General features: G+C 46.8%; 2 protein-coding genes across 7 annotated transcripts in view; both read left to right on the top strand.

Moving 5' to 3' along the window:
* The window catches only part of FGD5 (FYVE, RhoGEF and PH domain containing 5), a 210,243-nt gene extending 173,976 nt beyond the window's left edge, over positions 1-36,267 (top strand). For 2 of the 5 annotated variants that reach the window (XM_088450251.1, XM_088450248.1), the window contains exons 13-21: positions 10,593-10,676; positions 12,381-12,460; positions 17,319-17,415; positions 21,271-21,408; positions 21,647-21,749; positions 21,941-22,074; positions 27,236-27,364; positions 28,349-28,503; positions 35,152-36,267. In XM_088450251.1, coding sequence (XP_088306377.1) covers positions 10,593-10,676; positions 12,381-12,460; positions 17,319-17,415; positions 21,271-21,408; positions 21,647-21,749; positions 21,941-22,074; positions 27,236-27,364; positions 28,349-28,503; positions 35,152-35,188 — 957 coding nt within the window. In that variant the 3' untranslated portion in view covers positions 35,189-36,267. Of the gene's footprint in view, positions 1-10,592; positions 10,677-12,380; positions 12,461-17,318; positions 17,416-21,179; positions 21,204-21,270; positions 21,409-21,646; positions 21,750-21,940; positions 22,075-27,235; positions 27,365-28,348; positions 28,504-35,151 lie in introns of those variants that run through there. The other 3 variants (XM_088450249.1, XM_088450250.1, XM_088450252.1) reach the window with 3 other exon arrangements.
* A 19,447-nt stretch (positions 36,268-55,714) lies between these two features.
* On the top strand, positions 55,715-108,095 carry NR2C2 (nuclear receptor subfamily 2 group C member 2). 2 transcript variants are annotated; one of them, XM_088450247.1, is made up of 14 exons: positions 55,715-55,970; positions 79,049-79,138; positions 80,676-80,873; positions 86,582-86,684; positions 90,204-90,383; positions 91,959-92,106; positions 94,592-94,682; positions 94,798-94,931; positions 95,331-95,508; positions 95,934-96,055; positions 96,991-97,130; positions 97,296-97,433; positions 97,996-98,101; positions 104,554-108,095. In XM_088450247.1, exons 2-14 carry the CDS (start codon positions 79,067-79,069, stop codon positions 104,726-104,728), a joined length of 1,785 nt encoding a protein of 594 aa, XP_088306373.1. In that variant the 5' UTR covers positions 55,715-55,970; positions 79,049-79,066; the 3' UTR covers positions 104,729-108,095. The 2 variants fall into 2 exon arrangements, with proteins under 2 accessions (XP_088306373.1, XP_088306372.1); XM_088450246.1 differs by having other exon boundaries at positions 55,716-55,970; positions 94,795-94,931.
* The last annotated feature ends 36,084 nt before the right edge of the window (positions 108,096-144,179 follow it).

Here is a 144,179-nt window from a genome sequence, read left to right as displayed (position 1 = left end):
TGGCCCTTCCCCATGAGGCCATGGCCCTCTCTCAGGTGCACTATATTATGTCCCTATTTATCCCCAGCATCTCCTGGCCTCTCCTATTTCTTCCCTGGCCCTTCCCCATGAGGCCATGGCCCTCTCTCAGGTGCACTATATTATGTCCCTATTTATCCCCAGCATCTCCTGGCCTCTCCTATCTCTTCCCTGGTCCTTCCCCATGAGGCCATGGCCCTCTCTCAGGTGCACTATATTATGTCCCTATTTATCCCCAGCATCTCCTGGCCTCCCCTATCTCTTCCCTGGCCCTTCCCCATGAGGCCATGGCCCTCTCTCAGGTGCACTATATTATGTCCCTATTTATCCCCGGCATCTCCTGGCCTCCCCTATCTCTTCCCTGGCCCTTCCCCATGAGGCCATGGCCCTCTCTCAGGTGCACTATATTATGTCCCTATTTATCCCCGGCATCTCCTGGCCTCTCCTATCTCTTCCCTGGCCCTTCCTCATGAGGCCATGGCCCTCTCTCAGGTGCACTATATTATGTCCCTATTTATCCCCAGCATCTCCTGGCCTCTCCTATCTCTTCCCTGGCCCTTCCCCATGAGGCCATGGCCCTCTCTCAGGTGCACTATATTATGTCCCTATTTATCCCCAGCATCTCCTGGCCTCTCCTATCTCTTCCCTGGCCCTTCCCCATGAGGCCATGGCCCTCTCTCAGGTGCACTATATTAGGTCCCTATTTATCCCCAGCATCTCCTGGTCTCTCCTATCTCTTCCCTGGCCCTTCCCCATGAGGCCATGGCCCTCTCTCAGGTGCACTATATTATGTCCCTATTTATCCCCGGCATCTCCTGGCCTCCCCTATCTCTTCCCTGGCCCTTCCCCATGAGGCCATGGCCCTCTCTCAGGTGCACTATATTATGTCCCTATTTATCCCCAGCATCTCCTGGCCTCCCCTATCTCTTCCCTGGCCCTTCCCCTTGAAGCTATGGCCCTTTTTTGGGTGCATTATGTCCCTAATCCCCATGTAAGGTCAACGTTTCAGGGCCTCCAAGGACCCTGTCATCAGGACTGAGAAGATGCAGTGTGAACAACCTGAATCAGGCATGTTCACCTTACATGGGGATTAGGGTGTATCAGTGTAAGTACAGTATGGCTCTTTACATAAATAAGTTCATTTAAAAATCTTGTAAGTGCCTTGTTTCTTTCTAGTTGTAATACTAGCAAGATGTATCTGTGAATTGTATAGCAAGAGCACACAGGTGATTATTCAGTTTAAATCAGGAGTATGTGTGTGTGTTAAACCGGCACACACACACATATATATAACATACACACTAACACACACATATACAGTATACACATACTAACACATACATATACAGTATACATACACCATACTTACCTACCCTCCCGATTCGGCCGGGAGCCTCCTGAAAATCAGGTGCCGCTCCCGGCCCCCCGGAAAGGTAGGCAAGTCTCCCGGCCCCAGCGATCCACCTGCGTAAACCCCGGCAGCAGGGGGGCTGATGACGCGATTTGCGCTGAATCGCGTCATCGTAGTCCCGCCCCCTGCATCACAATGCCATTAATATCGGCATTGTGAAGAGGGGGCGGGGCTACGATGACGTGATCGCGCTGTCATGCCCCGCCCCCAATGATGTGTCATAATCCTAACCACGCCCCCTTTTGTCCCGTGACACGCCCCCTTTTTGCAGTGAGACTATCCTCTGTGTTTGCCCGACAGCTCCCTCCCGGAAGGAGGGAGTTAATTGTCGGCAACCCTGACATACACAGTATACACACACTAGCACATATATACACATTAACATACATACACAGTATACACACACATACATACACACTAACACATACATACACAGTATACACACACATACATACACACTAACACATACATACACAGTATACACACACTTACATACACACTTACACATCATATTTGCCTACCCTCCCGATTTGGTCGGGAGCCTCCCGAAAATCGGGTGCCGCTCCCGACCTCCCGGGATGGCAGGCAAGTCTCCCGGCTGCCGCCGACCCCTCCTGTCCCACCACCGACCCCTCCTGTCCCATCGCAAGTCTCCCGGCAGTGAAGGGGGGCGGTGACGCGATTCGCGTCATTTTGGCACCGCCCCCCGCTTCACACTGCCTGTAATATCGGCAGTGTGTAGCGGGAGCTGGGCCAAAATGACGCGCTCGCGTGGCTCCGCCCCCGCCCGAAAAACTTCTCATCTTGCCGGCCCCGCCCCCGTTTGCTGGCCACGACCCCTCAGTAATGCCGATCTGGCTGCTCCCTCCCGAAAGGGGCAGCCAGATAGTCGGCATGTATGTAACACATACATACACAGTATACACACACTAGCACATATATACACATTAACATACACACTAACACACATATACAGTATACACACACATAAACACATACATAAAGACTAACATATACAGTAACATATACAGTATACACACATACACACTAACACATACATACACAGTATACACACACTAGCACATATATACACATTAACATACATACACAGTATACGCACACTAACACATACTGTATATACAATAACACATACACATATATACACATAAACACATACATACACATATATAAACAATAAAACAGTACACATACACTTACATTCTATGCATCTGCTGCTCACTTCATTAGGCCCCGCCCCCTCATGCCGTAATGCTGCGATTCACAGGTCATATGGGGACGGGGCTTGTCGTGTTGGCTCCGCCCCCACTTCGGCCATGGTAGAAGGGGGAATTTATTCCGTCAGGGGGGGTTTCTAGGTACTCGGAACCCCCCCTGCGTGCTCTAGTGGTGGGGGCACCTCTGTGTGTGGGTGCCCCAGGACGACCTCCCCTGTCGCCCCCCCCTTAATCCGGCCCTGCTGCACATAGTGATATAACAAGTAGGGAATCAGCGAAAGCTTCTTCTGCTTTGTTAGTACCAATTGCCGGGTAAAGCTACCGAAATCCTGAGCTAGCGTTAGCGTGCGGTAAAGAGCTAAACATGTTGTTGTTAGTCGGTAACATGACTCAGGCCACCGTCCCCATAGAGGTTTATGGTGATGGCGGTAAGCGGTGGAAAATGAAGTACCATGGGAGAAATCAGTGATTTCTCAGCTTTTAGCCTTGTAATAAATTGTGTGTCTCCTGCTCGGCCTGTGTTGTTTTTGCTGGAGATTTGGCTTATCTCTGCTTCATAAGTAAGGGGTCTATGTACTAAGCCTTGAAGAGAGATAAAGTAGATGGAGATAAAGTACCAATCAATCAGCTCCTAACTGTCATTTTACAGGCTGTGCTCTTTGGGGGTCTATGTACTAAGCCTTGGAGAGAGAGAAAGTGGCTGGAGATAAAGTACCAATGAATCAGCTCCTGTCACTTTACAGGCTGTGTTTGAAAAATGACAGTTAGGAGCTGATTGGCTGGTACTTTATTCCCATCCACTTTATCTCTCTCCAAGGCTGTGTTTGATAAACAACAGCCGCTAAATTATTTATGCATTTAAGCAATTTTCATCATAATCCCATTGGAACATTATTGGTCCCAATCACTGCCGGCCTCTATGTGTGGCCACATCGATCGCGCTCACAGGCCGGGTCTTGCCAGCTATGGCAATCTGGGTATGAGGGGATTCCTCCCTGTATGTCCCTGTAGGTCACCAGATCCCACTGCTGGGCTTAGACCATAAAGGCTTCTGATCCGAGCATTCCTGTGTAACGGAGCATCAGGCCGGAAACTTACACGGCTCTTACTCCCGGATCCGATTTCCTGAGTCCGGACCATTGTTTACATGAATGTTGCTGCACAGAGTTAAAACTGTTCAAATACAAAACAACAACCCTTCCCTGACCTCTGCCAACCTACCCTGATTTCCAGGCGGTTCCCGGCCCTTATCTAACTCTTCCAAGAATTTCTCCACAGAGGCGGCCCGGGCTCCGGGGCTGGATGTTGGATCACAGCTCAGGACAAAGCCTCCCATCAGCCTTGAAATAAATTTCTATTGTGATTTTATCGTAGATGAAAGCTGAGTAATCGTCACCTTCAGCAGCGAGGATCAGATGTGGTATATTTATAGGTGGGAACGTGACGGGATTATAGTAAAGAGCTCTAGAACTGGGCAGCTCAAATGAGTCCATGTGGGCAAAGCTCTAGGCAGCCATCTTGTTTGCTAGCCACGTTGTGGCGCAGGTGATGTAGACCAGAATTGGTGCTTGGGCGGCCACCTTTTGTGGGAATGGCGAGCAATCATCTCCCCCTCCCTCCCCCGAGGGGGCCAGAGAACATTAGGGGAATTTGTTGGTGTTTTATTGGTTCTTGTTAGGCCTTGGACCCTCCTTTGTCCCCATTCCATACACAATTGCTGTACCCTCACTTCGCAATGTGGAAACTGGTGGGCATTATTATTAGAAGGTCAGGTCATTACTATGATAAATACTATGATAATATCTGTATGAAACAAAATGGAGGCGTTGCTCATAGACTACTTCGGTGGAGCTAGGTAGAAAGTACCTGAGGGACGCCGACTGTAGGGATTGACTGCATGTACGCCTATCACCTGTAGGGATTGATGTCTTGTACGCCTATCACCTGATGCCCATGGGCCTGATTCAGAGCCGGACGCTCTGACCAGAGCGCTCGCTCTGAATCAGGGCCCTCCTCCATGAAAATGGAGCGGCCTCCTGGCCGCTCGTATAGCTGTGGGTGACCACCCACAGCATATGCGAGCGGCCAAAAAGATGGTCACCATGGTCTTGACCATCACGACCATCGGACTTGCGACGGAGACCCTGCGGTAGGGTCTCCCTGCCACAAGCCCTGGAGTGATTTTGGCTCTATCAGAGCCAAAATCACTCCCACTGACATCACTAGTGATGTCAGTGGGGCCGGCTTCAGACGGTAGGCGTTCCCATGGGAACGCCTCCGTCTGGCAGGCACGCCCCTGGCACGCCCACCAAAGGGGGCGTGCTGTCAATCAACATCGAGGGAGGGAGCTCCGTCGTGCGCATGCGCCAGACGCGACGAGCGAAGGACTTTCCTTCGCTCGTTGTGTCTGATCAAAGGGGGCGTGCTGTCGATGTTGATTGACAGCACGCCCCCTTTGGTGGGCGTGCCGGGGGCGTGCCTCCCTGACGGGGGCGTTCCCAAGGGAACGCCTACCGTCAGAAGCCGGCCCACTGACATCATTAGTGATGTCAGTGGGAGTGATTTTGGCTCTGATAGAGCCAAAATCACTCCGGGCCTTGCGGTTGAAAACCTCAACCGCAGGCTCCGGCTCGCAGTGGCGATGGTCGCGATGGTCACGACCATCGCGGCCATCAAACTGCACGCTCGTATAGGCTGTGGGTGGTGACCCACAGCTATACGAGCGTCCAGGAGGACGCTCCATAATTATGGAGGGCGGCCCTCATTCAGAGCGTGCGCTCTGCTCAGAGCGTACGGCTCTGAATGAGGGCCTTGGTACGTTCTCTGTCACGGCCATTACTGCATGGGCCATTTTATTTCTTTGTAAATTACAGGTTGAGTCTCCCATATCCAAATATTCCGAAATACGGAATATTTTTAGCATGACTGAGAAAGTGATATCTTTGCTTTCTGCTGGTTCAATGTACACAAACTTTGTTTAAAGCACAAATTATTAAAAATATAGTATAAAATAACCTTCAGGCTGTGTGTATAAGGTGTATATAACACAGAAATGCATTCTGTGTTTAGATTTGGGTCCCATTCCCAAGATATTTCATTATTTTATGCAAATATTCCAAAGTACGGAATATTCCGATATCCAAAATACCCCTGGTCCCAAGCATTTTGGATATGGGAGACTCAACCTGTACCACATTTGAGGCTGAATTGATTCTCATTTGCATAAATTCCAGTTGAAGGATAGGTGAAAAAAGATAATAAGGGATAATAACTAAAAATTACAAGTTGCTAATTTTGATGCAGCGTTGATAAAAGGGAGAAGTGTCACGGTTTAATGACAGGCTGCTGACAGGTTATTAAATGTGATGAGTATTGCTGTGCTATGTTTCATGGTTACGTTATTTTACATATTTTTATGTCATTGGGTTCTTATTTTTAATACATTCTGTGAGTCTTTTGTGGGTCGATATTGGATATGCGGTCAATGAAAGTATAGCATTTTTCCATTTAGTATCAAAACGGCCGCTCAGCCCAAAGTGAAACTGGGGGACAGAGCTTTACAGAAACATGGCAGCATGCAACAAACAACGTCTGCACTGTATTCTCAGCAAAATAAAAGCTGCACATTTCATCCTCTAGTAAATCATATTTAGGATTTTAAATCAATAACTACAGGTTTCCTCTTAAAAATAAATAAAGAGTTCTAGTTATAGATTATTTGCAACTGCGCATGCATGAAAGATTCGGAAATCTACGGCGCGTGCACTACCCTGAGTGTTCGCACAAAGCTGCTGTCGCAATCGATTCAGACCTTATTAGAAGTGCGGCAGAAAAGTGATGACTGTTCCCAGGCGGTGACTGGGATAGCAGTAGTACACGCATTATGTCCGTTCAGTAGGCGTGTTATGAGAGTGTCGGGGGCGTGTCAGTGCAAGCGACTGTGGGCCTTATTCAGAGATGTACGCTTAAGCGATCGCAGCTGCGATTACAAACGCAACGCAGCTGCAGCAAAATACGCTAATGTTAGCAAAGATCACCTGAGCATAAAGACGCCCACTGCTGCCTTTTTACCTGCGTGTGACGACGCATGCCTGCGAAAATATCGGTGGTATCGAACCACATCGGCGGCCATCTTACCCTTGCGGCAGGTCTGGCCTGCCGCAGCCTAGGCAGCTCTTCTGACACGCAGAACAGCGAATGCAATCGCAGTGGCTAATTTATGCACGCCCATGTAACAGCGTTTAAACGAACAGGCGCGCCTGCGTTTTTCTGACCACTCCCTTGTTGCCACCCCCAAACGCTGACAACCTGTCAGTCACTTTGTGATGGGATCCTCTGTGCGCCTGCAATCACAACGCGATTGCTGCGCACGTGCAGTGCGGCTTATACGCATGCGCGATGGCAAATAATCGCTCGATCTGCGTGAAAATTGCATTGGCGTCCGTCTCTGAATCCGACCCAGAGTTCCCACTGACTTTACTGTACTGCAGTATTGGGGTTTTGTAAGTGACCAATTCATTAATATTGGCGCCTTTCTTTTCACTGTAATAAAATGAAAGAATAATTTCCCCTCTAATATTTTATTAGAATATTTCCCCTATAAGAGAATTCCCAGTGTTATCCGCCTCCTTACTCTGAAGTGTGGTGTTTCTTTGCTTTTGCAGCAGGTATAAGCTTAGTAAATCTGCGGTATGCAATCCCGCCGGTAAACTGCAGCACAGCTGCCGGGATTACAAAGCCGCTGCTTAGTACATTCCCCCCTTAGACTTCCAGTACACCCAGATGAGGGTTATGTGGAACTATAATAGGTTCTTTAACTTCTTATAAGGAATTACGTGGGGATTTCATGATACGTTTGGTCACATATTTCTCTCACAATTCTGCGAGCCATGTACGTGCGCAGATGCAGGATATTTTCATTATTTACCATGAAATCAGAAATAAAAATCCAAATAATGATGTCACTTCTGACGTAATCCTTTTTAAGCACATTTTACTACGAACTATCAATTAATCACCGGTAACGACATCACTGTGGCACAACATGGCGGCCTCGGAGGGCATTGCTTCACCTAGAAACCGTTCTCAGCGTCGCGCCAACAGTGATGCTAAATAATGTAGATTTATTTCTACGTACAGTTATATGCAGAGATGAATGGTATTATGTATATGTTTACAAAGCAGACATGGGCTGGGGGAAAAAAATCTAAATGTATGCAACTCCCAGATCATTACTTGTCTATAATATGATATATATCTCCATGGGCTGAATCGCGCCATAGCCAGGAATGGTAATGTGATCACCCGGGTGGAGATGTCACCGAACAGATCAGATTAATGTGAACAAAGAAGGTAATTTATGAAGCAATAAGTAAACTGAATAAAAACCCACTGACTAGACATCTATCACTGGATGGCGCGTGAATCCCATTGCGGCATCACTGGGGCTCATCGCCTTGCCGGGAATGACTGACAGGCGCAGTCTGTAAACCTGCATTGGTATGTTCTTATTAAATACATATGAGGATTATGCATTATGTATACTGAATATTGTGTAAAATAATGGCACGGGGGTCGCATTCAAGGTTACAGCTGCTGGCGAGCGGCACTGCTTTCCGTAACAGCCAAAATTTCCATGAAGCCATCCATCATTGGCCAGATATAGTTCTGGGAGTTAGATTTGCTTATCCTCCCCCTGACATGTCTTATCAGGGGAGTCACTGCTCCAGGAGTATGGAAGTGAATGTAGACAGCCATAGGAGACACTAAAGCTGCAGTATGACCTCGGAGGGGGTGCCCTGGGACTTATTTGAGGAAATGCTTCTGTAACCCAGAGCAACCAATCAGATGCCGGCTTTCATTAGGTGGAGCAAGCCAGACAGCTACAAGCTTTTATCTGATTGGTTGCTATAGGTTACAGCACATCATTGCAATGGTATTGTTAGTGAGAAGCCACATGTATTGCTGTAAATGTTATATGCATGGACAGCCCTTGTTTTCACTTGCTTACTGCAAATGTGTTTTACTACAAACCTTGCGGGGTCCATTTTCCACATAAGTGACTATAATATAAAACACTGGCTCAGTAAATAAGAACTAAATAAAATGCCTAATGTACACTGGATGTAGGCTTCTTACTGTCTACCTTAACGTGACGTTGACCGGTGTTAAATTTGTACCTTATTATGTTGTGTAGATATTCAGGAAAACATTGGGGGCTGAAAAACCTCTCTTCATATTCTCATATAGGGGGAGATTTATCAAAGCTTGGAGAGAGATAAAGTGGAGAGAGATAAAGTACCAACCAGTCAGCTCCTAACTGTCACTTTACAGGCATGTTTGAAAAATCACAGTTAGGAGCTGATTGGTTGGTGCTTTTTTTTTTTTTTATCTCTCACAATCTACAAGCTTTAAAAATTTCCCCCCTAAGTGACTTTAATTAAACCATTAGGCAATCTAGAGCTGTGTTCAATTTGAGCCAAGCCGCGTTAAGTTAACACGGCCCGGATTTATCTCCGACTCCGCCTGTTTTGTAGGCGTTAAAGTATCGCGCGTGTGCACGCTTTACCCCGTATTCAGTTTCAAAGTAGGCGTAAACGGCACCCGGCGATACTGTAACAAGCGGAAAGTACTGTCATTTTTGGGGAAATCAGCCTGTCACCCCCCAAAAGGTGCTCTGACATGGGGGTTCACTATGGTACCCCCCGATTTGGCTTGCTAAAGGTATTTGGTGTTTTTAAATGGACTCAATAGCTGCTAAATAGCGTTTTCTTATACGTGGTGCAGAATAGTATTCAGGAGTATTTTTTCCAGAAAATAAGTTTTCCCAGCAAATTTGGGGTACATGAAAATGGGGGCCAGCATATTTAAAGTTGAAAAAATCGTAAAAAATCCACCTGCCGCAAGCACCTGCAATCAAAAAAACATTTGGGGCATACTTGGGGACCCCCCCAGAGTCAAGTTCGCTAGTTTTTAAGTTTGTACCCCAACATTTTTTTTTTCGCCCCCTTTTTCAAAGCAAATTTTTGGGGTGTCCTTAAGTTTTTTGTCAATTTTTTTTGACACAGATTACCTTTGGGGGACTGTCTGCAGGCTGCACGGGGGTTCCCGCAACATTGCACCCCAAAACCCCAATTTGCACTTTTTTCCACCTGCCATTCATAGGCGATACTGCCTATTACATTGCATTGACGTTCCGCCTAGGTGGAAAGTCTTTCAATTTGAATACGGGGTAAAACCAAAACAGGCGATAATGACGTCATCGGCGGAAACTTAACGCGGATCCAGACTTAACGCTTCAAATTGAATACGGGCCCTAGGCTCCAAAGGCCAAATCGGCACTGAAAGACCCAGATCATTCCAACCCGTTTTCATGTTGATTTTTTTGTAAACAGATTTTGCAAATCGACAATTGTTTTAGTTAACGTAAACAAAACAAAAAAAAACTAGTAGCGCCCAGAAATTCCTAAAACCAAGAGCTACCGGGATCACCTCCGAATTCTCTGATAGTGAACAGAGAGGAGAAGGGGATGTGACAGCTCCTACTATTATTAGTACCTATATACATTTCCAGCTCACAAGTAGATATGTTAGAAATAACACTAATATAAGGTTATTTTTCCTTTAGTAGGTAGCAGAAGCTTTAATAACTGTGATCTGCAAATCATCTCCTCAGTTTGGGATATGATATTTCTGTAGACACATTTGTCCCGGGCTCACGCTTCAGCTTTCATTTCAGAATCAGCGTGACGGTTATTATTCCTGTTTCCCCCGCGCCATGTGGGGGGTGTAAGTGTTCCCTGCTTTTATTAATCTAACAGCTGACTCCGGGTCTCTGCTAATGGACGGAATTTGGGGTAAATTGCAAACGTCAGATTTATTGATGTTGAGAATTAATTTTAATTGTTTCTGATGTAATTGTTTTCCAGATGAACGATGTCCTGCTGTATACGTTCCCACAAAAAGACGGCAAATACAGGCTGAAAAATACGCTCTCTATTCCGGGAATGAGGGTGAGCGCTGAGTTGTATATCTGTCCTTTCTATCTACTGTATATAATAAAGTAATCAGAATTATCTACCAGATCATCCAAGACGACCCCTCCCACCAGGTACAAATACTCTCTACCTGCATATATATATATCATATAATGGTGTGCAGTCATACTGTCGTCGATTACTATGTCGACACCAAAATGTTGACAGTTATGATGTTGACATGGTTAAAATGTCGCCATCTAGAAAATTGCGACACCTGGAAAATGCCGATATGACATGTTGACGTAGTGAAAATGACATTAGGGTTAGGGAGACTTTAGAAACGAAATGTCAACATTATAATCATGTCGTCATTTCATCACTGTCGACATGCAGAATGTCAACATGATATACCAAACCCGCTATTATAATAGACACGTTTTCCTAATGAGCAATTAAATGATAACATTGACACATTGACAGAAGTCAACAAAACAATTCTAAGTGATGACATCAGAACTCACTGTGTATACAGATATTACAGGAGTTTCTGCAGATATTAGCATCATCTGCATATTATACAAGTAGAGGGTCCATTCATTGTGCTAATTATCAGGGGCCACACGCCCCCCCCCTCCCCTGATAATTAGGTGGATCCCTTTCCATCGGAGCACTTCAGCATTTCAGCGTTGGTCCGGTGTGGAGACGGCTGATTAGAGAAATCTGCCGTCTCCGCGATCCCCTTCAGTAAACTAACACCGCTGAGTCTGACTCGACATCGCTACTGCACGTGCGTGAACTTTGACCTCCGGCGGAAGGAGACGGACAGGGGCGGAGAGATCAGAATGGATACCTCTTCGCAACCCTGGACTTCTTCCCATAGGAAGGAGCTGCGGTTCGGGAATGAACGCCATCTGAAGATGGCGTACGTTCCCGCAGTCAAACTAAGAAAATACATTATTTTCGGAGTTTAATAAATGTACTGGGCCACATCGGGGCTGAAAGGCGAGCAGGAGATATGTGTGACTTCTCCTGCATTACCTTTATCATGAATAGCCCTGACACTTCATTTACACAAAAGCAGGTGAAAATGTTAATTTTCACCTGCTTTTGTGAAAATTAAGTGATGATGAATGGATCCCCTAAATCCCCTATACTGTAGATCACTTTGGCGCTGCAGCGGGACAACAGACCTATTTGAATTACGTCTCCTGTTTATGAGGTGAGCCGTCTCACCCTATATTATAATTCAGCATTCCTGCTGCTTAACAGCGGAACAGATAACGATTAAATGGCTCATTTCATCCTTGTAAAACCAGGCAAATAAAACCCCTCATTAATATTAACTGTGAGCTGACCGCCGATGTGGCGCTGTCAGGTGATGTTCTGCACTTACCGCAGGAGACTCGGCTGGGAGAGAGGGGAATTTTATCTTAATAAGAAACAATGAGAGAGAGTATTGGAAGTGGCAGATTGTTCAAGTATCGGGTTCTGAGAGTAAAATAAAAAAAAAAAAAAAGAAAATTAATTTATTTATAGCTAAAAAACACCATAAATATAAATATTTGCAGCTCACTATGTCCTGTAAATAAAAATTATATTTAAAAAAAATTCCAATTAACCTCTGTAATAAAGAGTTTTAAATATTTAACAACACCTGATGGGGCATTTGTGGAACTGTCTGGTCTTACTCATGTGTGTGTATATATATATATATATATATATATGTTTTTGTCCCAGGTGAGCCGACCGATTGTGGAGAATGCGCAGAACGTGCTGAAGATTGAGTGTATGGAGCGTTGTCTGATGCTGTCCGCCAGGTAACGCCGTTTATCCGATATCACAGGATGGCGTGTGGGCTCAGTCCGTGATTTCAGTGCACGTAGTGTCGCGCACATAGTTTCTGTAGTTGCGGGCAGCCGCGGAAACTAGATTTATTACCTCATGTTAATGGGAGTATTCGTAGAACTAATGTGTATAAAATCGCTTCTGCGCTGAATGCAAAAACTCGTTACTTGTGCTCGTGTAAAGAGACTCAGGGGCCTATTTACTAAGCAGTGTTAGGGGACAGAGTGAAAAGTGATCAGGTGCCAGCCAATCAGCTCCCAACTGTCATTTTTCAAACACAGCCTGTGAGATGACAGTTGGGAGCTGATTGGCTGGTACCTTATCACTTTTCACTCTGTCTCCTAACACTGCTTAGTAAATAGGCCCCTCAGAATGAGACCTAGTGACAGGAACAATACATAAACATCACCTACACGCCTTTGGGTTAAAATGTCTGCGTCCATCTTTCTGCTTTAAGCGAGCCGCTGTATACTTTTACTGTATCATATATAGCTCCATAAGACTGCAGAGGAAGCTTTGTGTTTGGCACCTCAGTTGTGTGACTCTAGGCCCAGGCTCTGCCTCCTGTACAGTATTTACCTCAGTTCAATCATGGGATAGTTGTTTGTGAGAAATGTATTTCGCACTTTTCCCAAATGGCTCAAAGGAGACTCCCAATATCCCCTGGTTTGCTGTGTTGGAGGTGGGTACCTCAGGGGTGAGGCCTGGTCATATCGGTGGATTTATGGGGAAGCAGGAGAATGGTAAAGCTGGACGAATACCCTATTTATTAGTGGTAATATCTGGCAACTGGGTTATTATTATCGGGCATGTTGGAGAGTTGGGAGATGGCCGCGATCAGCCATTATACGTCCGTCTGTCTCCCGACCACATTACCTCGCCCCATTGAGAGCCAGAAGCGATCCGCCCAGTCATTTGTGGCATATTCCGGACTGTTCCTGTCACTCGCACTGATTCAAGGGCAGCTCTAGGCCTGAATAAAAGGTTATGTCAGGGGCCTCTTATCTCAGAGTACCGGATTCAGACCCGGTCGCTAAGCTGCGCTCGGTCGCTGCCAAAAGGGGCCGGGTATGCAAATCCTGCGATCGCACTGTCCGGCTTAAGGACGCCCTCTATGTCTTATAGAGCGCCGGCAGTGAGCGTACGCAGGAGTATAAAGACGCCCACCTTTCTCTCTTAGTACACGTCATCTCCAGGAAGTGTCTGATTAATCGGGAACATCGAGAGCCATCGGACCCTACCCCACCGCAAGCACTGCGATCAGTTCAGGCTAAAATACAGCCAAGTGACGCGTTCAATGACGCTACTTTGCTAATTATGCACACCCATTAAACTCCATTTTGACGCTCAGACACGCCTGCGTTTGTACATCCACTCCCCCGTTCACAAGCACCTTCCCCTGTCACCACCCACAAACGGCGCAATCTTTCACTCAAAGTAGCGTCAAGTCTGTGTACTACGAGCGAACGATTCCCAGCCGCAGTGACTGGTTCGCGCATGTGTACTTTGACTTATGCGCAGATGTGCGATAATCGCCCATAGCTTGGCGACCAGGTCTGAATCAGGCCCAGAGTTCGATAGAGATGGCCAGAATAGGGTTGCAGCAGCACATGTATCGGTATACGTTTAGGAAGCCGGCGGACGGAATGTCGAGCGCTGGCTTCCAGACAATTTAATCCCGATGAGGGATGAATGACAGGCGTCTATATCTAGACGCCTGTCATTTTACAGACGCCGGGAGACAGGCGCCCGGCATCACGTTCAAGCGGATGCCGGGTGCCGCAGCGGGGAGGGTTAGGTTTAGGGCTTCCGGGGGGATTTTGGATTAAGCACCCCCCCGGGAGGGTTAGGGTTAGGCTAGGGGGAGGGAGGGTTAGCGTTAGGCACCCCCTGGGGAGATTTAGGGTTAGGCACCCCCCCGGGAGACTTAGGTTTAGGCGGCGGGGAAGGGGGGGTCAGGTTTAGGCACTTAGAGGGGGATTAGGATTAGGCACAGGGGGGGAGGTTAGGGTTAGGCACCCCTAAGGAGGGTTAGGGGGTAGAATAGGTTAGTTTATACTTACCTTTGGGACGATCAGGATTTCCTCCTCTGTCGGCCAGCCACTGTCGGGATTTAACCGCCGGCCAGGGGTCCATTCATACCGATTCCCATGTATCACCTATCCTTGCTAAATAGGCTCTGGAAAAGCCCTACAATATCTCTGGCAAAAACCACACCTTTTCAGCAGAGTTTGGGCTTTTACTTAATAGACGTATAATATATATCCTATATATCCCTGCGTTCCTCAGCAGTGAAGGGTGATGACATCACTGTTTGATTAGAACTGATGACAGCGCTATTTACCCATCATACATCTATCATGATATCCCTGATGTCATTAGTTTTTATTTACGGATATTTCTGCAATAATGAGAATTGTAATTTAGCTCTGGGACCATCACTCAGACGCCGCTCATTAAGTAGATGACTTTCTGCCGGGTAAACGCTGCGCATTGCGCCGGCCTAGCAGATCGCTGCCCTCACAGCCATCCCCTTCCTCCGTCCTCTTCATGTGTGAGAATATGGAAGCGTTCTGCACATAACTCACCTCAGAGGCTGCGCCCATAGGTGCCCCCGACATGCCCCAGCAGCTGAAGCCGCGTGATTATCGCCTAGGGGCGTGTAATGGTGCAGAAAGGATTCCAGACGGCGCATATGTCTGAGATGTGCCCAGCATCCCAAACTCGCTGTCCTCAGCTAATGAAATTTACTATATTGCCCTGCGGGGGGCTGTTCACCAAGTCGCATGTTTGTCCCCGCGAAACCGCTGACAGGTGACATTACACAGTCCGCGCTAGTACTCACTTTGTTACTACAGGGAGCTTTCTTCTCTAAGACATAGGGGGAGATGTATCAAGCATTGGAGAAAGTACCAACCAATGAGCTCCTGTCACTTTACAGGCTGTGTTCGAAAAATGTCAGGAGCTGATTGGTTGGTAATTTATCTCTCCCCAAGGCTTAGTACATCTCCCCCTCTAACACCAGTAGAAAAATCAATATTAATAATCTTTTGGACGATTTTATACCGTGCGCCTCACGCAGAACAAACATTTTCTATTTGAAGCAAGAGCATATATAAAAATCCATACTGCTCGTGCCGGCAATGCTTCTACAGTGCAAACAAAACAAGACAAAAAAAATGCAGAAGACTACATTGCAGAGCATGGGATACAGCTCTACATAAATATATATATATAACCATTGCTGCACACTGGGTTACATACCTCCCAACATTTGTTGTGGAAGATTTGGGACTACCGTGCGCCGTAGTCATGCGCGCCCGAAAAGGGGGCGTGATCTGATGGTAAAGGGGCGTGGCCTGATGGCACAACCCCATTTACATCACTAAGGGGCGTGCCCAGCATCTCCGAGATGCTGGGCTGACCCCAGGCTTCCCCCTATACTGTGAATAGATGCTGTGCACAGGCTTCCCCCTATACTGTGAATAGATGCTGTGCACAGGCTTCCCCCTATACTGTGAATAGATGCTGTGCACAGGCTTCCCCCTATACTGTGAATAGATGCTGTGCACAGGCTTCCCCCTATACTGTGCACTTAAACTCGGTCCTCAGGACCGCACACAGGTCATGTTTTCCAGGTCACCCAGCAGGAGCACAGGTGTATTCATTACTCACTGACACATTCTAAAAGATCCACAGGTGGAGATAATTATATTACTTTTGATTCTGTGAGGAGACCTGGAAAACATGCACTGTTTGGGGTCCTGAGGACCGAGTTTGAGAACCTGTGCACTATAAGGTGCAGCTAGAAAAATGATAAGTAGAATCTGATTGGTTGCTATGGGCAACAATTCCACTTTTATAAACCCGCACTTTAGTAAATATCCCCCATACAGTCATAATAACCAGAAAAGCTGGACCCCAAGGTTCAGTGCCGCTATTGGCAGTGAGGAGGAGATGGTGGTATAAGTGAGAGAAGGAGAAGCACATGAGGGAAGAGGGCCCTGCTCGGGAGAGCTTACAATCTAAAGGGGAGGGGCAGACAGACAGAGGTGACACAAATTGCTTTACCATAGGCATAGGAGGGTGGCATATTGCGGGCACGGTCAAAACAGATTATTGGCGCATCAGGCTCGATGGAGATGGGACAAAATGTATCCTGAATTTTCAGTCAGCCATGATGTAAGATGCAGGATTTTGCTTTCATTAACTAAACGTAATAATGATACAATCTGTATTATAATTCTGCATTTATGGATATTGGTAACAGCATTTGTCATGCCTGAAAGCATTGCAAGTTATGAATGAATGCAGTGTATTAGTTCTCCCCTGTTAGCCTAGGCACAGACCCCAATTGGGAGGGGGGGGAATAATAAAGTACTACATAATATAGAGGGGCTCAATCGTCGTCTGCCGTTGTCAGCCGCATTGTAACTGACTTTGCAAGTGACGGCGAGCGCACATTGTAACTGACTCTGTAAGTGACAGCGAGCGCACATTGTAAATGACAGTGAGTTTGTCTCTGTGAGCGTAACGAGATTTGTATATTAACGCAATATCATTGGACAATTGGATGATCCCGGCAGTATGCCAGGCGTCGCGGTGGATGCTGAGTATATAACGCAGTTTTGTTTCGCCGCAGACACAGTTCGCTGCACTCACACCAGTCTCACGCTTAATAATTGTTTTATCAACTATATTGTCACAAGTACGGGATGTAATAAGGGAATGACAGACAGGTGTGCAGGGACCATTGTGCAGGATATGACATCCGAGTGTAACCCATATCCTCAGTAATAACACAACATTATTTGTTCCTCTCATTGACAGCTCGTGCTCGGAGAGAGACGACTGGTTTAGTTGTATCAGCCGAACTGTACAAGAGTATTACAAGGCTCCGACTGTGTCCGTCTATAACAACATTGAGGTAAGTGCAGACTAGGATCACAGCTGACCACTTGTATGTTGTACATCACAACTTGGCTGCGTCTCTCAAGCTGTGGAGCCACAAGTTAGAGGCTGTATGGGCATGCTGGGACTTGTGGTACCACAGCAGCTGAAAACATAAGGTTGCCCGCCTCTGTTTATTTTCGAAGTTTAGAGATATACAGAATAAAGAGCACTGTTTCCCACTCACTAGAGCTCATCAATGTAGGTTTGCTGCCCAGGCCAAACCAGGGCATATAAGGTAAGAAGTTTGTAATGGAAATTGCATGAGGGCAGATCACTTTCATCAGCATAAAGCACGTCCTTGTGTATCACAATTCTCTTTGTGTACATACGCATAGCAGCCAGATCAGCAGGACAGGGGGGCGTGGGCGGGCAGGTGACTGTCATTTGTGGGCGTGATGGGGCGGGGTCACACGATCGTGTCATTTTGGCCCCGCCCTGCTACACAATGCCGATAATACAGGCATTGTGAAGCACGGGGCGGGGCCAAAATGACACAATTCGGTATGAATTGCATCACCGCAACCCCCCCCCCCTCCACTCACCCGCTGCAGGGGTTTAACAGTTCATTGGGGGGGATCGGCGGCAGCCGGGAGGCATGCCTGCCTTTTCGGGGGGTCGGGAGCTTTATCCAATTATTGGGAGGGTAGGCAACCCTGAAACACGGAAGTAATATTCTAGTAGTAGTAATGTGCAGTTGTATCTGTGTTGGGTTTCCTCCGGGTGCCGCAGTTTCCTCCCATAATCCAAAAACATTCTGGAAGATTTATTGGATTCTGACAAAAACTAACCCTAGCGCCTGTACATGTCCATGTAATAGGAGATATTTGGCCTGAATTGCAGAGATGCACACAAGGAGCGGTGTAGTGCGAATGCAGCAGGAGGTGTCTGTAGGAAACCGACACCTCCTTGCTGCATCTGCGATCCCGGCGCTGCAGGCCGCAGACTGGGATCGCCATCGCAACCGTCCCGACCGATGGTTGCGATGTTTGCTCTTTTGGCCAGGCTGCGGAAGCTGAAGCTTACCGTAACCTGGCTGGGTCCTGGCAGCTGCAAGGCCAAGAAATCTGCATCCTCCGACGCACGCCCTGGCCTTGTCCCTTCCAGAAAAGAGGGGCGACTCACCCCCTTTTCTGGAAATGGTGGGCAGACACGCCCCTGCTCCGCCCCCCAAATGCTGCAGCCTGTCAATCATGCTGCAGCTTGGAGGTGGGGGGGTCTGCGAGCGAGATCGCAGGCCCTGTTCTGTACATGCGTGGAACGTGTCCCGTGAGTGCGCAGATCCCTAAACCATCGACGTGTGCGCTAACCATTGAGTTAGTGTACATCTCTGAATTAGGCCCATAGATTGTAAGCTCTCTGGGGCAGGGACTGATGTGTGTGTATGACTGATATAGCGCTGCGGGATATGTGGGCGCTATATAAATAACTGATATGTATAAAGTACAACAAAGTTTATTTATTTGATATCAGTAGCTAAGTGACCACAGTAACTACAGCTTTGCAGAGGTATTGAATTTTTGGGGGGTACTTCTGTACTTCATCTAGATCTCCATGATTACCCCAATTACGGTCTTCTAGAAATGCTCCTTTATTTGTCCCCCATGTAAAAACAAAAAAGAAGTCTAATCACGATGAAGGCTCTACACGACTTTCAGGCCTTATTCAGGGATGGGGGCATTGACGATGTCCCCGCAGTTGAGCGATTATCGGTGATCTGCGCTTGCTCCTGAGTCGCGCTGTGCATACGCCAAGTGTCATTACAGATGTTGTGGCAGCGAGGATATACAGTATTCGCTAAGTAATTGACAGGCAGGGGCCGTTTGTGGGCGGCAACGAGGGGTGGACTCAAACGCAGGAATGTCGCAACTGTGATCCCGTACGCAGTCAAAATGTCTCCTGCGTCTCAGTTCCGGCGTCCACTTGGTGCGGACGTAGGGTTACTCAGAAGGCCGATTATCTACTGATTTGCGACCGATGCTGTCTTTGTACGCAGTCGCCTGGCCTTGTGAAGCTGACGGTCGTCTCAATACAAATCCTGGTGGCTGCGACATTTGCGTTTTTTCATCCAGCCGCTGTGTACAAATCTGCGACAGCGGTATTAGCGTCTATCTATGAAATAGGCCCTTACTAATTTGTCAGGAAATAAATGCATCACTCACCAGATTGTGAGAATAAAAACCTTCTTACACCGAGGGCTGAGACATCCGGCAATGAAGGGATGTAATTTTAGGTTAGGGAGCCCTTATGCTCAGTCTGCCGCTGAGATTTATATTTGTGGTAAAACATATTAATAAGCTTAACGCTCGGCACAACTCCCAGGTACGGTATCTTCCTGTGATCAGGGCTCATTATGTAACGGAGATCAGCCAGCAAGCAGCGCTCTCCCCTCGGCTCGTTAATGGCTCCACGCTGCGCAGACTGTGCCAGAGGCGGGGGAGTCATTGGATAACGATATACCTGCACCATGAAATGAAGTGATATGGAGACATCAGAACCTTGTTTAAAACATATTGGGCCTGATTCAGAGACGCGCCACAATCCACGCGCAATGCTGCTGTTCACGTAAATAAGCGATCGCTTGCAACTGCGCATGTGCGGGAGATTCTGGAAACCCCTACGGCGCATGTATTACGCAGAGTGTACACACACGGGCGATGTTGCGTTCAGCGCAGATGGTATCAGAAATGGGGAGGAAAAGTGGCGGCCGTTCCTGGGCGGTGATTGCGGTGGCGTTATGGGAGTGACGTGGGCGTGTCTGTAAGAGCGGCTGCTTTCCCAAGCGCACAGCCGCTGCCACAGAGGCCATAGTTAGGCAGAAAACCTGCACTTGCCAAAGGGCTGGTGCATGTGGCGATGGTTCATGCGATGGTGTCACGTCGAGAGTCCCCGGCGGTGTTACATTGTGCAGAGACGCTGAAAGTGGGCGTCTCATCTACACCAGGGGAAGGGCTAATACTAGTTATCGCTGGAGCGACTTTGGCAACAGACGCATGAGCGGATGCAGCAGCGTCCGCCTTGAATCAGGCCCATTGAGCCTTCCGGGGGTAACTGCAGTGGGGCGGAGGCCGCCATATTGAAGACTGAAGCAATAATAAGTCTATTGATTCACTAAGAACTAGTGACATCACTGAGGCACGAGGCATGAAATACCTCATGCCTCAGTGCATACTTGACAACTCTCCTGGAACTGCCCCCTCTCCTAGAAGCGCACCTTCAGTGCCACGTGCACCGACTGCTATACATGTATACCTCCCTACCTTCTAACCCGATCAGGACAGTGGGACAGAGCCAAATCATCAGGGCTGTCCTTCTTCAGTAGGGACAGTTGGGAGGTACAGTATGCTGGTGTTTCTCCATGGGCCATGCTTACAGTTGATGCTATGCTGGGAAGTAATAATGTACACCCTAAATTAGAGATTGTGAGCCCCATGTGCTTATACCTCTCTGTATAACAGCATTCACTGGAAAATAGGTGGTTGGTAATGAGAAATTAGAAAAACATAGTACAAAAAGGAAAATACGATATTTGTAGTAGTTTATAGTGGACGTTCCCAGAACTTTGATTTATTATGTGATTGCCTCTTGAATTTGAATTATTCACAAAAAGAAAGCTAAGCTTATGTAATAGCGCCATCTAGTGGCAGGTGTTGGAATAGGAAACAGGTCTTGTTTGAAACATGTCTGAGAAAATCTGGAAGAGCAGATGCTGTAAATAAAACAGTTAATTTCCCTTTATAGGCAATGGATGGGGGTTAGACTGAGCACATGCTGTATCATTGCTATGAACCAGAGACATCGGCACTTGGAATAACGGTTTCCTCTCTCTCAGCTTAGGGAGAGACTGGGAATGTGCTTGGGCGAGAGACCACCCAGCGTGGCACACACGTCTCACGCCATGATGTGTATGAACTGCGGCAGCGACTTCACACTGACACTGAGGCGTCATCACTGCCATGCGTGCGGCAAGGTGAGCTTGGGGCATCCTGGTGCGGGTCATTATTTTACAATGCAGGATTACATTCAGAGATTATCAGTGTGCTGTAACTAAATGCAAACTGCAGTTTATTTAGTGGTTTTACTCTGTGTTAAATCAAATACAGCCCATACAAGATATCAGCCCCTATTCACAAGGCTCATGCTGGAAATATTTAAACATATATAAAATATGCAGCAGATTTTATGTAAATACTTCCCTGTTTTGACAGATTGTTTGTCGCAGTTGTTCGAGAAACAAATACCCGTTGAAGTACCTGAAAGATCGTCCATCTAAAGTTTGCAATGGATGCTTTGTTGAGCTACGGAAAAGAGGTGAGTGTGACCCCCAACAAAATCTAACACAATTCCTATTACTAGTGATACAGCTCCACCTAGTGGCAGGCCGTAACTATTGCAGGACTGCTAATATTTTTTATGCCATAAGAACATAGATTTACATTTCTGGGATTTTTTTATTTAAAGTTCCTCTGTGTAATCTCTGCTCTGTTCATCTGCTTCACTAGAGCTCGCGTCAGCGAACATGAATTCCTCACCACAGTTGCCAAGGTCGACCACCAGCGCATTTTCATCCATGCTTCAAAGCATTCACCCGTCTTCCTTTAAGAGACACAAGAAAGTGCCATCGGCTCTGATGGAGGTAGGGACAAGGCTGTCTGACACAAGGCAAGGACTGAGTGTGCAAATTCTCAACACAAGACTTCATGGTCTCACTAACGTGTACAGTCTGTGATCAGCTTGTAGCCTCCGCCCTCCGGTGAAGCAGGGATGAGCGTATCCCCCTGTTGGACATATATAATGACATGTCACTGTTCCATGGGGTGGGACGGACCGTAACATAATGATAGCATATAACGGAGGATATAGAGGAGCGCGATTACCAGAATCTTCTGGGTTACAGTGGAAAAGACAATGGGGTATATTTTAGATTCTATAGCGCTTCAGAGGGCGACATGTAGCGGCTGATTCTCAGTCGCGCACATGTCTGGCAGGTATTAGCATAATGCGCCAAAAAAAGAGATTGGCCTCTGCGCATGTACCGCACCAGGTATCCGCACACGGACATAAATCGATAGGGTGTACAGATCGATGCGTCCGTCGGCGGAAAACATTTTCCGTGAAATGGGTGGTAGGGCCAGTATAACTCGGCGTAGGGCGGGTATAACTCCCGATTCTAATTATAATGGCTTCAGACGGAAGAACAATGGGCGGGACAGGCTCCCATGTACAGCCGCACCGATTTTGTGCTATACACAGGCGGATTTTCCTATTAGTATAAACTATTAAGCGGGCTGCCACAGCGGTACGGGAAAAGCTGCCGCAGATGGGTCCGTTTCAGAATCGGGCGCATAATCGCAGTACAGCGCGAATGGCAGTGGTAGACTACAAGTGTCTTGGGCCCTGGGCGGTACGTTAGCAAAGGCCCCCCCTCCCTAATCCTCCAGCTGCTTATTTCTGTGCCTGATGAAACAAATATGTTATGTATGATGAATAAATACAGATGATTATAAACCGTCAGTGCCGGAATCAGCCCCGGATTCTGGCTATTACACTAATGAGAAACCGTTGAGGTAAAAATAAATCACTGTTAAAGCATCATAAAAGTGGAGGCATTGGAATGGTAAATGCGCTAAGTGGAGTTTGTGCAGGAAATTAGCTGTCTCCGTATATCTTCAATTTTTAATGCTGCAAAATGTGTTTTTCTCTTATTAATGGAGGAAATGAAATCAAAGAAACAAACAAAAAAGTCATCCACTGTTACATATTATAAAAACAAGTATCTGCAGCTTGGTCACAGAAGAGGCAGACATTATCTACCTCGCTCTATTAATATCCAGTACGTTTTGTGAGTAGGAACTAGTGACATCACTGAGGTGTGAGGCACCATGTTCCCGGTGAATTGAGGCTGCATTCTCATTTTGCTTCAGTCCACAAAATCGCTGCTCACGCTGATAGAAGATGGGACACGTGGCTCATTTCTCTGTAATAAGAAGCTCGGACCTCAGACATGGGGTTTTAATACAAGTGCCCGTTTATTTTCCGGATGTACTGTGCATTATAGGTTGCTTATGTTCTTTTCGTAGTTCTGTAATGTAAATATGTAGAGTTGAATCTCTAAGACATAGACATTAAATAGCTTCAATAAAGGTCTTCGTGAACGCGCTTAGCATACCCATCAGCTATCTGTCAATATCTGCATAAAAATGGGAAGAGCCTGATAGCCACTCCCCTTTGTGGGCATGATTAGGTGGCTCTCTGGGCGTGGCCTGGTGAGATCAGCATAAAGTGTTCTATTGGAAGGTATTCCTGCTACCTATCCACTAGAATGCCATTGTTTTTGTCTCTGGGCCTGATTCAGCAAGGAACGCAGTTGCTTAAACGCACGCAATCGGCCAAATAATTCACACGGCGCATGCGTACGCATCGCAGTGCACGTGTGCGAACCAGTCGCTGCGATTGGGACTGCGATCACAGAGGCTACGCAGACCCATGGCAGAGTGATTGACAGGAAGTGACGTTTGTGGGTGGTGACGGGGGGGGGGGGGGGGTGGTCGGGACAACACAGGCGTGCCAGTGCGTCTCAATTTATGCAGTCCCATTGCAGGAGTGTGCATAAATTAGCCACTGTGATACCATACGCAGCCTGAGGCCTCATAGCGTGCGCTGATGTCAGCAATTCCTGAGTGAGGTCTGACCTGCCTTACCTGTGCGTATGGGTCCGATGTTACTCGATGTTACTGATTGTTTTGCTTTGTTGCCAAAGTATATGGAAGTGAGTCAGGGGAAGTGGGCGTCTTTATGTCAGGCTGCGATTGCATTGCGAATGCAAACATTTACATATCACCGCTGATATTAGCAATTGCGCTGTGTGCGTATAAGCGGAATAGCGATCCTTGCTGAACCAGGCCCCCTGTCCCCCCAGTCTCCGTCACTGGGTTGTGAGCTAGGGGCCGAGGATAAATCTGATGTTGTCAGGGGTTGTGGTCTTTAATCAGCCAGAGATCTAGGTGCAAATGACAGAATGGGCAGATAGGAGGCAGTCACGATCCCTTACATTTGCACATAGGCCCTCATTCAGAACCGGACGCAATTAGCGCTCGCTCGTTCAGAAAAAGGGGGTGGCTATTCAAATGAACCGTACGCTCTTTGCGGTCTGTTGCCGCCTCCATGTCTGAACGAGCGAGCAAAACATACGCTCGTTTATTTGATAAAAACGCCCCCTGGCCGCTCGCATCATACGTCATGTCCGCTATTTATTTGATTAATCGAGTACATCGAACAGCGTATGAACTGCTCGCTATTCTTGTGGCTGGTTTTTTCAACCGCTATTTTGCGAGCAGTTCAGAGTAAAAAAAACCAAGTGACGTGGTCAATGACGTGGCTGTTTTAATTATGCACACCCATAAAACGCCCGCTTTGACATTTAAGCACGCCTGCGTTCTGATCTCCACTCCCCGTTTTCAAGCACCTTCCCCTGTTACCACCCACATACGCCTCATTCTGTCACTCAAAATAGCAGGCATTCGCTATATAGCGAACAAACGATTTTCGGCCGCACTGACTGGTTCGCGCATGCGTATTAAAAACTGTACGCATGCGCAGATGTGCGAACATCGCTCGGAACGAGCGTACTGCCGCTTACGAGCGGCTCTGAATGAGGGCCATAGCCTGCACACAGAGAATGCATAGACCAGTGTGTACTAAATGCATCCCACCCCTAGGAATATGTCAGCAAACACATATTTAAGGTTCCTGTGTCTGTCAGGAACACTCTGATTTATAACTGTACCAGGCTGTTGTGCGCGTCTGAATATAAAGTCTATTAATAAAAACAAAGGCTACTGACAATAGATAAATTCATGTTCCTTCTAAATAGAGGTTGCTTCAACCTAGAAACACAGCTGGTACACTGGTCTGCCCAGCAGGGGGCGGCAGGTTAATATTTATGTTAAGCACATGGTAATAAGACATCGCCAAATTAGCATATTCAAAGCACCACACTAGGACCGTATATCTAATAGTACGCTAGGGCAATAAGTAATTACACGCCATATGCCACATGATCTCATAAGAGGTATTGCATTCCGCAACGCGCGCTAAATTGTGCTTGTGGAGAAGAGAGTATATCTACAGTCACCTAATAATGTGTATACTACAGTGATTTAGGCAGAGGTAGTCGGTCTTCGGCTCTGTAAAGATAGTCAGCCTGCCAAGAGCTGGCAGGGCAAACTGGGACTTGTAGTTCCACCACAGTTGGAAAAGTTTTCCTAAGCCCAGATTGGACACTTCCTTATTGGGGCTCCTGAATTAAATAAACTGTGCTGCCAGTTATCTGGTCAGAATGCTGTCCTGGGCATTATGTCGACATGTAACATGCCGACGTACATAAATGTTTACATGGTCAAAACGTGGACACGTTATGTTTAGGTTAAAGGTTAGGTTTAAATAGTGAAAAATTTTATGTTGACATTTTGACTGTCGGCATGCACATTATAGTGTCGACATATCATATCATACCATACTGCTACAGTGATGCCCAGAGGCTGGATATAAATGTAAAAAAAAAACACAGAAAGATAAAGATATATATATATATATAGTAAAGGATTCATGAGAGGATTTACTAACAACCTTTCACCCTAAAACCTCGGGTGCAGTCCAGGTCACTGAACAAGGGTTTCAAGCCGTGTCACTGTGGCTTGAAACCCATTCACACCGCAGGCTGGACCCAGGATATAGTGATCGCCACCTGGGTTGGAATCACTGGACCCAGGTTACCCCTATTGCCACTGAGCAGCAACCCGTGTTAACTCGGCAGTAACCTGGGTTTTAGCTGCGGTGTAAAAGAGGTACCCGAGGGGAGGGGATATACTAAGCAGTACATTAAAGTTGTCTGAAGGTGGATACCCCACCTAATAATGTAATCTTAGAACAGATGTGTCTATCTGGGCGTGCCTAACTTTCATTAGTATTGTTTAAGTTGTTATTTTTCCACTTTATCTTTTGGAGTTCGCTCTTAAGGTCTGATTCAAAGATGGGCGTGACGCCAATGTTTACGCAATTGAGTGATTATCTGTGATCTGCACATGTGTCGAGTTTCATTACCGTAGTCGCTTGCAGTGATGATTTATATCAGTGCTGTTTTTTTTGTAATTTTTCTACTTCATCTTTTGGAGGTCGCTCTTAGGGTCTGATTCAGAGATGGGCGTGACGCCAATGTTTACGCAATTGAGTGATTATCTGTGATCTGCACATGCGTCAAGTTTCATTACCGTTGTCGCTTGCAGCGATGATTTATTTGCATAACGATTGACAGGCAGGGACCGTGTGTGGGCGGCAATGGGGAGGTGGCAACTTAAACGCAGGCGTGTCCCGGCTGTTTTCTGGGCGTGTGTGCCTGTAACTGCGATCTTGTACACATTAAAAATGTCTCCGGCATCTCAGTTCCTGCGGCCATTCTCCGTGACTATAGGGTTACTGAAAAGGCCGATTTATCGACTGATCTTTGACCGATGCTGGGTCACTGTTTGCAGTCGCTTGGATTTGCGAAGCTGCCGGTGAGCGTCTCAATACAAATCCCGGCGGCTGGGACATTTGCATATTTTAGCCCAGCCCCTTTGTACAAATTCGCAGCTGCAGCAGTAGGGCCGTTAGCGGCCATCTCTGAATCAGACCCTCAGTTTCCGCACCTCTTTCAGTAACTTAATATGAAAGAAATGTGGTGAATGGTTTTGTGATAAGACATAAAGCAGATATTTACCCCGAGATGAGACCGTCCCTCAGTGTCTGTTTCCCCGCAGGCCGCAGCATCTGGTGAAAGTGCCTCAATTAGTGGTTATTTACATCGGTGCAAAAAAGGGAAAAAATACTGGAAGAAACGCTGGTTCGTCATTAAAGGCAAAGTGCTCTACACATATACTACGTGTGAGGTGAGTGCGCTACCGGCTCCCCAACAAAGCTATTCTCCATCTTGGAATAATATATTCAGTTTGGTGAAAGTTAGCCGATTTACCCATCTGACTAAAACAACTACCAGTAAAGGGGCCGGACTACTTTTATCTTATTTGTTCTGTGCGCGCCCTCCTGCAGCTTTTACTAAACGCATTCTTGCTTCCTTTTGTTTGTTTTTAAACCTCAACTAAGGGGTATATTTACTAAGGTGTGGGTTTTTAGAAGTGGTTTTGTTGCCCATAGCAACCAATCAGATTCTACTTATCATTTATCTAGCACCTTCTAGAAGATAATAGCTAGAATCTGATTGGTTGCTATGGGCAACAAAACCACCTCTAAAAACCCGCACCTTAGTAAATATACCCCTAAGTATTCATCGTTGGATACACAATAACAGGTTCAGGTTTACAATCATATCCAAGGTACAGAGCAAGAGCCGTGTCATACCCGAGGGGATCAAAACAGAAACAATTCTGTCCATTCGATGTCTTCAAAAAGCAAATCATTTTTTTCAACGAGTGGTTTCAGTCAATGGCACTTGGATATGACACAGCTCAGCTCTGCGTAATAGATGCTATTATACCACCAAAAGTTCTGTGTCCTATGCAAGGGAGATAAAAGTAAATACTCTGCCCAGATGACATAAAGGCGTTTCTGAAACACACAAAAGGAAGCCAATGTATCTAGAAAAAGTTGCCACGGGGCATATATGATAAATTAAAGTTGCTGGCGGAACTGTTTCATTCCCCCTTTTTTTTTGGGACATTATATTTCATGCTTTGTGGTTGTGGTTTGTGCCAGTTTTATCCATTGTTTGGTTTTGTTGGCTGACATCTGCCTTGTTGTATGAGAGATGGTGTGACCGGTCTGCCGGAGCCCCCGGTAAGAGTTTGGCAAATTGATAGTTTAAATGTTAAGAGTCCAGATTTATTCATATATATTTTTTTCTTTATCCTTTCTAGGACAAAATTGCCACAGAAAGTTTACCCTTATTAGGTTTCCGCATTGTGCCTGAGAACTGGGACGAGAACCCCAAACTAGGCACAGTGTTTCAGCTTTACCACAAGCAAACCTTGTTTTATAGCTTCAAAGCAGCCGATACCGATTCCGCCATCAGGTACACCTCTCTCCATCCGCTCGGCTCTCTAATGTCCGCTGCTGTCGCAACCCCTGCTTATTAAGCTGAAGTGTAGTCATGGCAAAAAAATTCAGGACAAAATTACCAAATCATCCAGTCCCCACCAAGTCCTAAATTGTGCTAAATATAATCTTATGTACAACACATAACAGAATCTACTCATAATCTTTTCATAAAATAAGCCAACGTGAGGAAGCGCTGCGTGACAGATACAGCCGGCCATTCAGTAGTTTGTAGAAGCACCGCTAGCAGCATGATCTTGAAGCGATTATTTTCTATATCGTAAGTCTATCACTTCGTATTTTAACTTGGCCATTAAAATACCTTGATCGGTTTTGTTTTCAGCCGTTCTAAATAAAAATACTGTTTTTTAAGGTCATGGGGTCTGATTCAGCAAGGATCGCTATTGCGATTACGCACGCAATCGGTCGATTGTTTGCGTTCTGCACATGCATACGAATGGCAATGTGCGCATGATGATCAGGACGGCGATGGCAGTGACTACGCAGACCCATCACTGAACGATTGACAGGAAGTACAGTTGGGTGTGGTGACGGGAGGAGAGGGGGGGGGGTCAACAAAACGCAGGCGTGCCAGTGCGTTTGAACGCCGTTACAGGGGTGTGCATAAATTAGCCACTGCGATGCCATATGCAGCTTGGGCTGTCACTGCGTGCGATGAGGTTAGCAATTCCTGAGTAAGGTCAGACCTTGTGCAAGTGTGCGTGAGGCTGCGATGTTACCGATGGTTTCGCAGTCTTGTTAAGCATTACAGATGTGTGTAAGGTAAAGGGGGGCGTCCATATGTTAGGCTACATATGGCATTGCGATTACGATCATCGCATAGCGCTCGCAGCCTGGTCGATGTTCAGGCAGTGCGCACGTGCGAGCCCCGGAGCTAGTGAGAACTTCACTTGTAGGTGGGTCGGGGGGCTGCACAAACGGAGGCGTTCGCGAAGGAACTCCTGCAGTTTGTGGGCGGCCCAACTGACATCACACATGGGGCCAAATGTAATAGGGTGTCAGCTTTAGTAACAGTACAAACTCGCACTTTCTTGCACTTTTAAAAAATGCGAGTTTGTACTGATACTCGCAAATTCAATAGCCTGCGAACTTTTCAGCTCGAGGCTACTGCATTTGCGAGTTTAGGACTATGTAAACTGACACCTTTTAATGCGAGTTTTAGAGATGCCATCACAGATCAGTGAGATCCGTGATGGCTTCTGTTTGTGTACGTGCACCCCCTCCCCAAAAGTATAACCAGCCCCGGGCTTTATAAAGCCTGTTCTGGTTCAAAAAATACAGGGGCCAAAATGCGTAGGGGGCCCCTGTATATTAAGAACCAGCACAGGGCTTTGTTGAGCTGGTTCTGGAAAATCAGGGGACAAAACGAGTAGGGGTCCCCTGAAAATTCCAGAACCAGCACCGAACTCTTTCTAGCGGGGGGATAATCCCCGGCCAAAGCATTATCCCTGACCGCTAGTCAGTCCAGGCCGGGGGTCGCGACATTGTATCAGTGATGTAACCACAAGATTAACCTCATGGATATGTGCATGTTTCTGCGTTAATCTGACCTGCTCAGGATGTACTCGCTAGCCTGAAGCAGGTCTATTATTTGGGGACTTTTGGTAATCTTTTTTTTGCGAGTCTGAAACAGACACTCTATTACACTGGGCGAGTTGATTGTTTTCAATGTGAAAACATCTGGATGCGAGTTTGAGAATGGAGAGTTTTAGTAACTCTGAAAAATGCGAGTTTTAGTGAACAGACAGCCTATTACATTGGAGAGTTGTGAAAAATTGCGAGTTTAGCACCAAATCCGCCCTGATTCAGAGCGAGCGCTCGCAAATAGCGAGCGCCTCTGAATCAGGACCTGTGTGCGATCGCAATAGCGATTCTTGCGGAATCAGGCCCATTGTCCTGTAGCATTATTTCATTTCAGCCAAATTGCGTTTTTTGGACACATGACCTAAAATTTTCCTCTGGAAGTTATTGGTGCTCAGGTCCTGCGGCAACAAAACAATCCCAAATTGTCACCCACGCACCACCATGCTTGATGGCTGGTATGCAGTCCTTGTGGTGATGTTTTGGTTCTCACCGTAGCTGATGCACTAAAACCAAACTACACCACTTTAGTCTGGGCCTATGTAGAGGACATTATTGCAGATGCTGTTTCGGATGTATCTTTGCAAATCTAAGACAGTTTTTTTTTTATGTAGTTTAGTGAAGGGGCACTTTCTCCTACCCTTCCATTTAACATGTATCTGCTTACTTACCAACTACCCTAGAATGTGTGGGATAGAGTCCTGAATTACAGGGACTCTCCCATCCTCCTGAGAGGCTGGGCCAGTCTCATGCATGCTGACCACTTTGCGAGTAAAGTGGGTGGTCCAGGGCTTAGCAATTCCCTGCTTTGAGCTGCAGTGGGCGGGGCAATATAGAGACAATCACAGCGTTACCTTCCCCTATCACTTCCGGCATAGCGGCCTGCTCCCCTCGGGGAGAGTCCCGGAAGGGGCTTTGCAAAAGTTGGCAAGTGTGCATAATGCTGATGGCGTCGTGAACACTTAGAGGCCTATTTATCAAATAATATTTGCGGAATATTCCCAGAAAACAGCAGTTTGCAGGGGATACCCGCGAATTTTAAGTAACCGCAGAATGTACCAAGGAAGGGAGCACAGCATAAACCTCCAACATCTGCTGATCTGCTGTGGTCCCCCCACTTCCGGCAGCATCAGCAACCCCCATTCGTTTTTATGCGGGATGCGATGCTGTCATATTTGCCAAGCTTCCCCCCGATAGGATAACGCCATCTCCAGATGGCGCTATTCAATAGTAGACTATGGGCTGCAGATTTGCTAATTTTTACAGAGACTCCATCACCCCCTGGTGACAGTGTGCGCCCGATCCAGCAAGCAGTGTGATAGCGTTTCGCTATCACACGGCTTCCAGCTCTGCGTCCGGACGGGCGCTTATCGGAGCCCATTTCCTGGCAAGATTGTTAGTAAATTTGCGTGAAAATGTTAGTTTTCACTTCGCGAATTTACGCAAAAAATATTTATCACATGCACATTAAAAATGCGGATTGTGATAAATATGCCCCTTCAAGTGGAGCCTGTCGCTTTCTGAATGTAGCTTTTGGGGTCTTTGTGTTTTCTCCGTGTATCATGCCGAATGCTCTGGTCTTATTGACGTACACCTCCGGATGAGAGAGAACAGTGGGCCTGATTCAGACCCGCTCGCAAGCGGGTCGATGTTGGCCCAGTGCGCATGCGCACGACGGAGGCGGCTCCGTTGTGCGCATGCGCAAGACCCGGATAGCGACGGGCAAGCCGTCGCTCCGGGTCTCACTACAAAGGGGGCGTGCTGTCGATGTTGAGTGACAGCACGCCCCCTTTAGTGGGCAGGCCGGGGGCGTAGCTGCCCAGACGGAGGCCCATGGGAACGCCTACCGTCTGGGGCCGGCCCCACTGACATCACAAGTGATGTCAGTGGTGGACTTCTTGCTCTGTAAGAGCAAGAAGTCCACTGGGACTTGCGGCAACGAGACCCTACCACAAGGGTCTCGTCGCAAGTCCGATGGTCGCGATGGTCTTGACCATCGCGACCATCATCCTGGCCGCTCGCACTAGCTGTGGGTGGTCACCCACAGCTATGCGAGCGGCCAGGAGGCCGCTCTAAAAATACAATAGGCGGGCACTGATTCAGAGCGAGCGCTCTGAAAGAGCCTCCCGCTCTGAATCAGGCCCAGTTTTCATTGTTCTGAAGTTGTAGATCACCTTTCTCACTTTTGTCCATCAAAATTGTGCCTGCAATGTCCTCGTAACCTTTTCCAGCCTGAAGAACAGCAGGAAATGGCTTCTGGGAGACGGCTGCAGATGTCTTATGTCCTTGGCCTGATGCTAACACAAACCTGAGTGTTCCAGACATAACTGGCAAAGGCTCTGCTCTGATATAGCTAGCGGTGGTAATATCACTTCCCGGGTATCACATTGTAAAGTGGCACTTGGCTCTAATATAACCTTCTTTGCCAATATGGAAGCAGTAAGGATGCACTTACTTGTACACTCATCTGGCGGAGTCATATTTTTTTTTAGCACTCGGTGAGGATTAGATGATTATGTCCTGGCTGTAAACACACAGACTGGAAAGATTGTGTCCTCTCTGTGTCCCGTGACTGTGGTTGCCAGGTTATTGCAGGGGGGGGAGGGAATTCTCCTACTTACTAAGTATAAAGCCGTGTAAATATATGCTGAACTATTTCAAATATGTATATTTTTATAAGATTTCACTTTCCATAACATCCCAGGATTGGCCTAGTATAAAAGCACATCTCTGGATAAGCCCCTCACTGGGAAAAAAAAGTGTATTATTATTTAGGGAGTATAAACTGTCCCAACAATTGATCGATTCTAAGGCCAGCTACACATTAGAACGATATTGGCACGATTTGCCGTATCGGAACAACAAATTGTGATTTTCTGGTTGGCAGGTCTGCACGGCCAATCAGACGATAGCGTGTGCGGTGCTGTGCAGTTTAATGGAGGACGGAACGAGGTAATGTTCCATCGTTCATTAAATCGCATAGTGTGTACGGGCAATCTTGGATGGTTCGGAGCGAAGGGAATTCGTCCCGACCATCGGCAAGTTTGCCCGTCATTTACATGTGTACCTGGCCTAAGATATAGTACCTTTCATATGTGCAATCAGTCCCCTGAGAGCTGTATAAGCTGGGTGTGGATGTATAAGTCTACTGTAAAAAGGTCAATAGGTCAGCACCCGAAGGTCGACAGGGACATTAGGTAAACAGGTATTTGGTCGACAGGGTTACAAGGTGAACACATTATTTTTTTTGTTATTTTAGCCTAAACCTAACAATCATAAAAAACAATGTGTCGACCATTTGAATGTCGACCTTTTAACCCTGTTGACCTAAGTCACTGTCAACCAATTACCTGTAAACCTAATATCCCAACCGATTAACTGATGACATTCTGCGTGTTGGTCAACCTATTGACTGTCTACTTTTTATTGTAGACCTATCATCCAGATACCTTATTAGCTGATGGCAGTAGATTCTTACAGAGCCCGGTGCACATAGAACTTTTAGGTATTTTATCTGTTGTAGCCATTGACAACAGTGCAATTTGCGGGTTAGAAAAGCATCAGAGTCGCACACGCGATTCTGCAGCGCTTTTTTCTGACCTGCAGATTAAACGGCTGTTGCTGTAGCGACACGAGCAGATATTGTGATTAATAATCCTGGAGCTTGTACCTAGAGAGCGAGTACAGAGTAATACTCAGGAAATGGTGCTTGCTGATATTCCGGGACGCTACCAATTAGTGTATAACAGGGCAGGCCGGCATTGGGATCAACAATCCCTACAGTGTCCATAGCAGGATTTGCGCCTGTTCTGTTCCATGCAGAATGCGTCCTAAGTTACAGAGTTTTTGTTCTATGTTTCCTGCTTCATTCGCTGCTTCTGTGTCTTTCACTATAATCCGCCATTTCATTATCATTCATTCCCCTCTGCATTCGTTATTTGATGGTACCCGCTATCCCTTCTTCCTGCTGCGTTCCTCTCTGCCGCATTTCCCATTGATAGAGTCAAGATCATTGTTATAAGGACTGTACACCCCTCCCCCCCTCCCCCAAACACAAAGGGCCTGATTCAGAGCCGCTCATCAGCGGCCGCTCGTTTGCTCCGAGCGATGTTTGCCCAACTGCGCATGCGTACGGATCGTTATACGCATGTGCGAACCAGTCAGTGTGGTCGAAATTCATGTGCTCGCAAAATAGCGAATGCCTGATAATTTGAGTGACAGGAGGAGGCGTATGTGGGTGGTAACAGGGGGAGGTGCTTGAAAACGGGGAGTGGAGATCCGAACGCAGGCGTGCTTAAAGGTCAAAACGGGCGTTTTATGGGTGTGCATAATTAATATAGCAGCGTCATCGACCACGTCACTGGGTTATTTTATAGCCAGAACTGCTCGCAAGATTGTGGTAGGAAACACCAACTCCAAGAATAGCGAGCAGTTCATACCCTGGTCGATGTACGCGATTAATCTAATAAATAGCGGACATGACGTAGGATGTGAGCGGCCAGGGGGCGTATTTTTTCAAAAAACTACCACAAGTTTTGTTCACTCGTTCAGACCTAGAGGCGTGAACAAACCGCAAAGAGCGAACGGTTGATTTGAATAGCCACCCCTATTTTCTGGACGAGCGAGCGCTAATTGCGTCCAGCTCTGAATCAGGCCCAAAGTCCGATCTTGACAGGGATAGGTGGGAGAGAAGGGGTTAAATGAGCAGCTCACGGCCAATCACACCTCACGGTTGGTGCTACGGAATGCAGCCCGCCAACCGCTGTCGGAAGGAACTAATGCCATTTAAAGTGCATTATGATGTTGGGGAGGTCTGTAAACAGACAACAATAAATGTATTTTATGTTAACATATGGATAGAAGTTTAACATTTAGATTTACAAGTCACTACGACAAATCCTAAAAAAAAAAAATAGAAACTTTTTTTTTTTTTTTTGCACAATTTGAATATAAGAGAATATTCAGCACGTGACAGAATCTAACTGTACGTAAATGTCACCTCTTCCTCCCTTGTCTTTTGCAGGTGGGTTGAAGCCATAAAAGCAGCCTCAGTATTATAGCATTTGCCAATCACAGAAACCACTCACCCAATGAACAATAGCAGAATGTAAATTTTCTACCCCCTGAACCTCGGAACTATTTGCAGGAACAGAGGAGCAGTCGGTGGCGCAGGTTGAGGGCTCCATCTCTTCACCTCGCTCTTTTACCGGAAGTCATTTTGTTTTATACATCGGCCGGTGGAACATGTTATACAGAATGGAACTTGCAGCTACAACTTTTTATTTTCTACGGTGAAAGGTTCAGTTTTACATAAAGAGACGATCTTGTCCCAAATATAATCCTGTTTACAATGTTCTAATGACTAATTTAGCAGGTAATTTATAATATTTGTCATATGTCAGCCACATATATACATATCTATCTAGTAAAATAAATGGAGAGGTGACTGTGTGTGATGATTTAGGGAACTTTGCCTTCGGAGAATTCTAAGGTCTGGGTGAACCAACTTTTGTTGCCTTGGGTACAAGAGGCTTGCGCACTGGCTACCGTACAATAGTATGTACACAGATCATCTGTCGTATCCAAGGGCCAATAAAATTTGCCCGGAGGATAGTATTGTTTGAGGCTGGAGTTCCCCTTTCAGGAAACTGATTAACCTCTAGTGATGAATAAAACAAAAAATAAATCAACATAGAACAAATGAACCTCATCTTTTTTTTCCATCTAGCTTTTATACTGTATTCTCAAGGGCTTAGCGCGGGTTGGCGTTATTGAACACTAGAGCTGGTAACCGTGGCGGTCCTCCACTTCTGTTCCTGTGCTACAACTGGCAGCTCCGCCATTGCTGGTGGGCCGCCTCGCGTTGCCGGCTCGCTGCTGTAGAACACTGAAACCTCACCGATTACAGTTGCCGCAAACCTGCAGAGCCCCTTGGTCCTCCGACGCCATTGACAAGTAATATGTACATCGCAGCACCCTATGCTCAGTATTCGCTATTTGGAAATGGCATTTGTTTACAGAGAACTTGTAATTGTATATGAGACAAAAAGCCTTAAACATACACGTTGGTTCTATCCGACCTATTTAAAAGTAAAAAAATGAACAGCCAGGTTCACCTCTTAATGAGAATCTGTAATAATTATGTGTATAAATAAATATGTTTAACAGTGTTGTCATTATACAGAAGTTGTACATTTGTGTGTTCTAGAAATAAGATGACTGAGATTTTATTTTGGTTTTGGATAATGTACAAAAAAAACAAAGGGACACCCCTGGAAAAACACAGATGCAGGCCAGCTCTAGATTTATCACTTGCACTGGTATTTGAACTTGTTACACTTGTGTACTGAGGTCATATAAAAATACCGTGGATGGGTCACAGTGGTGCATACTACATATAGGGGCATATTCAATTGGGTGCGTGAATAGCAAAAATCCCGCACCTGCAAGGTTTTTCCTGGAGGAGCGGGATTTTGCTAATCAATTAGGTGCGAGGTTTTTTTTAAATTTAGAGCCTCGGGAGGTTTTTTTTCCCGCAGCTCCAGAGCAAGTGTGATTTTTTTCCAAAATCTTTTTCTTTTTTTGGGGGGGGGGGGGGGGGGATATCACTGGGACTTGCCATGGGACCCTGACGGCACCCCCCCTGAAGACGACTTATGCAATTGAAAGTTTCTAATTTGCTTAATTAGTCCTTAATTACTTACCTTCTGAAGCGCTGTCTTCTGCATCAAGCGTCGGAAGCCGGGTTCTCTGCTGCAGGGTTCAGTGTTGTGTGTCTGTGGCCCCACAGTGTCTGTGTGCCCCCCCACGGAATGGGCACTGGGACAACTACATCTCCCAGCAGCCCTTGCCCCTCCCACCAGCACCTGTAGCCTCCTACCAGCCCCCTCGCAGTGAGAAGATAGAGGGGAGGCCACCGGGAGCTGCGGAGACCCCAGGGCAGGTAAGTGCAGAAGATTTTTTTTCTTACGCGGCGCGACCACTTTCTTTTTTTATTGGATACCGCAGGTATCGGGAGTGTGCATACCCGCGGTATTCCAAAATTGGGCGCGAGGTTTTTAATCTCGCTAAACATTGCGCCCAATTGAATATGCCCCATAGAATTACTTACATATAATATATACGTAATGTGTCCGCAAAAGTAGGGATTATGAAGATATATTCCATATATATATATATATATATATATATATATATATATAAATCACAGGGGTGCACTCACCAGTCTTCCAAAAAGCTTTTAATCCATCTTATGCATATGGGTACATGCAGTATAGCATCAACGTTTCGGTCCTATGCTTGCACCTTTGTCAAGATCTTGACAAAGGTCCAAGCATAGGACCGAAACATTGATGCTATACTGCATGTACCCATATGCATAAGATGGATTAAAAGCTTTTTGAAAGACTGGTGAGTGCACCCCTGTGATTGATTTCTTTGAATCTAAAGAGGATTATTCATTGGTCCTTTTTTTTGGGTTGTCACCGAGGGAGAGAGGGATCACACATATACAGTGCTTTGCAAAAGTATTCACCCCCCTTTGCATTTTTCATATTTTGTTGCCTCACAGCCTGTAATTTATTTTTTTAATCTGAATTTTATGTGATGGATCTGCACAAAATAGTCTAATTTGGTGAGGTGAAATGAGGAAAAAAATTTTTTTATATATATATAAGAATCTTTATAAATAAAATTCCAAAATTGGCATGTGCCTATGTAATCACCCCCTTTGCTATGAAGCCCCTCAAAAGTTCTGGTGCAACCAATTACCTTCAGAAGTCACATAATTAGTGAAATGAAGCCCCCCTGTGTGACATCTAAGTGTCACATGATCCGTCAGTATAAACGCATCTTTTCTGAAAGACCCCAGAGGCTGCAACACCACTAAGCAAGAGGCCTCACACCATGAGGACCAAGGAGCTCTCCAAACAAGTCAGGGACAAAGTTGTTGAGAAGTACAATTCTGGGTTGGGTTATAAAAAAATATCCAAATCTTTGATGATCCCCCAGAGCACCATCAAATCCATCATCATCAAATGGAGAGAACATGGTACCACCACAAACCTGACAAGAGAGGGCCGCCCACCAAAACTCACAGACCGGGCAAGGAGGGCATTAATCAGAGAGGCAGCACAGAGACCAAAGGTAACCCTGAAGGAGCTGCAGAGTTCCACAGCAGAGACTGGTGTATCTATGCATGTGATCACAATAAGCCGTACACTCCATAGAGCTGGGCTTTATAGAAGAGTGGCCAGAAAAAAGCCATTACTTAGTGATAAAAATAAGAAGACACGATTTGAGTTTGTCAAAAGGCATTTGGGCGACTCCCCAAATATATGGAGGAAGGTTCTCTGGTCAGATGAGACTAAAATTTAACTTTTCAGCCACCAAGGAAAACGCTATGTCTGGCGCAAACCCAACACATCCCCATCACCCCAAGAACACCATCCCACAGTGACACATGGTGGTGGCAGCATCATGCTGTGGGGATGTTTTTCAGCTGCAGGGACTGGGAAACTGATTCGAGTCGAGGGAAAGATGGATGGTGCTAAATACAGGGATATGTGTGATTTGAGACTGGGACGGAGGTTCACCTTCCAGCAGGACAATGACCCGAAGCATCCTGTTAAAGCAACACTCGAGTGGTTAAGGGGAAACATTTAAATGTGTTGGAATGGCCGAGTCAAAGCCCAGATCTCAATCCAATTGAGAATCTGTGGTCAGACTTGAAGATTGCTCTTCACAAGCGGAAACCATCCAACATGAAGGAGCTGGAGCAGTTTTGCCTAGAGGAATGGGCAAAAATCCCAGGGGCAGGATGTGACAAGCTCATAGAGACTTATCCAAAGCGACTTGCAGCTGTAATTGCCGCAAAAGGTGGCTCGAGAAAGTACTGACTTTAGGGGGGTGAATAGTTATGCACGCTGAAGTTTTCTGTTATGTTGTCCTAAATGTTGTTTGATTTACAATATAAAAAAAAACACAACTTCACAGTTGTAGGCATGTTCTGTGAATGAAATGATGCACACATTTTAATACCAGGTTGTGAGGCAACAAAACATGAAAAATGCAAAGGGGGTGAATACTTTTGCAAGGCACTGTAAATATATATATATATATAAAGCTGCAGTGTGATAAAAATGATGTCATCATATTAGGATGTAATGACAGTTCACATGGATTCTGACCCCTCCCACTTGTGTCAGTTCAGGTAGTTCCTGCATAATGCACAACTACAGTCTCCAAACGCTTCTGTTACTTTCCATACTTCCTCATCACACACCACCTTATGATGAAAACTCAGACAGCTCTTATGATGAAAACTCAGACAGCTCTTATGATGAAAACTCAGACAGCTCTGATAATGCCTATTTGAAGAAGCTACAGCAAAATGCACGTCGGCTGTAAATGTCTGTGTAATGTGCCCAGAGTTAATCTATTGCTGCGAAAAATGTGTCCACTATGTTATAAAACCGGAATTTGTCGGGGTATTGACGGACCGCGGCTCTGTTATTATCTAGAGCTAGAACTGTTGTAACACGTGTACATAGCGCAACAGAGCCGGTGAATGTGAGAGCACAGACTGACCGTGGCTGCGGTTCCGCTAGCTACTAAAGGCTAAATCAGAGAAACACGGGGCTGTTACACTCATACCGCTGTTACACCAGAGCTAAAACCCGGGTTATTGCAGGGTAACTCGGGTAGCTCCTTGGTGTAAAATGGGAAAGGGTTGGATTGCCTGGTCGAGTGCCCCGCAAATCCAACCCAGGTAACTTGCAGGGTTTAACACGGGAATAACCCGTGAAACCCTGCAGTGTAAACGGCGCGATCCAGGTCACGGTGACCTGGATCGTGCCGCATGCCTGCCGATTGGCAGGCATGATGTCATCTCCAAGCGTCCACTTCAATGCCGGAAAAGCGGGTCTCTGCAGACCCGGCTCCGATGTGAACGGCACCGACTCGGGAATATCCTGGGTCGGCGTCGGGGGAAATTCCGGGTCTGATCCGGATTGGAACCCTGTTCCAACCTCTGGGTCAGAGCCGGAATTTCGGTATAAAAGCGACATAAGTGATTGTGGCTGCAACACTTAAATGGGAACAGTGTGTTTAGGAAGGTATTGATCAATGTGACCGTTGATAGCGGCACAGAGGATAATTTACGGTGTAATATGAACATCAATATCGGCCCTAAAAATAACCACTAAGTGGGATACTTATGAGGAATAATATTACATGCAACAGCAATAGTAGTGCTGCCTGAGATAAGGGGATGGAGAATATCGGTTACACCAAATATAAAGTGCATACTGTGTCACAGGGGCCGGTATAATACACTGGCTCTGTTAAATAACCATTAATGGATACACTTATGTGGAACAATTATAGGTAACATTAATAATAACGTCACCTTAGAGATAAGAAATAATATATGAACTCCCAATGATGTATAGTCACCGGTTACGTGGAATGTAAAATGCATACTATGTGATTATAAACACAGATCCTTTTTCACTCCCAAAGAACTTTAAGGGCCGTATTCAATTGCCGGCGAAAAGTCCCGGACTTTTCGCCGTCATCGCTTGTTTTGCCTCCGGAAAATTATTGCGCTCGTCCCCCGCTTTTCGCCCTATTCAATTGCAAAGGACGCGACAACACGTCCCGGTGAAGCTCAAATCAGCGAAAAGTCCTGTCAGATTTGGGGAAATCATCCTTACACCCCACAAAAGATGCACTGAGATGGAGGATCACTATGGATACCCCCGAATAGCACTGCTGGAGGTATTTGGGGGGCTTAAATGCTCTCAATTGCTGCTATTTAGCGTCTTTGCACAAGTAGTGAAGAATAGCATTAAGCAGTTTTTTTTGTCAGAAATAAGTAGTCCCAGCAAATTTGGGGTACCTGAAAATGGGTGCAAGCATGGTTAAAAAAATCGCTAAAGTGCGTTTTTAAAAAACGGAAAAAACGCACCTTCAGCAAACACCTGCAATCCAAAAAAGCATGGGCATACTTGGGGGACCCCCTGGAGTCTATTTCGCTAGTTTTTAAGTTTGTCGCCAAACTTTTGTTTTTTTTCACCCCCAAAACGAAAGTACTTTTTTGGGGTGATCTAAAGTATTATTTTCAACTTTTTTTACGCAGTTTACCTTTGGGGGACTGTCCTAAGGCTGCAGGGGGATTCCCGCAACTTTGCACCTCAAACCCCCAATTCTGCACTTTTTTCCGCCTCCTGTCAGAGGCAAATCTTTCCCGCTGGTTACAAGGCGCAGACTTTTCGCACAGGCGAAAAGTCTTAGGGATTGAATACGGGGAAGAGTTCTCAGTAGAAAAATGAGGGGGATTTAACCCCCTATTGTTCCTCAGCACACTGAATAGTACTTGCAACAATATATGAAGACTATATGGTTATAGAAATTCAGAGATATTTGGTTGCATGCATGTGCAAATACATGGGATGCTGCTAGGCCTCGTCACGGCTTCTCTGTCACTAGCAGTCCCTAACACTAAGGGGTTCACCTCCGGGGTGCAGTGCACCCCGAAAAACGACCAGCAACTGCAAATGCATGCAACCAATATCTCTGAATTTCTATGACCATATAGTCTTCATATATTGTTGCAGGTACTATTCAGTGTGCTGAGGTACAATAGGGGGTTAAATCCTCCTCCTTTTTCTACTTAGTATGACCCCTCCCTTTCATGCACCTGATTAGTGCTGCTAGATTGATTGAGCAGCTGCCATTTTTGTTTGTTAGTTATGAGTTGCATGAAGGAGCCAGCATTAGTAGGGCATGCTGGTTCTAGTAGAGCTAATTGGAGTTCCCAGGGGTGACTCCCAGGTAAGCTGTCTCTCAATGTGGATGCATTTATGTATGTGCCTTTATCAGGAGGCCTTACATTTGACAAAATTTACATGTGCCTTTATCATGAGGCCTTATAATTGGTACATTTTACATTTGGGGTGAGCATTTGGGCGTAGTGCCCCCGAGCTGGTCTGGCTGGGCCCCCTCATGGCATCACCACTTAATACACATAGTTGCTTTTCACATCACTTGTTATGTTTGTATTTTTTCATGTAATATTTCACATATATTTTAATCACTTTTTTCAAACACTCATTAATTAGTCTTACACATCTATACTTTACACTGCACTATCACCCTTTTTCCAATTTTCGTGTGATGCCCTGGGGGGGTCCTGGGCTGGACGTTTTTCGGGGTGCACTGCGCCCCGGACGTGAACCTCTTAGTGTTAGGGACTGCTAGTGACAGAGAAGCCGTGACAAGGCCTAGCAGCATCCCATGTATTTGCAAATGCATGCAACCAATTTCTCTGAATTTCTATGACCATATAGTCTTCATATATTGTTGCAGGTATTATTCAGTGTGCTGAGGAACAATAGGTGGAAGAGTTCTCATCTGACGAAATTACGTCACCGGCGAGAACTTTTTGACGATCTCGGCTTTTCGTCGGCAATTGAATACGGCCATAAATGTCCCTAAATGTTGACTTATTACTTTATGTCAGTGGTTCCCAAACTGCGCCGTGGCACCCTGGGGTGCCTTGGTACACTTGCAGGGGTGCCTCAGGTTGGTGGTCCAGAACCAAAAGAGATTATTTATGGTCAATGTAATGTAAATATGTGGACAAACAGAAATGCAAACCTGTCCACCACCACATAACTGACCCTACGGCTGACAGGTGAGCACAATTTACTTCACTTTTCTATTTTACTAGATTTTTTTTCGCAATTTCTCCATAGCAGAGTTAAACTTAGGGGTGCCGTGAAAACAATGCTGTTACTCTAGGGCGCCATGATTCAAAAAAGTTTGTGAACCACTGTCTTATGTCACTCAGGATTTGTGCACAGATTCTCAATCATTTAAAATCAGAGGATAGACACGATTGCTCAGATTTCTCCTGTGTCTGACCAACAAGATACATTTGTATCAACTGGAGTATTTACTGATCACTTTATGAATAATGTTAAATGCAGAAAGGGATGGTAGGCATGCTCGGGAGCAGTAGAAGGGATTAATTCAGACAGGAGCAAACGCAGGATTCTCAGGGAGGGGTTTCCATTATATATGTCTACACACACACACATATATATGTGTGTGTGTGTGGTATAACTAGGGTATTTGGAGCCCAGGACAAGTTGAACACAGCACCCCCCAAGTAGGTGCGTGTGATGGAGGCCCCCAGTAGTAGTCCTCCCTATGTAGTGCCCTTTATTTAGTCCCCCCTCTGCAGTGCCCCCAGTAGTAGTTGTCCCTATGTAATGTCCCCACTAGTAGTCCCCTATGCAGTGCCCTAAGTGGTAGTCCCCCCTATGCAGTACCCCTTATATAGTGCCCCCCAGCAGAGCCAGTGCCCCCAGTAGTGGTCCCCCATATGCAGTACCCCCAGTAGTAGTCTTCCTATGCAGTGCCCCTTATATAGTGTACCAGTAGTGCCCCCCCCAGCAGTAGTCCCCCCTTGCAGTGTCCCCAGTGGTGCCCCTTATATAGTGCACCCCCAGCAGTGCCACTGCCCCCCGTAGTCCCCCCCCCCTTGCAGTGCTCCCCAGTAGTGCCTCCCCCCAGCAATGTCCCTTACATATAGAACGAAAAGGACACACACAAAACAAAAAAACACTTACTTGAATCCGTGCTCCCGTGCCCGCCGCTCCGTCCTACCGGGCCGGCCGCTCTGCACAATGGGAGAGACGTCATGCCGTCTCTCCCGTCAGCCACTGCGGGAGCCGGAAGGTGGAGCCCGACTCTGGCAGTGCCTCCCTCTGTCTAGCTCCCTCTGGGAGGGCTTGAACATGGCGCACTGCCGATTCAGCTGCCAGCGCTTCCTCGTCAGGTGGTATAGAAGCCACCTGATGCGGAAGCGCTGACATCCAAACAGGCAGCGGCCGGGCAGCGCCAATCGTGGGTGGCCCGGGGATGGTGCAGAGATGGAGACAAGGCTGTCTCCATCTCTGAAGAGAAAAAAAAAATTGGTGGGTCAGGGAGGGTTTCTGGGTACTTAGAAACCCCCCCTCCGTGCGCTAGTGCCAGAGGTTACCAAACGCAGTCCTCAAGGCTCTCCAACAGTTCAGGTTTTAGAGATATCCATGGTTAAGCACAGGTGACTTAATTAGTACCTCAGTGAATTTGATTTAACCACCTGTGTCTCTATAACCTGAACTGTTGGGGAGCCTTGAGGACCGCGTTTGGGAACCTCTGGATTAATCGTTTCACATTTTTAACCAAAATATGGTTTTGTATTCACATTACTGCCTCAATAAGAATATTCTTAATAACCTAATTTATACACAGTAATCAACAGCTGGTCTAGACTTTGAATTAGCATATAATAGAATAACCCAATATGATCATAGCATTATCCTCAATCAAAACTAACAGTACAAAAGTAAAGATGAAAAAAAAAAGTTAATGGAAAGGATAATCTATATAATAAAATAAAGTGCTGATAAGAAAAATAAACAGATGAGAAGGAAGAGAGATGGGAAAACTTGTCAAATGAATAAATCCAATTATGGGGCTTATTTACACTTATTGATCCCTCCGCTGTGCGTTCTGGGCAAAGTACCAATTTAAAAGCAGCATGCTACTAATGGAAAACTGACACAGGACATCTGGTAAGGTAACAATAATATGCCAAAACTCCAAATAAAGGAAGGATGTATAAGATAAAGGGCACATTTGGAGCAGACTGTGGGCCTGATTCAGAGCTGGACACTATTTGCGCTCGCTCGTTCAGAAAAAGGGGCTGGATATTTAAATAGAGCGCTGGCTCTTTGCGGTCTGTTGACGCCTCTGTCTGAACGAGCGAACGAAACATGCGCTCGCTATTTTTTTAAAAACGCCCCCTGGTCGTTCGCATCCTACATCATCTCCGCTATTTATTAGATTAATCGAGTACATCGAAAGGCATCTGAACTGCTCGCAGTGCTTGTGGTTGGATTTTCCTACCGCAATCATGCGAACAGTTCAGGCTAAGATACAACCAAGTGACGTGGCCGATGACGCTGCTTTGTTAATTATGCACACCCTTAATACGCCCGTTGTGACCGTTTGGCACACCTGCGTTTGGATCTCCACTCCCTGTTTTCAAGCACCTTCCCCTGTTACCACCCACAAACGCCTCAACCTGTCACTCAAAATAGCAGGCATTCGCTATTTTGCGAGCACACAATTTCCGACCGCAATGACTGGTTCGCGCATGCGTATTACAACCCATATGCAGTTGTGCGAACATCGCTCGGAGCGGCCGCTTACGAGCGGCTCTGAATCAGGCCCTGTGGCCAGAACTAAAAGCTGGCAACCCATTTACAAAACAAAGACAGATCCCCAGTTTGTACAGGCAACACCCACTTCTTGAGCATAGAGAGGAAACTAAGGACCTTATTTATCAACGAGTTTGATCATTCACAATGAGTCATCAAACTCGTTGTGTATGATAAATGGTGCTCCAGCCAATCAGCTCCCAACTGTCATTTTTCATACAGATGACAGTTCGGACCTGATTGGCTGGAGCACCATTATCATACGCATCACTAGTTGTAAGTGATAAAACTCATTGCTATATAATGGTGCATACACACGTTCAGATTTTCCTTCAGATCTGTACAATAACTATTTTAAAAATCGTTCATATCTGAAGGAAAATCTGACATGTTTGTCAGATGAACGATGAGCGCTCCCCGCTTGTCAGATAACGATATCGGACATCTGATGTGTTTGCAGTCAGATTTGGACGATTCCATTCATTTTAATGGTCAGAAGTCGTTCAATCGTTTATCTGACACATCTGACCGTGTGTATGCACCATAAGGCCCTAAGCCCCGAAGGGCAGACTATGGCAAAATGGAGATCCGCATGCTGGAGGACGAGACGCTTCCTGCTATAATGTACCAATGTCAGGGAAGACCCTTTCCAAAGACTTGGCGCACATTCCAGGCATCAGCTCCGCAGAGGAACGAAGGAAACCACTCACTCTGCTGGGTTATGTCAGAAGCTGCCACTGTACAGATGTAAATGCCCCGGCCTGAATCAAAGCTCTTAAAAGGGACTTGGAACATCCTAAAGTCCAGAGAAACTCTTGTACTTGTCCTTGCTTTAACAGAATATTCACAGCAGGTTCATGAACGAGTCTCAGAGCTTCGCTGCAGCACAGGGCATCACGTGCATTCCCATAGAACTCCATACGAATGAACACTCCCCAATGCTGCAGACAATGTCAAACTTCATGCACAGAGAAGGGAATGCTGCTCTTGCAATGTACAACTAGAAGGAAGACTATTTTTGAACTACCACATATGGAGCCAGTTTGGGGACTGTGGCACAAACTGGGCTTTCTAGACACGCTGGCCTCAATGTCCAAAGGGATTGCTCACGGGATGTAGTTATATGACCGGCGGTCACAATCCGGAAGCCAGAATACCGGCTAAGGAGTTATGACAGGCATCAAGATACCGATGCCTGTCATAATCCCGACAATGGAAAGTAGAACGACGCGGGCTCGATCGAGGTAAGTACAGGTGCCCGTTCTACTTTCCCACACGGGGGTTAGGTTTAGGGCACCCTGGGGGGACTTAGGGTTAGGCACCCCCACTGGGAAAGTTAGTTAGGCTAGGGCAGGCCTGGCCAACCTGTGGCTCTGCAGCTGTTGTGAAACTACAAGTCCCAGCATGCCTTGCCAGTTTTGCTATTATGGAATGCTAAAACTCTGGCAAGGCAAGCTGGGACATGTAGTTTCACAACAGCTGCAGAGCTACAGGTTGGCCAGGCCTGGGCTAGGGTGGTTAGGCACCCCCACTGGGACGGTTAGGTTTAGGCACTAACAGGGGGAGGTTAGGCACTAAGGAGGGAGGTTAGGTACCCCTAAAGGCGGGTTAGGGGGGGTGGGGTTTTTTTTGTGGGGGGGATGGGGGAGAGACTAACTTACCTGCGCTGTCGGCATTCTGTCCCGTCGGGATTTGAACCGGCTGCTAAACAGCCGCCGGTAAACAATCCAATTCCATTGCTCACACCTATCCCCTTTATAATGCGTTAAGGCAGTGGTTCCAAAACTCCGTCACAGCAGTCCACATTTAAGGATATCCATGCTTGAGTACAGGTGACTTAAATAAACACCTCAGTCAATTTGATTTAACCATCTGGACTCACGCATTGAGATCCTTAAAACCTGGCCTGTAATGGAGGAGTTCTGGAACCTCAGCATTAAGGTGTAATCATACATTACATGGCCAAACGTGTGCATACACCAGCATCTTACCATTTTGTGCTCGTTGAACATCTCATTCCCAAATCATGGACATTAATATGGGGTTGGTTCCCCCTTTGCTGCTGAGTATTGTTGGTTCATGTGTTCAATATAAACTGTCTCTACAGTCCAAACAATATATCCATGTATTAATAAATACATTACAAAGATATACTAACCTGGCTCATTCACTATGTAGAATATATTTGCGGCCGGATACACATGTGCAGTTTTCATACAGTCAGGTGCATAAATATTGGGACATTGACAGAATTTTCATATTTTGGCCTCTATTCACCACCACAATGGCTTTGAAATGAAACAAACAAGATGTGCTTTAACTGCAGACTTTCAGATTTAATTTGAGGGTAATTACATCCAAATCAGGTGAACGGTGTAGGAATTACAACGGTTTCTATATGTGCCTCCCACTTTTTAAGGGGCCAAAAGTAATGGGACTATCAACTCAAAAGCTATTTCATGGACAGGTGTGGGCTATTCCCTCGTTATTTCATTATCAACTAAGCAGGTAAAAGGTCTGGAGCTGATTCTAGGTGTGACATTTGCATTTGGAATCAGTTGCTGTCGACTCTCAATATGAGATCCAAAGAGCTGTCACTATCAGTGAAGGAAGCCATCATTAGGCTGAAAAATCAAAACAAACCCATCAGAGAGATTGCAAAAACATTGGGTGTGGCCAAATCAACTGTTTGGAACATTCTTAAAAAGAAAAAACGCACCGGAGAGCTCAGCAACACCAAAAGACCCGGAAGACCACGGAAAACAACTGTGGTGGATGACAGAAGAATTATTTCCCTGGTGAAGAAAAACCCCTTCACAACAGTTGGCCAAATCAAGAACACTCTCCAGGAGGTAGGTGTATATGTGTCAAAGTCAACAATCAAGAGAAGACTTCACAAGAGTGAATATAGAGGGTTCACCACAAGATGTAAACCATTGATGAGCCACAAAAACAGGAAGACCAGATTAGAGTTTGCCAAACATCTAAAAAAGCCATTACAGTTCTGGAACAACATCCTATGGACAGATGAGACAAAGATCAACTTGTACCAGAGTGATTTGAAGAGAAGAGTATGGAGAAGGAAAGGAACTGCTCATGATCCAAAACATACCACCTCATCAGTGAAGCATGGTGGTGGTAGTGTCATGGCGTGGGCATGTATGGCTGCCAATGGAACTGGTTCCCTTGTATTTATTGATGATGTGACTGCTGACAAAAGCAGTAGAATGAAGTCTGAAGTGTTTCGGGCAAAATTATATGCTCATATTCAGTCAAATGCTTCAGAACTCAACTCATTGGACGGCGCTTCACAGTGCAGATGGACATTGACCCGAAGCATACTGCAAAAGCAACCAAAGAGTTTTTTAAGGCTAAAAAGCGGAATGTTATGCAATGGCCAAGTCAATCCCCTGACCTGAATCCGATTGAGCATGCATTTCACTTGATGAAGACAAAACTGAAGATAAAATGCCCCAAGAACAAGCAGGAACTGAAGACATTTGCAGTAGAGGCCTGGCACAGCATCACCAGGGATGAAACCCAGCGTCTGGTGATGTCTATGCGTTCCAGACTTCAGGCTGTAATTGCCTGCAAAGGATTTGCAACAAAGTATTAAAAAGTGAAAGTTAGATTTAGGATTGTTTAGTTTGTCTCATTACTTTTGGCCCCTTAAAAAGTGGGAGGCACATATAGAAACTGTTGTAATTCCTACACCGTTCACCTGATTTGGATGTAATTACCCTCAAATTAAATCTGAAAGTCTGCAGTTAAAGCACATCTTGTTTGTTTCATTACAAAGCCACAGTGGTGGTGAATAGAGGCCAAAATATGAAAATTCTGTCAATATCCCAATATTTATGCACCTGACTGTACATAAATATAATGATTCCATTATAAGTTCAGATGTGAAAATCCTGCTCTATTAACTCATCTTTATTCACAGGTAAGACAGATCAACAGAATAGAGAATGCACAGTAGTTATAAATATTCTAATTATATATCAAAAACACAAACAGATATTTAATATCATTTATTACCAGTTATTTATATAGCGCACACATATTCCACAGCGCTTTAGATATTTATTTGGCCATTCACATTAGTCCCTGCCCCAGTGGAGCTTACACTCTATAAACCCTACCACATGGTCTCACACACGGGTTCATTTTGTTGTGAGCTAATTAGCCTACCAGTATATTTTTGGAGTGTGGGAGGAAACTGGAGTACCCGGAGGAAACCCACGCAAGCACAGAGAGAATATACAAACTCCGCAGTTAGGTACCTCAGTGCTGTGAGGCAGTAACACTAACCATTACACCGTCTGTGCTGCAGGCTTAAACAATTACTACACATAAACTTGCAAGAATATGTTTAGAAGTTAGTTATCATTAGAGATGACATACATCTACCTTCTTCCTTATGCTTCACATTTCCTGCTCTCCCCAGCACCAACTTCAACTTACTTCCACTGTTATCCTTTATTTATATGGTGCCACAAGGGGCCCACAGCGCCTTACAAAGTACAAAAACTACAATAACTGCAGACTGACCCCTCATATTTATACCCCTAATCTTATTTGCCTATCTGAGCTTGCTCAAGTTATCAATTTAGTTTAATTTCCATCTAGACCAATATTAAATAGTATCTTGTTATAATTTAACCTCTTTAGGGGCATACACACGTAACAATTTTTTGAATGATTTAACTATAACGACGTCGTTATCGTTGAATCATTGAAAAAATTGTTCAGTCTCTGAGTTATAACGATGAGCGATTATCGTTCATGCGCGTTCCCGTTTGTAGTTCATTCTGACTGACCAACTGAACGATTTTCATTAAGGGAAGTTACAAAAATCGTTTGTAGTTCAAAAAAATCGTTCATTACTTTCAAAGGAAAACCTGAACGAAAATTGTTCATTAACTACATCGAAAGTGCAAGTTTACAAAATTGATGACGTTGCCCATAGCAACCAATCAGATTCTACTTATTTATATAGCATCTTCTAGAAAATGATAGCTAGAATCTGATTGGTTCCAAAAAATCAACTAGTTGGATGGTTGTACAGAAAATCTCTACGGGTGTATGCAGCTTAAGGGCCATATTTAATTTGAGCCGAAAAGTCAGAGGTTGGACTTTTCGCCATCATCGCCATTTAGGAGGGGATAAAGTATCGGGCGCGTGCCCACGTATTCAATTAGGATCCGGCGAAAACGGGACACGGCGGATAGGTATCGTAAAGTCCTGTCACTTTAAAGGAAATCAGCCTGCCACCCCCCAAAATATGGTCTGACATGGGGGATCACTATGGGTACCCCCGATTTGGTCTGCTGAAGGTAATCGGGGTTTTTATAAAGCGGCGGCAGGTGCATAAATGCGCCTATGAAGAACTTGAGAAGAATAGTTATTTTAAAAAAGAAAAAAAGATAAATGCTATGTCCATCAAATTTGGGGTACATGAACATGGGTACAAGCATATTTTTAAGTCCCTAAAGTGATTTTTTTAAAATTCTTTAAAAATCCACCTGCCGCAACCATCCGCATTCTACAAAACATCTGCCGCATACTTGGGAACCCCTCAAGAATAAATTTCGCTAGTTTAGAAGGTTGTCCCCCATTTTTTTTTTATCACCCCCAAAATGAAAGTACCTTTTTTTGGGTGTCCAGAGGACATTTTTTTTAATTTTTTGACACAGAAAACTACATTCCAAGGGGTGCAGACTACTTTTTTAAAGTCTGCATCCCAATTCTGCACTTTTTTTCACCACCTAAACAGTGGTGAAAACTTATCCCCGGTTTTTTACAAACACTTTTGCGAACGCATCCTAGCGAGCGGGTCTTAATCGGGCCCGAAGTCCCAAGCCGAACCATGAAATACAGCCCCAGACTATTATTCCTCCTCCACTAAACTTTACAGTTTGCATACAAGCCAGAAGTGTTCTCTTGGCCTCTGACAAATCCATGTTCATCTATCAGACTGCCAGATGGTAAAGTACGATTTGTCACTCCAGCAAACACCTTCCTACTGCTAGATTCTAATAATGCTGTGCCTTATACCTCTCCAGCAGATGTTCGGCATCGCACAGGGTGATCTGAGGCTTGAGTGAGGCTGCTCACCTCTGAATGCCTAATCCATGAACGGGCACCCATATACAGTGCACCTGGAAAGTATTCACAACGCTTCACTTTTTCCACATTTTGTTACGTTACAGCCTTATTCCAAAATGGAATAAATTAATTTTTGTCCTCAAAATTCTACACACAATACCCCATAATGACAAGGTGTAAAAAGTTTTTTTGGCGATTTTTGCAAATTTAGTAAAGAAAAACAAAAACAAAGGGCCTGATTCAGACCCGCTCGCGAGCGCAGGACGCTCGCAAGGGGGTCGATGGTGCCCTACTGCACATGACGAAGGGAGCTCCGTCGTGCACATGCACAAGACCCGGCTAGCGACGGGGTAGCCGTCGCTCCGGGTCTCGCACCAAAGGGTGCGTGCTGTCGATGTTGATTGACAGCACGCCCCCTTTGGTGGGCGTGGCTGCCAGACGGAGGCGTTCCCATGGGAACGCCTACCGTCTGAAGCCGGCCCCACTGACATCAGTAGTGATGTCAGTGGGAGTGATTTTGGCTCTGATAGAGCCAAAATCACTCCAGGGCTTGCGGCAGCGAGACCCTACCGCAGGGTCTCTGTCATAAGCCCGATGGTCTTGACCATCGCAACCATCATCATGGACACTCGCTATAGCTGTGGGTGGTCACCCACAGCTATGCGAGCGTCCAAGAGGCCGCTCCATTTTCATGTAGGAGGGCCCTGATTCAGAGCGAGCGCTCTGGTCAAAGCGTCCGGCTCTGAATCAGGCCCTAAGAAATTACACGTACATAAGTATTCACAACCTTTGCTCAATACTTTGTTGATGCACCTTTGGCAGCAATTACAGCCTCAAGTCTTTTTGAATATGATGCCACAAGCTTGGCACACCTATCTTTGGGCAGTTTCGCCCATTCCTCTTTGCAGCACCTCTCCAAGCTCCATCAGGTTGGATGGGAAGCGTCGTTGCACAGCCATTTTCCGATCTCTCCAGAGATGTTCAATTGTATTTAAGTTTGGACTCTGGCTGGGCCACTCAAGGACATTCACAGAGTTGTCCTGAATCCACTCCTTTGATATCTTGGCTGTGTGCTTAGGGTCGTGATCCTGCTGAAAGACGAACCGTTGCCCCAGTCTGCGGTCAAGAGCGCTCAGGAGCAGGTTTTCATCCAGGATGTCTCTGTACATTGCTGCATTCATCTTTCCCTCTATCCTGACTAGTCTCACAGTTCCTGCCTCTGAAAAACATCCCCACAGCATGATGCTGCCACCACCATGCTTCACTGTAGGGATGGTATTGGCCTGGTGATGAGCGGTGCCTGGTTTGCTCCAAACATAGCGCCTGGCATTCACACCAAAGAGTTCAATCTTTGTCTCATCAGACCAGAGAGTCTATCAGGTGCATATTGGCAAACTTCAGGTGGGCTGACGTACTTTTTTTTACTAAGGAGTTGCTTCTGTCTGGCCAGTCTAATATACAAGCCTAATTGGTGGATTGCTGTAGAGATGGTTGCCCTTCTGGAAGGTTCTCCTCTCTCCACAGAGGAATGCTGTAGATCTGACAGAGTGACCATCGGGTTCTTGGTCACCTCCCTGACTAGGGCCCTTCTCCCCCGATCGCTCAGTTTAGACGGCCGGCCAACTCTAGGAAGAGTCCTGGTGGTTCCGAACTTCTTCCATTTACGGATGGAGGCCACTGTGCTCATTAGGACCTTCAAAGCAGAGTTGTGCCTCAAGACAATGCTGTCTCGATCTACAGACAATTCCTTGGACTTCATGCTTAGTTTGTTCTGACATGCACTGTCAAGTGTGGGACCTTATATAGACAGGTGTTTGCCTTTCAAAATCATGTCCAATCAACTGAATTTACCACAGGTGGACTCTAATGAAGCTGTAGGAACATCTCAAGGATGATCAGCGGAAACAGGATGCGCCTGAGCTAAATATTTTTCGCTTCATGGCAAAGGCCGCGAATACTCATGTACATGTGATTTCTTAGTGGTTTTTGTTTTATTAAATTTGCAAAAATATCAAAAAAAACCTTTTACACATCATCAATATGGGGTATTGTGTGTAGAATTGACAAAAATTTATTGCATTTTGGAATAAGACTAACATAACAAAATGTGGAAAAAGTGAAGCGTGTGAATACATTCCGGGTGCACTGTATCACAGCCCAGACTAGCAGAACCGCCATGTAAATCCGCACAGCTATGAATTACACATGTTACTCTACAATTCATTCACGTACATGTTCGTAAAAAAGTCGGCAGCCGTGCATGTAAACTGCAGCACATGTAATGCAGAGAGAGAACAGCTGATCCTAATTTTACACTCAAACATATAACACACATCTTTCTAATTCTGCAGCCAAGTGCGTACAGGCTATGGCTCACTAACATTTTCAAGTTTAACTTTCAACCACGCTTCCATTGAGATCTTAGGAAAGATGGCGTATTACCAGTGTCCTTTCCATCGCCTGGGGAGACGCCATCTTTCTGAAGAAACTGTCCACAAAGATGGTGCCACCTGCAGAAATCAGAGGGAAGGGTACAGCTGGAAATGCACAGAGGGGAGCTGCCGGCTGTTGCAGGGCCTCTCTTGACCCACAAGCTCTTGCCAGAGTCTGCACTACACGTGCCGGAAAGACCGCCCCTGGCTGTGGCATGTTACAAATCATTGATACTATACAGAAAGGGCTATTGTACAGCGTAGCTGATCAATACTGAAGCTGCATACGCACATAACGATTTAGTAAATGAACGATTTTAGTAAACTATTTTCGTTCATATTTTCAAGGGAAAAAAATAACGAAAATCGTTTACTAAAATCGTTCATTAACTAAAGGTGCGTACAGAGGGTCTGATTCAGACCTGGTCGCAAGCGCTAGCAACCGGGTCGATGGTGGCCCAGAGCGCATGCGCACAACGGAGCCAGCTCCGTTGTACGCATGCGCGAGACCAGTCTAGTGACGGGCAATCCGTCACTCCGGGTCTCGCACCAAAGGGGGTGTGCTGTTGATATTGAGTGACAGCACGCCCCCTTTGGCGGGCGGGCCAGTGGCTGCCCAGACGGAGGCATTCCCATGAGAACGCCTACCGTTTGGGGGCGGCCCCACTGACATCACAAGTGATGTCAGTGGGAGAGCTTTCGGCTCTGTTTGAGCCGAAAGCTCTCTGGGGCTTGCGGCCATGAGACCCACAAGGGTCTCGTCGCAAGCCCGATGGTCGCGATCATCATCATGGCCGCTCGCTATAGCTGTGGATGGTAACCCACAGCTATGCGAGCGGCCAGGAGGCCGCTCCATTAAAAAAAAAAAAAAAAAAACGCCCTGATTCAGAGCGAGCGCTGTCAGAGCGTCTGGCTCTGAATCAGGGCCACTGTGCGATCAGAAAGATAGTAAGATTACGACATTCCTGAACATGGCCAATCTGTCGTTATCGGCAGATTGGCCAACATGTTCAGGCGATGGACAATGTCGGAAACGACCAGCGGTCGCACGCATCGCTGGTCGTTTCCTACATTTTAGTGCACGATTACTGAGCGATTGCACGATTACGATGTCGTAATCGTGCAATCGCTCAGTAATATCACCCAGTGTCTACGCACCTTTAATGTAATGAACGATTTTTTTGAACTACAAACGATTTTTGCATATTCCCTAACTGAAAATCGTTGAGTTGGTCAGTCTGACTGAACTACAAACGTGAACGCGCATCGTTCATGGTTTTAACTCGTGAGCGATTTTTTCAATGATTGAACGATATCGTTAATCGTTCAAAAAATCGTGTGTGTATGCACCTTTAAACATAGGGCGGACATGGGCAGGGCCACATCTCGGCGCATGTGCAGGGAATTATGAAACTATGGGATAACACAGGGGCAGATGGGAGCAAGAGCATGAACATGGTAAGCAGCTGGTAGAAAGCAGCACAAACATGTCATGCTGGGAGTTGTAGTTCACCAGGAGCCCACCTCCACAGCCCTAATGTCTACCATTTTCCAATAGCCTGTTCCCATCAGCAATATTTTAGTTACATGACAAAATTTTTTTATATATATATATATATATATATATATATATATATATAGTCATATTCACGTGACAGCAGGGCGGGGCCAGCCTCTGCAGCGTTTGTAAACCTGTCAATAAAGTTTATACGAAAGAAAAGCCGTGACAGCGCTCAGCTACACGAGAGGGGGGGCGCCCCTACAGGCCACGCCCACTGCCCGATCAGCCAATCGTCGGCCGCCTCCGTGTAACGTCACTCCGCCCGCGCTCGTAGCGAGAGGAAAGAGGAAGCCGGAGAGGGGGGAAGAGGCGGCGGGCGCGGGGTCACGACCTCTGACCTCTCACCGAATGGAGGAAAACTGACCGAAAACCAGCGGAAGAATCCGGCCACCCGGGCGCGGGCAGCAGCGGGGGCCGCCAGGAGCTCAGAGGATGCGGCTGTGACGGGAACCTCCGCCGCGGTGAGGTAAGGAGTGACGGCGCAGCGGGTGAGGCCCCGCCCCGGTGCGGCCTAGCTGTGGTGAGGAGCGGCCCGGAGCCAGCGGGGAGAGAGCCCGAGCGGGCGTGTCACCCTGGGGCGCAGCGCACACCCGACACTCGCCGGACCTGGCACCTGGAAACGCCGGCGACTCTCATCCCTCCCCCCCAACCCGCGTCTCCAGCGATGACTCTGGCGCAGCCGCCCAGCACACACCCGCACTGGGGCTCCACCGCCGCCGCCCGCCCGCCTGGCAACTCGCCAGCAGCCGCCATTTTACCTCCCCTCAGCGCGCTGCCTTTATTTATTTATTTTATGACGCGGCGGGGAGGACCCGAGCGCTCTAGCCAATCAGCGGCCGGCGTGAGGGTAAGTGGGCGGTGAATCCCGTGACAACTGTCGTCTCGTTGAGCCAACCAGGGGGCGGGGGCGTTGCTGTGGATCGTCCATGTCTCGGGTTTGGTGCTCTGGCTGTTTATGCGCAGCGCCATCTATGGGCGGCAGTTGGGATTGCACTCAGGCCCTTTATGTTGTCCCTGTCCAGTAACCTCAGGTGACCTGTTGCTGTTACTGGCCATACACTAGTACGACCAGTATAAGATGAGATTCATCTTACCATTACCCTTGAACTCCCCGGCAGCTCCCTGGCCACACTATTGACACACGATGTACATACGATCTCACGATACGATCGATCTGCAGTTTAGGAGGGATGGTCATTGAAATAACACACACCTCTTCAAAATGTCGCTGAAATGACGCCAGTCGGACGCACGATGCATCGCATGCACAGATACACGGCACGATCTGCATACGATTACAGATATGATGGGCTGCACATCTGATGATACGATACGTTTTAAGAGCGGCGGGAGCGCGCATTGGATACGTAAATGCTACACGATTTCCACACGATTCATCGTACGATGCATCGAATATCGGGCAATCGGCCCGAAATTGCACTAGTGTATTGCTGGCCATACACTAGTACGACCAGCATAACATAAGTTTCAACTTACGATTTCCCTTGAACTCCCCGGCAGCTCCCTGGCAGTCCCGAGTGCACTTTGGTCACACGATGTACATATGATCTCACGTTACCATCGATCGTGTGCCTGCTGAAAAACTGATCATCATTCTTCAAAATGTCACTGAAATGACGCCGATCGGACGCATGATGCATCACATGCACAAATACACGGCACGATCTGCATACGAATACGATAGATAATATGGGCTGCACATCTGATCATACCATACGTTTTGGGAGCTGCAGGATCGTGCATCGCATCGTATCCTACCTTAAAAACGACACGATTTCTACACGATTCATCGTACGACGCGTCGAAAATCATGCCGAAATCCTGCTAGTGTATGGCCATCATTAGGAGCTACTCCTGGTATCCCTGGCTCCATCGCCAGGCCTCTCCACACCCCCGCTCCCTGGTCTATCCTGTACATCTGTCCTGTTAAATCCCCCCCCCCCCCTCCAAAATGGCACTTTAAAAAAATAAAATAATTATATTGTATTACAAAACTTTGAGATGTTTGTAGCTGCGTCATTTAAGTTGTGTGTTTTATGATGCCTTGCATTGTCTTGTGCGGCTGCAGGAGATTACATTAGAATTGTACCTCTTGTTTTCTATTGGATGTGACAGGAACTATGTTATTAATCCAAAGATGGCGAACGGATGTATATTGCGTCGCACCTGTAATCAGATCCTAATTGTGCAGGTGACCTTTGTGCGTTTGGCATCTCCTGTTCTTACGTAGTAAGTAGGACGGTATAAATAAGTAACTATGCAGCGATCGCGCTATGCGAAAAAATCCGTGGGTCCCGGGTACCACTCGCTTTACCAAATCGTGGTCCTACCTGATCATTTATGCTTTAAAGCTCCCCATATGCTACTCTGACCTACCCACATGCCACCACACATCCCTACATACACCTAGAATGCCCATCTGATACCCCCACATAGCATGAGACCTCCCCACATTCCCCTTATATGCATGTCTAACACCTCCGTAATCCTATATGTAATATGACTTGTCTGTATGCAAAACCCATAGTGAACAAAGCATTAGGTACTAAGGGCCTGATTCAGCAAGGAACGCACAGGAGAGAACGCACGCACTCGGCCGATGTTTTTGCACTGATCATGCGCAAACTAGCCAGTGCGATCGGGTTAGGGTACGAAGACTACACGCAGTGTGTACGCAGACCCCTCCGATATTGATTGACAGGTAGTGCCGTTTGTGGGTGGTGATGGGGGGTGGACAGGCGAACGCAGGCGTTATAACGCCATTATAGGGGCGTGCATAAAAAGGCAGTGCGGCGGCATACGCAGCCATACCATAAGCTGTACACAGGAAGCGGACAAAATCCTGCGGCAGGTCAGGTCAACCACTATTATGCTAATGCTGGGTCCGATGGTTCTCGATGTTACCGATGTTTACGCTATCTTGCGTGCTGACCAGGCTGTGAGTGAAGGGAGATGGGCGGCTTAGTGTGGGGCTGGGCGTCTGCATCTTGTGCTGCGGTCTCCGTGTGTATGCATTGATTAGCGTATTCTCGCAGCGGAGGGCCGCGTGCGTCTGCATCCGTGCGTTCCTTGTTGAATCAGGCCCTAAGAGGCATATTCAGGGACAGACTGGAGCTGTAGATCAGCCCTGGCAGTCTGCCCTGTGCGCGCCTTAGAGGCGGGTTCTTGCAAAGGGGGTGTGGTTAAGTTTCAAGGGGGCATGTGTCACGAGTCATGGGGGCCTCGCGGCACGCCCCCATCTCTTCCTGGCCGAGCAGGGCGCATCTGCCCTTTCCTCCCGCTGAGCTCATATCATGTATCCGGTAGGGAGGAGTGGAGGGCAGGGGCACTTCCGCCCTCCTCGAGCCGGCCTTGAGGCCATCGGCCCTTCTGGCATTTGCCAGAAGTGCCAGACGGCCGATCCGGCCCTGGGCATATTTTATTATTTACGGCATATCCCCAAAAACATCAGTTTTCAGGAGTGGTGAGCAAATATTAAGGACCACACTGATGTATGGACAGGGGACCGCTGCAGATATTGGAGATATCTACTGCAGTCCCCCCATCTGCAATCTCAAAAGCAGCCCAATGATGGAATGCAGTTTGGATCCGATTCCCCACTATTACTGGCTTGTTGCAGACGGGGAAGGTGGTCTCTCCTCCTTCATCGGTCAGGGCGGTCTGGAGGGTGTCGTCCTCTCTGGGGCTTTGGCTGTATGCATTGGGCTGTATGCTCCTCATAGAGGCAGGGCATGATTGATGCTGGCCTGAGCGTGTCACTTTGAGGAGATGGCGGGCAGGGAGGTGAGATACTGCAAAATCACTATTGGCTGCAGCGCGCACAGACATAGGCTATTGGCCGCAGCACACACGGTGAGATCTTATTGGCAGGAGCGGGTCCCGTGGGACCGTCTCATTTTTCAAAACTGGGGGTCTCATTCAGAGCCGCTCGTAAGCGGCCGTTCGCTCGTTCCGAGCGATGTTCGCACATCTGCGCATGCGTATGGATTGTAATATGCATGCGCGAACCAGTCAGTGCGGCCGAAAATCGTGTGCTCGCTAAATAGCTAATGCCTGCTATTTTGAGTGACAGGAGGAGGCGTTTGTGGGTGGTAACAGGGGAAGGTGCTTGAAAACGGGGAGTGGAATTCAGAACGCAGGCGTGCTTAAAGGTCAAAACGGGCGTTTTATGGGTGTGCATAATTAATACAGCAGCGTCATTGACCACGTCACTTGGTTGTTTTATAGTCAGAACTGCTCGCAATATAGCGGTAGGAAAAACCAACCACAAGAATAGCGAGCAGTTCATACGCTGTTCGATGTACTCGATTAATCTAATAAATAGCGGACATGACGTATGATGCGAGCGGCCAGGGGGCGTAATTTTAAAAAAAAACGACCGCATGTTTTGTTCGCTCGTTCAGACATAGAGGCGGCAACAGACCGCAAAGAGCGAACGGTTCATTTAAATAGCCACCACCTTTATCAGAACGACCGTCCGCAATTAGCGTCCGGCTCTGAATCAGGCCCTGGGTTCCTTGTTCCCTATAGCGCATATTGGACGCACTAGCTCATAAGTGCGATCCCGGACTGGCTACTGTTAGTGGAACTCAGCAATAGAAATAAACCTTCAGATCCATAATGGCTCAGGTGCAGAGCGGTAAGAGTGATATAGAGTAATACTTAGTTTTTGTAAGTATGCAGTGGAAATTTTCAGGCAATTAAATTTGCAATCTAAACCATAAAGAAGAATGAAAAAAAAAAAACTGAAGAGCTTGTCCAAGATTTAAACACTGTCACACATCTATTTATAGTGAACCAGCGGTGTCCAGTATTTCCTTCCAATGGGCCTGTTATATCACTGCTTTTTCTGTGGCCCCCAAGCCAGTTTTACCAGTGATGTAGGTTACAGTGTGACACAAAGCAGGCTATGGACCTCATTCAGAGGCGGTCGCACGGAGCGATTTGACGTAGCGAGCGATGTTTTTTTCAACTGCGCATGCGTGTACATGGCAGTGCGCGTGCGCAAGCCTGTCTTCCCGACCGCAATCCTCTTGCTCGCTAGTCACTACGAGGTCGTAGCTGTGATTGACATTTCATGCCGTTTGTGGGTGGTTACAGGGGAAGGTGCTTGTGATCGGGGGTGTGGTGCGGACGCAGGCGTGGTTGACCTTAAAAAGGGCGTTTTAAGGGCGTGCATATATTACTGAGCGAGTCATCAAACACGTCATCTCGTTGCAATAACGACGCTACTGCTCGCAGTGCTAAAGGTAGCCCATGGTCTACCCTAAGCATTGCGAGTGCAGGCGATGGTTTCTGCCTCAGCCGATGTTTGTAGGCAATTAACAATGTAACAGGTGTTAATCGTGCTGAAGTAGGTTGCCGCCTGCGACCGACTCTGAATTAGGCCGTAGAGATAGGAGGTGTGCTTTCATTGTTGTGGGTGTTTCCGCACTTACGATGTGAGTTGCGACTGAGCGCTCGTTTTGCATATTCTCGATCACTTTGGGTGCGACCGATCGCTCCCGAGCGACCGCCTCTGAATGAGGTCCTATGTCCAGGGACAGGGATGCAGTCAATAGATCGGCAGACTAAATGCCGCCGGTCTATATCCTGACTGTGGAAACCCGGCATGGGACTTAAGATAGGAGTCGAAATACAGACGCCTATCTTAATCCCAAAGGACGCCGTACCGAACGAGGTAAGTCCGGGCGTCCTTAGCACTTAGCCGCGGGGGGGAGGGTTAGGTTTAGGCACCCCCGGGGGGACAGGGTTAATCACCTCCTGGGAAGGGTTAGGCTATGGGAAGGGGGGGTTAGGCACCACTGGGAAGGAGGTTAGGTTTAGGCACCCCCCAGGAAGGGTTAAGCTATGGGAAGGGGAGGTTAGGGTTAGGCACCACTAGGAAGGAGGTTAGGGTTAGGCACCCCCCTGGGAGGGTTAGGTTTAGGGTGCAGGGAGGGGGGGTTAGGTTTAGGCACCACCCCGGGAGTTTTAGATTTAGGCACCACCAAGGGAGGGTTGGGGGGGGGGGGGAAGGTTAGGGTTAGGTGACTTACCTGCGCCGTCGGGATTCTCCTTGTGTCGGGCTTCCACTGTCGGTATTTCACCCGGCGGCTATTAAGCTGCCGGTATTTCATACCCAACCCCCAGGGACAAGTGCAGCACTTTTAAAACCTCTCCCCCTAAGAGTTACCTGTTAAACACTTGGGCCCCACTTTTTAACCTATGAATATTTGCATATATATTTACATCTGATAGAATATGTAATGCAGACTAAGGTGATGGTAACATACCATGTTGTTAGGTATTGATGCGTTCTTTGGCCTTTATTTAATGATGCTGTGATGTGCACATATTTGCTGAGCTTTATAGGAACCAATTAAATGTTAGCTTTTATCTTCTAAACTTTGTTTAGACAGCATCTAGTCCCAGGCCTCATTATGTGACATCACTTGCGTTATCCACACAGCTAAGCCAACGTGAATGAGGCCACAGAATTCGCACAGTTGAATATAATGATTTGGGGAGTGACTGTAACTCTAAACACTGTCCAAGATAAAGTGGGAACAGGGGTACAGTGAAGGCCAGACAGGTGCTTAATTACTATATCTCATTATTATAGGTCGCTATGGCTCCAGGTTAGTTTGCTGTCTGCAGCTTGAGTTGTGCAAATTTTGGATTCAGTTTATATATTTAATGGAGGGGACGTAATAGAAACATTAGAATTTGACGGCAGATAAAAACCACATGGCCCATCCAGTCTGCCACTAGGGTTAGGATATTAGGGATAGGGTATTAGGGTTGGTTTAGCAGTTTGGGTTAGGGTATTGCGGTTATGGTTAGGGTCAGGGTTTAGGGTTGTCGAGAATAGTGTAGGGATGCTATGCATCGAAGATTTACCGGGATTGTACCGGATCCGGGGTATGCGCCCTAGCGTCCCGGAAATATATGTAAATTGAAGTGTGAAATAAAGCTGTCCAACATTTGTGGGTTACATGCAAAAGCAGCCAGTATTTACCCTGCATGCAACAAAAATCTATTCGAGTATATTTGCATCACATACATACTCCAGATACATAGTTACTTGCTTAAAACACATTGAATTGTTGCCATTCTGCCTTAACACTACTATTTGATCAATTTACCTACAGGCCCATACTCCTGCCTCAAGATTGAGCTCCCAGGAGTGGTTATCAGATATTGGGGCAGATGTATGAAGCTCTGGGAAGTGATAAAGTGGAGAGTGATAAATGACCAACCAATCAGCTCCCAACTGTCATTTTTCAAACACAGCCTGTAACATGACAGTTGGGAGCTGATTGGTTGGTCATTTATCACTCTCCACTTTATCACTTCCCAGAGCTTCATACATCTGCCCCAAGCTCTCTTTACATGTCTTTCATGTATGCATATTTTATTACATTCATTCAAATATTATTTTAGTTGATGGTGACTGTGCGGGGAAATGCTATTCAATCAAATAGATATTCCCTGCGTTGGTAGACAAGGGGTTAATGCCAGGTGTTAAACTCCAAAGAGCGCCCTTTCTCACAGACTATCCTGGGAGGAAAAGTCCACCTCCGGGCACGAACGTGGGGGTAATTGAATTGGCTGGCGTGGGTAATTAGCCATGGGGCACATTGCAATCCCCCCCTCCCCTTTTGTTTCCTTATTTTATGATGACACGATTGCAGGCTGATGAGGTAAATCTGTCCCTATCACCCGTGCAGTCTGTACCCAGTGTGACCCCCCCCCCCCCGTCAGCCGCGACATAGCACAGTGTGTACGGGCTTCTATGGGATCGGGAGGTCGACCCGATAGATATTAAACCGTACATAAGATGCGACCTCCCGATCCCAATCGTTGCAGGGTCATTAAAAGACGTTTATCTGCTAACGCTCCTGCATCGGGACAGCGTACACACCTATACAATCCAATGGCTGTACTCTCGATATTGGATGAACGGCCCGGTGATTGTATAGGCGTGTACCCAGCTATAGAGCCTGCCTAATTGATGGAACAAAGATCTCCCCCTAAGATACAGAGGCACACATAAATATACTATTGATAGGCATTATTAAATAATTGTTCTGGTGCGATGCCTTATTGAAGAGAAACTGTTTTTTAGATTTTAGGCACTTAATTTTTCCTTTGGTGTATTACACTATATACTATTTATATATATATATATATATATATATATATATATATATACAGAAACAATTTGACAGATGAGCATCATTTTCATTACGATGCCCCAGCCATTTACTGAAGAAAAATAAGCCACAAATCTCGCCCACAGGTGGCGCTATTGCAATAGAAATCAGTATGTAGATCAGTGGTTCCCAAACTGCACCGCTGCACCCTGGGGTGCCTCGGGACACTTGCAGGGGTGCCTCAGGTTGGTGGCCCAGCACCAAATCAAATTCTTTATGGTCATTGTAATGTACATATGTGCACAAACCTGTCCACCACTATATAACCAAACCTAAGGATGACAGATCAGCATAATTTATGTCACTGTTCTACTTCACTACATTTTTTTCTTGGACTTCTCAATAACAAACGTTTGGCTTAGGGGTGCCGTGAAAACACTGCTGATACTCTAGGGTGCCGTGGTACGTTTGGCTTAGGGGTGCCGTGAAAACACTGCTGATACTCTAGGGTGCCGTGGTTCAAAAAGTTTTCGAACCACTGATTTAGATATTGAGATTATTACATCTAATGTAAGTTAAGTCCTGCCAGGAGCTGCCATTATGTTTCTTAATACAAATTCGGGTTCTTTGTTGTATACATTTGGGGCTTTATTTCCGAAGCACTGGCACTCACAGTCACATCGGGCTTTACACTGGCTGCAAGAGACGTTTTCAATCTTCACCTCCAACCTGGCGGGACGCAGCGGCTTACAAAAAGCGCCGCTTTGTAAATAAAGCCCTTGAGTTGGAAGCAAAAAAAAAAAAGAGAAACTTACACATAGACAAACCATGCTGGAATACAAGGGGGCAAATACAGTTGTTATGTTTGCATGCAGGGTAAATACCGGCTGCTGTTGTATGTAGCCCACAAATGCTGGGCAGCTTTATTCTTACACTGTAGTTTAGATTGGAGTTCGGATGCGCCCCTCCCAAATCTAAAGTCCCCCCATACATTGACAATGGATTGGGGCAATTTCCCGTTTTGGAGACGATTGGGCGGGGTAATCAGCAATGTATGGGGTACACCAATCACGATTCCGACCAGGATGTACAATATTTTGGATTTCCCCAACCAATTGGGCTGTATATTGCTAGTTTATGGTAACGATCAGCCGATTTGCCGACCATTACTAGTAAAATGAGGAGCCTTTCACGATTGGCTGATCTGTGATTTGCTAAAATGATCTGGAAAATCACTGAAACATGATGTTTGGGCGCAGATCGGTGAGTTGGGGAATCTTTAAATTATGTGGAAAAAAATCATCTAATCTGTGATTGCTGATGTATGGGCCCCTTTACCCTTGCACATTTTAAATGTGCCCCATCTGTAGTGAAACATGGTTTTCCCAAGATGCAAAGTTACTGCTTACTTTTATTACCAATTCTGGGCCTGATCCAGCAAGGGAGAGAACGCACGCACCCGGCTGCTGCATGTATATGCTAATCAATGCATACGCACGGCATCTGCAGCACAAGGGTGCAGACGCTCAGCAATACATAGTGCCGCCCATCTCCCTTTACTCAGTGCTCACTCATTACCCTGCATAGCGCAAACAGCAGTAACATCGAGAACCATCGGTAACATCGAGAACCATCGGACCCAGACGCACAATAGAGCATGACCTGACCTGGCGCAGGATTTTGGCCACTTCCTGCGTGCATCGAGTCGTCTAGCTGCGTATGCTGCCGCACTGCCTTAATTATGCACGCCCCTATAACGGCATCCCAACGCACAGGCACGTCTGCGTTCGCCCTCCTGTCACCACCCACAAACATAAATATCGGATGGGTCTGCGCACTCACTGTGTGTAGTCTGCGTACCCTAACCCGATCGCACTGGCTAGTCCGCGCACGTGCAGTGCGATGCGTGTGCAGTGCAAAAACATCTGAGTGCGTGCGTTCTCTCCCTTGTGTCCCATGCTTAATCGGGCTCTGTGAACCAGCCCCAGTGAGAGCAGAAATTCACTTGCGATATCGTGCTGGGTATACATCGTTTAGCGTGCACCCAGCTTTAGTCTGAGACATTTTCATTATAAGCTTGGTCTTAATCGCTGTCTTGTGGTAGTTTTTGTTTTTTGTTTCTCCTATCCAAACGCACCTCCACTGACCAACTCGTATTGAGAAGTGAGGATTCCAAGGCAGCAGCTGTGTATATCACGTGTGTGATGTCATAATATTCAGGCTAATAGGCCGTGACATCACCACCAGCCATCATCACCTGCTGCAGAGGCTCAGGAGACTTTGGGCCTGATTCAGCAAGGATCGCAATTGCAAAGCTGCACGCAGGCTATAGATATGATGTATGCACGCAGGCTATAGATATGATGTATGCACGCAGGCTATAGATATGATGTATGCACGCAGGCTGTAGATATATGATGTATGCACGAAGGCTGTAGATATATGATGTATGTACGCAGGCTGTAGATATATGATGTATGTACGCAGGCTGTAGATATATGATGTATGCACGCAGGCTGTAGATATATGATGTAGGCACGCAGGCTATAGATATGATGTAGGCACGCAGGCTATAGATATGATGTATGCACACAGGCTATAGATATGATGTATGCACGCAGGCAGCTTTGCTATGCGATCCTTGCAATAATGCAAATGCAGCAGGAGGTGTGTGCATTTGTGATCCCAGCACTGCGACAGAGGTTCGAGGATTGCAATGGTGGACGGCGCTGGGTGGTCGGCCAGCTAAGTAAGCCTCGGCTTACTCAGGCTGGCCAGCTTGCGAGCCCACCAGACTGCGTAAGTCCACACAGTCTCTGGGCTGGCCACTCCTGGAGAACGGGGTGGACACGCCCCATTTCCGGGAACGCCAGCCGCCCCCGCACTGCTCCTTAAATGCCTCTGCCTGTCAATCAGGGGCTAGCGTGCATATTAGCACACTCGCAGAATGGGTCCTGTGCATGCGCAGATTCCTGATAATTGTGAATCTGCGTTCAGCAGTGCACTTGCGTGCACTTCTGAATTAGCCCCTTTAATACTTCTCTTCAGTTGAAAATGGGGGTGGGTGAAGGGGATTAAAATTTTAAAAAGTTGCATAATAAAGGTCATATGCAGCGATTACGATGAAAGTCACTGTTTTTCACTCTGTGCAAGTATTAGGGAAATCTACATTTAATTCACCAGTTTTCTAAATTAATGGAAACAATTTGCCAGGCATTGAAAAATCACTGAAATCGCCAATTTCTCTGGTGAATCTGTCAAAAGATCAATTCAGAATAAGCTCCCAATCAGAGTCAATGCGACAAGTCTCGGGTGACGGCAGTGTTATCTTAGGTTGATCTCAGTTGTCCCTATTGCTGTAACTTCTCCTCCAGACATCAGAGATGTGGATTATAATGCACCTAGGTGCCCCATATATGAGTGAGAAAAATGTATCCTAGTGTATTACCTTCAGTACCTGGAATCATTCACAGAAGGGGGAGGAGGTCTGTAGGCTTAGACCAGTGGTCGCCAACCTTAATTGAGGTGTGAGCTACTTTAGTAAAATGAAATCTCCTGAAGAGCTACTAAAATTGTAGAAAAAAAAATCTGGCTAATAACCGAACCATTGAAGGTCATTTAATGAAAATAAAAAAAATGTTTCATAGAAATATAACAATGCATTTAATTATTACAGTGATATTGTCGTAGCTTGTAAATAATATGTACGTGTCATTGTTAATTACCGTCTCCAAGGAGGTACGTGCAGTAGACGAGCAAAAGATATAGGCAGGGCTGCTGTGTGATTTTCCGGCAGGGCTGGGTGGGAGTCACTCACTCCGCCGTAGCGTAGACGCCGTGGGTGGAACCACAGGGTGGTTGCTGTAGAGACTGCGGCAGTCACCTGACGTGCTTCCCTGTGGCTCCACCCATGGCGTCAGAGGTCACTTCCTCCTAGTCGACTCGGCAGTACTGCAGCTAGGTGAGCTAACAAAATTACAGCCGCGAGCTACGGGTTGGAGACCACTGGCTTAGAGTATACATGAGACATTGGTGAGGGAGGGGGGGGGGCTGCTCCGCAGATCAAAATTACTTGCAGATAATGCGATAAGTGCTCATCAGTAGTGAAGACGAGAATCCCCATTTCCCAGGTCCATCTTTGGCACCAATGGGGTGCTAATCTTGCGTCTGAGCACCTAGCTGCTGCCCACTAATGGCCCATTCAGCCGTCGGAGATGTAACGCCAATTCAGCAACTACTCTACGTCATCCCCTTTCAGTTTATTTACTTACAAAGTGCAGCATCTCGTCAGCATTTGGCTGTGATTGATCGGCTGCCAGTTAGATCGGTGTAGCAGGTGTTTGGCTATTACTACACACTTACCTCTTACTGACCGTATTAGTGACTGTCCTCCGCCGAGGGGCAGATGAGCCGCAGTAATAACAACTACTGTAACTGTGCTTTATGTAAAGCTGCATCTCAACCGAAATAAGAAAACGACCGGGCGTACTGCCCGTGGCACAGGAGAATTGCGCTTCAGAGCTCAGTGGGGTAATATGGAGGGCTTTGTATATGGCGGCAAGCTAGCACCATTCCCAGTGAGCCGGCTCTGGACCCCAGCTACGGGGGAGGCTTTCTGAGGATGGGGATGTGTGTCGTATATAGGGGCAAATGTATTTATTTGATGGGAACTCCACTAAAGGTGGTGATGTACTACAGTATATAGTGTCACTGTCACACAATGGATGCAGCTGTTTTGTAGCACCCACAAAGTGCCTCCATGATATTACGATTTACTAGTGAATTTTCACAAATATTGGCGCAGTCTCCGCTGTGTGTGTGTGACAGGTAATAAATATATGGACATTGGCCCTCATTCAGAGCCGTACGCTCTGAGCAGAGCGCACGCTCTGAATGAGGGCCGGGCTCCATTTTCATGGAGCGTCCTCCTGGACGCTCGTATAGCTGTGGGTCACCACCCACAGGCTATACGAGCGTGCATTTTGATGGCCGCGATGGTCGTGACCATCGCGACCATCAAAATTGCGAGCCGGAGCCTGCGGTTGAGGTTTTCAACCGCAAGCTCCGGAGTGATTTTGGCTCTATCAGAGCCAAAATCACTCCCACTGACATCACTAGTGATGTCAGTGGGCCGGCTTCTGACGGGAGGCGTTCCCGTGGGAACGCCCCCGTCAGGGAGGCACGCCCACCAAAGGGGGCGTGCTGTCAATCAACATTGACAGCACGCCCCCTTTGATCGGACACAACGAGCGAAGGAAAGTCCTTCGCTCGTCGTGTCTGGCGCATGCGCACGACGGAGCTCCCTCCGTCGTGCGCATGCTCAGTGCAGACCATCGACCCACTTGCGAGCGGACAGCCGCTCGCGAGTGGGTCTGAATCAGGCCCATTGTTTTCACATTAAATTACAGTAACACAAATGATGCTCGTTATGTGACTGTACCGGGCAGGCCAGGTTGGATTTTACAGTTTTGAGACTTTGTGTTTATTTACTAAGCAGTAGTTTGCGATCATGACCGATAGATATAAAATGGCACTAGAAATAAATCCTCAATCAGGGTTTTTTTTTTTTTTTTACAAACCCAGTGGTTAGTAATTTATATACTGGCTGAATACTTAGTTATTAGTGCATTGCCGGGACTTTGGGCCTGATTCAGACCCGGTCGCAAGTGCTGAGCGCTCGCAACCGGGTCGATGGTGGCCCAGAGCGCATGCCAATGACGGAGCCGGCTCCGTCATTCACATGCGTGAGACCCGGATAGCGACGGGCAATCCGTCACTCCGGGTCTCGTACCAAAGGGGGCGTGCTGTCGATGTTGAGTGACAGCACGCCCCCTTTGGTGGGCGGGCCGGTCGGTGGCTGCCCAGACGGAGGCGTTCCCATGAGAACGCCTACCATCTGGGGGTGGCCCCACTGACATCACAAGTGATGTCAGTGGGAGAGCTTTCGGCTCTGTTTGAGCTGAAAGCTCTCTAGGGCTTGCGGCCACGAGACCCTACCACAAGGGTCTCGTCGCAAGCCCGATGGTCGCGATGGTCTTGACCATCGCGACCATCATCCTGGACGCTCGCATTAGCTGTGGGTGGCAACCCACAGCAATGCGAGCGGCCAGGAGGCCGCTCCATAAAATTAAAAAAACACGCCCTGATTCAGAGCGAGCGCTCTGTCAGAGCGTCCGGCTCTGAATCAGGGCCTTTATTCTCATATGGAGGCTTTCATCTGAGAGGAGCAACAGCAGATAGATAACATTGGGCCCTTGGCAGTGTCGGAATGGGGCGGGAAGGGCCGACCAGGGGAATGCAATAGTTACTATGGGGCGTGGCCAGATGCTGGAAGGGGTGTGGCCATCTCACCAGAGAGGAGTGGCCAGCCATTAAAATACACACATTGCCCCCCACAGAAAAAAAAATATCAGACATTGACTCACACAGAAAAAAAACAACACCTTGGCCCCCACAGTAAAAAAAATAAAACACACTGACCCCCACAGGGGCGTGGTTAAATCAAGGGGGCATGCCGTGGCACGCCCCGTCTCTCCCCGGCCCAGCACAGCAGCCGCTGGCCCATCCTTGCCTCCACCCCTTCCGTCTCCGTGATATTATAGTGATTCCGGAGCCGTTGGGGTGGAGGGTGGGGTACTTTTCTTTTCCCCCTCCTCGAGCCGGTCCTTAGGCCATCAGCCCTTCTGGCCCGATGGCCAGTCGGGCCCTGCTGTACACTGTACTCACAAGAAGTTACAGCCACCTCAGTCAGTCGGCGGAACAGCAGTCACAGTCTCCCAATGGGTCTGGGGAGAATGTGATGGGCTCCTTCAATCGTAGCTCAGCACAAGCTCCTCTGACCACTTTGCAAAGTCTCATGGGATTTACCCAGTAGTGCAGTGCCCCAATAAATGCTGGGCCCTATTAACCTGCCTGCAGCCGTCCCCAGGTCAGTCAAAACAGCTGATGACAGCCCGCCAAGCAGCTGCGCTGCACTATTCACCTTGCTATATTGAACGGTGCCGTAGGCCCCGCCCTCCTGTGATAGAGGGCGTGACTACAAAACAGTGGTGCCCACCGATGATCTCCCCGGTGACACAGCCCAAGTCTGGCCCTAGGTAACATACTGGCTTGGGACCCCTTCTCACCCATGTTTGGAAAAAAATATATACTATATATACAGTATGTGCACCTGCAGTATTCGTGCCCGATCAGAGCAACAATTGAATTGCTCTGTTGGGTGCACATTACTTAGATTGCACAAAAAATTTAATTCCCTCCCAATGAGTGTATCCTATTACACATGCGACGCGAGTATGTGGTGTATTTATGGTGATAACTAGAAGTATATAGCGATGTACATTCCAGTAATATAAAGTTATCATTGCACAGAATCATAGCTAAACAGAATTTAGGGAGTTAATATTTACGCCACATAAATACATACATATTCTAGCTTGCATTTGAATATTTTCCTGTAATGCCAGGACAGGCTCATGTGTATATCTGCGTTACATCTTTAATCAGTGATCATATTATTTTTGTCTTCCTGTAACATTGATCTTTGGATACTAGGTGAACGGATGAGAAGTAATGAGGAGTCTTCTGGTTGAGAAGTTTCCTCACGGCCTATAATTAGACTCTCCCCGATCCGTGTGAACGTCCCACAGGTTTCATTAGAAGACATTGAGTGTGACGGGAGGCAGATAAATAGTTCCCTCATTATGTAGATGTTCAGTCCCCGTACTCAGCCGACCTACATTTCATTCTCCCTTCAGTGACGTCAGTAGATGGGTGCTGCGCTTCGCAGAGGATCGCGCAGGTTGTCATAACTTCTTAGCACTTGTGCGTTTTCCATAGTTTGTTGTGAAGGAACTTTGCAATGGATTCTGGAGCCATCTGATTTCCATCTCAAGCGGTGTCAGATAAATGGCAGGGCCAACCAAAGCGTTAACGTCATGATCCCTATGTTTAGCTCCCAAATGTGAAATTGTTCCCATAAAGCACAGATCCAAAGCTAATCTACAATACCGCTTAGATCGAGTGAACGTAAAGGCACACGTAAGACATTAATGTATTTAAAGGTCACTAAAACTAAAGTGCAAGTTGGGTCATATTATTATTTATTAATTTATTACCAGTTATTTATATAGTGCACATATATTCCGCAGCGCTTTACAGAGAATATTTGGCCATTCACATCAGTCCCTGCCCCAGTGGAGCTTACAATCTATATTACCTATCACATGCTCACACACATACACACTGGGGTTAATTTGTGTTGGGAGCCAATTAACCTACCAGTATATTTTTGGAGTGTGGGAGGAAACCGGAGTACCCGGAGGAAACCCACGCAAGCACAGGGAGAATATACAAACTCCGCACAGGTAGAGCCGTGGTGGGAATCAAACCCACATATATAAAGTAGTATTCACAGAAACCTGTGTAAAAGTTGCAGGATCTAATCAGAACTGAATATACAGCCATAGCCAAAGGTTTTGAGAATGACACAAGTAGTGGATTTCACAAAGTTTGCTGCTTCAGTGTTTTTAAACCTTTTTGTCAGATGTTACTATGGTATACTGAAGTAACATTACAGCATTACATAAGTGTCACAGGCTTTTATTGACAATTACATTAAGTTTATGCAAAGAGTCAATATTTGCAGTGTTGACCATTCTTTTTCAAGACCTCTGCAATTCGCCCTGGCATGCTGTCACTCACCTTCTGGGCCACATACTGACTGATGTCCGTCCATTCTTGCCTAATCAATGCTTGGAGTTTGTCAGAGTTTGTGGGTTTTTGTTTGTCCACCCACCTCTTGAGGATTGACCACAAGTTCTCAATGGGATTAAGGTCTGGGGAGATTCCTGGCCATGGACCCAAAATTTCAATCTTTTGTTCCCCGAGCCACTTAGTCATCACTTTTGCCTTATGGCAAGGTGCTCCATCATGCTGGAAAAGGCATTGTTCCTCACCAAACTGTTCTTGGATGGTTGGGAGAAATTGCTCTTGGAGGATGTTTTTGTACCATTCTTTATTCATGGCTGTGTTCTTAGGCAAAATTGTGAGTGAGACTACTCCCTTGGCTGAGAAGCAACCCCACACATGAATGGTCTCAGGATGCTTTACTGTTGGCATGACACAGGACTGATGATAGCGCTCACCTTTCCTTCTCCGGACAAGCGTTTTTCCAGATGCCCCAAACAATCTGAAAGGGGATTCATCAGAGAAAATAACTTTACCCCAGTCCTCAGCAGTCCAATGCCTGTACCTTTTGCAGAATATCAGTCTGTCCCTGATGTTTTTCCTGGAGAGAAGTGGCTTCTTTGCTGCCCTTCTTGACACCAGGCCATCCTCCAAAAGTCTTCACCTCACTGTGCGTGAAGATGCACTCACACCTGCCTGCTGCCATTCCTGAGCAAGCTCTGCACTGGTGGTGCCCTGATCCCGCAGCTGAATTAACTTTAGGAGACAGTCCTGGCGCTTGCTGGACGTTCTTGGGCACCCTGAAGCCTTCTTCACAACTATTGAACCTCTCTCCTTGAAGTTCTTGATGATCCGATAAATGGTTGATTTAGGTGCAATCTTACTAGCAGCAATATCTTTGCCTGTGAAGCCCTTTTTGTGCAAAGCAATGATGACTGCACGTGTTTCCTTGCAGGTAACCATGGTTAACAGAGGAAGAACAATGATTTCAAGCTCCACCCTGCTTTTAAAACTTCCAGTCTGTTATTCTAACTCAATCAGCATGACAGAGTGATCTCCAGCCTTGTCCTTGTCAACACTCTCACCTGTGTTAACGAGAGAATCACTGACATGATGTCACAGCTGGTCCTTTTGTGGTCGAGCTGAAATGCAGTGGAAATGTTGTTTTTGGGATGAAGTTCATTGTCATGGCAAAGAGGGACTTTGCAATTCATCTGATCACTGTTCATGACATTCTGGAGTATATGCAAATTGCCATAATAAAAACGGAAGCAGCAGACTTTGTGAAAACTAATACTTGTGTCATTCTCAAAACTTTTGGCCATGGCTGGACTGTATGTCAGATAAAAATGTGAGGGGAGGGAGGGGGGTGAGAACTTTTCATACACAAATGACTGATAACAGAAAACAGTAGCTTGTGTTAAACTTTATAGCAGGGGCATTCAACCTGCGGCCCTCCAGCTGCTGTGGGACTACACATCCCAGCTTGCCCTGCCACAGTTTTGGCCCTAATAACTGTGGCTGGACATGCTGGGCTTTGTAGTTCCACAACAGCTGGAGGGCCGTATGCTAAAAACCCCAGTTTTACAGGATACAAGGATAATGTTGCATAAAACAAATAAAAATATTTACAGACCCTGGAGGTCATACAGACACCTTTTTATAAAAGCCACCCAGCCCTCCTCACAGCTTCTAACTCATGCCTCTGTCCTCCCTCCTTATCTCTACCCAGTTACTCCCACCCGTGGCCTGTCATCTCTCATGGGCAGGGCCCTCTTGTTCTCACCCTGCACTTTCCATGTTTCCAAGTCAGTCAGCAGCTCTGATACCAGAGCCGTAACTAGACTTTTTGGTGCCCTGTGCCAGAAAGAGCATTGGTGCCCCCTTCATTTTTCAAAGGGACATAATGCACCCAAAAAAGGGCCATGGCTTCATGGGGAAGGGCCAGGGAAGAGATAGGGGAGGCCAGGAGATGCTGGGGATGAAATAAGAGGAAGTTATAAGTGAGAATGATAATAAACAGAAATTTGACAGACCCAAACAGCACCCCCTGACCTGTGGTGCCCTGTGCAATGGCACTGGCCGCACTACCCTAGCTACGGCCCTGTCTGATACTGTCCAACCCTACCATGGCACTGGGGGCCTGATTCAAACCCGCTCGCGAGCGCTATGCGCTCGCAAGCGGGTCAATGGTGGCCCAGTGCGCATGCGCACGACGGAGCTGGCTACGTTGCGCGCATGCGCGAGACCCGGATAGCGACGGGCAAACCGTTGCTCTGGGTCTCGTACCAAAGGGGGCGTGCTGTCGATGTTGAGTGACAGCACGCCCCCTTTGGTGGGCGGGCCTGGGGTGTGGCTGCCCAACGGAGGCGTTCCCATGTGAACGCCTCATTTTGGGGGCGGCCCCACTGACATCACAAGTGATGTCAGTGGGAGAGATTTCGGCTCTGTGAGAGACGAAATCTCTCTGGGGCTTGCGGCAATGAGACCCTACCACAAGGGTCTCGTCGCAAGCCCGATGGTCGCGATGGTCTTGACCATCGCGACCATCTTCCTGGCCGCTCGCTATAGCTGTGGGTGGGGGGGTTAGGGTTAGGCTGTGATAGGGGAGGGTTTAGGGTTAGGCTGCCGGAGGGAAGGGTTAGGGTTAGCCTGCAGGAGGGAAGGGTTAGGCTGTGGGAGGGAAGGGTTAGGCTGCGGGAGGGTTAGGGTTAGGCTGCGGGAGGGGAGGGTTAGAGTTAGGCTGCAGGAGGCGAGGGTCAGGCTGCGGGCAGGGAGGGTTACGCTGCGGGAGGGAAGGGTTAGGGGTACGCTGCTGGAGGGGAGGGTTAGGGTTAGGCTGCTGGAGGGGAGGGTTAGGCTGCGGGAGGGGAGAGTTAGGGTTAGGCTGCGGGAGGGGAGAGTTAGGGTTAGGCTGCGGGAGGGGAGGGTTAGGCTGCGGGAGGGGAGGGTTAGGGTTAGGCTGCAGGTGGGGAGGGTTAGGGTTAGGCTGCGGGAGGGGAGGGTTAGGGTTAGGCTGCGGGAGGGGAGGGTTAGGGTTAGGCTGCGGGAGGGGAGAGTTAGGGTTAGGCTGCAGGAGGGGAGGGTTAGGGTTAGGCTGCAGGAGGGGAGGGGTGCACCTATTATTTGGCCAAGGCAAATAGATTTTGGATTTACAGAGCAATGCGGTCATGGTTGCAGAGGAGCAGACATTTGCTAGGAGCCTCCTCTTTCCATTCCTCCGGCAGCATTAGCTATTGTTTCAGATCCTCATGCTTTAATTTCTGGGGCTAGGGAATCCTCCTGGTGTCTTCTGTGATGGCCTCATTGTAAACACACGCATGACAGCCTCATTGTAAACACACGCATGACGGCCTCATTGTGAACATACGCATGACGGCTTAATTGTAAACACGCATGACGGCCTCATTGTAAACACGTATGACGGCCTCATTGTAAACACGTATGACGGCCTCATTGTAAACACACACATGACGTCCTCATTGTATGACGGCCTCATTGTAATCACGCATGATGGCCTCATTGTAATCACGCATGATGGCCTCATTGTAAACACGCATGACAGCCTCATTGTAAACACACACATGACGGCCTCATTGTATGACGGCCTCATTGTAATCACGCATGATGGCCTCATTGTAAACACGCATGACGGCCTCATTGTAAACACACGCATGACGGCCTCATTGTAAACACGCATGACGGCCTCATTGTAAACACACGCATGACGGCCTCATTGTAAACACGTATGACGGCCTCATTGTAAACACGCATGACGGCCTCATTGTATGACGGCCTCATTGTAATCACGCATGATGACCTCATTGTAAACACGCATGACGGCCTCATTGTAAACACACGCATGACGGCCTCATTGTAAACACGCATGACGGCCTCATTGTAAACACACGCATGACGACCTCATTTTAAACACGTATGACGACCTCATTGTAAACACGCATGACGGCCTCATTGTAAACACACGCATGACGGCCTCATTGTAAACACACGCATGACGGCCTCATTGTAAACACGTATGACGGCCTCATTGTAAACACGCATGACGGCCTCATTTTTAACACGCATGATGGCGTCATTGTAAACACGCGCATGACGGCCTCATTGTAAACACGCGCATGACGGCTTCATTGTAAACACGCGTATGACGGCCTCATTGTAAACACACGTATGACGGCCTCATTGTAAACACGCATGACGGCCTCATTGTAAACACACATGACGTCCTCATTGTATGACGGCCTCATTGTATGACGGCCTCATTGTAATCACGCATGATGGCCTCATTGTAATCACGCATGATGGCCTCATTGTAAACACGCATGACAGCCTCATTGTAAACACACACATGACGGCCTCATTGTATGACGGCCTCATTGTAATCACGCATGATGGCCTCATTGTAAACACGCATGACGGCCTCATTGTAAACACACGCATGACGGCCTCATTGTAAACACGCATGACGGCCTCATTGTAAACACACGCATGACGGCCTCATTGTAAACACGTATGACGGCCTCATTGTAAACACGCATGACGGCCTCATTGTATGACGGCCTCATTGTAATCACGCATGATGGCCTCATTGTAAACACGCATGACGGCCTCATTGTAAACACACGCATGACGGCCTCATTGTAAACACGCATGACGGCCTCATTGTAAACACACGCATGACGGCCTCATTGTAAACACGCATGACGGCCTCATTGTAAACACACGCATGACGGCCTCATTGTAAACACACGCATGACGGCCTCATTGTAAACACGCATGACGGCCTCATTGTAAACACGCATGACGGCCTCATTGTAAACACGCATGACGGCCTCATTGTAAACACACGCATGACGGCCTCATTGTAAACACGCGCATGACGGCTTCATTGTAAACACGCGTATGACGGCCTCATTGTAAACACGCATGACGGCCTCATTGTAAACACACGCATGACGGCCTCATTGTAAACACGCATGACGGCCTCATTGTAAACACACGCATGACGGCCTCATTGTAAACACACGCATGACGGCCTCATTGTAAACACGCATGACGGCCTCATTGTAAACACACGCATGACGACCTCATTTTAAACACGTATGACGACCTCATTGTAAACACGCATGACGGCCTCATTGTAAACACACGCATGACGGCCTCATTGTAAACACACGCATGACGGCCTCATTGTAAACACGTATGACGGCCTCATTGTAAACACGCATGACGGCCTCATTTTTAACACGCATGATGGCGTCATTGTAAACACGCGCATGACGGCCTCATTGTAAACACGCGCATGACGGCTTCATTGTAAACACGCGTATGACGGCCTCATTGTAAACACACGTATGACGGCCTCATTGTAAACACGCATGACGGCCTCATTGTAAACACACATGACGTCCTCATTGTATGACGGCCTCATTGTATGACGGCCTCATTGTAATCACGCATGATGGCCTCATTGTAATCACGCATGATGGCCTCATTGTAAACACGCATGACAGCCTCATTGTAAACACACACATGACGGCCTCATTGTATGACGGCCTCATTGTAATCACGCATGATGGCCTCATTGTAAACACGCATGACGGCCTCATTGTAAACACACGCATGACGGCCTCATTGTAAACACGCATGACGGCCTCATTGTAAACACACGCATGACGGCCTCATTGTAAACACGTATGACGGCCTCATTGTAAACACGCATGACGGCCTCATTGTATGACGGCCTCATTGTAATCACGCATGATGGCCTCATTGTAAACACGCATGACGGCCTCATTGTAAACACACGCATGACGGCCTCATTGTAAACACGCATGACGGCCTCATTGTAAACACACGCATGACGGCCTCATTGTAAACACGCATGACGGCCTCATTGTAAACACACGCATGACGGCCTCATTGTAAACACACGCATGACGGCCTCATTGTAAACACGCATGACGGCCTCATTGTAAACACGCATGACGGCCTCATTGTAAACACGCATGACGGCCTCATTGTAAACACACGCATGACGGCCTCATTGTAAACACGCGCATGACGGCTTCATTGTAAACACGCGTATGACGGCCTCATTGTAAACACACGTATGACGGCCTCATTGTAAACACGCATGACGGCCTCATTGTAAACACACATGACGTCCTCATTGTATGACGGCCTCATTGTAAACACGCATGATGGCATCACAATATTGGCACAGGTGGGAGCACTACATTTTCGGACAGTGCAATAATAAAAAGAATCCCCAGGAGCTTTGGGGGTAGAAGGGGTTAATTGTTGTATAATTGTTTGGCCGAGCATCCGCTATCTCCAGTACTCACAACAAGAACATAATACACAGTCCACACCTGCTGCTTCACCAAGTCGTTTGTCAATGTTTAGCGCATTGTCCTGATTCTCAGAGAAATAATGTTGCAGTAACGCCAGGAGCAACCTTGAAGCTCTAACCCCATCTCATCTGGTGGGAGAGAGAAGTCACTGGCAGCTTACAGCGCAGGCTGACGGTGCGATCTCACGTGCACTTTACAGCTGACTTCTTCCCTGATTTGATTGCAATTGCTTAGGGCCTAGGACTTGCCGGCCGCATTGTACTTGCCGCCAATGTGTGGGGTAAAATGAAACCTTTTCTGAAGCGTGTTCCTCCTCTCGTCAGGTTCAGGAATCTTCAGTGATGACCAGCTCCTCCCAGCGTATCCAGATAATCTCTACAGACTCCGCCGTATCCACTCCGCAGCGCATCCAGGTATTTCACTCGCCAAGTCGCTTTCACTAGAACAATCTGGAGTCTAATTCATATCAGATAAATAACTATATATAAATGCTTGTAGCAGACAAATATATATAATCGCTGTTGTGGTGCCAGGGCCAGTTGCTTACATTTTCCTGGGCTCATCTACCATCATGATATATTGTGTGTTTATTATGTATATCACTTGCTATTTGGCTCTCCTTAGTTTGGGTGGTTATAACTGCGCGCTACTAGCTGCACGATTGAGGGACCGCCAGTTCTTAACCCAGGGACTGCCAGTTCTTAACCCAGGGACCGCCAGTTCTTAACCCAGGTACCGCCAGTTCTTAACCCAGGGACCGCCAGTTCTTTAATCCTGAATCAGGAAATTAATTCCACCTACCTCACTTCATTACGCCCCCTTGGCTTAATATTCCAATTTGTGCCATTACGTGGTGGAAGGCAGAGCCATGTTGGCGCAATTAACAGCGATTTGCATCATCACGGCCCCACTTCACTGGAGATTTGGGCCCGATTAAAGAATATGTATCATAGGGGCATATTCAATTCAAAAGCCCCGTCCTTTTCGCCTGCTGGACTTTCCACCTACATCGCGTGTTTTTGAAAAGAACACTTTCCGTGCGCGCGGCCGCTTTTCGCCCTGTTCAATTCCAAAGGAGGTGAAAACACGTCCCGGCAAAACTCAAACAGGCAAAAAGTGCTGTCAGATTTGGGGAAATCAGCCTGACCCCCCCAAAAGATGCACTGACATTGGGGATCAATATGGGTACCCCCGAATATCCCTGCTGAAGGTATTTGGGGTGCTTAAATGCTCTCAATAGCGTCTTTGCATAAGTGGTGAAGAATCGCATTTAGCAGGTTTTTTTTGCCAAAAATAAATAGTCCCAGCAAATTTGGGGTACATGAAAATGGGTGCAAGTATGGTTACAAATTGCTAAAGTGAGGTTTTTTTAAAAAAAAAGCACCTTCAGCAAGCACCTGCAATCAAAAAAAACACCTGGGGCATACTTGGGGGACCCCCTGGAGTCTATTTCGCTAGTTTTTAAGTTTGTCCCCCAACTTTGGACTTTTTCGCCCCCCAAAATTAAAGTACTTTTTTGGGGTGATCTAAAATTTCTTTTAAACTTTTTTTGACGCAGTTTACCTTTTGGGGGGCTGTCCCAAGGCTGCAGGGGTGTTCCCCCAACTTTGCACCCCAAACCCCCAATTCTACACTTTTTCTCACCTGCATTCAGAGGCGAATCTATTCCGCTGGTTACGAGGCGCAGACTTTTGGCACCGGCGAAAAGTCTTTGGAATTGAATACGGGGAAAAGTTTTCGCCTGGCCAAATGACGTCACCGGCGAAAACTTTTCGCCGAAAGCGGCTAATTGAATACGGCCCATAGAGGGGAATTCCAATTGAGCATGTGTTCCTGAGCGCGCATTGTTGATGTTTCCAATGGAAGTCCTATTTGCATTGCAGAGGAACATCTCCCCTGATATCACTGGGGTCTCTAACATCTACTACGGTGGTCTTTTTGTCTTTGCAGATTGTGACCGACCAACAGACCGGCCAGAAGATCCAGATTGTGACAGCCGTAGACTCCGTTGTGTCTCCCAAGCAGCAGTTTATCTTGACCGGTCCTGATGGATCTGGGGCAGGAAAGGTGATACTGGCAACTCCAGAGTCTTCCAGTGCCAAGCAGCTTATCTTCACCACAGAGAACATTGTGCCAGGGAGGATACAGGTACGAGAGGGACCACAAGCCGTCCTGGGCGTTTTATCTGAGTACAAAAGGTCTATTGGCCAAACACACATTCGGGTGGTAGAAGATGACTTGCAGATCCCTCTGGCCTGCCTTTGTTTAGACTTGTTATCATTTCTGTTACAACCTTCAATTGCAACATAACCCTATGCTACAAGGATGAGAGCCCTGAAAAGCATTGTATTATCTCTTTTACACCCCAAAAGTACTTTTACATTTGTAATTGTAATTACGTTGCTTGCTGCAGTTCATATGGAATCGGTATGATTTACCGGCGGACGGGATGCCAACGGTCAGAAGACCGACAACGGCATCCCGATGGTGAACATCCCGACAGGGGCTGGTAAGTAGCCTAACCCTCCCACTCTACCCCCCCTAACCCTAACCTCCCCCTGGTGGTGCCTAAACCTAACCTCCACTTCCCGCACCCTAAACCTAACTGTCCCTGGGCGGTGCCTAACCCTGACCTCCCCCCGGTGGTGCCTAACCCTCCCTCCCCGCAGCCTATCCCTCCCTGGTCGGTCCCTAACCCACCCAGGCAGGTCCCTAATCCTAACCCGCATACTTACCTTCAGGATGCTGGCGGTCGGGATGGCAACGTCTGTATCTTGATCCCTTCGGGATGTTGGCATCATATTCCGGCGTCGGTATCCTGATGCCCGGCATCCCGTCCACCAGCATCTTGACTGGATCCTGTTCACATGATAGCTTCATAAGTCATTGTATGAATGCTGTAGAGATCGGCCGCTTTGATTGGTCGCAGTCCGCCGCTGGGCGTGAATATCTGTCCATTGTTTCGTTTTATGTTACGAAGCTGGAAATTTATTAGAAACGTTGTGCGGAATTCAATTCTTTCCAGCCCCCATCGCGCCCAACGGAGCTATTCGATTGTTGCTCCTGTCGGGCGCTATGAGCTGCCAACGCTCCATTTCAGCTCGCAGCCCCAGAGGGGTGCGAGCTGAAATCGTCGAAAAGTTACCTGTTTGGGCATCCAAACGGCACTTTTCGCGATCGCGCCCAGCACTTTGGTCAGGGTTAGCCAATTTACGCGGCTAAACCCTACCACTTTGGGCGCGATCAGCGCGAAAAGCTGTAACAATTGAATAGCGGCCCGCGATCTCCTGTCACTTTAGATGGGAGATCCGGGCCGCGAAAACAATTGAATTCCGCCCAAGGATTGTTTTTCTGATTTAAAAGAAGGCTACCATATTTAAAACCTATTCTACCAAATTTTCTTGAATGCTCAGTCTCCTAAACCTTTTCGTTAAAGTGTTAATGCTGTAGAATATAAACAAATGAGGTATTCAAATCACACAGTAAAATGTAAGCAAATGTGATAAAGTACTGCAGACGATAGTAAAGGGCTCTACGGGTGGGGAGAGTTTCTTCTTCCCTTATAATAAACTTAAATAAGTTTTATTATCTACCGCTCCTCTCCTTGCCGGGGGGAACATGAAGGCTGGTGACAGCTGTGAGTACTTAAGACTTCACATACAGCGTGGAAGTGGTTGGGGCTCGTCTTCTCCTTAACGCAAGTCCATAATCCCTGTTCGCCCCGATGGGGAGCTCTGTCGCCAATCAGGGAAATTCGTTATCCTTGTTGGAGCTCCTCTTCATCATTAGATCCCAAGGACCTGACATGTTTTTCCCTGACCATGGAAGGGCTGCTGAATGTTGTGGGCATCTGCCCCGACTCAGATCATCAGAGGAGTTGATGGTTTACACCAGTCTCTTCCTGGTGCCCACGGAATGCTTCCTTCCAGCCTGTGTTGGATGTGAAAGCCCTCTGCAGCAGTGATTGGAGAGGGCGTCAGTGATTCCGGCCATACTGGAAGGGAATTGCTGGTGTTCTGGATACCAGTGCTTCAGATACCCATATGCTGGAGCTCACACTCAGTTTTGAGTTCTCCCTCTCATCATGTTGTAAACTGTAGGTTACAGAAGTTGTGATCTTTACGACATCTCCAGGGGGTTATGACAGCCTCACAAACATAACATATCCCACAGCCTGTGATACACTACAGCCCAGGACACACTACAGCCTCACACACATATCCCACAGCCTGTGATACACTACAGCCCAGGACACACTACAGCCTCACACACATATCCCACAGCCTGTGATACACTACAACCCAGGACACACTACAGCCTCACATAACATAACCCACAGCCTGTGATACACTACAGCCCAGGACACACTACAGCCTCACACACATATCCCACAGCCTGTGATACACTACAGCCCAGGACACACTACAGCCTCACACACATATCCCACAGCCTGTGATACACTACAGCCCAGGACATACTACAGCCTCACACACATATCCCACAGCCTGTGATACACTACAACCCAGGACACACTACAGCCTCACATAACATAACCCACAGCCTGTGATACACTACAGCCCAGGACACACTACAGCCTCACACACATATCCCACAGCCTGTGATACACTACAGCCCAGGACACACTACAGCCTCACACACATATCCCACAGCCTGTGATACACTACAGCCCAGGACACACTACAGCCTCACAAACATAACATAACCCACAGCCTGTGATACACTACAGCCCAGGACACACTACAGCCTCACACACATATCCCACAGCCTGTGATACACTACAGCCCAGGACACACTACAGCCTCACAAACATAACATAACCCACAGCCTGTGATACACTACAGCCCAGGACACACTACAGCCTCACACACATATCCCACAGCCTGTGATACACTACAGCCCAGGACACACTACAGCCTCACATAACATAACCCACAGCCTGTGATACACTACAGCCCAGGACACACTACAGCCTCACATAACATAACCCACAGCCTGTGATACACTACAGCCCAGGACACACTACAGCCTCACACACATATCCCACAGCCTGTGATACACTACAGCCCAGGACACACTACAGCCTCACAAACATAACATAACCCACAGCCTGTGATACACTACAGCCCAGGAAACACTACAGCCCAGGACACACTACAGCCTCACATAACATAACCCACAGCCTGTGATACACTACAGCCCAGGACACACTACAGCCTCACAAACATATCCCACAGCCTGTGATACACTACAGCCCAGGACACCTCAGCCTCACATAACATAACCCACAGCCTGTGATACACTACAGCCCAGGACACACTACAGCCTCACACACATAACTCACAGCCTGTGATACACTACAGCCCAGGACACACTGCAGCCTCACAGAACATAACCCACAGCCTGTGATACACTACAGCCCAGGACACACTGCAGCCTCACACACATAACTCACAGCCTGTGATACACTACAGCCCAGGACACACTACAGCCTCACATAACATAACCCACAGCCTGTGATACACTACAGCCCAGGACACACTACAGCCTCACACACATATCCCACAGCCTGTGATACACTACAGCCCAGGACACACTACAGCCTCACAAACATAACATAACCCACAGCCTGTGATACACTACAGCCCAGGAAACACTACAGCCCAGGACACACTACAGCCTCACATAACATAACCCACAGCCTGTGATACACTACAGCCCAGGACACACTACAGCCTCACATAACATAACCCACAGCCTGTGATACACTACAGCCCAGGACACACTACAGCCTCACATAACATAACCCACAGCCTGTGATACACTACAGCCCAGGACACACTACAGCCTCACAAACATATCCCACAGCCTGTGATACACTACAGCCCAGGACACACTACAGCCTCACATAACATAACCCACAGCCTGTGATACACTACAGCCCAGGACACCTCAGCCTCACATAACATAACCCACAGCCTGTGATACACTACAGCCCAGGACACACTACAGCCTCACACACATAACACAGCCTGTGATACACTACAGCCCAGGACACACTACAGCCTCACACACATATCCCACAGCCTGTGATATACTACAGCCTCACAAACAACATAACCCACAGCCTGTGATACACTACAGCCCAGGACACACTGCAGCTTCACAGAACATAACCCACAGCCTGTGATACACTACAGCCTCACACACATATCCCACAGCCTGTGATACACTACAGCCCAGGACACACTACAGCCTCACAAACATAACATAACCCACAGCCTGTGATACACTACAGCCCAGGAAACACTACAGCCCAGGACACACTACAGCCTCACATAACATAACCCACAGCCTGTGATACACTACAGCCCAGGAACACACTACAGCCTCACATAACATAACCCACAGCCTGTGATACACTACAGCCCAGGACACCTCAGCCTCACATAACATAACCCACAGCCTGTGATACACTACAGCCCTGGACACACTACAGCCTCATACACATATCCCACAGCCTGTGATATACTACAGCCTCACAAACATAACATAACCCACAGCCTGTGATACACTACAGCCCAGGACACACTGCAGCCTCACAGAATATAACCCACAGCCTGTGATACACTACAGCCCAGGACACACTACAGCCTCACACACATATCCCACAGCCTGTGATACACTACAGCCCAGGACACACTACAGCCTCACAAACATAACATAACCCACAGCCTGTGATACACTACAGCCCAGGAAACACTACAGCCCAGGACACACTACAGCCTCACATAACATAACCCACAGCCTGTGATACACTACAGCCCAGGACACACTACAGCCTCACATAACATAACCCACAGCCTGTGATACACTACAGCCCAGGACACCTCAGCCTCACATAACATAACCCACAGCCTGTGATACACTACAGCCCAGGACACACTACAGCCTCACACACATAACTCACAGCCTGTGATACACTACAGCCCAGGACACACTGCAGCCTCACAGAACATAACCCACAGCCTGTGATACACTACAGCCCAGGACACACTACAGCCTCACACACATAACTCACAGCCTGTGATACACTACAGCCTCACAAACATAACATAACCCACAGCCTGTGATATACTACAGCCTTACAAACATAACATAACCCACAGCCTGTGATACACTACAGCCCAGGACACACTGCAGCCTCACATAACATAACCTACAGCCTGTGATACACTACAGCCCAGGACACACTACAGCCTCACATACATAACATAACCCACAGCCTATGATACACTACAGCCTCACACACATATCCCACAGCCTGTGATACACTACAGCCCAGGACACACTACAGCCTCACATAACATAACCCACAGCCTGTGGTACACTACAGCCAAGGACACACTACAGCCTCACATAACATAACCCACAGCCTGTGATACACTACAGCCCTGGACACACTACAGCCTCACAAACATAACATAACCCACAGCCTGTGATACACTACAGCCCTGGACACACTACAGCCTCACAAACATAACCCACAGCCTGTGATACACTACAGCCAAGGACACACTACAGCCTCACATAACATAACCCACAGCCTGTGATACACTACAGCCCTGGACACACTACAGCCTCACAAACATATCCCACAGCCTGTGATATACTACAGCCCAGGACACACTACAGCCTCACATAACATAACCCACAGCCTGTGATACACTACAGCCTCACATAACATAACCCACAGCCCAGGACAGAAGCATTTAGCAGTCAGTATGAAAATCCCCCTTTTCAGCGTTTCACGTGTGTTGTTCTCTATGTTCCTCCAGATAGTAACGGATGCAGCCTCTGTGGAGCGGCTGCTGGGAAAGGCAGACGTACAGCGGCCGCAGATTGTAGAGTACTGCGTAGTGTGCGGGGACAAAGCATCAGGTCAGTCTGGATTATCGATGATCTAATGTATCACATGACTTGTGGCTCCTGCCGTAACCAGATCTCAGCATCCGCTGCAACTGCTGCAAATTCACCATCTCTGATGTTATAAAGAAATCCGCCCAGAGGACCTCATTCAGAGCCGGACGCTATTTGCGCTCGCTCGTTCAGAAAAAGGGGGTGGCTATTTAAATTAACCGTTCGCTCTTTGCGGTCTGTTGACGCCTCTATGTCTGAACGAGCGAACAAAACATGGGGTCTTTATTTTGAAAAAAACGCCCCCTGGCCGCTCGCATCATATGTCATGTCCGCTATTTATTAGATTAATCGAGTACATCGAACGGCGTATGAACTGCTCGCTATTCTTGTGATTGCATTTTCCTACCGCAATCATGCGAGCAGTTCTGACTATAAAATAACCCAGTGACGTGGTCAATGACGCTGCTGTATTAATTATGCACACCCTTAAAACGCCCGTTTTGACCTTTAAGCACGCCTGCGTTCGGATCTCCACTCCCCGTTTTCAAGCACCTTCCCCTGTTACCACCCACATACGCCTCATTCTGTCACTCAAATTAGCAGGCATTCGCTATTTAGCGAGCACACGATTTTCGGCCGCACTGACTGGTTCGCGCATGCGTATTACAATCCGTACGCATGCGCAGATGTGCGAACATCGCTCGGAACGAATGAGCGGCCGCTTACGAGCGGCTCTGAATGAAGCCCAGAGTGTTATTAATATTGTAGTTATTATGTAAGTTACTGTTCTGTGTCCTTAGAAGTCCTTATCTCTAACACACGCACACGCATGATAAACGTTGGTACTCCTTCAGACCAGGACTAATGAAATGAATTCATGAAAGCTGGCTGCTGATTGGAGTCAGTGGGCCTGATTCAGCAAAGGGACACAGTTGCTTATACGCATGAGATCGGCTGATTGTTGCGTTCTGCGCATGCGTATGAATCGCAGTGCGCGAACTAGCCACTGCAAACGGGAAAACGATTGCAGTGACTACGCAGACCCTTGGCAGAGTGACAGGAAGTGCCGTTTGTGGGTGGTGACGGGGGGGGGGGTGGTCGCTGTCGGGTGAACGCAGGCATGCCAGTGCGTTTCAACGGCGTTGCTGGGGCGTGCATAATTATCCACTGTGATTCCATACGTAGACTGAGGCCCCATAGCGTGCGCAGAAGTAAGTAATTCCTGAGTGAGGTCTGACCAGCCCTAACTGTGCGTATGGGTCCGATGTTACCGATTGTTTCGCTTTGTTGCCAAAGTATACGGATGTGAGTCAGGGGAAGTGGGCGTCCTTATATTAGGTTGCGATCACAATGCGATTGCAAACATTTACATATCACCGCTGATATTAGCAACTGTGTTGCGTGCGTATAAGCGGAATAGCGATCCATGCTGAATCAGGCCCTGTGTCGCAACGAGGGGTAAATGGGTTCTCTTATAGGCAAGGGTAGGGGGATTGGTTAATTTTAATGTTCATGTAGGACACCCCTTTGATGGGTATGTATGGACGGTTACATGATTGACATGTACATAAACATACATGCACTCTAGATCAGGGCAGGAGGCTGAGTCTCAGTTGCAGGTTTGCAGTCTTTTAGGTGAACGCTCTGGGCTAGATTGAAGAGATTTACGCAATGCCGATATTTCTGCAGGTTGAGGGATTTGTAGCCATTGCGTATGCGTGAAATCGCATTTGTTTTGCGATTGTTCTCACGCACAGGATTCACTTGAAAAGTGAGTGACAGGTAGTCAGCGTTTGGAGGAGGGGTATGCAATCGGGAAGCCGACTGCCTAAATACCGGCAGCCGGCTCCCCGACTGTCATATCCCGGCAAGGGTGAAATGCCGGGCGTGTAGATGTAGACGCCCGGCATTTCCCCCGACGCCGGGAGACCGGCGCCCGGCATCCCGATCGTAGTGATGCCGGGCGCCGCGAGCGGACAGCCACGGGGGGGAGGGTTAGGTTTAGGCCACCCGGGGGGGACTTAGGGTTAGGCACCCCCCCCGGGAGGGTTAGGGTTAGGCTAGGGGGAGGGAGGGTTAGGCACCCCGGGGGGGGGACTTAGGGTTAGGCACCCCCCCGGGGGACCTAGGTTCAGGCAGCGGGGAAGGGGGTGGTTAGGGTTAGGCACTTAGAGGGGGGATTAGGTTTAGGCACTTGGGGGGGAGGTTAGGGTTAGGCACCCCTAAGGAGGGTTAGGGGGGTTAGGTTAGTTTAGACAATACTTACCTATCCACGATCGGGATTTCCAGCGCTGTCGGGCTTCCGCTGCCGGGATCTCTGCTGATGTCGGGCTTCCGCTGCCGGGTATCGAACAGCCGACCATGCGGCCGGCGGTATTTCATACCAATTCCTGCCGAGGTAACTGGGGAGGGGGGGTGGCTAGGTAAACGCAGGTGGGTCAGGACCGTTTAAGCGCCGTTTCATGTGCTTGCACAAATTGGCCATTGCGATCGCCTTTGCAGCACGAGAGCGCACAGCGTGTCAGGAGAGACGCAGTGTTTGAGGCCGAAGCTGCCTGATCTGCGTGGAGGTTCCCGAAGTTGCACGTCGTTGGACAGATATGAGAAGGCAGCAGTGGGTGCGCCAATGCTTGGGGAAGCTTTGGAAGTCATTAGCATATTTTCACTAAAGCGATCCGTAAGAGAATGCAGTTGCGATTGCATTAGCGTAAATCAGGCCCTTAGGTGCACATAGCTGGTATACTATGACTCCCCCTCCCCTCGCTGGATGTATACTCTGTGCTTTGTAACTAAGGGCCTTATTCAGCAAGGAACGCAGCCGCGAATTCGCACACAATCGGCCGATGTTTGCATTCTGCGCATGCGCGAACACTCCACTGCAATCGGAAAGTGATCGCAGGGAGCACGCAGTCTCAGCGCACATTGATTGACAGAAAGTGACCGTTTGGTGGGTGGTGACTGGGGGGAGGTCAGTGAAACTAAGGCGTGCCAGTGCGTTTGAACGCCGTTACAGGGGCGTGCATAATTAAGGCCGTGCGACGGCATTTGCCCACAGGAAGCTGAGTGAGGTCAGGTCAACCACTCTTATGCTAATGGGTTCGATGGTTCTCGATGTTTGCGCTGTATAGCGAGGTATTGTGGTTGTGAGTAAGGGTAAGGGGCCGGCATTATGTAGTGCTGGGCGTCTGCATTTTGTGCTGCGATTGCGTTCATTAGCATACTTTCGCAGCTGCCTTGTGCGCGCGTATGCAGACTTGCGTTCCTTGCTGAATCAGGCCCTAAGCTTTATTTATGAAGGCGATGCCGCTGCTTCCTGGTGGGTTGCAGGGTTTTACATTATACCTGCAACATGCCGGGAAGATAAATAAAGCCCCGAGATTCAGATACATCATTAGTTGATCTGTGCTCTTTAGCAGAACAGCAATGGTGGGTCGCGGTAACGCAGAGCAACGTGTTTTATTTTTACCTATTGGTTTAGTGCAAACCTAATCCTTGCCTCGCTATTTCTTTTGTTCACAAAGTGCTGGTTTTCTGCCCCAGGTCGTCATTATGGTGCCGTTAGCTGCGAAGGATGTAAGGGCTTCTTTAAAAGGAGCGTCCGGAAGAGCCTGACCTATAGCTGTCGCAGCAGCCAGGACTGCGTCATCAACAAACATCACCGGAACCGATGCCAATTTTGCCGCCTGAAGAAATGTTTAGAAATGGGCATGAAAATGGAATGTGAGTTTTTTTACTTGTTTTCTCGGGGTGCGGGCACCGCGCCAGGGTTGTGTCTGAGACTATGCTTCATTACTGTGCGGGGGCAGGTAGGGGGGAGGCATGCCTCTACATTCTGAGTAATGCACAAATAATCAATGTAATTGGGACAGGATTTCTTCAAGGCACGAAGGCATAAATTCGGCATCCTACACTTCCGTGCTGCAATGGAATTGGGTCATCTCTTTATGGGAGAAGCCCTCGTTGCTGCCACCACTGGGGCTCCTTATTGGTCAATGTATTTATGTGATGCACGCAAGGGGCCTGATGCCAAGTTGAACGTGCGCCTGTTTGCGTAGCGTATTTTGTGTGTTACGACACCGCGCATGCTCCAAAACCAAGCGTACACAAGTACGCACGCTGTAGAGTCTTACGCCCAGGTAACCTCCGAGGGCAGGTCCCTAACATACTGGGGTTGAAATCCAGAGCACAGGACACCCCCCCCAAACGCGCCCAGCTGAGCCACCCCAGGGCATCACTCTAATGAGAGAAGGTGTAAGAGAGATAAGAGCAGCTACTGCTGCATATATAAGAAGGTGAAAAATAGAGGTTTCAAAATAATACATATATATTAATCAAACAATAGAGGTGCTAAAAGTGCAAAAAAGGAAAATGTGATTATAATGCGAAGCCCTGAAGCAGCCCACCCAAAGCAATCCAGGGGGACCCACGCCCCAAAAATCAACCCTAAGCTGCACTGGCCATGATTATGCTAAAACCTCTATTTATTGCAAAATTCTATCGCATAATGTATTATATATAATCAGTAATGTTGGAGTTGTGCACTTGTACTTTTTCTTCTTGTGTTTGCAACAATAGTCTCCACAGGTAGCACCTCCCATTATATATATACATATATATATATATATATATATATATATATATATTCAGGGTGTGCAGTCTAGGGCCCCCTTTTCTATAGAATCTTACGCCTTCCAGTCACATGTACACTAGTGACTCAGGAGGCGGATCTGGGCTGTGACGGGCCGTCTCACTTAGGCAAAGTTTAGAGGACGCGTCGACGTATCATTTGCACCAAGTACAGGCTGTGTAAGTGATGAGGACTAGCAGCCCCCAAGCGTATGGATATGGGGAACGGGTAATGCAAGGTACATACAGGCCAGTATACGCATCTATTTCCTATAGCGGGAGCATATACGGCCAATTAGCGCTCAACTGTGCATCAGGCCAAATGTATTTAGTAACCAGTGAATATCCTGTGAAAACAGTCTGAATCCTATAGACAGAAAGACAGGCTGCATATACTGTATAGGAGTTATGTATATAGCGCACACATATTCCGCAGTGCTGTACATGGATTATATCAGTCATTCACATCAGTCCCAGCACCAGCAGAGCTCACAATCTACGTTCCCTATAAGACACACGCACACAAGGGTTCATTTTTTGACAGCGGCCAGTGATCCTACCAGTATGTTTTTGGATTGTGATTTCTTTTTTGTTTTGTTGTGGCTCCCGTTGGTTGCCGAGTTTGTGTGAAAGCTGGAAGTTATACGCAGGGATCTTTGTCTGTCATAGCGGTGCAGAGTGAGAGGAAACCCTTCGACATCCAGCGGGAGAAGCCCACAAACTGCGCGGCCTCGACAGAAAAGATCTACATCCGAAAGGACCTGAGGAGCCCCCTCATAGCAACCCCGACATTTGTGTCCGACAAAGATGGGGGGAGGTCAGTGTCTCCGCCGTGGTGCACAATGCTTGGGGGTGGGGTTTTAAGAGGCCACACAATCGCTGTTAAAGAAGCCGGCTGTATTCAGGATCTCGGTCATTTAAAGGGTCACTAACGGTAAAATAAAACTGGATCCAATACGATGACCTATGCGTATGTGGAAATGTCACTCCCAAATGTAGGATGAGCCCCTGTTAGCTAGATTAGCGCAAGCTGTTTCTATTAAATCCCTTGATGGTTGTAATTTTTTGAAGATTTTTATAGATAAAGGACCTTGTATAGAGTTGGACGCAGGACCATAGCAATGCAGTTTGGACCTCATTCAGAGTCGGTCGTTGCGGCCGCACGGTCATAGGGGAAAGGGGCCGGATATGCAAATGAAGCGATCACAAGTTGCGGTCCTAAGATGAGATCGTTAGCTGAACGACCGAGGGTAAGAAGCGGTCGTAAGACTAAATCACGTACCCTTCTCGATCGCAACACACGTCATCTCCTGGGATATAAGGATTAATCGCGACCATCGGGAACCATCGGAGCTGGTCGTAGAGCTTAAGGTTGACCATACCCTCTCTTAAGCACTACGATCTAGTCAGTGTACAAACTACCCATGTCACATGTGCCATGACGCTACTTTGTTAATTATGCACTCCCATAAACCGTATGCGCTCCCATAAAACGCCGTTCGCATAATTAGGCACGCCTGCGTTCGGATCTCCACTCCCCCGTTTTCAAGCACCTTCCCCTGTTACCACCCACAAACGCCTCATTCTGTCACTCAAACTAACGACCTGGCTGTGTTCAAGGAGAGAGAATTTTCTGATCGTAACAGCTAGTTTGCGCACGTGCATTGCGAACTTTACGCATGCGCAGTTCAGCGAACATCGGCTGCGTACGACCGACTCTGTCACTGTATAAATGCACATAAATGACGGCCATGCTTTGAGTTGCATATCTGGGCCTCATACACTTGTATTGGCGGTCAGAAGTGACAAGCCAGCCATTCCTCTTAGCGATGGGCCCGATTTTGACTCAGACACAGGTTCGCAATTTGGACGCCTATCACCACAAGTTGCTGAGACCGCGATGACGACTGTCGCACTTTTGCACCGCACCCATCTTTACGCTAGATATACAATTGGCCATACGCTAAGATACGTGTAACTGAGGACTCGGCTGCAGAGCCACAAAGGGATAGAGGGATTTTTGAGCATACGTAAATGGAGAATTCTTGCGTCCAACTCTAAATGAGATCCACAGTGTTACATGAAACCAGACCCTTTTGCATAGATGTGTATATCTTACAGGTGGTGCCTTTATATTTACTGTTATTGGATTTTTTATTTATTTATTTTATTTTTAAAACAAGGAATTTTTATTTGCAATTTAAAAACATCTTAAGCACTTGCTGTCTTGGGGAGCTTCCCTTTCATTACTCTGTAATTCAGGGATGGGGACCCTCAGACCCGGGGGCCGCATAAGGCCCTGCAGAATCATTTGGTCTGGCCCTCTGAGCTTTTTTCTGCTAGCCTCATCTGGCTATCAGGGTGCCTAGAATGGCAGGATGTCTAGAATGACACCCTGCAGCCAGAATCTATACAGCAGTGCCGCCTGGAGCCTCCTTAGGATGGTCTGGTCATTGCTGTAATCACCGGCGATGCTGGCCCCGCCCCGTGTGACGTCACATGGAGGGGGCGTGGCCTGCAAAGACCCCGCAAATAATGTTATATATATATATATATATCAAAATGGCCCTTGGCAGAAAAAAGGTTCCCCACCCCTGTCGTAATTTATAGCCCTTCATGGCCGAAAATCCTTTCTCTTTTAGTTCATTAGCATTTTAAATGGCGAATACACGATTGTCTGTCTCTCTCATTGTGTGACAATGGGCCTGATTCGGATCTGTATGCAAACCCTAATGGTTTATGTACAACTCTGATGGTTCTGGGTCTCCGCAGGCGCAGGACCCGGTCTACATGATCGCTCGCAGCCCCTCCTTAGCCACAGTGTGATTGACTTGCTGCTGCGTTTGGAGGGCAGAGCGGGGTTCACGACTAGGACCATTGTGCAATATGAGGGGGGGGGGAGTTGCCCCCGTGTTGTAAGCGTGCCAAACCCAGGGTCTGCGTCTTCAGACGCAGACTTCCTGGACCTGGCAGAGGGGTTCCCGAAGGCCAGGCTGAGTAAGCTTCGGGTTACCAGACTGGCCGATGGCTGCGACCATTGCGATCGATGGATGTAATGGTGATCTGAAGCTGCGTCTACGGATGCAGCACTCGGATCGCAGATGCATGCAGACTCCTGCTGCATCTGCATTTTAGTTGGATGTATTGCACAGATGCTTCCTTGCGGATCTGTAATACCGGCATACATCGAAATCAGGCCCAATGTTCTTGATTTGACATTTTTCCTGCTGTGTTGTGAGCATTATGATTTATACTGGTGGATTCTCCTTTTGTTCCCCTGTAACCATATGCGGTGACCATAGGCAAGCAGGACTACTAGATCCAGGGATGTTGGTGAATATTCAGCAGCCCGTCATCCGGGATGACGGCACCGTGGTCCTGGCAGACTCCAAGGTGAGTTGGATACTGAGCATCCCAATGATTGCCTTGGCGGGGTTAGCATTTGTCTTGGGCAGTTTTTCTGGTGTGTATTTTAAAGTAACTGAATTCTCTAATGTGCATCCAGCAGACGGAAGCCAGTCAGAGCGGGCTGGGAACACTGGCAAACGTAGTGACTTCGCTCGCCAGCCTCTCCGAGTCACTGAGTAACGGGGACACATCGGATGTCCAACCAGAGGACCAATTCTCCAGTGAGATCACTCAGTAGGTACCCGATAAGGGTATGTATATAACACGGTGTGTGATACGGAATGTTTCCCTGGGGCTGGGAGGAACCGTAAAGTGATAATATGGAACTGTACAGCTCAAGATTTACTTTATGCCTAGTCATAGATTACAGCGTATCTCGCATCTGTTACCTGCAGCTCCTAAGGTTATTGTAAAATGACTATAGTCCTATAGATGTTGCGGTGGTTTGAGAGGAGAGGAGTCAACTCCAGCACTTTTTCCTCCATTGTTGTACAGGGGGGGGGTGAGAGATGTTCCCATTGGAGGATTCCTGAATTTTGGTATTGGGTGCCACTTTTTTTTTGTGGGTAAAGTGTAAATATAAGTAACTGCTCTGAATGAGGCCGTAACACTTGTGCGTTGACTCCTTTTCAGGGCATTTGATACCTTAGCAAAAGCACTTAACACAACAGATGGCACTGCTGGACAGAACCTGGCGGATGGAGTGGACACCGCAACTGGGGGGAACATTCATGTAATTAGTCGGGATCAGGCCACCCCTATTCTTGAGGTGGAAGGACCCCTGCTGTCAGACACCCATGTCACATTTAAGGTTGGTGATGGTGTTCTCTGTAGAGCTAATAAAGATGAATAGATTCAGCCAAATAATTGAATTGTTTGGTTGCAATTACAGTAGGCATAAATAATCCTATACCACCCCATAACCCCCAAACCAGCAGAGACGCCGCTGTCCAGCATGTACGAGATTCTCATCTCTGGTTCTTGATGAAGTCATTGTTCTGTGTGACGCACCAGCATCCAGGCTGAGATGAGGAATTAGCTGAGGCCAGTTATCAGATGCCACTGCTCCACCCTGTGCTGGTGTGTCTCCTACCTAATGGTCCATGACGACTACAATTTCCGTACTGCCTGATACTCATCTAGTCTGAAATGCAGGGAAATGGTAGAAATCTCCGTACAGACCAGTATGATTCCCCAATGCTGACCAGGCCGCTGCCGTCTCCTGTTCTGTTACAGCTAACGATGCCCAGCCCCATGCCAGAGTACCTGAATGTGCACTATATCTGCGAGTCAGCGTCTCGCTTACTCTTCCTGTCCATGCACTGGGCACGGTCCATTCCTGCCTTCCAAGCCCTGGGGTAAGTACAGACACTCCCTGTCTGGGCATGTGTATTATGGTTTCCTGTACTTTGTAACCACACATACTGTCTGCTAAGGTCATAGCTAAGACACTTGGGATCAGTACGGATATGCAATAATTTTCTTATCCAATAGTATGGGGAGTCAGTCATAGGATACTCTCCTCTTCAGGTGTCTGGGTGTTATTAGGAGTCACCACTAGATGGCAGTACTGCAGCCGGTATTCGCCTGTCAGTGATTCCTGCCTCCTTGGATAGTGATTATGGTCTATGCCAGTGTTGGCTAACCTTGACACTCCAGCTGTTGTGGAACTAAATATCCCAGCATGCCCTGCCACAGTTTTAGCATGCCCTAATAGCAAAACTGTAGCAGTGCATGCTGGGTTATGTAGTTCCATAACAGCTGGAGTGTCAAGGTTAGCCAACACTGGTCTATGCTATATGCCCTGTGACTAGTGCGGCCCCTTATGGGCTCCGGGGCTGATTGTGAGTCATAGGAAAGTGGCAGTTAATGCGTGATGCCGCGTAAACTTCATTTACTATCCTTATGCTAAGGCAAAAACCCGTAGCGCTAACACGGGGATCCGTGCGGCTTCAGGCAGGACGCAGCTCCGCCCGCTACTTTTCCATCCACCGTCACAACTGGCATCATTAGTGTCTGCAGGTGCACCAGCCCAGTGCTGGGTGCAAGAGATCCGTCTGCCGCAAACTTCCCTTCCCGGTCCGCATGGCGGTACTAAGGCTGCATGCCCACTTCTCTTCCATGACGCTCCTGCAAGACAGAATTGGCAAAGTTCTATCCAACTCAGAATAGGACAGAGATAAACAAAAATGGCTACACTGTCATCCGCGCCTGCGCTGTGTGTGCCATCGGCGTCCGTACAAAGCGGTGCCTCAAACTCCAAATCTGCTCCTTGAACTCTGATCTCTTCCAGGCAGGAGTGTAACACCAGTCTTGTGCGTGCCTGTTGGAATGAGCTTTTCACGCTGGGCCTTGCGCAGTGTTCACAAGTGATGAGCCTCTCCACCATTCTGGCGGCCATTGTTAACCATCTGCAGAACAGCATACAGGAAGGTATGTGTCCATATAGGTGAGGCTCTGCGCAGTGCGGTGAGATACAACCTATCGTTACCAGGCTGTAGGAGTTATCTTTGTCAGTGCTGGTTGTGGATCCTATGTAAGCCCGGACGTTCCTGTCATGTATATGTTATACAGAGATATTTGTACTGTCATTTGCAGACAAGCTCTCTGGTGACAGAATAAAGCAGGTGATGGAACACATATGGAAGCTCCAGGAGTTCTGTAACAGCATGGCCAAACTGGACATCGATGGATATGAATATGCCTATCTGAAGGCCGTGGTCCTCTTCAGCCCAGGTGAGAGTCGTTCAACCCTTCATGGTCTGGGGTCTTACATTGTGTCTTCCTGGGTTCTGTTGGATCAGCAGATGTATTATTCCAGTACAAACCCCAATTGTCTGGGGCAATGTTGGGCAACCTAAGCTGGAAACCGAGCTTATTTGTAGTAAAGGGTATTGGTGATGTACAGTGTTTTGGTTTGTGCCTTCTCAGACATGGCAGCACCATATAATGGAGGGATTGAGAGGGGGGGGCTGCTGTTAAGAATTACTTCTCTAAGTTCACCAGTCTGCCCTTTACAGCATGTCAACTTTTATCTGCTTTAGTTACAAAATACTGGCCCATTTAAGAGGTAGAATATACATGGTGATCATATATATAGTAATCAAGGGTAGTCTGTCCCGCCATATGCCCAGTGGCAGTGGGTGCACACCCACCACAGCGATTAGAGGACAACAGACCACTAGGAGAGCACAGGCAAGTGTAGCAATGAGGGGTGGTACGGATTACACCAGGGGAGGGATAAGGGGCCAGGTCCATTTTACTAGTCCTCAATAATCTCGGGTCACTTCTCATACAGATCACCCAGGACTCTCCAGCACGCAGCAAATTGAGAAGTTTCAGGAAAAGGCACAAATGGAGCTTCAGGACTACGTGCAGAAAACATACCCCGAAGACACGTACAGGTAATGTGCCACACACACCGGAGCTGAGGCTGGGTCTGTTATAGCACATGTCACCTACACACCGGAGCTGAGACCGGGGTCTGTTATAGCACTTGTCACCTACACACCGGAGCTGAGACCGGGGTCTGTTATAGCACTTGTCACCTACACACCGGAGCTGAGACCGAGGTCTGTTATAGCACATGTCACCTACACACCGGAGCTGAGACCGGGATCTGTTATAGCACTCGTCACCTACACACCGGAGCTGAGCTCGGGGTCTGTTATAGCACTTGTCACCTACACACCGGAGCTGAAACCGGGATCTGTTATAGCACATGTCATCTATACACCGGAGCTGAGCTCGGGGTCTGTTATAGCACTTGTCACCTACACACAGGAGCTAAGACCGGGGTCTGTTATAGCACATGTCACCTACACACTGGAGCTGAGACCGGGATCTGTTATAGCACTTATCACCTACACACCGGAGCTGAGACCGGGGTCTGTTATAGCACATGTCACCTACACACCGGAGCTGAGACCGGGGTCTGTTATAGCACATGTCACCTACACACCGGAGCTGAGACCGGGGTCTGTTATAGCACATGTCACCTACACACCGGAGCTGAGACCGGGGTCTGTTATATCACCTACACACCGGAGCTGAGACCGGGGTCTGTTATAGCACATGTCACCTACACACCGGAGCTTAGACCGGGGTCTGTTATAGCACATGTCACCTACACACTGGAGCTGAGACCTGGGTCTGTTATAGCACTTATCAACTACACACCGGAGCTGAGACCGGGGTCTGTTATAGCACTTGTCACCTACACACAGGAGCTGAGACCGGGGTCTGTTATAGCACTTGTCACCTACACACTGGAGCTGAGACCGGGGTCTGTTATAGCACTTGTCACCTACACACTGGAGCTGAGACCGGGGTCTGTTATAGCACTTGTCACCTACACTCCGGAGCTGAGACCGGGGTCTGTTATAGCACATGTCACCTACACACTGGAGCTGAGACCGGGGTCTGTTATAGCACTTGTCACCTACACACTGGAGCTGAGACCGGGGTCTGTTATAGCACTTGTCACCTACACACTGGAGCTGAGACCGGGGTCTGTTATAGCACTTGTCACCTACACACCGGAGCTGAGACCGGGGTCTGTTATAGCACATGTCACCTACACACCGGAGCTGAGACCGGGGTCTGTTATAGCACATGTCACCTACACACTGGAGCTGAGACCGGGGTCTGTTATAGCACTCGTCATCTACACACCGGAGCTGAGACCGGGGTCTGTTATAGCACATGTCACCTACACACCGGAGCTGAGACCGGGGTCTGTTATAGCACATGTCACCTACACACCGGAGCTGAGACCGGGGTCTGTTATAGCACTTGTCACCTACACACTGGAGCTGAGACCGGGGTCTGTTATAGCACTTGTCACCTACACACAGGAGCTGAGACCGGGGTCTGTTATAGCACATGTCACCTACACACCGGAGCTGAGACCGGGATCTGTTATAGCACTTATCACCTACACACAGGAGCTGAGACCGGGGTCTGTTATAGCACATGTCACCTACACACCGGAGCTGAGACCGTGATCAGTTATAGCACTTGTCACCTACACACCGCAGCTGAGACTGGGGCCTGTTATAGCACTTATCACCTACACACCGAAGCTGAGACCGGGGTCTGTTATAGCACTTATCACCTACACACCGGGGCTGAGACCGGGGTCTGTTATAGCACATGTCACCTACACACCGGAGCTGAGACCGGGGTCTGTTATAGCACATGTCACCTACACACTGGAGCTGAGACCGGGGTCTGTTATAGCACATGTCACCTACACACCGGAGCTGAGACCGGGGTCTGTTATAGCACATGTCACCTACACACCGGAGCTGAGACCGGGGTCTGTTATAGCACATGTCACCTACACACCGGAGCTGAGACCGGGGTCTGTTATAGCACATGTCACCTACACACTGGAGCTGAGACCGGGGTCTGTTATAGCACATGTCACCTACACACCGGAGCTTAGACCGGGGTCTGTTATAGCACATGTCACCTACACACTGGAGCTGAGACCTGGGTCTGTTATAGCACTTGTCACCTACACACCGAAGCTGAGACCGGGGTCTGTTATAGCACTTGTCACCTACACACCGGGCTGAGACCGGGGTCTGTTATAGCACTTGTCACCTACACAACGGAGCTGAGACCGGGGTCTGTTATAGCACTTGTCACCTACACAACGGAGCTGAGACCGGCGTCTGTTATAGCACATGTCACCTACACACTGGAGCTGAGACCGGGGTCTGTTATAGCACATGTCACCTACACACCTGAGCTGAGACCGGGGTCTGTTATAGCACATGTCACCTACACACCGGAGCTGAGACCGGGGTCTGTTATAGCACATGTCACCTACACACTGGAGCTGAGACCAGGGTCTGTTATAGCACATGTCACCTACACACCGGAGCTTAGACCGGGGTCTGTTATAGCACATGTCACCTACACACTGGAGCTGAGACCGGGGTCTGTTATAGCACTTATCAACTACACACCGGAGCTGAGACCGGGGTCTGTTATAGCACATGTCACCTACACACAGGAGCTGAGACCGGGGTCTGTTATAGCACATGTCACCTACACACCGGAGCTGAGACCGTGATCAGTTATAGCACTTGTCACCTACACACCGCAGCTGAGACTGGGGCCTGTTATAGCACTTATCACCTACACACCGAAGCTGAGACCGGGGTCTGTTATAGCACTTATCACCTACACACCGGGGCTGAGACCGGGGTCTGTTATAGCACTTGTCACCTACACACCGGAGCTGAGACCGGGGTCTGTTATAGCACATGTCACCTACACACTGGAGCTGAGACCGGGGTCTGTTATAGCACATGTCACCTACACACCGGAGCTGAGACCGGGGTCTGTTATAGCACATGTCACCTACACACCGGAGCTGAGACCGGGGTCTGTTATAGCACATGTCACCTACACACCGGAGCTGAGACCGGGGTCTGTTATAGCACATGTCACCTACACACTGGAGCTGAGACCGGGGTCTGTTATAGCACATGTCACCTACACACCGGAGCTTAGACCGGGGTCTGTTATAGCACATGTCACCTACACACTGGAGCTGAGACCTGGGTCTGTTATAGCACTTATCAACTACACACCGGAGCTGAGACCGGGGTCTGTTATAGCACATGTCACCTACACACTGGAGTTGAGACCGGGGTCTGTTATAGCACATGTCACCTACACACAGGAGCTGAGACCGGGGTCTGTTATAGCACTTATCACCTACACACCGAAGCTGAGACCGGGGTCTGTTATAGCACTTATCACCTACACACCGGGCTGAGACCGGGGTCTGTTATAGCACTTGTCACCTACACAACGGAGCTGAGACCGGGGTCTGTTATAGCACTTGTCACCTACACAACGGAGCTGAGACCGGCGTCTGTTATAGCACATGTCACCTACACACCGGAGCTTAGACCGGGGTCTGTTATAGCACATGTCACCTACACACTGGAGCTGAGACCGGGGTCTGTTATAGCACATGTCACCTACACACTGGAGTTGAGACCGGGGTCTGTTATAGCACATGTCACCTACACACCGAAGCTGAGACCGGGGTCTGTTATAGCACTTATCACCTACACACCGGGCTGAGACCGGGGTCTGTTATAGCACTTGTCACCTACACAACGGAGCTGAGACCGGGGTCTGTTATAGCACTTGTCACCTACACAACGGAGCTGAGACCGGCGTCTGTTATAGCACATGTCACCTACACACTGGAGCTGAGACCGGGGTCTGTTATAGCACATGTCACCTACACACCTGAGCTGAGACCGGGGTCTGTTATAGCACATGTCACCTACACACCGGAGCTGAGACCGGGGTCTGTTATAGCACATGTCACCTACACACCGGAGCTTAGACCGGGGTCTGTTATAGCACATGTCACTTACACACTGGAGCTGAGACCGGGGTCTGTTATAGCACTTATCAACTACACACCGGAGCTGAGACCGGGGTCTGTTATAGCACATGTCACCTACACACAGGAGCTGAGACCGGGGTCTGTTATAGCACATGTCACCTACACACCGGAGCTGAGACCGTGATCAGTTATAGCACTTGTCACCTACACACCGCAGCTGAGACTGGGGCCTGTTATAGCACTTATCACCTACACACCGAAGCTGAGACCGGGGTCTGTTATAGCACTTATCACCTACACACCGGGGCTGAGACCGGGGTCTGTTATAGCACTTGTCACCTACACACCGGAGCTGAGACCGGGGTCTGTTATAGCACATGTCACCTACACACTGGAGCTGAGACCGGGGTCTGTTATAGCACATGTCACCTACACACCGGAGCTGAGACCGGGGTCTGTTATAGCACATGTCACCTACACACCGGAGCTGAGACCGGGGTCTGTTATAGCACATGTCACCTACACACCGGAGCTGAGACCGGGGTCTGTTATAGCACATGTCACCTACACACTGGAGCTGAGACCGGGGTCTGTTATAGCACATGTCACCTACACACCGGAGCTTAGACCGGGGTCTGTTATAGCACATGTCACCTACACACTGGAGCTGAGACCTGGGTCTGTTATAGCACTTATCAACTACACACCGGAGCTGATACCGGGGTCTGTTATAGCACATGTCACCTACACACTGGAGTTGAGACCGGGGTCTGTTATAGCACATGTCACCTACACACAGGAGCTGAGACCGGGGTCTGTTATAGCACTTATCACCTACACACCGAAGCTGAGACCGGGGTCTGTTATAGCACTTATCACCTACACACCGGGCTGAGACCGGGGTCTGTTATAGCACTTGTCACCTACACAACGGAGCTGAGACCGGGGTCTGTTATAGCACTTATCACCTACACACCGGGGCTGAGACTGGGGTCTGTTATAGCACTCGTCACCTACACACCGGAGCTGAGACCGGGGTCTGTTATAGCACTTGTCACCTACACACTGGAGCTGAGACCGGGGTCTGTTATAGCACTTGTCACCTACACACCGGAGCTGAGACCGGGGTCTGTTATAGCACTTGTCACCTACACACCGGAGCTGAGACCGGGGTCTGTTATAGCACTTGTCACCTACACACCGGAGCTGAGACCGGGGTTTGTTATAGCACTTGTCACCTACACACTGGATTCAGCAGTGCACCCTAGTCACATCCGCAAGTTAGCAAAAACATCGGTAACATCGGACCGATACGCACAGTTTGTGGTTGAGCCTGACCTGACTCACAAATTGCGAAACTTCCTGTCGCCATCTAGACCTCTGGCTGCATATGCCATACCAGGGGCTTAATTATACACGCCCCTGTAACGGCGTTCAAACGCACCTGCGTTCCTACGACCACCCCCCCCTCTACACCCCCAAACGGCACTTCCTGTCAATCATTTCTCGGTGGCTCTGCGTATCCACTGCGTTCAATTTCTTGATTGTAGCGGCCGGTTCGCGCATGCGCGATACGGTGTATGCACAGGACGCAAACACCAACCGGGTGCATGCGTCCGCAGACTTGCAATCTAAGCTGAATCGGGCCCACCATGCATTAGGATGTGTGTATATTTGCCTTAGCATTCGTGTGCCGTATGCAGGCATGTGACTCAGAACCAGGCCCTGGCTGTCTTATTCCAGCGTCTCTGAGGATACAGCCTCCGTCCTGTCACTAGTTACTGATTATAGGCTCGGCCTGATTCAGAGCCGCTCGTATGCGGCCGCTCGTTCGCTCTGAGCGATGTTCGCACAACTGCGCATGCGTATGGGTCGTAATGCGCATGCGCAAACCAGTTATTGCGGTCGGAAATTGTGCGCTCGTAAAACAGCGAGGGGCTGCTAATTTGAGTGAGAGAATGTACCGTTTGTGGGTTGTAACAGGGGGAGGTGCTTGAAAACGGGGAGTGGAGATCCGAACGCAGGCGTGCCAAAATGTCAAAACGGCGTTTAATGGGTGTGCATAATTAGCAAAGCAGCGTCATCGACCACGTCACTTGGTTGTCTTTTAGCCTGAACTGCTCACAGTGATAGCGGGAAGTAAATCCTACCACAAGCACTGCGAGCAGTTCAGATGCCTTTCGATGCTCCTGATTAATCTAATAAATAGCGGAGATGACGTGTGATGCGAACGGCAAAGTGGCGTCTTTTTTCGGACGCTCGCTCAGACATAGAGGCGTCATCACACCGCAAAGAGCGAGCACTCAATTTAAATATCCGGACCCTTTTTAAGAACGAGCGTCCGCAAATAGCGTCCCGCTCTGAATCAGGCCCTCAGTGTGTAGGCGACGGTTACACGTTATACATTATAGCTCATTTGTGTCATGGCTCTCGTTCTCTTTTCCTAACTCTCCCTATATCTCCCTCCCCCAGACTGGCCCGGATCTTGGTCCGCCTCCCGGCTCTCAGACTCATGAGCTCCAACATCACCGAAGAACTTTTTTTTACCGGCCTCATCGGCAACGTTCCCATCGATAGCATAATCCCGTACATCCTGAAGATGGAGACCGCCGAATACAACGGGCAGATCACCGGGACCAGTGTATAGCCGGAACTAGCAACTCTCGCACGGATCAAGCACTTTTTAACGTACTCTTCTAGGGTGTGAGAACGCGCAGTCACATTTGGGGGGATACATACAAAGACCCCCATTGAGGAGAACATGCTGCCTCCCAACCCCCTGTTACCCCTCAGCCAATGAACGTTCATTAGCCCGTACCCTTTCCCACTGCTACCTGGACAGCAATGCAGTATATACAGCCATAAGCAGATAATCAGGTAGGAGAATTCCTCTGTTACCGTTTCATGTTTTATAAAGCCGTCTAACACGTCTGTGTAGCCTAGAAGCCGGCACAACACCTAGACATCCGACCGTTTTAAATTACGGGAAGACCTAATATAGTTCAAGCAATGCCTTAGTGAGGTCACTGATTCCGCAAAAACAAATAGACTTGTGTTCTAATCAATATCGGATCAGTCACAATATGGTTACAGTACCGGTGATATATTTGCTGAGACCTGAGTACAGGAGCTATTCCGAGGCCATATTATAATCTGAAAGACGTAACTGGATTTGTGTTGGAGTCCCATTTGTAGCTATTAGATGGTCGTCTTCATTTCAGTGGGGGCTATTTACTAAGGTACACAGAATCCCATGGCAACTAATAAACAAGCAGCTTTTATTGGTGTATTTCTCATTCGGCTAAATACAAGGCCGCCTTTCGGTGCTGTGAGTTTCTGCAATGTTCCACCCGGCACCTTATGTTAGTAAATGACTCTGTTACTCTTCTAGATCAGCAATCTGAGACCCATGTGCCAGGTGAAGCTAAGCTACAATATCTAGCATCCCCCATCATTTTGAACCACGTTCTCTGTTTCCTTTCTGTGAGATATATTTAATTTGTGACACATCCTTGAGAGCTCCCTTTGACAGCTGATTGCGTACAGCCGCTTGTATTAGCCCAGTCCGGGCACGAAAGGCTGACAATCTGGCAGACTGCGTTTTCTACTACAATAGTAATTCGGGTGCAGCGGACAATCATGGATGGAAGGAGACGGGCGAAGCAGTAACAGCTGTCTCAGGCTTTTGTAGTTCTGCGATAACTTTTTTTTTTTGTTCCACCAGGAACCTTGAGCTTGCAGGCGAGAATATTTTATATGACGCTTAACGGAGCCACACTGCCCAGAACACAGCAGACATTCTTGTGTGATTTAAACATGATAATAAGATGTATACCAGAAACGAGAGAACAAAAATGTACATTTTTATATATAAAAATCCTTTAAATTAAAGTTTTCCACATGCTGCATTTTAAACATCCCCCCCCCCCCTGAAAAAAACTAGCTATCTTTCATGGCGTATGTACATCTTTATTGGAATATGACTGTTTAAATCCCACGCACTTATTTGCAATGTGTATTTATAACTATATATGTGCTTATTTTGATCTATTTCGCAAGACCGGAATTGGATTTGTCAAATTGTTACTCTGCAGCGGAGACGTAATTGTTACTCTGCAGCGGAGACGTAATTGTTACTCTGCAGCGGAGACGTTTTGTCTTCGACATTTTACATTGCAAAGCAGCTGCATGGGGGGGAGACAAAGAGGCCCGCGGCAGGGTCTGTGGTCTTCTATTTGCCCATGTTGTCTCTGAGAATACATTCTTTCACTTAATTAGTGACATCACTCTTGCACATCCTGCCTGTGATGTCACTAGCTCCTAGATGTGAGCTTTCCACGAATCGCTCAACAAGGGTTCAAAATTTGCAGCCGCAAATTTGTTATTCAATTTAGAAATCCGTAAAAACGCAGATCTCAATGGGAGAAATTTCGGCTTTAGTTCGCACCTGCAGAGTAGGTGAAAAGTAGGAAACAAATTCCTTAATTTAAGGCAAAATTGTTGGGACAGTGCAGCACCCCTGGGACACCCCTCGCAATGACCGATAAAGTATTTAGAGGTTTGTAAATACGAAAATGTGGCCAATAAAGAATAATGGGTTAGATGGTACCGTATGTACTGCATGTAGAGGTTTTGTATGGATGTGAAATGGGTTTTTGAACTTCTAGATGGGGCTTACCAGTGCTATTCCCAAATTTCTATTTACACACTTAAAGCTCACTACAGTATATAGACATTTTATTGTATCCCAAAATACTCTGGTCCAGGGGTGGGCAGTAAGCGTCCCTCCAGCTGTTGTTAAACAACAAAACCCAGCATGAGTTTGCAACAGTTCTAGCATGGCCAAATAGCAAAACTGTGGTAGGGCATGCTGAAATGTGTAGTTCTACAACAGCTGGGGGGGCACTATTATTTGCTGACATACATTGCCTGGATATAATTTACCCACCATTTAAATATGTAAATATAAACAACTTGACACCATGGAACAGCCTCCAATTCTCTCCTAATGGCCACTGGGGTTCAGTAAGATTTCCCCACTTTTTTCATACACCTCACCCAGAATTAATGTGCAATATTGCCGTGTTTCCTGCGAATTGCCATTTACAATTAAACTGCACGGATCACGGGAACAGGCTTTGTGAAAATAATTCATGTACACCACAACTTCCCACTACGGAAGTCGTAGCTAATTGATTTTTGCTACGAGGTTTCGTACTCTGGGCCTGATTCAGACCCGTTCGCTATCTGCGTACGCTCGCTGGATGTGTATGCAAATTTGTCAGTGACGCCACGGGAAGCGGTCGCTCGCCAAGGCATAAGCACGCCCACCATGTCTTAGCGAGTGGCCACTTTGTGTGTGCGTATGCCCAATCGCACAGGCAGAGCCGCCCACCAGCACCACGTCATCTCCAGGAAGTGTATTAAAACATTCGTACATCGAGCGCTATCGGATGTGAACGCAGTGCTTGAGGTAGCTTTACCCTACCGCAAGCATTGCGAGGAAATCAGTGTAAAAAAATAGCAAGTGACGTGTACTATGACGCTGCCTGTTAATTATGCACGCCTCCTAAAACGGCGATGAAACACCTGGGCACGCCTGCGTTCGCATCTCCAACCCCCTGTTGTTAGTGTCCTGCCCCTGTTACCACCCACAAACGGCCTCTCCTGTCACTCATTACCCTGGGCTGTCTTTGCAGGGCGAGCGAGCGGTATGCGATCACAGTGAGTAGTTCGCGCACAACGAAGTGTGCACATGCGCAGAACATCGGGCCGCTTGCGAGCACACGCATATAGCGAACGGGTCTGAATCAGGGCCTCTGTATCTTCGTAGACATTGGTTGAGCTTTGGATATGGCCGCCTACACTATGTGGAGGTGTACATCTTAAAAGCACTTGGAATGTGTTGCGTCTCCACAGAACAGCAAAGAAACTTTGCATTTGGCTCTTGTACAGGACCTGCTGCGATATCGTTGAGGTACCAGCAGGACACTTATTAGGGGTATATTTACTAAAGTGAGAGTTTTTAGAAATGGAGTTGTTGCCCATAGCAACCAGTCAGATTCTACTTAACATTTAACTAGCCCCTTTTAGAAGATAATAGCTAGAATCTGGTTGGTTGCTATGGGCAACATCTCCACTTCTAAAAATTCTCACTTTAGTAAATTTTCCCCTTTAGTCTCCATTTCTGCCCTTTGTACTGATCGTCCCTTGCTCTGGTGTGAAACATCAGCTCCCAGCTGCTGAAAGCTGCAGATTGGAAAAGTTAGTTACATTTTTCAGTTTATTTGCTCTGTGAGTTTTTTCCATCTGACAGACGCAGAATAAAAAAAATAAAAAAAAATCACCAACTGTACATTTCTTTGCGTTTTTCAGCGCTGAGCCTGTTCTGTATGGTTAGCGGCATTTTGGCACAGCAGACTTTTGTTACTAGAAATTATCTGCTTACTGTAAAATCGTACGAACCGATTTTCGCAGCTACAACCTGTCTGAATGCTGTTCGCAGCGTTTAGGGCCAGCATTCAAAACTCTAATAATGCACGCTGTTGCAACAAAATTAATATAAACTCTTCTTTCATTGTCACATTTCAGTGCATCCTGAAAGTATTCACAGCGCTTCACTTTTTTTACATTTTGTTATGTTAAAGCCTTATTCCAACATGGAATAAATTCATTTTTGTCCTCGAAATTCTACACTCTAAACCCCATAATGCAGAGGTTCCCAAACACGGTCCTCAAGGCCCCCCAACAGTGCGGGTTTTAGATATATCCATGGTTGAGCACAGGTGGTTAAATCAAATTGACTGAGCCTTGAGGACCACGTTTGGGAACCTCTGCCATAATAACGTGTAAAGTTTTTTTTTAGATTTTTGCAAATTTAATAACAAAATAAATAAAATAAGGAATCACATATACATAAGTATTCACAGCCTTTGCCATGAAGCTCAAAATTGAGCTCAGGTGCATCCTGTTTCCACTGATCACCCTTGTGATGTTCCTACAGCTTAACTGGAGTCCACCTGTGGTAAATTCAGTTGATTGGACATGATTTTGAAAGGCTATATAAGGTCCCACACTTGATAGTGCATGTCCGAGCACAAACCAAGCATGAAGTCCAAGGAATTGTCTGCAGACCTCTGAGAAAGAATTGTCTTGAGGCACAGATCTGGGGAAGGGTACAGAAAAATATCTGCTGCTTTGTAGGTCCCAATGAGTACAGTGGCCTCCATCATCCGTTAATGGAAGAAGTTTGTAATCACCAGAACCTGATGGTCACTCTGTCAGAGCTACAGCATTCCTCTGTGGAGAGATCTTCCAGAAGGACAACCATCTCTGCAGCAATCCACCAATCAGACCTGTATGGTAGAGTGGCCAGATGGAAGCCACTCCTTAGTAAAAAACACATGGCAGCCTGTCTGGAGTTTGCCAAAATGCACCTGAAGGACTCTCAGACCATGAGATACAAAATTATCTGGTCTGGTGAGACAAAGATTGAACTCTTTGGTGTAAATGCCAGGCGTTAGGTTTGGAGGAAACCAGGCAACGCTCATCACCAGGCCAATACCATCCTTACAGTGAAGCATGGTGGTGGAGCATCATACTGTGAGGATGTTATTCAGGGGCAGGAACTGGGAGATTAGTCAGGATAGAGGGAAAGATGAATGCAGCAATGTACAGAGACATCCTGGATGAAAACCTGCTCCAGACTGCTCTTGACCTCAGACTGGGGCGCCGGTTCATATTTCAGCAGGACAACGACCCTAAGAACACAGCCAAGATATCAAAGGAGTGGCTTCAGGACAACTCTGTGAAAGTCCTTGAGTGGCCCAGCCAGAGACCAGATCTGAAAATGGCTGCGCACCGACTCTTCCCATCCAACCTGATGGAGCTTGACAGGTGCTGCAAAGAGGAATGGGTGAAACTGCCCAAAGATAGGTGTGCCAAGCTTGTGGCATCATATTCAAAAAGACTTGAGGCTGTAATTGCTGCCAAAGGTGCATCAACAAAGTATTGAGCAAAGGCTGTGAATACTTATGTACATGTGATTTCCACCTTTAAACACTCTCATGCGACAACAGCTTAAGAAGTCAAGTAGTTCCGGCAGTGCTTATTGAGAAAATATCTAGCTTACATCGATTCCATTTGTATTTGCAAGCGCTGTAACCACCAGTTTCCTCAGTAGGATATGAGGCACAAAATTTCAAAAGTTGTTTGAGACTCTCCTTCATTTTGAAGACATTGTACCAGGCATCACTTTTATTTTGCAAAAGCTATTTCCAAGAGTGGGCAGGGCATGTTTGTTGAGTACATACGAATGACGAATAGGGTGAGCACAAAAATTGCTTCCTACTTTTGATAAAATACACCACATAATGGGCCAAATGTAATAGGGTGAGTGTTTAGAAAATGTGAGAGTTTAGCAGTAATCTCTCACATTGGTTGAGTTTTATCTTCAAAATGGGAAAACATCTGAATGAGATTTTAAATCGTGAGAGTTTTCAAAGTCTAAAAAAACATGCAAGTTCCCTCTGTTACTTTGTTTTTGGACTCTATTACATTGGCAAAGTTTAAAAAGTGTCAGAAACTCTCACTTTTCTAAACTCTCACCCTATTACATTTGGCCCAATATCTTTTTAGAATTTTACAGTTTCTTATTTTATTTTTTTTTTCAGCAAGGGCAACAATTGTGTTGTCAACAAAAGAAAAAATGAATAACATGGCGTGCATGGCAGATTGTGGAAATCAGAGTCTGGAAGTGTCTCCTTAGGACTCTTTCCCAAAGCTACCTTGAACTAGGAAAATAGCCCAGGTCACCAAATCATGTAAAACACCAAAGGGTTGCTTATAATGTGCCTAAAATATTGCCGTCTTCTTAAGGTCAGCCTGTTAGTGTGAAGAGTAACGCCCAATGTGCATACAGTGCTCTACTACCAAGTTATGTGTGTAACCTGGAAATCTACATTGTGTCAAATCTACGTAAATAACCTGTTGCTAAATATACAGGGAATGTCACTTAGCTATGTTTTAAACCTCATCCTGTTGATTAAAAGGGGACCCTTATTACGGAGAGATGCATGTATCAAGAAATATTACAAAGTAGCATTGCCATTTTCTATGAAGTTATTTCTTTCTACCAAAGAATTCTCATTAACAAAAAACATTTCCATAGAATCCACTTCCTGCATAGCCACAAAGTTCTCCACAACCAGCGGCGGCTTTTGTAAGCCGCTGCTTCTCGGTGGGTTGGAGCTAAAAATTTAAAGCAGCACTAACATTCAGTGTAAAGCTTAAAGCATTGAATGTTAGAGCCGCTTTAAATTTTCAGCTCCAAGAAGTGTCAATTTATAAAAGCTGCCACTTCTTAAATAAAGCCCTGTTGCCTGATATTTGGCGTGCTCGGCAGGTTGTTACAGCCATTTGGTGAATAAATATTCTCCAATAAATAGGTTCATCATTACTTGTTCTGGGAGTGGGTGCTGGCTAATCAGTGCACAAAACAAAATAACTTTTTACATTCTGTGTTGTCATAAGTCAGAGGTCACTATGTCAAAATAAAATTGTAGGCACCTGGAAAAAATATATAATATATATTGCATTCTTTAGAAATTATAAACTCGATGTTGTGTTGTGCATTTGAAGATCTAAAATGCACTCCTTTTATACAACTTTTCATTTTTTCATTTGCCACAAGTCACAGTACATTTCATACAGCTGTTTCCTCACAATATTGCACTTTGTAGGTTGCGCCTATGCACTACTTATATTTCACTGTTTCACGTCTTAATTTGTACCCATCACCTATTGGATACTGTTCTCCTTGAACATTCACTCAGCCCATTATATTGGCTGCCTCAACTATGTTTGAGAAACACGCACTTTAAAGGACCGCTAAGTCTTTGCTACAAGTTGGCTGAAATGAGAGTTATATTAAAGAGTTTATGGAGTTTTAATGAAAGACTTTGGGCCTGATTCAGAGCCGTTCGCTATTTGCGGTCGTTCGTTCAAAAGCAAGGGGTGGCTATTCAAATGATCCGTTCGCAAATTGCAGTCTGTTCACACCTCTAAGTCTGAACGAGCGAGCAAAACATACGCTCGTTTATTTCTTAAAAACGCCCCCTGGCCGCTCCCACCATACGTCATGTCCGCTATTTATTAGATTAATCGAGTACATCGACCAGCGTATGAACTGCTCGCTATTCTTGTGGTTGGTTTTTGCTACCACAATCTTGCGAGCAGTTCTGGCTATAAAATAACCCAGTGACGTGGTCAATGACGCTGCTGTATTAGTTATGCACACCCATAAAACGCCCGTTTTGACCTTTAAGCACGCCTGCGTTCTGATCTCCACTCCCCGTTTTCAAGCACCTTCCCCTGTTACCACCCACATACGCCTCATTCTGTCACTCAAAATAGCAGGCATTCGCTATATTGCGAGCACATGAATTTCGGCCGCACTGACTGGTTCGCGCATGCGTATAACGATCCGTACGCATGCGCAGATGTGCGAACATCGCCCGGAACGAGCGTACTGCCGCTAGCGAGTGGCTCTGAATGAGGGCCTTTGTTAGTAAACCGAGATGAATGGTGTCTAGTGTTGACTCTAGCTTTTAATTATGGTAGGGTGCTGACCATGATTGAGGGCATAGCTGTGTGTGCCAAAGGTACTCCCAAAAATTTAGTGTGGCCTCTTGGGGAACAGAGAGACCAAGCTGATCCTTCTCCGGTGTGTTTAATGATCATTGTTTAAATGTCCCCCCCTTCCCCCTCCACTCCAGGCTTGGTAACTGCAGCAACCGCCACTGAACAGTAGTATATGTGCCTGTGTTACACCAGGAGAGAACAGTAGTATATGTATCTGGGTTACACCAGGAGAGAGCAGTAGTATCTGTGGCTGGGTTACACCAGGAGAGACATATACAAGAAAGCAGCGCTGGATGATCGACCCATACAATGTTGGTAAAAAATATGTAAGATTTATTCCAATTTTATAAAATATCTAAATGAATCATTGACAAGAAATATAACAATAAAAACAAATTAAAGCATATAAAACATATGGCCTCTCTTTCAATAAAGGTATATAGAGCCTGTCCCTATAAATGTTTCCGGATTTGGATAGATGTTAATCACACTCTCAGTCTTTTTAGGTACAACGTATAAGTCCAACGTATATTTACCAATTCTGGTCACCAAGTAGAGGGATTTTCCTATTTGCATACAGTCCTGTATGTGGCACTCGGAGCCCTCAGATGTCCTTGGTGTTCATTAAATCCAATGCCTTGTACTTAACGCGTAGAGTCCAACTCCTATCACCAGGTAGAGGGGTATTCCTAATAGCATAAAGTCCTGTATGTGGCACTCTGAATCCTCAGATGTCCATGGTGTTTTGCAAAGTCCATACACTTGGTATAGACTGACCAGAGGTAAATCCACTTATATCAGGAAACTGGTTCAGGCTCAATAAGTTTTCATTCAAGGACCTTTAGGATGGAGGCTAACCACTAACGCGTTTCGCTGTGTGAGTACCTCTCACACAGCGAAACGTGTTACTTGGTTAGCCTCCATCCTAAAGGTCCTTGAATGAAAACTTATTGAGCCTGAACCAGTTTCCTGATATAAGTGGATTTACCTCTGGTCAGTCTATACCAAGTGTATGGACTTTGCAAAACACCATGGACATCTGAGGATTCAGAGTGCCACATACAGGACTTTATGCTATTAGGAATACCCCTCTACCTGGTGATAGGAGTTGGACTCTACGCGTTAAGTACAAGGGATTGGATTTAATGAACACCAAGGACATCTGAGGGCTCCGAGTGCCACATACAGGACTGTATGCAAATAGGAAAATCCCTCTACTTGGTGACCAGAATTGGTAAATATACGTTGGACTTATACGTTGTACCTAAAAAGACTGAGAGTGTGATTAACATCTATCCAAATCCGGAAACATTTATAGGGACAGGCTCTATATACCTTTATTGAAAGAGAGGCCATATGTTTTATATGCTTTAATTTGTTTTTATTGTTATATTTCTTGTCAATGATTCATTTAGATAGTTTATAAAATTGGAATAAATCTTACATATTTTTTACCAACATTGTATGGGTCGATCATCCAGCGCTGCTTTCTTGTATATGTATTTCGTTATTGGGCCTGACAAACCCTCTTTTTTCAAGCAGCTGCTTAGTTGAACAGTTCAATCCAGCGCCTGTGTATTCCTCCATTACACCAGGAGAGAGCAGTAGTATATGTATCTGGGTTACACCAGGAGAGCAGTAGTTTGTAGTTTATGTATCTGGGTTACACCAGGAGAGAACATTAATATATGTGCCTGGGTTACACCAGGAGAGAACAGCAGTATACGTGCCTGGGTTACTCCTGGAGAGAACAGTAGTATACGTGCCTGGGTTACACCAGGAGAGAACAGTAGTATATGTGCCTGGGTTACACCAGGAGAGAACAGTAGTTTATCTGGATTACTCCTGGAGAGAACAGTAGTATATGTGCCTGGGTTACACCAGGAGAGAACAGAAGTATATGTGCCTGGGTTACACCAGGAGAGAACAGTGGTATATGTGCCTGGGTTACACCAGGAGAGAACAGTAGTATATGCGCCTTGGTTACACCAGGAGAGAACAGTAGTTAATGTATCTGGGTTACACCAGTTGAGAACAGTAGTTAATGTGTCTGGTTTACTCCTGGAGAGTACAGTAGTATATGTGCCTGGGTTACACCAGGAGAGAACAGTAGTATACAGTGGGGCAAAAAAGTATTTGGACAGCCACCGATTGTGCAAGTTGTTGCACTTTAAAAGATGAGAGAGGTCTGTAATTTCCATCATAGGTACACTTCAACTGTGAGAGACAGAAATAGAACAAAAAAATCCAGAAATCACATTGTATGATTTTTAAACAATTTATTTGTATATTCTTTGTGAAAAAAAATATTTGGACAATCAAAAAGTTTAACTCAATACTTTGTAAAGTAACCTCGGTTGGCAATTACAGAGGTCAAACGTTTCCTGTAGTTCTTGACCAGGTTTGCACACACTGCAGAAGGTATTTTGGCCCACTCTTCAATGCAGATCTTCTCTAGATGTGTCATGTTTTGGGGCTGTCGCCGGGCAACACGGACTTTCAACTCCCTCCACAGATTTTCTGTTGGGTTGAGGTCTGGAGACTGGCTAGGCCAATCCAAGACCTTGAAATGCTTCTTACGGAGCCACTCATTAGTTGCCCGGGCGGTGTGTTTGGGTTCATTGTCATGCTGGAAGACCCAGCCATGTTGCATCTTCAATGCTCTTACTGAGGGAAGGAGGTTTTTCCCCAAAATGTCACATTACATGGCCCCATTCATCCTCTCCATAATACGGATCAGTCGTCCTGTCCCCTTTGCAGAAAACCATCCCCAAAGCATGATGTTTCCACCCCCATGCTTCACAGTGGGTATGGTGTTTTTGGGATGCCACTCATCATTCTTCTCCCTCCAAACATGGCGTGTGGAGTTTATACCAAAAAGTTCTATTTTGGTCTCATCTGACCACATGACATTCTCCCAATCCTCCTCTGGATCATCCAGATGGTCACGGGCAAACTTTAGACGGGCCTGGACATGTGCTGGCTTAAGCAGGGGAACCTTTCAGGTGCTGCAGGATTTGAATCCATGACGATGTAGTGTGTTACTAATGGTAACCTTTGTGACTGTGGTCCAAGCTCTCTTGAGGTCATTGACCAGGTCCTCCCGTGTAGTTCTGGGTTGATTCCCTCACCGTTCTCAAGATCATTGATACCCCATGAGGTGAGATCTTGCATGGAGCCCCTGGTCGAGGGAGATTGTCAGTGATCTTGTATTTCTTCCATTTTTTAATAATTGCACCAACAGTTGATCTCTTCTCACCAAGCTGCTTGCCTATTGTCGAGTAGCTCATCCCAGCCTTGTGCAGGTCTACAATTTTGTCCCTGGTGTCCTTGGACAACTCTCTGTTCTTGGCCATGGTGGAGAGGTTGCAGTCTGACTGTTTGAGGGTGTGGACAGGTGTCTTTTATACAGTTAACCAGCTCAAACAGGTGCCATTAATACAGGTAACGAGTGGAGGATAGATGAGCTTCCTAAAGAAGAAGTAACAGGTCTGTGAAAGCCAGAATTCTTGCTGGTTGGTAGGTGTCCAAATATTTTTTTTACGAAATAATATACAAATAAATTGTTTAAAAATCATACAATGTGATTTCCGGAATTTTTTGTTCTGAGTATCTCACAGTTGAAGTGTACCTATGATGGAAATTACAGACCTCTCTCATCTTTTAAAGTGCAACAACTTGCACAATCGGTGGCTGTCCAAATACTTTTTCTTTTGCCCCACTGTATGTGCCTGGGTTATTCCTGGAGAGTACCTTATTATATGTGTCTGACAGGAGACGTGACTGCACTATGGTAGTAATTAATGTTAAAAATACAGTACCAATTTCATACACTGTGTGGTACATAACCAGTCAGTGTTATGAATACCTAAAAAAGTTGCATTTGCCAAAATACAGAATTAGTTTTTATTAAGTTCACATCGATATAACACAGCCACCACCTTCCGCCGGAAGCTCACTACTGACATCACTGGTGATGTCAGTGGGGCCGCCCACAAATGGCAGGCGTTCCTTCGGAAACGCCTCAGTTTGGCCAGCCACCCCCCCTCCTCGCCTACAAAACGGGGCGAGCTGTCGATCAACATCGACAGCCGCTCCGTTTGTAGCGAGCCCAGGAGCGAGTGAATTTGTCACTCGCTCCGAGGCTTGCACACGCGCTGCGCAATGCACAACCATCGACCCGCTTGCGAGCGGGTCTGATCCAAACGGGCGCCTCTGCTTCTTTCTTGTGGTCAGCATGTGACTATTTTGCGTGAACGCTGACCCTTACTGGAATTTGACAGCGCTTAGACACCCTCTTCAACCCCCATTCTATTCAGGCTATAACATTTACCCCATAGTCTCATTTATAACAGCGAGCACACAGCCGTGATAAAGTCCTAGCGTCAATAGTGGGGGGAGGGTTGACGGGCAACTGATTGCTTCAAAAAGAGATCGGTACAACCCCCGATGGACATGGCTTGTCCCATTGTAGCCGGTCATCACTCGCTCTTCAGTGCCCATTCCAAGGCAGCGCATTTTGTATGCGTGTTCTGCCTGCTTTCTATGGATTGACCTTTAAGACCCAAAAGGATTCTGGGATACAAAACACAACCCCAATAAACAACAAACACAGGTATAACATGAGCGAGCACTGGAAATGCGGAGACACTATAATGGGATGCAATCGGGAAGCTGGCTGACATTTTACCGACAGCCAGCTTCCCGACTGTCATATCCCAGCGAGGGTGAAATGCCCGGCGTCTAGATGTAGACTCCGCTCATTTCCCAGATGCCGGGAGACTGGCGCCCGGCATCCCGATCGAAGGGATGCCGGGCGCCGCGAGCAGACAGCCGCGGGGGGGGGGAGGGTTAGGTTTGGGGCTCCCGGGGGGGGGGGGGGGGTTAGGCACCCCCGGAGGGAGGTTAGGGTTAGGCACCCCCCGGGGGACTTAGGTTTAGGCAGCGAGGAAGGGGGGGGTTAGGGTTAGGCACAGGGGGGGAGTTTAGGGTTAGGCACCCCTAAGGGAGGGTTAGGGGGGTAGATTAGGTTAGTTAATACTTACCTAGGGATGATCGGGATTTCCAGCGCTGTTCGGCTGCCGGTGTCTGTTCCAGTGTCGGGCTGCCTCTGCCGAGAATCGAACCGCCGGCCATGCGGCCAGCGGTATTCCATACCGATTCCACTATAATAACTTGCATAAATAATGAAGTAAGTCCTGCTGCTCTTGTCCCTGAAGTCTAACAAGTTATACATGCAGTTTTAAATCCATAAGGCTGCAGAAACATTAATAACTATGAGGGGTATTCAATGTGAAACGTAAACTTCGCTGTCGAAGTTAACGTTTCATATCGGAGTTTTTGCCTGCGTTAAAGTATCGGGCGCACGCCCGCTTATCCCCGTATTCAATATGAAATTAACGAAAACGGGAGACTCCGAAGTTGGATTTGCGTAAAGTTACGAATTTTTCCTTAAAAAATATTGTAGGACCCCCCTAAAGTTGTAAAAACATGGGGGAACACTATGGATACCCCCGTTTTAGCCTTTAATTGAAAGTCGGGGATTTAAATAGCTGCAGCAGGTGTTTTTTCCCGACATTGAAGAAGTGATGCAGAAGAGCACTTAGGTTATTTTTTTGGGTTTTTTTAAGTGGTCCCATCAAATTTGGGGTACATGAATATGGGTACTAGCATATTTTGGTGTCCCTAAAGTAAGTTTTTAAAAATTCTGCAATTGTGCACCTGCCGCTATAAATCGATTCTATAATACACCTGCCGCATACTTGCAGAATAGCCCTGAACCTATTTCCCTATTGTTTAACAATCTTTTCCCAATTTTTTTTTTTCACCCCAATTTTTAAATAAATTTTTTGGGGTGTCCCTATTTTTTTTTAAAACTTTTTTTGACACAGTTCTTTTTTAAATGTCATTCCCAGGGGTGCAGGCTATTTTTTTTAAGCCTGCACCCCTAAACCCCAATTCTGCACTTTTCTTCGACACCTATTCAATGGTGAAAACTTATCCCCGTTTTTGATCAAAGACTTTTCGAACCTGCGATAAGTCTTTGAAATTGAATACGGAGTAAAAGTCAAACCTGCGATAATGACGTCAAAAGTGCGATATTAACGCAAAAACGATTTTTTCGCTCCCATATTGAATACCCCTATATGTCTGCAAATTGTCTTTTCTTTTGGAATATGAAGTAACATAAAAAATGTGGCTGCCCCCCTTAGGCACGAATAGCAATGTGTAGGGTAATGGAAAGAACTGGCCTCACCTGCTGCAATTTGGATCTGTGCTTATTAGAACAGCCTTCCCAGAGTGACTGACAGGTGATGCAGATCCCCCTGTATTAGCCACCCATAGTCTATCAGCACAAGAGCCTCTCACACAGCGGAGGTTTCTAGGTTAGCTGGCGCCTGGCGCATAGATCCCTGGCAGCTGTAGCATGCACACCAAATGAGGCACCACAGTGCCAAAATCAGGGGGGAGGGACTAAGCAGATGGTGCTATTCTTACCCAGGGGTTAGCACACATTCATTTTGCATTATCCAAGTTGTTTGATGTTGCAAAGGAGGATGCATTGCAGGTCATGGCCTAGCACTTAGCCATGCATTATCTACTCTCACTGGCAATCTTCATTGCCTAACTAGGATAGCAGCCCCCCCAGGCTCAAGGCTCAAGCCCTTATTTCCTGCAGGCTGGATATATTTGGCTTTAGTTCCTATAGACGGGTTTATATAGTTCCTATAGGCAGGCTGACGTCGCTTACTACTTAGTGTACTGTGGATTTCTCTATTACACCAATTATGAAACAGCTGAAATGACTCCCAAAACTTCTCATATTACCAACAGTATTTAATCAAAATCCATGTTACGGACCTTTTAACTGAGATTAATTCACCAATGGGTATGCTATGGCGCTCGCATGTACTACAAGTCCCAGAACACCCATGCTGAAAGTTAGAGCTTCAGAGATACTGATGACCACCGTTCTATGGCCCTCATTCAGAGCCGTACGCTCTGAGCAGAGCGCACGCTCTGAATGAGGGCCGGGCTCCATTTTCATGGAGCGTCCTCCTGGACGCTCGTATAGCTGTGGGTCACCACCCACAGGCTATACGAGCGTGCATTGTGATGGCCGCGATGGTCGTGACCATCGCGACCATCGAAATTGCGAGCCGGAGCCTGCGGTTGAGGTTTTCAACCGCAAGCTCCTGGGTGATTTTGGCTCTATCAGAGCCCAAATCACTCCCACTGACATCACTAGTGATGTCAGTGGGCCGGCTTCTGACGGGAGGCGTTCCCGTGGGAACGCCCCCGTCAGGGAGGCACGCCCACCAAAGGGGGCGTGCTGTCAATCAACATTGACAGCACGCCCCCTTTGATCGGACACAACGAGCGAAGGACTTTCCTTCGCTCGTCGCGTCTGGCGCATGCGCACGACGGAGCTCCCTCCGTCGTGCGCATGCTCAGTCCATAACATCGACCCACTTGCGAGCGGACAGCCGCTCGCGAGTGGGTCTGAATCAGGCCCTATGTTCAGTAATGTGTAGATTTCCTCTAAGAGACATTTTGGTTAGTCGCCTCCTTTCCCCTTTGCAGAAATGATTGCACTGACTGCTTTGGAGGGGCTGGGTGTTCCCTTTTTTTTTTATTTTCAGAATTGTATTGATATTTTCACTCCTTGCTGTTTCTGCTTAAATAAGTGTAAAACATTTTCTACAATTTGCTACCAATTGTATTAACAGCCATTCAGGATGTCTCGCTGCATTGATGTTCGGTTGTACTGGCGCCCCCTTGTGGTTGCGGGAGCTGGGGGACCCAAATCCCTTTTTTGAAGGAAAAAAAAAATGTAATCCTGTTGTGTTATTTCGTAAGCTGTCATTTTAACACTTGTAGGCCAGAAAAGGTCGGATCGCTCTACTCTGGAGCAAGATATCGGCCACACAGGGCTTAATTATTGCCACGGGTCTGCTTTGTTACCTTCCAATGAAGTCCTCTCTTTTCACCAGCCTTGTTTCTGTGATGTTTTTAGAAAAGGGCATGTTTTTTTTTTTTTTTCCTGTTCTGTTCTGTTTTACTTTTATTTTATTTTTTTTATCTAAATTTTATATCTAATCATTTTGTCTTCGTCACGAAGAGATTTGCATTGTTGTTTTTGTATATAGAGTATTGCAGTGCATGAATTAGCTTATGCATTTTATTAAATGCTATTTAAATGTGGCATTGTTTTCTTGTTGCTTAATAATACTACCTGAATGAGGTTTATACTATTAAAGTGGATAACAACTTTCACAATGCTGAATATGTGCTTCTTTATTTCATATAGTGTCATATTGGACAAGCTGGACTCAGGTGTTTCACTGCAGCGTCTGGTACCTTTCAGATTAATAATGATAAACTAGAAATATGGGATAAACTTTAAATCTTGTTAGGAAGCAAATACCTGCGCTGAGATAGCTGGATCTACATTGATACCTTACTGAGAGGTTAAGTCTGTAGTAGAGAAGTTTCTTAACATCTGTAAAGCACCATTGCCATGGCAAAAAATATTTTTTCCCTTACAGACCACTGTGGCATACCATATAATGTATTTAACATTTTTCCTTGGGTTGTTTCTTCAGGCTGCTAACAATGCTTAATCTGTATGGGATACGCTCAATATCCCGACAGATTCGGAGATTCCGGCAGTCAGAATGCCGACTCTTATCGTAATACCTGCGCCGACATCCAGACCGCCAGAATCCAGAAGGTAAGTAACGGGGTTGGGGAGTGGGTTAGGGTTAGGCACTAAGGGGGGAGGGGTAGGTTTAGGCACCGGGGAGGGGTAGGGTTAGTGGTTAGGTTAGGATACTTACCTATCAGCCGTCGGGATGGTAATCTAATATGGATTTCTTGTACTGTACACATAATGGTATATAATGAGACCTGGGACTGTGTTGTACATGTGCATAGGCCATTTATAAGGGACTACAGTCAGGTGCATAAATATTGGGACATTGACAGAATTTTCAGATTTTGGCCTCTATTCACCACCACAATGGCTTTGAAATGAAACAAACAAGATGTGCTTTAACTGCAGACTTTCAGATTTAATTTGAGGGTAATTACATCCAAATCAGGTGAACGGTGTAGGAATTACAACGGTTTCTATATGTGCCTCTCACTTTTTAAGGGACCAAAAGTAATGGGACTATCAACTCAAAAGCTATTTCATGGACAGGTGTGGGCTATTCCCTCGTTATTTCATTATCAATTAAGCAGGTAAAAGGTCTGGAGTTGATTCTAGGTGTGACATTTGCATTTGGAATCAGTTGCTGTCGACTCTCAATATGAGATCCAAAGAGCTGTCAGTATCAGTGAAGCAAGCCATCATTAGGCTGAAAAATCAAAACAAACCCATCAGAGAGATAGCAAAAACATTAGGTGTGGCCAAATCAACTGTTTGGAACATTCTTAAAAAGAAAGAATGCACCGGAGAGCTCAGCAACACCAAAAGACCCTGAAGACCACGGAAAACAACTGTGGTGGATGACAGAAGAATTATTTCCCTGGTGAAGAAAAACCCCTTCAGGACAGTTGGCCAAATCAAGAACACTCTCCAGGAGGTAGGTGTATATGTGTCAAAGTCAACAATCAAGAGAAGACTTCACAAGAGTGAATATAGAGGGTTCACCACAAGATGTAAACCATTGGTGAGCCACAAAAACAGGAAGACCAGATTAGAGTTTGCCAAACAACATCTAAAAAAGCCATTACAGTTCTGGAACAACATCCTATGAACAGATGAGACAAAGATCAACTTGTACCAGGAGTGATGGGAAGAGAAGAGTATGGAGAAGGAAAGGAACTGCTCATGATCCAAAACATACCACCTCATCAGTGAAGCATGGTGGTGGTAGTGTCATGGCGTTGGCATGTATGGCTGCCAATGGAACTGGTTCCCTTGTATTTATTGATGATGTGACTGCTGACAAAAGCAGCAGAATGAATTCTGAAGTGTTTTGGGCAATATTATATGCTCATATTCAGTCAAATGCTTCAGAAATCATTGGACGGCGCTTCACAGTGCAGATGGACAATGACCCGAAGCATACTGCAAAGGCAACCAAAGAGTTTTTTAAGGCTAAAAAGTGGAATGTTATGCAATGGCCAAGTCAATCCCCTGACCTGAATCCGATTGAGCATGCATTTCACTTGATGAAGACAAAACTGAAGGGAAAATGCCCCAAGAACAAGCAGGAACTGAAGACATTTGCAGTAGAGGCCTGGCAGAGCATCACCAGGGATGAAACCCAGCATCTGGGAGTGGGAGGCACATATAGAAACTGTTGTAATTCCTACACCGTTCACCTGATTTGGATGTAATTACCCTCAAATTAAATCTGAAAGTCTGCAGTTAAAGCACATCTTGTTTGTTTCATTTCAAAGCCATTGTGGTGGTGAATAGAGGCCAAAATATGAAAATTCTGTCAATGTCCCAATATTTATGCACCTGACTGTATATGGATTTCTTGAACTATACACGTAACAGTACGCAGGGGGACCTGGGACTGTGTTGTACACACGTGAATGAGCCGGTTATATGGGGCTATATAGATTTATTTTACTGTGCACATAACAGTATGTTGGGAGACCTGTGACTGTGTTGTACAATTGCATGGGCCAGTTATATGGGACTATATGGATTTCTTGAACTATACACGTAACAGTATGCAGGGGGACCTGGGACTGTGTTGTACACATGTGAATGAGCTAGTTATATGGGACTATATGGATTTATTGTACTGTACACATCTGTATATAGGGGGACTAGGGACTGAGTTGTACATGTGCATGGGCCAGTTATATGGGACTATATGGATATCTTGTACTGTAAACATCTGTATATAGGGGGACCAGGGACTGAGTTGTGCATGTGCATGGGCCAGTTATATGGGACTATATGGATTTCTTGTACTGTACACCTCTGTATATAGGGGGGCCAGGGACTATGTTGTACACGTGCATGGGCCAGTTATATGGGACTATATGGAATTCTTTTACATCTGTATATAGGGGAACCAGGGACTGTGTTGTACATGTGCATGGGTCAGTTATATGGGACTATATGGATTTCTTGTACTGTACACATCTGTATATAGGGGTCCAGGGACTGTGTTGTACACGTGCATGGGCCAGTTATATGGGACTATATGGATTTCTTGTACTGTACACATCTGTATATAGGGGTCCAGGGACTGTGTTGTACACGTGCATGGGCCACTTATATGGGACTATGGATTTCTTGTACTGTACACATCTGTATATAGGGGGACCAGGGACTGTGTTGTACACGTGCATGGGCCACTTATATGGGACTATATGGATTTCTTGTACTGTACACATCTGTATATAGGGGTACCAGGGACTGTGTTGTACACGTGCATGGGCCAGTTATATGGGACTATATGGATTTCTTGTACTGTACACATCTGTATATAGGGGGACCAGGGACTGTGTTGTACACGTGCATGGGCCACTTATATGGGACTATATGGATTTCTTGTACTGTACACATCTGTATATAGGGGGACCAGGGACTGTGTTGTACACGTGCATGGGCCAGTTATATGGGACTATATGGATTTCTTGTACTGTACACATCTGTATATAGGGGGGCCAGGGACTATGTTGTACACGTGCATGGGCCAGTTATATGGGACTATATGGAATTCTTGTACATCTGTATATAGGGGAACCAGGGACTGTGTTGTACACGTGTATGGGCCAGTTATATGGGACTATATGGATTTCTTGTACTGTACACATCTGTATATAGGGGTCCAGGGACTGTGTTGTACACGTGCATGGGCCAGTTATATGGGACTATATGGATTTCTTGTACTGTACACATCTGTATATAGGGGGACCAGGGACTGTGTTGTACACGTGCATGGGCCACTTATATGGGACTATATGGATTTCTTGTACTGTACACATCTGTATATAGGGGAACCAGGGACTGTGTTGTACACGTGCATGGGCCAGTTATATGGGACTATATGGATTTCTTGTACTGTACACATCTGTATATAGGGGTACCAGGGACTGTGTTGTACACGTGCATGGGCCAGTTATATGGGACTATATGGATTTCTTGTACTGTACACATCTGTATATAGGGGGACCAGGGACTGTGTTGTACACGTGCATGGGCCACTTATATGGGACTATATGGATTTCTTGTACTGTACACATCTGTATATAGGGGTACCAGGGACTGTGTTGTACACGTGCATGGGCCAGTTATATGGGACTATATGGATTTCTTGTACTGTACACATCTGTATATAGGGGGACCAGGGACTGTGTTGTACACGTGCATGGGCCACTTATATGGGACTATATGGATTTCTTGTACTGTACACATCTGTATATAGGGGGACCAGGGACTGTGTTGTACACGTGCATGGGCCAGTTATATGGGACTATATGGATTTCTTGTACTGTACACATCTGTATATAGGGGGGCCAGGGACTATGTTGTACACGTGCATGGGCCAGTTATATGGGACTATATGGAATTCTTGTACATCTGTATATAGGGGAACCAGGGACTGTGTTGTACACGTGTATGGGCCAGTTATATGGGACTATATGGATTTCTTGTACTGTACACATCTGTATATAGGGGTCCAGGGACTGTGTTGTACACGTGCATGGGCCAGTTATATGGGACTATATGGATTTCTTGTACTGTACACATCTGTATATAGGGGGACCAGGGACTGTGTTGTACACGTGCATGGGCCAGTTATATGGGACTATATGGATTTCTTGTACTGTACACATCTGTATATAGGGGGACCAGGGACTGTGTTGTACACGTGCATGGGCCAGTTATATGGGACTATATGGATTTCTTGTACTGTACACATCTGTATATAGGGGGACCAGGGACTGTGTTGTACACGTGCATGGGCCACTTATATGGGACTATATGGATTTCTTGTACTGTACACATCTGTATATAGGGGTACCAGGGACTGTGTTGTACACGTGCATGGGCCAGTTATATGGGACTATATGGATATCTTGTACTGTACACATCTGTATATAGGGGTACCAGGGACTGTGTTGTACACGTGCATGGGCCACTTATATGGGACTATATGGATTTCTTGTACTGTACACATCTGTATATAGGGGTACCAGGGACTGTGTTGTACACGTGCATGGGCCAGTTATATGGGACTATATGGATATCTTGTACTGTACACATCTGTATATAGGGGTACCAGGGACTGTGTTGTACACGTGCATGGGCCACTTATATGGGACTATATGGATTTCTTGTACTGTACACATCTGTATATAGGGGTACCAGGGACTGTGTTGTACACGTGCATGGGCCACTTATATGGGACTATATGGATTTCTTGTACTGTACACATCTGTATATAGGGGTACCAGGGACTGTGTTGTACACGTGCATGGGCCAGTTATATGGGACTATATGGATATCTTGTACTGTACACATCTGTATATAGGGGGACCAGGGACTGTGTTGTACACGTGTATGGGCCACTTATATGGGACTATATGGATTTCTTGTACTGTACACATCTGTATATAGGGGTACCAGGGACTGTGTTGTACACGTGCATGGGCCAGTTATATGGGACTATATGGATATCTTGTACTGTACACATCTGTATATAGGGGGACCAGGGACTGTGTTGTACACGTGCATGGGCCAGTTATATGGGACTATATGGATTTCTTGTACTGTACACATCTGTATATAGGGGTACCAGGGACTGTGTTGTACACGTGTATGGGCCAGTTATATGGGACTATATGGATTTCTTGTACTGTACACATCTGTATATAGGGGGACCAGGGACTGTGTTGTACACGTGCATAGGCCACTTATATGGGACTATATGGATTTCTTGTACTGTACACATCTGTATATAGGGGGACCAGGGACTGTGTTGTACACGTGCATGGGCCAGTTATATGGGACTATATGGATTTCTTGTACTGTACACATCTGTATATAGGGGGGCCAGGGACTATGTTGTACACGTGCATGGGCCAGTTATATGGGACTATATGGAATTCTTGTACATCTGTATATAGGGGAACCAGGGACTGTGTTGTACACGTGTATGGGCCAGTTATATGGGACTATATGGATTTCTTGTACTGTACACATCTGTATATAGGGGTCCAGGGACTGTGTTGTACACGTGCATGGGCCAGTTATATGGGACTATATGGATTTCTTGTACTGTACACATCTGTATATAGGGGGACCAGGGACTGTGTTGTACACGTGCATGGGCCACTTATATGGGACTATATGGATTTCTTGTACTGTACACATCTGTATATAGGGGAACCAGGGACTGTGTTGTACACGTGCATGGGCCAGTTATATGGGACTATATGGATTTCTTGTACTGTACACATCTGTATATAGGGGTACCAGGGACTGTGTTGTACACGTGCATGGGCCAGTTATATGGGACTATATGGATTTCTTGTACTGTACACATCTGTATATAGGGGGACCAGGGACTGTGTTGTACACGTGCATGGGCCACTTATATGGGACTATATGGATTTCTTGTACTGTACACATCTGTATATAGGGGTACCAGGGACTGTGTTGTACACGTGCATGGGCCAGTTATATGGGACTATATGGATTTCTTGTACTGTACACATCTGTATATAGGGGGACCAGGGACTGTGTTGTACACGTGCATGGGCCACTTATATGGGACTATATGGATTTCTTGTACTGTACACATCTGTATATAGGGGGACCAGGGACTGTGTTGTACACGTGCATGGGCCAGTTATATGGGACTATATGGATTTCTTGTACTGTACACATCTGTATATAGAGGGGCCAGGGACTATGTTGTACACGTGCATGGGCCAGTTATATGGGACTATATGGAATTCTTGTACATCTGTATATAGGGGAACCAGGGACTGTGTTGTACACGTGTATGGGCCAGTTATATGGGACTATATGGATTTCTTGTACTGTACACATCTGTATATAGGGGGACCAGGGACTGTGTTGTACACGTGCATGGGCCAGTTATATGGGACTATATGGATTTCTTGTACTGTACACATCTGTATATAGGGGGACCAGGGACTGTGTTGTACACGTGTATGGGCCAGTTATATGGGACTATATGGATTTCTTGTACTGTACACATCTGTATATAGGGGTCCAGGGACTGTGTTGTACACGTGCATGGGCCAGTTATATGGGACTATATGGATTTCTTGTACTGTACACATCTGTATATAGGGGGACCAGGGACTGTGTTGTACACGTGCATGGGCCAGTTATATGGGACTATATGGATTTCTTGTACTGTACACATCTGTATATAGGGGTACCAGGGACTGTGTTGTACACGTGCATGGGCCAGTTATATGGGACTATATGGATTTCTTGTACTGTACACATCTGTATATAGGGGGACCAGGGACTGTGTTGTACACGTGCATGGGCCACTTATATGGGACTATATGGATTTCTTGTACTGTACACATCTGTATATAGGGGTACCAGGGACTGTGTTGTACACGTGCATGGGCCAGTTATATGGGACTATATGGATTTCTTGTACTGTACACATCTGTATATAGGGGGACCAGGGACTGTGTTGTACACGTGCATGGGCCACTTATATGGGACTATATGGATTTCTTGTACTGTACACATCTGTATATAGGGGGACCAGGGACTGTGTTGTACACGTGCATGGGCCAGTTATATGGGACTATATGGATTTCTTGTACTGTACACATCTGTATATAGGGGGGCCAGGGACTATGTTGTACACGTGCATGGGCCAGTTATATGGGACTATATGGAATTCTTGTACATCTGTATATAGGGGAACCAGGGACTGTGTTGTACACGTGTATGGGCCAGTTATATGGGACTATATGGATTTCTTGTACTGTACACATCTGTATATAGGGGGACCAGGGACTGTGTTGTACACGTGCATGGGCCAGTTATATGGGACTATATGGATTTCTTGTACTGTACACATCTGTATATAGGGGTACCAGGGACTGTGTTGTACACGTGCATGGGCCAGTTATATGGGACTATATGGATTTCTTGTACTGTACACATCTGTATATAGGGGGACCAGGGACTGTGTTGTACACGTGCATGGGCCACTTATATGGGACTATATGGATTTCTTGTACTGTACACATCTGTATATAGGGGTACCAGGGACTGTGTTGTACACGTGCATGGGCCAGTTATATGGGACTATATGGATATCTTGTACTGTACACATCTGTATATAGGGGTACCAGGGACTGTGTTGTACACGTGCATGGGCCACTTATATGGGACTATATGGATTTCTTGTACTGTACACATCTGTATATAGGGGTACCAGGGACTGTGTTGTACACGTGCATGGGCCAGTTATATGGGACTATATGGATATCTTGTACTGTACACATCTGTATATAGGGGTACCAGGGACTGTGTTGTACACGTGCATGGGCCACTTATATGGGACTATATGGATTTCTTGTACTGTACACATCTGTATATAGGGGTACCAGGGACTGTGTTGTACACGTGCATGGGCCACTTATATGGGACTATATGGATTTCTTGTACTGTACACATCTGTATATAGGGGTACCAGGGACTGTGTTGTACACGTGCATGGGCCAGTTATATGGGACTATATGGATATCTTGTACTGTACACATCTGTATATAGGGGGACCAGGGACTGTGTTGTACACGTGTATGGGCCACTTATATGGGACTATATGGATTTCTTGTACTGTACACATCTGTATATAGGGGTACCAGGGACTGTGTTGTACACGTGCATGGGCCAGTTATATGGGACTATATGGATATCTTGTACTGTACACATCTGTATATAGGGGGACCAGGGACTGTGTTGTACACGTGTATGGGCCAGTTATATGGGACTATATGGATTTCTTGTACTGTACACATCTGTATATAGGGGTCCAGGGACTGTGTTGTACACGTGCATGGGCCAGTTATATGGGACTATATGGATTTCTTGTACTGTACACATCTGTATATAGGGGGACCAGGGACTGTGTTGTACACGTGCATGGGCCAGTTATATGGGACTATATGGATTTCTTGTACTGTACACATCTGTATATAGGGGTACCAGGGACTGTGTTGTACACGTGCATGGGCCAGTTATATGGGACTATATGGATTTCTTGTACTGTACACATCTGTATATAGGGGGACCAGGGACTGTGTTGTACACGTGCATGGGCCACTTATATGGGACTATATGGATTTCTTGTACTGTACACATCTGTATATAGGGGTACCAGGGACTGTGTTGTACACGTGCATGGGCCAGTTATATGGGACTATATGGATATCTTGTACTGTACACATCTGTATATAGGGGTACCAGGGACTGTGTTGTACACGTGCATGGGCCACTTATATGGGACTATATGGATTTCTTGTACTGTACACATCTGTATATAGGGGTACCAGGGACTGTGTTGTACACGTGCATGGGCCAGTTATATGGGACTATATGGATATCTTGTACTGTACACATCTGTATATAGGGGTACCAGGGACTGTGTTGTACACGTGCATGGGCCACTTATATGGGACTATATGGATTTCTTGTACTGTACACATCTGTATATAGGGGTACCAGGGACTGTGTTGTACACGTGCATGGGCCAGTTATATGGGACTATATGGATATCTTGTACTGTACACATCTGTATATAGGGGTACCAGGGACTGTGTTGTACACGTGCATGGGCCACTTATATGGGACTATATGGATTTCTTGTACTGTACACATCTGTATATAGGGGTACCAGGGACTGTGTTGTACACGTGCATGGGCCACTTATATGGGACTATATGGATTTCTTGTACTGTACACATCTGTATATAGGGGTACCAGGGACTGTGTTGTACACGTGCATGGGCCAGTTATATGGGACTATATGGATATCTTGTACTGTACACATCTGTATATAGGGGGACCAGGGACTGTGTTGTACACGTGTATGGGCCACTTATATGGGACTATATGGATTTCTTGTACTGTACACATCTGTATATAGGGGTACCAGGGACTGTGTTGTACACGTGCATGGGCCAGTTATATGGGACTATATGGATATCTTGTACTGTACACATCTGTATATAGGGGGACCAGGGACTGTGTTGTACACGTGTATGGGCCAGTTATATGGGACTATATGGATTTCTTGTACTGTACACATCTGTATATAGGGGTCCAGGGACTGTGTTGTACACGTGCATGGGCCAGTTATATGGGACTATATGGATTTCTTGTACTGTACACATCTGTATATAGGGGGACCAGGGACTGTGTTGTACACGTGCATGGGCCAGTTATATGGGACTATATGGATTTCTTGTACTGTACACATCTGTATATAGGGGTACCAGGGACTGTGTTGTACACGTGCATGGGCCAGTTATATGGGACTATATGGATTTCTTGTACTGTACACATCTGTATATAGGGGGACCAGGGACTGTGTTGTACACGTGCATGGGCCACTTATATGGGACTATATGGATTTCTTGTACTGTACACATCTGTATATAGGGGTACCAGGGACTGTGTTGTACACGTGCATGGGCCAGTTATATGGGACTATATGGATATCTTGTACTGTACACATCTGTATATAGGGGTACCAGGGACTGTGTTGTACACGTGCATGGGCCACTTATATGGGACTATATGGATTTCTTGTACTGTACACATCTGTATATAGGGGTACCAGGGACTGTGTTGTACACGTGCATGGGCCAGTTATATGGGACTATATGGATATCTTGTACTGTACACATCTGTATATAGGGGGACCAGGGACTGTGTTGTACACGTGTATGGGCCACTTATATGGGACTATATGGATTTCTTGTACTGTACACATCTGTATATAGGGGTACCAGGGACTGTGTTGTACACGTGCATGGGCCAGTTATATGGGACTATATGGATATCTTGTACTGTACACATCTGTATATAGGGGGACCAGGGACTGTGTTGTACACGTGCATGGGCCAGTTATATGGGACTATATGGATATCTTGTACTGTACACATCTGTATATAGGGGGACCAGGGACTGTGTTGTACACGTGCATGGGCCAGTTATATGGGACTATATGGATATCTTGTACTGTACACATCTGTATATAGGGGGACCAGGGACTGTGTTGTACACGTGCATGGGCCAGTTATATGGGACTATATGGATATCTTGTACTGTACACATCTGTATATAGGGGGACCAGGGACTGTGTTGTACACGTGCATGGGCCAGTTATATGGGACTATATGGATATCTTGTACTGTACACATCTGTATATAGGGGGACCAGGGACTGTGTTGTACACGTGCATGGGCCAGTTATATGGGACTATATGGATTTCTTGTACTGTACACATCTGTATATAGGGGGACCAGGGACTGTGTTGTACACGTGCATGGGCCACTTATATGGGACTATATGGATTTCTTGTACTGTACACATCTGTATATAGGGGTACCAGGGACTGTGTTGTACACGTGCATGGGCCAGTTATATGGGACTATATGGATATCTTGTACTGTACACATCTGTATATAGGGGTACCAGGGACTGTGTTGTACACGTGCATGGGCCACTTATATGGGACTATATGGATTTCTTGTACTGTACACATCTGTATATAGGGGTACCAGGGACTGTGTTGTACACGTGCATGGGCCAGTTATATGGGACTATATGGATATCTTGTACTGTACACATCTGTATATAGGGGGACCAGGGACTGTGTTGTACACGTGTATGGGCCACTTATATGGGACTATATGGATTTCTTGTACTGTACACATCTGTATATAGGGGTACCAGGGACTGTGTTGTACACGTGCATGGGCCAGTTATATGGGACTATATGGATATCTTGTACTGTACACATCTGTATATAGGGGGACCAGGGACTGTGTTGTACACGTGCATGGGCCAGTTATATGGGACTATATGGATTTCTTGTACTGTACACATCTGTATATAGGGGTACCAGGGACTGTGTTGTACACGTGCATGGGCCAGTTATATGGGACTATATGGATATCTTGTACTGTACACATCTGTATATAGGGGTACCAGGGACTGTGTTGTACACGTGCATGGGCCACTTATATGGGACTATATGGATTTCTTGTACTGTACACATCTGTATATAGGGGTACCAGGGACTGTGTTGTACACGTGCATGGGCCAGTTATATGGGACTATATGGATATCTTGTACTGTACACATCTGTATATAGGGGTACCAGGGACTGTGTTGTACACGTGCATGGGCCACTTATATGGGACTATATGGATTTCTTGTACTGTACACATCTGTATATAGGGGTACCAGGGACTGTGTTGTACACGTGCATGGGCCACTTATATGGGACTATATGGATTTCTTGTACTGTACACATCTGTATATAGGGGTACCAGGGACTGTGTTGTACACGTGCATGGGCCAGTTATATGGGACTATATGGATATCTTGTACTGTACACATCTGTATATAGGGGGACCAGGGACTGTGTTGTACACGTGTATGGGCCACTTATATGGGACTATATGGATTTCTTGTACTGTACACATCTGTATATAGGGGTACCAGGGACTGTGTTGTACACGTGCATGGGCCAGTTATATGGGACTATATGGATATCTTGTACTGTACACATCTGTATATAGGGGGACCAGGGACTGTGTTGTACACGTGTATGGGCCAGTTATATGGGACTATATGGATTTCTTGTACTGTACACATCTGTATATAGGGGTCCAGGGACTGTGTTGTACACGTGCATGGGCCAGTTATATGGGACTATATGGATTTCTTGTACTGTACACATCTGTATATAGGGGGACCAGGGACTGTGTTGTACACGTGCATGGGCCAGTTATATGGGACTATATGGATTTCTTGTACTGTACACATCTGTATATAGGGGTACCAGGGACTGTGTTGTACACGTGCATGGGCCAGTTATATGGGACTATATGGATTTCTTGTACTGTACACATCTGTATATAGGGGGACCAGGGACTGTGTTGTACACGTGCATGGGCCACTTATATGGGACTATATGGATTTCTTGTACTGTACACATCTGTATATAGGGGTACCAGGGACTGTGTTGTACACGTGCATGGGCCAGTTATATGGGACTATATGGATATCTTGTACTGTACACATCTGTATATAGGGGTACCAGGGACTGTGTTGTACACGTGCATGGGCCACTTATATGGGACTATATGGATTTCTTGTACTGTACACATCTGTATATAGGGGTACCAGGGACTGTGTTGTACACGTGCATGGGCCAGTTATATGGGACTATATGGATATCTTGTACTGTACACATCTGTATATAGGGGGACCAGGGACTGTGTTGTACACGTGTATGGGCCACTTATATGGGACTATATGGATTTCTTGTACTGTACACATCTGTATATAGGGGTACCAGGGACTGTGTTGTATACGTGCATGGGCCAGTTATATGGGACTATATGGATATCTTGTACTGTACACATCTGTATATAGGGGGACCAGGGACTGTGTTGTACACGTGCATGGGCCAGTTATATGGGACTATATGGATATCTTGTACTGTACACATCTGTATATAGGGGGACCAGGGACTGTGTTGTACACGTGCATGGGCCAGTTATATGGGACTATATGGATATCTTGTACTGTACACATCTGTATATAGGGGGACCAGGGACTGTGTTGTACACGTGCATGGGCCAGTTATATGGGACTATATGGATATCTTGTACTGTACACATCTGTATATAGGGGGACCAGGGACTGTGTTGTACACGTGCATGGGCCAGTTATATGGGACTATATGGATATCTTGTACTGTACACATCTGTATATAGGGGGACCAGGGACTGTGTTGTACACGTGCATGGGCCAGTTATATGGGACTATATGGATTTCTTGTACTGTACACATCTGTATATAGGGGGACCAGGGACTGTGTTGTACACGTGCATGGGCCACTTATATGGGACTATATGGATTTCTTGTACTGTACACATCTGTATATAGGGGTACCAGGGACTGTGTTGTACACGTGCATGGGCCAGTTATATGGGACTATATGGATATCTTGTACTGTACACATCTGTATATAGGGGTACCAGGGACTGTGTTGTACACGTGCATGGGCCACTTATATGGGACTATATGGATTTCTTGTACTGTACACATCTGTATATAGGGGTACCAGGGACTGTGTTGTACACGTGCATGGGCCAGTTATATGGGACTATATGGATATCTTGTACTGTACACATCTGTATATAGGGGGACCAGGGACTGTGTTGTACACGTGTATGGGCCACTTATATGGGACTATATGGATTTCTTGTACTGTACACATCTGTATATAGGGGTACCAGGGACTGTGTTGTACACGTGCATGGGCCAGTTATATGGGACTATATGGATATCTTGTACTGTACACATCTGTATATAGGGGGACCAGGGACTGTGTTGTACACGTGCATGGGCCAGTTATATGGGACTATATGGATATCTTGTACTGTACACATCTGTATATAGGGGGACCAGGGACTGTGTTGTACACGTGCATGGGCCAGTTATATGGGACTATATGGATATCTTGTACTGTACACATCTGTATATAGGGGGACCAGGGACTGTGTTGTACACGTGCATGGGCCAGTTATATGGGACTATATGGATATCTTGTACTGTACACATCTGTATATAGGGGGACCAGGGACTGTGTTGTACACGTGCATGGGCCAGTTATATGGGACTATATGGATATCTTGTACTGTACACATCTGTATATAGGGGGACCAGGGACTGTGTTGTACACGTGCATGGGCCAGTTATATGGGACTATATGGATTTCTTGTACTGTACACATCTGTATATAGGGGGACCAGGGACTGTGTTGTACACGTGCATGGGCCAGTTATATGGGACTATATGGATATCTTGTACTGTACACATCTGTATATAGGGGTACCAGGGACTGTGTTGTACACGTGCATGGGCCACTTATATGGGACTATATGGATTTCTTGTACTGTACACATCTGTATATAGGGGGACCAGGGACTGTGTTGTACACGTGCATGGGCCAGTTATATGGGACTATATGGATATCTTGTACTGTACACATCTGTATATAGGGGGACCAGGGACTGTGTTGTACACGTGTATGGGCCACTTATGTGGGACTATATGGATTTCTTGTACTGTACACATCTGTATATAGGGGTACCAGGGACTGTGTTGTACACGTGCATGGGCCAGTTATATGGGACTATATGGATATCTTGTACTGTACACATCTGTATATAGGGGGACCAGGGACTGTGTTGTACACGTGCATGGGCCAGTTATATGGGACTATATGGATATCTTGTACTGTACACATCTGTATATAGGGGGACCAGGGACTGTGTTGTACACGTGCATGGGCCAGTTATATGGGACTATATGGATATCTTGTACTGTACACATCTGTATATAGGGGGACCAGGGACTGTGTTGTACACGTGCATGGGCCAGTTATATGGGACTATATGGATATCTTGTACTGTACACATCTGTATATAGGGGGACCAGGGACTGTGTTGTACACGTGCATGGGCCAGTTATATGGGACTATATGGATATCTTGTACTGTACACATCTGTATATAGGGGGACCAGGGACTGTGTTGTACACGTGCATGGGCCAGTTATATGGGACTATATGGATATCTTGTACTGTACACATCTGTATATAGGGGGACCAGGGACTGTGTTGTACACGTGCATGGGCCAGTTATATGGGACTATATGGATATCTTGTACTGTACACATCTGTATATAGGAGGACCAGGGACTGTGTTGTACACGTGCATGGGCCAGTTATATGGGACTATATGGATATCTTGTACTGTACACATCTGTATATAGGGGGACCAGGGACTGTGTTGTACACGTGCATGGGCCAGTTATATGGGACTATATGGATATCTTGTACTGTACACATCTGTATATAGGGGGACCAGGGACTGTGTTGTACACGTGCATGGGCCAGTTATATGGGACTATATGGATTTCTTGTACTGTACACATCTGTATATAGGGGGACCAGGGACTGTGTTGTACACGTGCATGGGCCACTTATATGGGACTATATGGATTTCTTGTACTGTACACATCTGTATATAGGGGGTACCAGGGACTGTGTTGTACACGTGCATGGGCCAGTTATATGGGACTATATGGATATCTTGTACTGTACACATCTGTATATAGGGGGACCAGGGACTGTGTTGTACACGTGCATGGGCCAGTTATATGGGACTATATGGATATCTTGTACTGTACACATCTGTATATAGGGGGACCAGGGACTGTGTTGTACACGTGCATGGGCCAGTTATATGGGACTATATGGATATCTTGTACTGTACACATCTGTATATAGGGGGACCAGGGACTGTGTTGTACACGTGCATGGGCCACTTATATGGGACTATATGGATTTCTTGTACTGTACACATCTGTATATAGGGGGACCAGGGACTGTGTTGTACACGTGCATGGGCCAGTTATATGGGACTATATGGATTTCTTGTACTGTACACATCTGTATATAGGGGGACCAGGGACTGTGTTGTACACGTGTATGGGCCACTTATATGGGACTATATGGATTTCTTGTACTGTACACATCTGTATATAGGGGGACCAGGGACTGTGTTGTACACGTGCATGGGCCAGTTATATGGGACTATATGGATATCTTGTACTGTACACATCTGTATATAGGGGGACCAGGGACTGTGTTGTACACGTGCATGGGCCACTTATATGGGACTATATGGATTTCTTGTACTGTACACATCTGTATATAGGGGGACCAGGGACTGTGTTGTACACGTGCATGGGCCAGTTATATGGGACTATATGGATTTCTTGTACTGTACACATCTGTATATAGGGGGACCAGGGACTGTGTTGTACACGTGTATGGGCCACTTATATGGGACTATATGGATTTCTTGTACTGTACACATCTGTATATAGGGGGACCAGGGACTGTGTTGTACACGTGCATGGGCCAGTTATATGGGACTATATGGATATCTTGTACTGTACACATCTGTATATAGGGGGACCAGGGACTGTGTTGTACACGTGCATGGGCCACTTATATGGGACTATATGGATTTCTTGTACTGTACACATCTGTATATAGGGGGACCAGGGACTGTGTTGTACACGTGCATGGGCCAGTTATATGGGACTATATGGATTTCTTGTACTGTACACATCTGTATATAGGGGGACCAGGGACTGTGTTGTACACGTGTATGGGCCACTTATATGGGACTATATGGATTTCTTGTACTGTACACATCTGTATATAGGGGTACCAGGGACTGTGTTGTACACGTGCATGGGCCAGTTATATGGGACTATATGGATATCTTGTACTGTACACATCTGTATATAGGGGGACCAGGGACTGTGTTGTACACGTGTATGGGCCACTTATATGGGACTATATGGATTTCTTGTACTGTACACATCTGTATATAGGGGGACCAGGGACTGTGTTGTACACGTGTATGGGCCACTTATATGGGACTATATGGATTTCTTGTACTGTACACATCTGTATATAGGGGTACCAGGGACTGTGTTGTACACGTGCATGGGCCAGTTATATGGGACTATATGGATTTCTTGTACTGTACACATCTGTATATAGGGGGACCAGGGACTGTGTTGTACACGTGTATGGGCCAGTTATATGGGACTATATGGATTTCTTGTACTGTACACATCTGTATATAGGGGGGCCAGGGACTGTGTTGTACACGTGTATGGGCCACTTATATGGGACTATATGGATTTCTTGTACTGTACACATCTGTATATAGGGGTACCAGGGACTGTGTTGTACACGTGCATGGGCCAGTTATATGGGACTATATGGATTTCTTGTACTGTACACATCTGTATATAGGGGGACCAGGGACTGTGTTGTACACGTGTATGGGCCAGTTATATGGGACTATATGGATTTCTTGTACTGTACACATCTGTATATAGGGGGGCCAGGGACTGTGTTGTACACGTGCATGGGCCAGTTATATGGGACTATATGGATATCTTGTACTGTACACATCTGTATATAGGGGGACCAGGGACTGTGTTGTACACGTGTATGGGCCACTTATATGGGACTATATGGATTTCTTGTACTGTACACATCTGTATATAGGGGTCCAGGGACTGTGTTGTACACGTGTATGGGCCAGTTATATGGGACTATATGGATATCTTGTACTGTACACATCTGTATATAGGGGGACCAGGGACTGTGTTGTACACGTGTATGGGCCACTTATATGGGACTATATGGATTTCTTGTACTGTACACATCTGTATATAGGGGGACCAGGGACTGTGTTGTACACGTGCATGGGCCAGTTATATGGGACTATATGGATTTCTTGTACTGTACACATCTGTATATAGGGGGACCAGGGACTGTGTTGTACACGTGTATGGGCCACTTATATGGGACTATATGGATTTCTTGTACTGTACACATCTGTATATAGGGGGACCAGGGACTGTGTTGTACACGTGTATGGGCCAGTTATATGGGACTATATGGATTTCTTGTACTGTACACATCTGTATATAGGGGGGCCAGGGACTGTGTTGTACACGTGCATGGGCCAGTTATATGGGACTATATGGATATCTTGTACTGTACACATCTGTATATAGGGGGACCAGGGACTGTGTTGTACACGTGTATGGGCCACTTATATGGGACTATATGGATTTCTTGTACTGTACACATCTGTATATAGGGGTCCAGGGACTGTGTTGTACACGTGTATGGGCCAGTTATATGGGACTATATGGATATCTTGTACTGTACACATCTGTATATAGGGGGACCAGGGACTGTGTTGTACACGTGTATGGGCCACTTATATGGGACTATATGGATTTCTTGTACTGTACACATCTGTATATAGGGGGACCAGGGACTGTGTTGTACACGTGCATGGGCCAGTTATATGGGACTATATGGATTTCTTGTACTGTACACATCTGTATATAGGGGGACCAGGGACTGTGTTGTACACGTGTATGGGCCACTTATATGGGACTATATGGATTTCTTGTACTGTACACATCTGTATATAGGGGTCCAGGGACTGTGTTGTACACGTGTATGGGCCAGTTATATGGGACTATATGGATATCTTGTACTGTACACATCTGTATATAGGGGGACCAGGGACTGTGTTGTACACGTGCATGGGCCAGTTATATGGGACTATATGGATTTCTTGTACTGTACACATCTGTATATAGGGGGACCAGGGACTGTGTTGTACACGTGTATGGGCCACTTATATGGGACTATATGGATTTCTTGTACTGTACACATCTGTATATAGGGGTCCAGGGACTGTGTTGTACACGTGTATGGGCCAGTTATATGGGACTATATGGATATCTTGTACTGTACACATCTGTATATAGGGGGACCAGGGACTGTGTTGTACACGTGTATGGGCCACTTATATGGGACTATATGGATTTCTTGTACTGTACACATCTGTATATAGGGGTCCAGGGACTGTGTTGTACACGTGTATGGGCCAGTTATATGGGACTATATGGATATCTTGTACTGTACACATCTGTATATAGGGGGACCAGGGACTGTGTTGTACACGTGTATGGGCCACTTATATGGGACTATATGGATTTCTTGTACTGTACACATCTGTATATAGGGGGACCAGGGACTGTGTTGTACACGTGCATGGGCCAGTTATATGGGACTATATGGATTTCTTGTACTGTACACATCTGTATATAGGGGGACCAGGGACTGTGTTGTACACGTGTATGGGCCACTTATATGGGACTATATGGATTTCTTGTACTGTACACATCTGTATATAGGGGTCCAGGGACTGTGTTGTACACGTGTATGGGCCAGTTATATGGGACTATATGGATATCTTGTACTGTACACATCTGTATATAGGGGGACCAGGGACTGTGTTGTACACGTGTATGGGCCAGTTATATGGGACTATATGGATTTCTTGTACTGTACACATCTGTATATAGGGGTCCAGGGACTGTGTTGTACACGTGTATGGGCCACTTATATGGGACTATATGGATTTCTTGTACTGTACACATCTGTATATAGGGGGACCAGGGACTGTGTTGTACACGTGTATGGGCCACTTATATGGGACTATATGGATTTCTTGTACTGTACACATCTGTATATAGGGGGACCAGGGACTGTGTTGTACACGTGCATGGGCCAGTTATATGGGACTATATGGATTTCTTGTACTGTACACATCTGTATATAGGGGGACCAGGGACTGTGTTGTACACGTGTATGGGCCACTTATATGGGACTATATGGATTTCTTGTACTGTACACATCTGTATATAGGGGTCCAGGGACTGTGTTGTACACGTGTATGGGCCAGTTATATGGGACTATATGGATATCTTGTACTGTACACATCTGTATATAGGGGGACCAGGGACTGTGTTGTACACGTGCATGGGCCAGTTATATGGGACTATATGGATTTCTTGTACTGTACACATCTGTATATAGGGGGACCAGGGACTGTGTTGTACACGTGTATGGGCCACTTATATGGGACTATATGGATTTCTTGTACTGTACACATCTGTATATAGGGGTCCAGGGACTGTGTTGTACACGTGTATGGGCCAGTTATATGGGACTATATGGATATCTTGTACTGTACACATCTGTATATAGGGGGACCAGGGACTGTGTTGTACACGTGTATGGGCCACTTATATGGGACTATATGGATTTCTTGTACTGTACACATCTGTATATAGGGGGACCAGGGACTGTGTTGTACACGTGCATGGGCCAGTTATATGGGACTATATGGATTTCTTGTACTGTACACATCTGTATATAGGGGGACCAGGGACTGTGTTGTACACGTGTATGGGCCACTTATATGGGACTATATGGATTTCTTGTACTGTACACATCTGTATATAGGGGTCCAGGGACTGTGTTGTACACGTGTATGGGCCAGTTATATGGGACTATATGGATATCTTGTACTGTACACATCTGTATATAGGGGGACCAGGGACTGTGTTGTACACGTGTATGGGCCAGTTATATGGGACTATATGGATTTCTTGTACTGTACACATCTGTATATAGGGGTCCAGGGACTGTGTTGTACACGTGTATGGGCCACTTATATGGGACTATATGGATTTCTTGTACTGTACACATCTGTATATAGGGGGACCAGGGACTGTGTTGTACACGTGCATGGGCCACTTATATGGGACTATATGGATTTCTTGTACTGTACACATCTGTATATAGGGGGACCAGGGACTGTGTTGTACACGTGTATGGGCCACTTATATGGGACTATATGGATTTCTTGTACTGTACACATCTGTATATAGGGGTCCAGGGACTGTGTTGTACACGTGTATGGGCCAGTTATATGGGACTATATGGATATCTTGTACTGTACACATCTGTATATAGGGGGACCAGGGACTGTGTTGTACACGTGTATGGGCCAGTTATATGGGACTATATGGATTTCTTGTACTGTACACATCTGTATATAGGGGTCCAGGGACTGTGTTGTACACGTGTATGGGCCACTTATATGGGACTATATGGATTTCTTGTACTGTACACATCTGTATATAGGGGGACCAGGGACTGTGTTGTACACGTGCATGGGCCACTTATATGGGACTATATGGATTTCTTGTACTGTACACATCTGTATATAGGGGGACCAGGGACTGTGTTGTACACGTGTATGGGCCACTTATATGGGACTATATGGATTTCTTGTACTGTACACATCTGTATATAGGGGTCCAGGGACTGTGTTGTACACGTGTATGGGCCAGTTATATGGGACTATATGGATATCTTGTACTGTACACATCTGTATATAGGGGGACCAGGGACTGTGTTGTACACGTGTATGGGCCAGTTATATGGGACTATATGGATTTCTTGTACTGTACACATCTGTATATAGGGGTCCAGGGACTGTGTTGTACACGTGTATGGGCCACTTATATGGGACTATATGGATTTCTTGTACTGTACACATCTGTATATAGGGGGACCAGGGACTGTGTTGTACACGTGCATGGGCCACTTATATGGGACTATATGGATTTCTTGTACTGTACACATCTGTATATAGGGGGACCAGGGACTGTGTTGTACACGTGTATGGCCAAAAGTAGAAATTAGCTGCTCAGTTTTGACTGGTTCTTTTCCAGCAAGTTCTTATCTGAGAACGAGGACACGCATCATCTGTCTGGAAATCTTGGCTCTTGCGTGTTTTGGATCACACATATGATTTACAAAAAGATTACCCATATAGCTGAACTGCTGTTCTCCAGAAAAAAGTCCTGAGCATGAAAGGAAGTTAGAGATTTGTTTCTGTTTTACTCTTATCCCACACTGTGCAATGCTGATTGCTGATTCTGGGCCATACTTTCCAACTGACTCCCAAAAGAGTCTAGAAATCTCACTTACTGCACCTTACCCCCATTATGTAGCTGTTTGGTTCCAGTCAATCAGTGGCGTAACTAGGGGGGGTCGGGCAGGGTGCGTGCCCTGGGCGCCGTGGGACCGGCGGCGCGGGGGGGCGCCGCCAGCCACGGTCCGGCCCGCCCTAGTTAGCCACCAGTGTAGCGCCGACTGCAGTGAGTGCGGTCAGCGCTACACATTTACACAGGACCGGCGCTAGGCTTCCAGCGCCGGTCCTGTGCTGCACAGCTGAGCCCGTTCCCTCCCCCTGAGCGCTTGCCCAATAGCCCCAGGAGGCGGGCTCAGGCTGTGCATAACATACGCATCGCCACCAGCGCTGGCGGCGATGCGTGTGTTAAACAGCAGCCAATGAGAGTCAGATAGACTCTCATTGACTGCTGCAGCACCCACTGCAAGAGCCGGACTTCCGTCCGGCTCCTGCAGTGGGTAATGGGACAGACGTCATGACATCATGACGTCTCTCCCATAATGCTGAGCGCGCCAGCCCGGGAGGACTGGCGGGCGGCGGGAGCGGTGTCGCGGTCCGGAGCAGCAGCGTAGATTCAGGTAAGTATATTTTTATAAAAAACCTGTCTGCACTACTTGGGGCACAACGGGGGAGGGGGGTGGCTACTACTGGGGGGACCTCTACTGGGGGTGGGGGCACAACGGGGGTGGTGGCTACTACTGGGGGCACCATTATTGGGAA

Source organism: Taudactylus pleione, unplaced genomic scaffold (genome assembly GCF_031769625.1).
Source record: "Taudactylus pleione unplaced genomic scaffold, aTauple2 ptg000512l, whole genome shotgun sequence".
Classification (NCBI taxonomy): domain Eukaryota; kingdom Metazoa; phylum Chordata; class Amphibia; order Anura; family Myobatrachidae; genus Taudactylus; species Taudactylus pleione.
This window is presented reverse-complemented; position numbering and strand designations above follow the sequence as displayed.

Coding starts and splice junctions, on each gene's coding strand:
- NR2C2 (XM_088450246.1), top strand. CDS start 79,067: ATGACCAGCTCCTCCCAGCGTATCCAGATAATCTCTACAGACTCCGCC. Junction 79,139..80,675: donor CCACTCCGCAGCGCATCCAG/GTATTTCACTCG, acceptor TTGTCTTTGCAG/ATTGTGACCGACCAACAGAC. Junction 80,874..86,581: donor TTGTGCCAGGGAGGATACAG/GTACGAGAGGGA, acceptor ATGTTCCTCCAG/ATAGTAACGGATGCAGCCTC.